The sequence below is a fragment of the Sciurus carolinensis genome, chromosome 18 (assembly GCF_902686445.1).
Source record: "Sciurus carolinensis chromosome 18, mSciCar1.2, whole genome shotgun sequence".
NCBI lineage: Eukaryota > Metazoa > Chordata > Mammalia > Rodentia > Sciuridae > Sciurus > Sciurus carolinensis.
Window position 1 is genome coordinate 26,710,555 of NC_062230.1, and position 136,831 is coordinate 26,847,385.

Below are 136,831 nucleotides of genomic sequence, written 5' to 3' on the forward strand. Positions count from 1 at the left end.
GATTAGTTCACCCTTTTTGGAAAATCATTAATACCTCTACCAATTTGGAATTGTGTGCCTGTGCCGTGTTCTTTCCAATATTGAATGTTACCAGTTTGAGAGTTGTTTAACAAGACTGAGCTCAAAGTTTCCAATGACCAGGCGGAAAGCTGATGTGACAGAGGCACCTACTGGTAAAGGGTGGCATTGCAGCCACATTCTAATGAAGCAGAGATTCCCAAACATGGAGATGGAAGTGGGTTTCCAGGATTAGTAAAAAGCTGAAACTGTGGTGAAGCTGAGATTTTTCCACTCAGCCTTTCTCCTTCAATTTATAATACCTGCCAAGGTGGAAATGGTGTGTCTAGGAGAAATTTGCTCCAATATGTCGATTATCTTGACAAACTGCATAACTGGCTGTGCTTTCTCCCGTCATTCCTCCTGGTTTCCTGACCTAAATATACATCACTTTATGGGAGTGGAACAAACTCACACAAAGAAAAAGCTCATTTCCTTCCTCACTCTGTTTAAGATGAGGAAGGCTTGAATTTCAGGCATTTATTGAAAACTTGCACATGCCATGTAAATGGATTAGACTCCTTAGTTGGTGCACCAACGTTCCACAAAAAGCTGTCCAGTGAATGAAGAGGCCCAGCAGTCTTTAGAGAAGCTGCAGTCTGACCATCTTCTCTGCCACTGCCCGTGAGAAATTAGAATGGCACATGGAAAAGTGGTGGGCAGACTCACAAACCCATGCTTGGGACGACGCTTTCCTCTTCATCTTTTATTCCCATCAGTCCTAGGCCGGAGAGTGAGCCATGAGTGCTGCAACACATGAGGAATGAAGACCAGCTTTATCAATAGGGTTGAGGCGCCTAGGTCAGCGAAGGTGAAGTTTCTGTGTGTGTGCGCCATGGGGCAAGAGGCAGATAAATTTATGAAAAACTGCCTGCTAAAGATGGTTCAATGCAAAGAACACTGACTAGTCCCAGAGGCCTGATTCAAATCCTAGCTTTGCCTCTTAGGAGATAGGAGACATATCACAACTGAGACTCAATTTTCAACTATAAAGCTCTAAAATATTTAAATTACTATCTCACAGCGCTTTTGTGAGAATCAGACAATAAAAGCCAGATACTCTAAGCACATATTATATGCCAAGGACTGTTCTCAGCACTGTCTCATTTAATCCTCAAAACAGCTCAGTGATGTAATGGTATGCACTATAGCCTTTTTGGGGACGAAGGAGTGGCTCTGATCTCATCAGGGTTCAAATTCCTTGTACTTGCTAATTGTGTTACCTTTGTAATGTTGCTTAAGCAGAGAATCTCTTTGTTAAAGAGATTGCTAATTTCAACCAAAGGTATATACAGCACAGTACATGTCACTTCTTAAGGGTTTGATAAATTATAGCAGTAATTATTTTCAATATTAATTTCAGTAGCTACTTAAAATGTAAGGCTCAGGGAACCTGCTGTCTTGTCTTTGCTTTTCCTGAGCAGTGGCAGCTACACAGATTAGGCCTGGAGAGGTCTGTCACACACCAAGCTGAGACAGTTGGGGAAATGCATATTGCTGCTACCGAGATCAGTGTGTCTTTTAAAAGGAGTGACTTGGGTTTCCTTGCAATGGGCTTTGCTACTTCCGAAGGGCATTACTCTCCTGACTTGCCAAGCTCATTTTAGGATCTTTGACTCAGTCAGAACCTAAGCCTTTTTACTCTCTGACCCCAATAGTCCCTTCCCAAGCCTTCATCTTCTGTGGAATATCCAGGTAATTTCTGCAAGAATGCTCTGGACCACTCTTGACTTAGTTTACCTGCTAAATGGAGACTGCAATGTAAGTATTCTACTTCAGAACATTAAGACAAGTCCTCTATTCTACTTCTACTTGAGGAGCTTTCTAAGCACAGGTCTGTTTTCCCCTTTGCTCTTAACCAGAAAGCTTTATTGACAACTTCCCGTCACTTTTTAATCTCTTACTGTTAACAGTTTACCCACAAGCCTTTATAAAATATATTGATCCACTATCCTGCCTCTGCCCAATGTAAATATGTTTGTTGCTCAGATAAAGCAGTTTTTTCAAGCTGCCCAGAAGGCAAACATCTCACCAGTGGTCCTTGAGTACATTTTTTGAGGATTTTATGACGGGAAATGAGTGTCACATTATCAGAATCTTCAGGGACTAAATAACACACTTTGGTGATTTTTAAATTGTTCTAAGAAACAATCCTCTTTCCCTTCTTCCTCTACTCTACACACTTACTCATTCACCCACTATTCCAAAACTGCTCAGCTTCACACCTTAGGACATCAATTTTTCTTTGAAGAGAAAGTTTACAGTTAAAAGGGTTTAAAAAGGGTGAAAGGGTTTAGAATGGAATTGAAACCCACGATGGGAAAGTGGCTTGGCCACTTGTGAGAGAGACGTGAGAGAAACTGGAACTGGACCAGAAGTCCTATTTCTATTCCAGTATTTCTAAGACTTAGAATCAGCAAAATAGGTCCTGCGATCTCTCAAAAGTAAACAGATGGCGATGGGGAAAACGGCAGGAAGGTGAGGCACACTACTGATATGTGGGGAGGACAGGCCCTGATCACACTTAAATCTGGGCTTGTCCGAGGACACCGTGACATTTTTTCTAATGGAGTTAGGCATGCGGCTCTTTCTTACTCAGAGAGACTTCAGAACCTAAGGCCTCTAGTTTTAAAGTGGAATGAGCTGTCTTCTTGAGGAACCAACCAGTAAGTGTAATTAACAAAGAACCATATCAATGTAAATTGGAATATAATACCTATCTCTCAGAACTGATGAGAATTAAGAAATGACTCATCTAAGTCCTTATCTGGAAATTATTAGAAGGCCTTTCTCCAAGAACACAGGCCAAGGGGCCACTGTCAAAAGGGAAAATCCTTCAGTCCTTACCTATTGGTTCCTGGCAGGAGGATGAGGCAAAGGGTACCTGGGCCCAGGCTTTGGTAGAGTCTTCCAATCTTCCGGCTCCAGCGCCAGGCTGCTATCTTCGGGTGGTCTGCCCTCAGAGTCTGGGATTAAAGCCCGGTATCAACACTTTGCCAGAATACCCATTTGGAGGGGCCACCTCAGGCTCTAATGCCATGAAAGCCCAGTATAGATTCTGGACAGATCCCATTGAAACTGAAGCCCATTCTGTGGGCCTCCATTGTGGTTTAGAACCTCCTTAGGGCAAGGAAGTTGCTATCCTTTCCTCCAGATGGGTTTTCTAGGGACCCCAAGCTAGGGTAGCAACATCACTTATGAGGCCTCTATCATTATCTTTGTGACTTTGGGTAAGTCACTCACCAGCTCTTGCCTCCATTTCTGCTAAGTGTGGGAGATGAGACTAGGACCCAGGTTCCCAAGCTTTAGTCAATTCTCCTCCCCTCTCCCCTCTTGTATGTGCCTTTAAACAGAGTCAACTCTTTCTTAGTTTGCCTAAGTAATACTACTCATGATGTTTAATGTGGCTGCACACTTTAGTAACTGTTAGAAAAGTAAGTCCACATAAAAGTGAAAACAAAAAAGCCCACCTACAACTATCAAAATTTAGTTTGTATGTGTACAGTTCAGGAAACCCTAAACTAGGTCCCTAAGTAAGAGTCGTCCAGATCTCTAACCACCCACCTTAGTCCCTCAGAGTCATCTTAAAGGCTAAAAACTTGATTTTAGCAGGGGAAAGAGTATGAGAAATCTGGGAGGAAAACATATTTGGCTAGGGCTAGGAGAATTTGAAGAGTGATATAAGATGGGGCAAGGCAGAAAAGCGATAGATCAAGGGTCACTGAGCAGGACTTTCCTGACTAACTCCACAAACCTAAGTCCAGAGTTCTGAGCCAAAGTAGCTGCCTTCCCCCTCTAACCCAGAAAAGTCTCACTCACCTGCAGGGCCTCCTGCTCTGAGGGAGGAGGTATAACTCTGAGACCTGGGGGCCTTCTTGATTCAGGTGGCAAGCCCCTGAGCCACGCATGGAGGTGCCTGGGGGTCAGGGCGTGCCTGCCTTTCAGCTTCCAGTCCTTGCCTGTGAGAATGTGGAGGGCCCTCTGGGCACTGGCAAAAGTTTTGAATTCTGAAAGCAAGAACAGCCCGCCCCCCCCCATAATTCTGTTATGAATCAAAGAAAGCTGATCACTGCACAAGCTGGAGCCTGGTGATGGCTCAGGGTGGGGAGGGAGGGGAGGGACAGAACAAGAAGCTCATGCCTTTGTCTGTCCCAGGAAGGCTTGCTTGGTGAAATGTTCCTCCACCTTGAGGTCACCACCATCCCAAATCTCCTCCTTCAAGGTGGTACAGACTTACTCAGGAAACAGTATTTTTTCTGTTTTCCACTTTTAAGATCTTTAGGCAAGATCACAGCTTCCAGGCCAAGGAAGAGGTTGGACTGCTGCAACAGGTGTTGCTTGAAGGTATCATGTACTCCAGACAGGTAAATAGTATCTCGGTTCTCAGAATCTCGTTCCAGCTCATTAACAAGGGTGTCACAATCAAGCGTAAGCTCTGTCACAGGTCTCTGCACCTAACCAAGGAAAGGTGATATTAGTGGTCAAGAGTCACCTCTTTCTCTTTTGAGCCTGTTACATATTAATAATTTAATTTTGCAGCTTCCTAATCTACAAAGAGGCTAATGATAACTGTGCCAGAGTTGGCCAAAGATGTTCCCTCAGTCTTTGCCTGGGCCTTTCTAGGGTGTTTCTGTGTCATGAGGCACTGCGAGGCCAGGCCTGAATGAAGGGGCTGCTTTCAGCTTTCGCTGGCGATCTTACCTTGATACAGATACCTTCCACCAGAACGCCATTCAAGGATTCTATGGCCAGCTGGGCAGCTTCCAGGACTTCATACCGTATATAGAGATGAGGCTGCAGAAAAACCAAGATTTCTCAACTACTGCTTTCAGCACAAACTGCCAGAGAAAGGGTTGGGAAAGGGACCCAAACTGCAGTGACCAAAACCCTGGGCTAGACTGGCTGTGACTGCACACTGTTTAAAAAGAAAGATAAAGTTGAGGAATTGGTTCTTAGACAATAACTAATCTTTAATTACCATTTGAAATCAAAGCTCACTGCCGTGAGTTGTATGGGGAAAGCACTAACAAATTCCTTACTACCCAACTTACTTTTTATAACATTTATTACATATCACTAAAGTTCACAGGCAGAGATTCCCCTTTGTTTTTTTAGCTGGACTTTAGGTTCTTCAGTTATCTCGGCCACATGTTTCAGTCTGTTTTTCTATTTGATGACTCAAGAGTACCTAAATCTCTATGATTATCTGAGCCACAGAATCACTGTGGAGATAAAAGCACTCCCCCAACCCAACTACAAAGAGCTTTACAATATCTCTCAAAGATGACATCAAAGGCAGGCAACAAAGGAAAAAATAAACCAGACTTTGTCAAAATTAAAAACTTACCAGGCACAGTGGCACACACCTGTAATCCCAATGGCTCGAAAGGCTGAGCCAGGAGGATTCCAAGTTCAGAGCCAGTCTCAGCAAGGTCCTAAGAAATTCAGTAAGACCCTATCACTAAAAAAATACAAAAAAAGGGATGGGATGTGGCTTAGTGGTTGAATTTTGCACCAGGGTTCCATCTTCAATTAAAAAAAAAAAAAAAAAAAAAACTTTAGTTTTTTTAGCCAAAGGACACTTGTTGAACAGTGTCAAAAGGCAACATAAAGAAAGGGATAAAATATTTGCAAATTACATATCTAATAAGAGATTTGTATCCAGAACTTATAAAGAACTACAACGCAACGACTATACAATTTAAAAATGGGCAAAATACCTGAATAGATGTGTCTCAAAAAAAAAAAAAAAAAAAAAAGATGTGTCTACAAATAGCCAATGATGCTCAACATCACCAATCATTAGAGAAATGCAAATCAAACCTTTAGAAAACAAGTAAATGAAGATGTGGGGAAATTAAACCCTTCTCTGCTGGTGGGAATGGAAAATGGTGTAGCTGCTATGGAAAATAGTTTGGTGGTTCCTCAGAAAGTTAAACAGGAATACTACATAATTTATCAATTCCACTTCTGTGTATTTGCAAAAAAGGACTGACAGCAGAGTCGAACAGATATTTGTACTCCTGTATTCAAAAGCACCATTATTCACAATAGTCAAATGTCTACTGAAAGAAAAATGGATAAACAAAATATGGTGCACACATACAGTGGTATTCAGTCTTGTAAAGGAATGAAGTTCTAATGTGTGCTACAATATGAATGAACCTTAAAGGCATCACACTAAGTGAAATAAGCCAGACACAAAAGATCAAATAATGAATGATTTCATTTATATGACATACACAGAGGAGTAAAGTTCATGGGGATAGAAATTAGCAGTGGGTACTAGGGGCTGCGGGAGGGAATGATGAGAAAATTTCTGGAGATGGCTGCACAGTATTAATGTACTTAATGTCACTTAAATGGTTAAAAAAGGAGCCAGGTGTGGTGGCACACACCTGTAATCCTAGGTACTCGGGGGCCTGAGGCAGGAGGAGACCCAGCCTCAGCAACCTGGCAAGGCTATAAGCAACTCAGTGAGACCCTGTCTCTAATAAAATGTAAAAAGAAAAAGCACCCCCCCCCCAAAAAAAAAAGTTAAAAGGTAAATCTCATATTATAATTTGGAAGGCCTGGGGGAGAAGCCAACAGAAAGACTTATAAGAAGAGATTGTGGTCCCTTGTCATCAACTTCCCATCCCCTAGTCCATCTTTTTTATATGTATTTTTAGTCACAGGAAAGATGTTAAAAGAGATTTGGGGGAAAGCACATTTTTACTTTTGAATATTTTTATACTTGTAGATGAACACAATGCCCTTATTTTATTTATTTATTTTTATGTGGTACTGAGGATCAAACCCAGTGCCTCACACATGCTAAGCAGGTGCTCTACTACAGAGCTACAAAACCCAGCCTGGAAGCACATTTTTACAACTGGAACTCTTATATCAATTTTGAAGTTTTTATGTTTTTACATTACTCAATAGTTATTAAAGTACCAGTTTCATTGCAGCCTTGTTCTAAATTTCAAAGGCACAAAAAATTTACAGTGAAGTTATCACCTAACCTCTTTCCTCAGCTACCTAGTTCCTTTTTTTTAATGAACACAATACCCGTATTTTATTTATTTTTTTTATGTGGTGCTGAGGATCAAACCCAGTGCTTCATGTGTGCTAGGCAAGCGCTCTACCACTGAGCCACAACCACAGCCCCTAGGTTCCTCTTTCTGGAGATCTCCATTAAAGTCATTGCATGTTATTCTATAGATATTCTATCATACTATTTCCATTTTTAATTCTTTTCATGGTTTCTTCCATGTCTCTACATAATGTCCAGAGAATTTTATATTACATTAGGTATCAACCTAAGTCTATTCTCATGAAATAATACTGGTAAGACCATGAAGATGGAGACTTATTCGTTAAGATTTTTAAAAAAATGTTTTTTTAGTTGTAGATAGACACAATACCTTTATTTTATTTATTTATTTTTATGTGGTGCTGAGTATCGAACCCAGTGCCTCACACATTCTACACAAGCACTCTACCACTGAGTGACAATCCCAATTCCCCTCATTAAGTTTTGAGCTACATAAATTTTTAAAATGATAATAAAAAAAGAAAATATTTATAGAATATAAAGTAATAAAATGATTACTGTAAATTTGTCTAGAAAGTAACTATAGATGTGTGATTATTTGTTACTCCACAAAATGAGATTACAGTTATAGATCTTAAATCAATCCACTGTTAGAAAAGAATGTTCCTTGTAAATCCTGGTATAAAATGGTGCCAAAATCTCAAGTGCACATTAAAGTTTTCCTATACTTAAAAAAAAAAAGATAAACATACATTATTTTTAAAAAGTAAAAGTAACTCTTTTAAAGGGTTTTTATTTAAAAAACTTTTGTTAGTTGTCAATGGATCTTTTATTTTATTTATTTATATAGGGTGCTGAGTATCGAACCCAGGGCTTTACACATGCCAGGCAAGTGCTCTACCACTGAGCCACAACCCCAGCCCCTTTAAAAAGCTTTTATGTAATAAAAATCCAATACACAAAACTTACTCTAAGAGATTCAAAAACCCCTCCCATAATCCTCCTTCTGTGTCTTATCCATGCTGTGAATGTACCTTGCAGCTGAGAGTTTAACTACAAGACTTCCCAAGATATGGAAGTCACTGTTTTTTTCTGAAAGGGCATATTGTCTTTTAAAACCCTGACAGGCTACATCCAACAGATGAATTTTCTGTCCAGCCTACATAATAATTAAGAAAGTTGGAGCCAACATATAAAAATTGACATATTTCTCAATTTCCAAAATAAAACAAAAAACACATAACTCAAATCAGAAAATCTGGCAATGCAAGGTATACATTCTTATAGGTCAATACCTGCTCATACCAGACAAGAGTTAGAGACAATCAAGCTCACTTCACTAATATCTGTTATCTCATGGTTCCAGAAGTCATCTGAATTTCTAACACTATTCTAGAAGGTCAAAATATGAATTTTTTCATTTCCTTACCTGATGTGTTTCAAGAACAAGAGTCATTGAACGGATTGGACCAAAACTCTTAAATAGCCTCTTCAGAGCCCTTAGGTTACAATTTTTGCTAAATGGCCCAGCATAGACAGTTGACATCTCTGTCCACTTGATCCTCATCTATGTGAAAAATAACAGAATATAATAAAAAGGTGGATGTGGAAAGAAAATTGCAATTTTGAGTCAAAATATGGGATAATTCCACCTCAAAAATTTTTGACATATACTTGCCAGATGTATAAGAAATTGTTTACAAGGATGTTCACTGCAACATTATTTATAACAGAAAAATTTACAATGCACAAATGCTGTCAATAACAGGTATACCATAGAGTGAAATATTATGCATACTTAAAAGTTTGAGAAATAAGATACATAATGACATGGAAAGATGTGGATACAGTGTTTTAATGAAAAAAAGAAGTTGCAAAACAATAAGCACAGTTCGAATCCTATTTTAATAAAAATGTGTTTAACTGTTAAGATACACATTGAAATGTAAATTTGATAAAAGCTTGCATTACTTTCCTTTGTTAAATCAGTTGTTTAGCAGAACCCATCTACTTACCCTTTTGTTCATCTCCTCAGTGAGGAGAGGTGAAAAAGGCTCAAAAGAGAATTGGACAATGCTGAAGGGGAACAGAGGGATTTCCATTCTGGCCTGCTCAAAGACCTGCAGAAAACAGCAGAGCCTGGTGAGGCAAGGAGGCTCATATCCACTCTACTGTGGCTCCTGGATGTTGCTTTAAATGCAACCTACAAAGGCATAGGAAGTCACTCACCTCTTTATTTGAAAGGCACTTAACAGTTCGACAGTTTCCAGAAGAGCGAATTTCAGTATGATCTGTCTCCCGGGTCAAGAAGAAGAGCTTCTTACCCACTGAATCTAAGCATTCTAAAATACTGTAATGAAGTAGTAGAAGGGTTAAGAATAATTGCTTTCCATATCCTGACAGTTTTCTATACCTGCATGTAGCAACACGTAGTTGTTTAAATTTAACTAAAACTAAATTAAAAATTCAGTCCCTCAAATGCCTTAGTCACATGTATCAGTGGTCACCACACTAGGTATCATATGTACAGAACACTTTCATCACTGCAGAAAACAAGTGGACCATGTTGCTCTAACAGGGAGATACACTAAAAATGACAAAAACAAACAAACCAAAAAACAAATGAGCAAATGAAAGCAAGCAAGTCTTCCATCAAGGTTTGGGTCAAATTCTTTTTGGAATCTGTTCTTTTTTGTTTTGTTTTTTTCTTAATATGGGCAATATCAAGGTGTAGAATGACTCTTTCAACCAAATTAACAAGTCTATCATCTCCTCCAGTGCTATTTAGTTCAATGTGCTAGCATCTTATTATTTTATAAAAATAGACACTCATTTTATACTAGCCCCTAGATTCAGAATATTCGAAATTATATTTTCCATTTGCCTCTGCTCTTGTTTAGAATTGGAAACATCACCTGTTTGGGTGCTGAACCACTTCTCTTGTATTTCTTGGATCTTGGCCTGCTGCTTGTAGTTCCTGGGGACTAGCTAGCCCCTCCAGATTGAGTTCAGCAATCTAGAAGAAAACAAAGTGGTGAAAATCATCTAATCTTGTGCAAAGCATATGATGTTAAAAGAAAACCAAAACCAACTCAAGGGTTACTCTGGTTCTTTAGACCATAGCTTTGCCATTGCCACAGTCCTGAGTTGGCTTCAATTGTTACCGGATGGTTTCTGACTGCAAAGTCAAGAATGGCAATCTGTTACCAGCCACCAATGTTAAATGAACACAGGAAAGAGCCAAGTAAGTCTGAGTAAAAAGGAGTATCACAATTTCGGCTCATTCTCATTCCAGACTTGGTCACGTAAAAGGTACTTCCCTGCAAACACGCACCTTTTGGAATTGATAAAATAATGGTTCTTATAGTAACAAAAAAAAAAAAAAAAAAAAAAAAAGACTTCTTTGTTTAATAGAAAACCATGAAAAGTCTATCCTAATTGTTTCTTCTTTTTCCATCAAGTGGGAGTCTACATGGCAAATGTGATACAGAAAAACATAATTAAAAAAAAATTAATGGCTGGAGTTGTGGCTTAGTGGCAGAGCGCTTGCCTAGCATATGCAAGGCACTGGGTTCAATCCTCAGCACCATAAATAGATAAATAAATAGTCCATTGCCAACTAAAAAAAAATACTAAAAAATAATAATTAAATTGTAGATTTAAAAAAAAGTTAAAAACATAGTACAGAGTTCACCTATACCTATGGCCATTTTTACCTATTAGTAATAAATTCATATGATGCATTTTGTCACAATTAATGAAATAATACTGGTACATTATTATTAACTGAAGTTCATGCTTTGTTTAAACTTCCTTAGTTTTTATCCAAGTAAAATAGAATTTTACCAGGAATCAAGCACATTATCCAAATGTGGTCTGAGAACCTGTAGGGTTTCAGAGACCCTTTGAGAATGAGTTCAATCTTGCTTTCTCCAAATGTACAACTCAACGGACTGAAAATAGAGGCAGATGTGAAAAGCAACCTATATTCTATCAAGTTAGAAATTAAAGAGATTTGCAAAATGTGTAAAACAGATATTTTTCCCACTAATTTTTTTGAAAATGCTACATTCCATAAATCATGCTAACATGTTTTTAATTTGATATTTTAAACAAAGATATTTTTCTCATACTTAATTTCTAATAATGGTAGGTGTTGACAGATATGACCCACACAAACAAGTTCTTTAAAGGTAAAGCAGTCTTTGAGATCAGCAAGTTCTTAGAATCCATGATGTAGTGGTTTAGGGAGGGACTGGCCCTCAAGTCAAATCTAGTCAATGGATATTATGCTGGATCACAGCTGGGCCCACTGCTAGCACACTGTGTATGGCTGCTTTGGTACTATAACAGCAAATTGATTAATTGTGACAGAGACAAAGTCTACAATATTTATTATCTGGCCTTTATGGAAAAAGTTAAATTCTGATGTAAAGCACAGACATGCTTTAAAAGCTGACAGTCCTGGTTTGAATTATGGCTCCACCTCTGGTTCACCAGCTCTCTGGAGGGACCCCAGATCAGTTATTTAGATTTTTAAAACTTCAAAATTTCCCTGTATGAAACTGGAATGATAAGCTATCTCACAGGGTATAATGTCTATAAGGCATTTTAGAACAGTACTTAAGAAGTAGTGAATGGTGACTGTTACATTTATGAGCACAAATAAGATCTTTTAGAATATCTTCATACCATAATGACAAAGAATACTATTAAGTTATTATTTTACATGGATTACAATTTATTGCATAAGTCACAATGGAAATTATCATGTAATGGTACATTCCAAAGGGTTAGAATGCACAAGAAACTATTCTCTTCAATGTCTCTCTTATGTGCTATTCTAATCTATATACACTGAACTGATGTTAAAACAATGGTATACCCCTCTTCATACTTGAAATCTATGACAGATTCATTTTGTAATTATTGGCATCAGTTACAATAGTCACTACCAGCAACATGGTGCTTAATATATTTCAAGACACTGTGCTAAAAGGTTCATACACAGTGTCTCATTTCCCTCATCAATATCCCAGAGAACTGTGTATTCCCAATTTACAAATTAGAAACAAGCTGTTTGGAGAAACTGTCTACATGATACAGCTAGAGTCTATATTTAAAAACAAGTAAGCACAACTTCAGAGCCGCATTATGCTAGTGATATGGGTCTTAATTCCAAATTCATGCTCAGCTCGCTCATATTAAAAAAAAAAAAAAAAAAAAAGATGAGCCTGTAATCCTGGAGATTCTGGAGGCTCAGGAAGGAGGATCGTGAATTCAAAGTCACCAATGGTGAAGTGTTAAGCAATTCAGTGAGACACTATCTCTAATTAAAACACAAAAAAAGGGTTGGGGATATGGCTCAGTGGTTGAGTTCAAACCCCAGTAGCCAGGGGGAAAAAAAAAAAAAGATGATGGTATATGAGTGTTTGATCCAGTCCCATAATTTTAAGAAAGGCAAACCACTGATCTAAAACACTAAACAAACTAACCTTCTTTGGGCCATACTTGAGGAAATACCGAGCCAATTCAAGGGCTGTTGCAGCATCTTCTGTGGCATCATGACCAGCTCTGTTTGAACACTGTATATCCTTCCTGGAAAGTCAAGATAAAATTGATATACCTGGAACATTTTATTCTGGCTAACTCTCAGGTCCTGAGAGAAGTGCTGGGGGTGCAAATTTGTTTCATGCCAAGCATACATCTGGACAAAAGGCTAAGCAACAGAATGTCTAAGCTACTCCTTGGTCAGTCCCTTTTCTCATTTCTTAGACAAAGCAAATGTTTATAAAGTCAATTTTTCAGAAACTTTTTAATTCACATTCAAGTGTCTATGTGTACTTTAGTCCTTTCTTGGGTTTTTACAAAACTTCAAAATACATGTATACTTATGCCTACAGTTATATTCAAAACTAATCCATATCATATCAATATCTTCCTCTGCAACACCATTTTACTCTAAGTTATTTCTTTTCTTTTTGTGGCACTGACTATTGTACTCAGGGGTACTCTACCACTAAGCTATATCCCCAGAACTTTTTATTTTGAGACAGGGCTAACCTCAAACTTGAGATACTCCTTCATACCAAGTTGCTGGAACTGTAGACATGAGCCACCATGCCTGACTTATGCTAGGTAATTTCTTAAGAAAGGTTTCCATATTAGAACAGATCCATCTTTTTTTTTTTAAACAAAATTTCATTATCACAGCCATAATTTAATCAGGCTTCTATGGTAATTCCAGTTTCTCCTTTTTTTTCCATATTTTTGAACCATGTTACAATGAACATCTTTCTACATGCATTTTGACTTACAGAATGTAATCAACACAGTTATGTTGTATTTTAAAAATCTGGCTAACTTTTCTGTTATTCCCTGTCTGGCTCTACCAATCAAGCCTCCTCAACTGTGAATGTAAACACTCTCCTCCTGTAATGTTTTCATTTCATAAGAAATGAGTTATTTCATTCGAAATGACAGCAGCTGGGGTGTGGTGGCACACACCTGTAATCCCAGTACTTGGGAGGCTAACACAGGAGGATTGTGATTTCAAAGTCAGCCTCAGCAACTTGGCGAGGCCTTAAGCAACTCAGAAAGACCTGTCTCTAAATAAAACATATAAAAGGGCTGGGGATGTTGCCTAGTGGTTAAGTGCCCCTGGGCTCAATCCCTGATACCAAAAGAGAAATGAATAATATTTAAAGTTAAAGGGAGGTCAGAGACCTTGAATTTTGTAATTCGGATACTATATCAGATACTATATGATAACTTGTGTGTAATTTATCAGGACAATGTTATAATAGGTAAATGAACATACCCCAAAATAGCTTTGGCTAAGAACTTTAGCTTAAATCTTCTGCCCTGCTCTCTGACATAAAGCAATGAAGTGTCAATAACATATGGATGTATCATCTGAGGAGGAAAGAGAATAGAATGAGTAGCATCTTTTGCTAAAGAAAAAAAAAACCATTGAGGTAGGGGTAGAAGAGCACAAGGCATTGATTTGATATAAACAGAGCATGCATTTATGGTAGACAAATGAAGTCTTAAATCAGATACGCACTTTCAATGCTCGGAGATCCTGATCTAGGGAATGGCCTACTAACACAGCATCAGGAGGCAGCAATGCTTTTAACTGCCTCTGCACATCTTTAAGTTTGGTTGTCACTGGGTTAAGAATCTTCTTTGTGATTCCAGAAAAGCTTTCAATAAAAGGATAGAAATGGACAGGTCAAAATATTAATAAGTTTTTCTCCCTGGAAAGTCTTTAAAAAGAATAAAAATTATTTTTAAGAAATGCTCAAGGTACAAAAAGTTGAAAATACAAATAAGCAGAGAAAATTAAAAGTAAGCCATAATTGCATCACCCAGAGATGATCATTTTGATAGTCATTCATAAATAGTTATTACAAAATGCAATCACAATGTATTACTGCTTTATAACATGATTTTGTCAGTTTCGATATATCATCAGTTTCACATTAATAAATCTGTTTGAGCACATCCTTTTAAATGGTTAAGAGTTGGGCTGGGGAGATAGCTCAGTTGGTAGAGTGCTTGCCGTGCAAGCCCAAGTCCCTGGGTTCAATCCACAGCACCACAAAAAAAAAAAAAAAAAAAAAAAAAAAAAAATCATAAATGGTTGAGTATTCCATTAAATGCATTGATTTATTTGAACTAATTTTCTACTTTTATATTCCCATAGTTTTATAATACTATAACCAACACGCTTATACATACATCTTTGATACAACAGAACAATCTACATAACTATCATGGTCTCTCTATGCCTAAGTAAGCAGATCTATAGGTATATATTAAAGGATGGAAAGAGTAATGTTTCACAGACTTTTCTTTGCCTAACTACTGGTGAGTACATTCTGAAATTACATGCTAATCTTTGGAGAAAGACAAAAATTCTGAGCTTCAACATCTTTCATAGAAAAGAAGTTAGTTTGTTTTATTATGAGGATAGATTAAGTAGTAAGGTCATCTGACAGCCAAATGATAGTTTTCAGATTTTCAGAGGGCTTACCAGAAAAAAAATTACCTCCAGTTGTTTGGCAGTTGCTAGATAATGAAGAGAATTGGGAATTCTGAGATAAGGAAGATAAAATTTTGCTGAATTAACATCCCAGTAATATTAGAGAATGAGAAGGGCAAAAACAATTAACTACATGTGAAATTTCAATATTAAAATATATAAAAGTTATATAGATAAATAAAATATTAAAATATAATATTGCATAAGGAGATAAAACCTAAGTAAACAGAAGCTATAAGCCTTTCCTGTTAAGTCTTATTCCATTCTATCTAGATCAATAGCTCTAGGAACATCTGGAATAAAAGTAAAAAATACCTGGTAACGTAGTCTACAATCTTGTCATCAGGTTTGACCAGTTCATCCATAAGACAGCAGCCTCCTTCAGCAACCAGTGAGATGCGTGTTAGTTCTCTCCCTCTCAATGTGAGGCACTGAAAGATCAGGGTGGTCAGGCTGCTGAACTATGAAAGTTATTGCTTCCTCTCATCCACACTGCTACTGCCACCTACTCTCTACTACCAGGGTCCCTGCAGCAGTGGCAAGATGTTCGTTTACTAGAGGATCCAGGATGAATGAAATTAAAGTTAGGCAGGTGGCTGAATGTTATACAGTACAGTACAATTCCTCTGGGAAATAATGTTCTCAAGGAAGATGAATGCCAACAATCATAACTGCAACTATCATTTATAGAAAGTATATATTTCCAGTATTGTGGAAAGTACCACTATTAGGTAATTTTGTATCATGTGTGATACCAGAGATTGAACTCAGGAGAACTTTTTACCACTGAGCTACATCCCCAGCATTTTGTTTTTGAGACAGTCTTGCTAAATTGCCCAGAATGGCCTCAAATTTGCAATTTTCCTGCCTCAGCCTCCTTAGATGCTAGCATTACAGGTGTGTCCCACTGTGCCTAGCTCAATACATAAGCACACTCTAACCTTATGAAGTAGCTTTTATTATCCCTTCTTCAAAGAGAGAGAATCTGAGGCTAAGAGAGGTTAGAGGACTTGTTCAAGGACATAGACACCAACAGGGAAGATAAGACTCACATCCTGATTATGTCAGACTCCAAAACATTACCAGTTAGCTACTCTACCAGGAATTACCATTTACTGAGTACTGAGAAATGATGCACTTTAAAAGGAGAGTTACTAAAATCAGGCAAAGCAAAACACAGCAGGTGATAAAGCAGGAAAACCCTACTTCTGATTTTCAGTGTGTAAAACTGAATCAAACCAATAGTAATTAAGGCAGAGTTTTTGTATCAACAACAAAATACTTGTTCAAATGATGGGAGTAAACCTCTAATAATGTGTGAAAACTGACTAAAAGCAACCAGCTGAAAAACTTACATATCTATTCTTCACAGATCCACATTTAAATAACTGAAAGGGCCTACTTTCAGTTATTTAAACTGAATACTGGAACAAATGCATTGGTTCACTAATATTGGACTCAAGAAATCATCTTACACTAACTTCCAGTTTCCAACATTCTAGCCGAAAAAACAAAAGTAATACTTACCATTTCACAGTCAAGCCCAAAGAGAGGACTGTTGTCTGTTATTGAACCATTACATTTGGTAGGTATAAAGTTTTCACAGTCAGGAGAACCTAGAAGGAAAAATAATAGGTACAATGATAGGTACAATGGCACACGCCTGTACTGCCAATGACTCAGAAGGCCGAGACAGGAGGATTCACAAGTTCAACACCATCCTCAGTAACTTAGCTAGACCCTGTTTCAAAATAAAAATAAAAAATAAAAAAAAAAAATAAACCAGGGTGGGGGGCAGTTGGAGCTTGCCTGGGAATGTAGCTCAGTGGTAAAGTGCTCATGGATTCAATCCCCAACATACACGCACACACACAAGACTAGAAACGGTAAACACCACTCTTAGATTCATCCAGGCAAACAAAATCAGAAATGTCATATTTGTTAGGAACCTTCTCTATGTTAGACATTTAAAACATAAAGACTACATAAGAGGGAATCTCTGTCCATAAGTTTTCCTCCATCCACTCACTTTTATATTCTGAGAGACTAATGTAGGCTGCTGTTACAGGTTATCCTGGGGCCTGGACTTCCTGATAGTTACCACATAACAACTTTTCTATTATTAGAAATAAAGCTAAATTGTGGCTATGTCCAAAGTCACTGAATTTTTTCCATGCAGGTACTAAGAAAATGAATAAAATATGCAAATAAGTGCATCCAGAATTTCTTTCCTAAATAAAGCAAGAGAAAATACACAAGATTCCACCACAGTGGACATCAAGGAACTGTGCAGCACACAAAGTTTAACATTCACTTTGTGCACCCCGCTACCAAAATCCACCCACGAGATTTCTCTGAAATCTCTACACAGGGGCTGGAGTTTTGGCTCAGTGGTAGAGCGCTTGCCTGGCATGCCTGGGTTCAATTCTCAACACTGCATATAAATAAAGATCCACTGACAACTAAAAAAAAGTACATAAAAAAAAAAGAAATCTCTACTCAGTCTTACCTGACTTGCAGTCCAAAAATTCCCTACAGAGGCTCATAGATAGGCTTAGGGTACCCGGCTGCATGTGTACCCTAAATCAATAACCAGATATACTTAGTTCAGTGGCCCAAAATATCTGTATCATGTAAGATTTCTAAAGCAATGAAGATAATTTCGAGATCTTGTTTGACAGAAAACAAAGGAAAGTACGAAAACTTTTGACTAGTTTCTATCTCTCAGAACTCTGAAACTGGGTGGGTTTGTGGCTCAGTGGTGGAGCACTTGCCCAGCACGTGGAGCACTGAGTTCGATTCTCAGCACCACATAAGAAATAAATAATAATAAATAAATAAAGGTTCATCTACCACTAAATACATACACACACACATATTTAAAAAAACAAAACAAAATTTCCAGCTGATGGCAATTAAAAGAAATCAAAATTCGGCTTGGTCCAGAAAAGGCAGCACCAAATCTGGGAGGCATTACACTTGCTACTATCTTGTATCTATACTATTAATGGCAATAATGGCAAAAATATTACTAATATTTTGAAGTATTTATGTACCAAACAACAAGCTATGCACCTTTTGTACACTAACTGACCTAATCCTATGTAACTGACCAAGACTCTGAGCCCTGACCTGCTCCACTTGTTAAGAAAATGAGGCATGGGATGGGAAGAGGATTAAAAGTATTGGAGAAATGTTAAAATGTTAAAGACATACTGAGAAGGAATGAAAGAAAATGGAAAGGGAAGGAATGAAAGGGAATACTTTTCTCACTAAATATTTCAATGTAATTTAATGTCACGTTCACACCCTATCTCAAATAATCACTTTACCAATCATAGTTTATATCCCCTTACTTTGGGAAATACTGCACTTCAAATATTTTCTCATAAAAGAAGATGGAATAAGTAAAAATAAGTCATTTGGAAAGTAAGTAGAAAAATAAACTTTCAGCAATAACTTAAAACTGTTAGCAACGTTAGATTAAGTCTAAGCCAACCTTGTAATGGAAAGTGAAATGTTTTCATTTCCTCCTTGGTCAGAAGGCATCGGATCATGCCCACTTTCTTAAAGCCATACTTTTGAATGATGGGGTCATTCTGCAGGTTGACGCTGGCTTTTGAATTGGCAGAAGGTAAAGAACCTGAAACAAGAAAGACAATTGAATGTATATTAGAATGTCTAAGAACCTCATAGGACATATCTCCTAACATTGTGTAGGTGTTTAAGACCCAGCCCCAACTTTGCGGGGGGGTTGCTATTTAATATAGTTATAAATCCCAAATGAAATATAAAACTAAAGGCTATAAAAGGAAAAGAAGGAAGAATATACTTCAGGCTCAAATGGTTCGTTAGGGTTCCAGAGAGGAAAAGATAAACTGAGTCCTACAGATAAAAGGCAGAATTTAAATACTGGTATGTTAGCCCTGTTATATTGCCTACCCATTTCTCATAGTCCATTTTAGCTAAATCTACTCCATCTCCTCAAGCAATCATCTACTATAGCTACCTACTCAAGCAGCACCAGCCTATTCCTCAATTATAAGCTGTCAGTTTTTGGGTTAAGGATATGAACCTGGTTGTACAGACTAATCAATGACCTGATATTTCTTATTGAGACATGTTTAAATGGGACAATAATTAGCTATGCTGATAGGACTGCCTATTGCCACAATTTTAACTAGAAAATAAAAATACCTGACCAATTATAAGACAAAAGAAAACATATACAGAAGTTAATGCTATGACAAGGATGGAGAGCAGCTCTTCAGTAGAGGAAGTTTGGTTCCTAGATGGCTTCCTTTAGTCCACATGTATCCCTCAAACAATATCCTCCGTGCTTAAGGTGGCCTGAATGGGTATCGGATCCTTGTGACCAAAACGCCAAAGTAGCATAAGAAGACATTCCAGATAAGGTATAAATGTCTAGAACTTAGCTTTGCAGTGAGTAGACCAATAGGGAAGAAAAAAAGGTCTGTATGAGAGTGGAGTGTAGGAAACAAGACTGAATGAAAATGATGAAAAGACCATCGCTTATGTGTGCCAGGTCCAAAGAGTTTGACCTTTGGTCCATCATCCAATAAGTAACGGGGAGCAATAGAAAGTTCCTGAGAAGGGAAGCAACATAAGAGTATTTGAAGAAAGATCAACCTTGGGTTGGGGTTGTGGTTCAGTGGTGGAGCACTTGCCTAGCACATGTGAGGCACTGGGTTCCATTCTCAGCACCACATTAAAAAAGAAATATTGAGGGGCTGGGGAGATAGCTCAGTCGGTAGAGTGCTTGCCTTGTAAGCACAAGGCCCTGAGTTCAATCCCCAGCACCCTAAAGAAAAAAAAAAAAGAAAGAAAGAAATATTGTGTCCATCAACAATTAGAAAAAAAAAATAAAAATAAAAAAGAAAGAAAAAGATCAACCTCAAATATTTGTGGAAAAATGCAGTAGAGACAAACTAGAATATGCTTTGCTGGAAAAAAAAAATTATGACTAGAGTCTGGAGTAAGATGGTAGAAGGGATGGGGAAATACGGAAATAAATACAAGAAAACTGGTACAGCATGGTGACAGAATAACTGTGACTCTGTATTACACACTCAGCACACTATAGATACCAACAAGCCCCAGTGAACAAAACCAACAAAATCTCCTATTGAATAAATTCTAGTGGAGAAGATGTATCAAATAAATATTAAATATTTAATAAATCGGGTGATAACAAATATGGAGTAAAGTAAAGTAGGGAACGGATGACAGGGATTAGTAGGGCATGAAAATGCTACTGCCATAAGGTCTCAGATAAAGTGACATCTGAATGGAGATTTAATTTATAGGAGCAAAGGGAATAAGTCATGCAGATGGCGGGGGAGGACAGGGAGTTAAAAAAATGTAAATTCTAAAATTCAAGACTGGTGTCTTCAAGAAGTGTACTAACAGGAGAGAAAACTTAAAAAGATGAGAGTCTGTTATCTGGGGATAAGAAAAAATATCCATCAACAATGTCCAGTAGGTAGATGATAATCCAAGATTGGAATCTGGCACATTAGATCTACAGATAAAAATACAGGAATCATCTATGGAAGACTAATAAGTAAACATGGGTAAAATGGATGAAGAGTCCAAAGAAAAGATGGAAGGAAGATCAGAGTGCTATGGACTATTTCTTGGGGACTTTCACATTTAGGGTGGCAAGATAAACCAAAATCTTTAAAAAGGACAAAGTAGCCACCATAACGCCTCTAACTCTTCAATGCCTACAGAATGAAATCCTAAGTACTGCACTCAAAATCTACAGTGCATTTATCTGCCTCTCCAGCTTCATCTCTTACCAATACTGTCTATTCCCCTCAGCATTCCCAGTTGTTATTCTTCTTCAATCATGTGAAATTTCTCTTTTGTAACTATGTTTTCTTTCACAAATCAGTATCTTTGAGCCTAAAATCTCATGATTGCTCATATAATTTATTTGAAGATATTTAAAATACAGTGTATGTTAATTCATACACAGCTTCAAATTAGATATGGGCATCTATTGGAAGGAGAGAAACAAAGGAAAGGTAGAAAATTAAAGATGTTGAGACACAGGAGATGTGAAGGAATCACTGGTTATTCTTCACCACTTTTTCATGTTCCCTCAGTGCAATTAAATAATATTTAACTATTTTTGAACATGAAAGATATCACTGAACAACATTTATCCTTACTGTCTATACGCTCTAATAAGTCCTATTCTACCACTCACCTCCACGCCCCCACAAAAAAGCTGAGTTAGCTATAACTTGCAAGCAAGATACAATCCACATCCTGAAAAACACAGATATCATGGATAATATATATCTTCAAGAAGCTCTAATTGCTGGGTCTATAGCTCTTGCAAGTATATTGCTAAAACTGGGACCATCTAAATCTCCCATTCATCACTGAGTAGTATTAGGAAGTGTTTCCTACATTAGTTAAAGGCAAAACCTCTATCTGTATGCTAGTTTGTATAAAGATCCAGTTACAGTTCAGAAATTATTCACGGTAATTCCTAAGAATCCAAAGTTACTGACATCCAGGTATCCTTGGCTAGTTCTGAGCCACGACCCTGACAGTGGTTCCAATGTATAACCTCCCTGGGTACCTGCCCATATTTTTCCAAAACAAAACAAAACAACAGTCTTCTGATTCAGCTAGTCAGAATTCAGTTTCTTTTTTTTTTTTTTTTTTTTTTTTTTTTTTTGGGTGCTAGGGATCGAACCCAGGGCCTTGTGCAAGCAAGGCAAGCACTCTACCAACTGAGCTATCTCCCCAGCCCTCAGTTTTGTTTCTTCAACAATAAACTTGACTGATAAACCTATGATGACCACATCTATAATGGGCACATCTGGAAACCAGAGTTGCAGTCATACCTTCAATGGTCTTGGGCAAATCTCCAGCTGTTTCTTTATTTTGTAGCCCAATAATATCAGCGAGAAAATTAGATGATGGAGGCGGCAAGCGGAATTTCTGAAATTAAAAGATGTTTTATAAAAAATTTGGAAGCAGTTGAAATACTGTGAAAGGTCTGGAATTTTATTGTTAGCTCAGTACTATGCAAGGTCTAGACCTTAACTGTTTGCATTGTAAAATAAAAACCATTTCCTTAATAGGAAGTAACTAGGTAAACAAAGCCAAATTTAATACTATTACCACCTCCTGGAAATTTTCTTTGCCTCTTTCATATGACACCTTGTAAAAAAGAACAAACATTATAGAAATGTACACCTTAGAGAAGTCCTTTTGTATTTTCAAGCACTTCCATATTTACTATTACAGTCAACAGCATGCTAGGTAGTCAGAAACAGATGATAAGAGCAAGACAAAGAGGTTGAGTTCTAGCCTCAGATTCACCTTCACCATTTTACAGCTATAACTTGGACATGTTACTCAGTTTCTTAGGGAAAAAAACAGAACATCTAAGATTATTGTATAATTTAAAATGATGGGGGCTGGGGCGATAGCTCAGCTGGTAGAGTGCTTGCCTTGCAAGCACAAGGCCCTGAGTTCGATCCCCAGTACCGCAAAAAAATAAATAAATAAAATGATGTATGTAGTATGATTAATATACAACTCACTATATAGGAAGTGCTCAGTAAATGGAAGCAAAAAAGAAAATGGAGACTCAGGGAGATTAAATGAGGGTTAATCAATTCAAATGCCTTCAGAAGTAAATGAATAAAAGAAGCCACTAGGGAATGGAAGAGGCCATGGGCAAATGGAGAACGTATGCCTCTTCTCAAGATGACAGCTGCTATTCAGTTCCAGATACCATTCCAGGGAGCCCCAATCTTATGATTTTTAAAAAAGAGGTAGAAAAACACAGATTTTATGTATACTTTATAGTTTCTGAAAATATATCGCAAATTAAATAGGACAGTATCAGGGGCTGGGGATATAGCTCAGTTGGTAGAGTGCTTGCCTAGCCTGCACAAGGCCCTGCGTTCAATCCCCAGGACCACCCAAACAAAACAAAAACAACAAACAAACAAACAAAACAAGGCAACAAACAGGACAGTATCAATCTGGAAGCTATAGACCATAATTTGTAAATAAGTGTTCTGCCTCGGTTACCAAAGAAAATCTAAGAGAAATCTAATACCAACATGAGGCCTCTTACGTTCTACAACCCCTGCCATTTGTTTTGTGGTCATGAGGCACAAATACATGCACTAGGAATGAGATGACCTAAGTCACCCCCTCTAATACAAAATTTTCTTAACTTACATGTTTGAAAGCTTTTCGGAGAAAACCAAACTCCAAGTAGAACCTATAGAAATGTAGCTGACTCATTCCTTGAAGTATAAAAACCACTACGCTGTTCAGGTGGTTTTGATGAAAAAGCTGGCACCACCTATTAAAAAAATCAAAACAAAACAGCCCTGAGTGATGCCCTAAGTCAGATACAGGTACAGAAGGAAAGCATGGAAAAATAAAACAGGGATAGCTAATGGACTTTTTTATCACACAATGATTTCCTGGAATTGGAAGTCATTACTACAGAGAACTCCAAGATCTCAAGACAAATATTTTTTGCACTCAAATCAAGTAAAATACCAAAGGAAATGCAATGCTTTAAATTCACTATCCCATTAAGATTTGCTTTAAATCAGAACATAGTTCATTTTACAAAGACTCATCCCCAAGATCCCCAACCTACTTGCAGCCCTTCTTAGCCAAGAAATCAAATGACTGGCATCTAGAAATTCAATTTTAGATAAACTGACAAACTTATAGTAACGTTGATAAGGAATGTGGCTTTTGAAATATCTGGCCAATTCACAAAAACCTCCCTGAGAGAAATGTGGGTATTTGAAAATCTCTTTATTGGTACAAACAAAAACGATTTTCACAAGATTAAAACATAAGATAATAATTTTTGTTAAATAATAATGGCATTGACAATATTGGAATAGCAAAATTCTCTCTTTGCCCTTTATTCATAAGAGGAAGGAAATTACTGACTGGAATTACTAACATGTCATCATGTTATTTCAGTGGGTCAACACTATGGGGAAAAAAACTAAAATATCTAAGGGAAGCCGGTCAGATGGGACACTGGAACATATACACCCCATCTAAAGAGGAAGACTACTACTCAGTTTTGACAAATACTTGCCAAATGGGGAGACAGGGACAGTTTCCAGATTTTTTAGTTTTTTTGAAGACATCAAAAATCTTGATTTTTTTTTATAGAAATTTCCAAATTTAATGGCTGTTGGCAGCCATTACTAAAAAAGTAAAATTAGACCCACTGAATGACAGATGTTGGTAAGGCAGACATGGCCCTCTAGACACTAGTTTGAAAACTTTGGTCCATACATACTAAGTTCATCTCATACCTCGGTTTAGGAACGTTGGATTTACCCAAAACTGCATACTTCAGCAATTCACAAAGCTGGCCATGGGTTACTTCACAGTTTTCAGCAAATAAAATGGTAGATAAGCGGGCCCTCTGTAAAAATAAATCAGGGCATGGCAAACCATGATTATTAAGAATGGCAAAGCAAAGCAAATTATTCTAGTTTCTGATTACTTTTACAATCATAACTAAGGATTCTGATTAATTGAAAATAAAGGCCTAAAACAACAAGCTGTGATACTATTAGGATATTTAATAAACATTGATATAGAACCTGAATTATCCTTGATTATGTGCTAGAAATTGTAGGATAAATAAAATATGCTTCATGCTCTCAAAAAGTCCATCCACTAGAAAAAAAAAAAGTGACAGGTAATTACAACACAGTGTGAGTAAACATTATCAGAAACATAAGGGAGCAAAAAGGTCTTGGAGATCAGAGTTTGGGAGACAGTTTCAGTGACAGGACAGCACTGGGGCTGGGCCTTGTAAATAAAGTGACTTGTCGGGTTGGAAAGGACATTGTGTCCAGACACGTAGTGTGGTTTAACTGGAGCCAAGACCACATGTTGCACAGTTGTGGCAAAGTGAGGGAAAGGACACAGGAACTAGGTCATACATCAATGTAGTCTAAGCTAAGGAGTCAGCCAACAAGAAGTTCAATGAGTCTCCCACCTCTTAAGAAAACTGCACTTACACCTGGTTATCAAAGTAGTTTGTGTTTGTTATTAAAGACTCAGAACATAGAGATAAGTAACAGATAATAGATACACAATAGATAAATATAAAAGCCACCTGTACAACTCAGAGATAATTACCACTTTCATTTTTTATTTTTTAAGAGTGTAGGGGTTAGGAGCTCAAATCCTAGGAGTCACACTACTAGAGTTCAAATATTCTATTATCTTGGAGAAGTGTCTTAACTTTCCTGACTTACTTTTCTTACTTATACAGTGACTATAATTCTATCTCATGAAATTGCTAATGCCACATATTAAGTCTAGGACATAAGTACTCAGTGAACAACAGATAGTATTATGGCTAATTTTCTCCCATGACCTTAAACAAATATTGAGCATTTGCTATTAGCCAGATACAGTTCTGAGCTCCTAACATGTGTTAAATCATTGAACTCTCTTTAAGTACTACACTTCTCATTTTACAATAAAGAAACAAGCAGGTAATAGAACAACTGGAATGCAGACAAGACCCAAGTTCTATTCATCTCTTTACTATGCACCGCCAAACTTATGTGAAATTCTTTCCCTGCCAGTTAAATATAACATCAATTTTAGTACATAAATAGCTCATTATCTAAATATCCCTAACAATTATAATCTATTTGAAAAAAATTCCCTCTTGATGACACTTATCTAATCATTTCAAGATAAATTCCTAGTCAAAATGAGCAAGTATATTTTAATCTTTAGATAAAATTGCTAACCACAAATGTATGAGATTTTAAGGTGGGACTAAGCAAGACAGGGGTCTATAGGGCAGTGAAGAGTCTCAGTAGGGTAAGAAGGGTGCCCTGGAGGCACTGCAGTCCAGGACTACAAGGAGAACCTCAACATATCATCGTAGAGGGTATCACAGCATGAGATATCAAAGCCTGAGCAACATGACAAGCCACCTGCATAGAGGGAACATGAGACCTGGCATTAGATAGCAGAAACTCTCAGGTAAGGAGGATATCGATGCTTAGGGACAGTAGTGACCTGTTCCAAGATTTAGAGCCTGACCAGGGTGAGGATGAATGAGAGAGATAACGGTAACAGTCTGTCCCAGGAGTGAAAGGGTGTGCCAAATGTGACCTGATATGATACATCCCAGCCAGGGTGAGGAGGATGTGGGGATGGGAGGTGGTGGCAGTGATAGGGAAACAATCATAAACATGGAAGATAATGAAATCAGGCTTCTCACTTTTAGAGAAGCAGCTCACAAATGTGAAAAGGAAGGAAATAAAATGAACCCTGTAACCCTGTAAATGAATCCCACTATAGAGATACTGACATGAGTTCATAGTTTTCGATATGTATGGACACAGGAAAATATTTAAATGTAAACTGTTCAGGTGTGTTTATGTATATTTACATTCAAATACACATACATAACTTTAGCTCCATCTTTTAGGGGTAGTGACATCCCAATAGCAATTAGCACATCTAGCACCCAGATCTCATGTTTCTAAATTGCCTTTTTCCACTAAAACAAAAACAAAAACAAAAACAGATATTCTAGGAGAAAAGGCTGATTCCAGGGCTGGATTGGAAAAAGACATCTTTTTGTGCCAGAAGTAATGAAATGCTAAAAGAATGATGGAAGCATGCCAAAATGATATATAAGCATCAAAATAAATACAGAACAGTAGAACCCATTGAACAAAATAGATATCCGTGAGTTTACACTTTTTAGCAGATACTAAGTAATTAAGGTTAATAAGACCAATAAAAGGGATTAATCAGAATCATGTATCAACTGCAAGGGAACAGGCATCACTTCTGATACCCCAAGATGCATGAACTTAATCTAATCATTGAAGAAGTGACCAAATGTAACTTAAGTGGCATTCTACAAAATAAGTTGTCCAGAATTCTTCAAAAGCAGTAAGTCATGAAAGTCAAGGAAAGAACTGAGGAATTGTTTGAAGGAGACAGATCAACAGAACAACAACTAGACAGACTTGGGGTCTGCGGGGTAGGTAGCAGCAACATATTCAAGTTAATTTCCTGATTTTGACAATTACATAGTAATTATGTAGACCTCTTTGTAGGACATACATAAAATTACCTGGAGAAGTGGGGAGTGAAGGGTTATGGAAAATAATATCCCTATAAGACAGCTTCCCAAGAAAAATGGAGGGAAGGTGTGGTTCAGGAGAAAGGAGGGGAAGTTGGCCAAACATTAAACCTCTCCCATTGATAACAATGGGCCCTGGGGAAAGGGGCCGATATGGAATGCTGGGTCCTAAACCTTGACCTTCCTCCAGGGCAAATTAGTCCTCAACTGGGAGCATAGTCTAACAATGGGCAAGATTTGAGTACTCATCCCTCAGGGTCTGGTTTTAACCTGAACTAGCCCGAGGGTCAAATCAGCACGTGCATGATTTCCAATGATTACATCATGCTCATTGTACCCTATAAAACCAAAATCCCTTCTGTAACTTTCAGAGTCTGGAAGGTTCCCTGAATCAATTGAGGTCTACTTCCTGTCTTTTTGCACTTACAGGGAGAAAAAGAGTATAGTGTCAGCAACTATTTAAGTGTTGCCTGCAGGAAGTTTTTTGGAACTGTTTTTGCAACTTTTCTGTTAAAAGTTTGAGATTGTTTTAAAATACGAGATTTTCAACATCTTTACATTTCTTATCACATTAACCTTCATTGTTTTCCCTCATCTTAAAAAAGTTGCAATCCTACTTTGATAAAAATGTTCGTGGCTGAATTCTTTCAAATGTACCACTTAACTTATTTTCTATTATCTTCTGTGTTCATACCAGAACGGTAGGTCCTTCATTTTTTCACTGATGTACCCCAAGTGCCCAGGTTAGAGCCCCAGCAGATAATAAAAACCTGATGAATGACTCTCAATAAACGTTAGGGATGTTGATCGTCCCTATTACTCCCCCACTAGAATGCAAACTGCACGAGGCCAGGAAATTCCATGTTTCTGTGCACGAGGCTACTCCCAGAACTTAAGACTCCTGAAGACTTCAATGAATACCTGCAGAAGGAACCTACGTTTTGTGGGCCAGGCACTACTCCGGCTTTTAAGAACAGCAGCCCCGAAGCAGAAAAACATGACAATACCATTCTCACTGTACGGATCGCAGAGCAGATTCGGCGAAGGCAATGGGAGGGTGAGGCTGAGTCCCGCGCGGGACTCCAGAGGAGGCTGGGGTGAGGGTCTGTGGGATCCCCTTTGCTCACCTTGGCCTCGGGCTGCCTGTCCTCGAGATCCCAACGGGCTCTCCTCACTCCGGGTGCCCTAATCAGCCTGTTGGGGACCCGTCTCCTCTTCCTGCCCTTCCTGGGGAGCCTCCCGGTCTTCTCCTGCTCTGGCTCCATGAGTCTGTGGGGAAAGACCAGCTAGAGGTGAGAAACTCCGACGACCAGACCCGCTGGGCCTCGACGGCTCGAAAGCTCCCTCGGAGGCGCCCGCACTCCCCACCTTTCGGCGTTTTCCCCGCCCTAGGAAGCCAGGGTGCCAAGGCGCCTCCCCTTCCCGCCGACGCGCCCGCTGCCTCGTGCACCAACCGTCCGCGTCCGAGGCCGGATTCCAAACGGCTCCGCAACGACGCCACCGCCGCCGGCCCGCCGGCCGAGAGGGCGCTCCCTGGCGGCTTCTCCGCCTGAAACCACTCTCCACGCCGCTGAGTCTCGGAAACGCCGGAGAGAAGCGCCGAAGTGAGCGCAAGGCACCGCCGCCGCCTCTGCCACCGCGACCGACACAGCCGCGCGGGACGTTTGAACGGACCGGAAGTGGGCGTGGCCGGACTTCCGGCAGTTGGATGTGGGAGAACCGGGAGTGTCGGGGGAATGGCGACCAAGCGGTTGGCGCGGTATGCGAGTGGGTTCTCGGCGACGCGGGGGAGGGGTGGTCGCTCTGGGTCCGGCGCAGGCGTCCCCGGCAGCGCGGCGCAGGCGGCGTCTTAGCTGGCGGCCTCCATTTTCCGCGTTCTCGGCGTCTGGGACCTGCACTCTCGGAAAAGCTGCTGCCTGAACCTGGGTCTCGAGCCCCAGGCTGCGCTCTGCAGGGCGGGAAGGAGCCCGAGGAGCCCCGGCTTCTCGTCGTCCTGGCCTGGCCCTGGGAAAGAACGGGACGCGACAGCGCCGTAGCTTGTTGGGAGGTCCCAGGCAGGCGCCACTGCATCAAGCCGTTAGCCGCACCACTTCAAATGATCCAGTTCATAAGATGAACCGTTGTGACCTTTTCTGATTCCTGGATAGGCTGGCTTTGAACTTGTGATCCTCCTGCCTCAGCTTCCCGATCCGCTGGGATTATAGACATGCACCATCACGCCGGGCCAAAACTGTCCTTTGACAAATTATCCATTTTTCTCATCAGTGTGGGTAGCAAAAATGTCTGCCTCCTAGAATGTTTGACTAAATGAGTTCACCATGTAAGTTTCGTACCTGCTGTGTAGTAAGCAGTCAGCAAATGCTAGTTATTAATTATTCCCAAATTCCTGCACTTCCCTCATACCTCTTAGCAGCAGCAACAAACAAACATATCACTGCGACAGGTAAAACCCTACCTGCTTATCAGTTTGTCTCACCTGTACTTGAGACCTCAGAAAATCTTCCCTTTGGATGCCAGCATATGGCCTTTGGGGGAACTCTTTATTATGAATTACCTTCCAATAGTTTGATTATTTCTTTACCCAGTTTTGTTAAATTCCTGAAGATAAGACCATGGCCTGTGTTCTTATTTTCTCAGAACTGTGCTATATACATAGCAAGGACTTGAAAAATGAAAAAAAAAAAAAAATGCAGAGACAAAAATAACTCAAGCTCTTCAGTGTGTCTGTACTCCTTACAATCATGAGTTCCCCAGTGTTACTATAAAATACAGGGAGCAGATAAAGTTAGCCTGTTTGCAAATATGTACTTGAGGCCTATGCAGGTCAGATGACTTCTAAAATCAGAAGAGCATGACAGTACAAGAACCCAGGTTTTTTCCTCCAAAGTCTAGTTCAGTTTCTTTTCAATCACAACACATGAAACCATTTGCACAGTACCGTTAGTTTTATACCCTCTTTACACAGAAGTGTGAATGGGTTCGTTGATCTTATTGGGTTGTTTTACATTTTTAGGCAGCTTGGATTAATTAGGAGAAAGTCAATTGCACCAGCAAATGAGAATCTAGGAAGAAGAAAATCCAGTAAGTAGTGTGCTTAGTTTCTTTACATTTTGTAGCCTTGTACTTTCAGCACTGGTAAAACATAAGAACACTCTGATCTTTTGCAGAGCAGTTGTATGACTACTTAATTGTGATTGATTTTGAATCCACCTGCTGGAATGATGGGAAACACCACAATAGCCAGGAAATAAGTAAGTGTGGAATTGCAATCACCAAATTTAGCACCAGGGGAGTCATTTTAAAGTTTATACATATAAACCAGCCAATAGTTTAAGGAAACAGATGGCCTATGAATTGGTAGTTTAATATAAACCTGTCTTTATTAAAAAAGAACAAAATCCCAAATACCTAAATGTGTCATTGTGTAAAATAATTGTTTTAGGATCACATACAAAACCTCAATTGCATAGAAACTGAAACAAAACCTTTGCAAAAAAGGGGTATATGTAATTGTAGAAATACAAATAGGTGCATGTGATATCAATATTTTTATTAATGGCTTATTGTTACTTTATATCATACTCCTTTTGTCTTTTAATATGCTTTTATTGAAATGTTTAGTAATGCTATTGTGACAATATATGTTTAATTTAGAATGACTATAGCATTGTTAAAAATCATATATTCAAGTGTTGGTTGATGATTCTTCTCATTTAGTTGAATTTCCAGCAGTATTGATGAACACATCAACTGGAGAGATTGAATGTGAATTCCATACTTACGTTCAACCTCAAGAACATCCAATTCTTTCTGAATTTTGCATGGAACTGACGGGCATAAAACAGGTATGATGCAAATTTTAAAATTCAGAAATCAGTTTCAGAAAAAAAATAAAAGTTATATGCCATTTAGAATTTTATGTATTCAGTGTTAGGAAAAGTAATGTCCTCTTCAAAAGTTCATTGGAATCTTTAAAATTAGAATTGTGTTATAAACATGTCTATCAAGTCTGGATATACAACTCAGTGGTAGAGCACTTGCAGGGCATGTGGAAGCCCTGGGTTTCAATCCCCAGTGTTGGAGGGAAAAAACAAAGAAGAAGAAGAAATATATTTATCTAGTGGAAATTAAGGGACTCAAATTTATGTTTTTATCTCTGTCAGTCTGGATTTAATGATTATATTTCTGTGCAATTTTAGATTTATCAACCCAATTCTTCTTACCTTGGTGAGTTTTAATCATTAGAGAACTCCTGTGTATCTTAACATCTTTTCACTGGATAAACTCTTTGCCAGTTAGAACCTCTTTGATATATCCTCTCACAGTGTATAATTATAATGCATGCTTGATAATTATGGAATTTGATTGTTGAACTCAGATTTTGTTGCTCTAATCAGGCTCAAGTTGATGAAGGAGCCCCTCTGAAAATCTGCTTGTCTCAGTTCTGTAAATGGATTCATAAGATTCAACAAGAGAAGAAAATTATGTTTGCTACTGGGATTTCAGAACCTTCTACTTCTGCAGCAAAATTATGTGCATTTGTTACTTGGTCAGGTAAAAAAAAACCAAAAAAACTGAGTTATGCCTATCAATCACAAATGGGTAGCATTACAACAATGTAATTCTTTATTTCTAGTTTTCTACTTAATAATCTAGAATTATATTTCTTAATCCGGACCAGGAAAAGAAATTCAAGTGCCTAACATATGTTAACCAAGAAAAGTAAATTTGTTCATATCTTTAATGTTATGATACTGGGATACCTTAAAAATGTAAGCATTAGCTTTTAGAATCTTGCAAGATGTTCCTTTGTTCTACTGAATTCAGACAATGATGATTCAGTGAAAACTTACCACGGTATTTTCTATAGTCTTGAATAAAAAGTCATTCAGCTCGCATTCATTGCTTTTATGCATTGATCCTTACTAACATAGACATCAAGAAAAAAATGAACCATTTAACATAGGTCTTTTGTATGACCATGATATGTTAATCAATTACTAATTGCCATTAATTGTCATTGATAGCAGTACAGTACCCTTGATAACAAATTAATAGTCATTTTTGTATTCAATTTGCTATAAAATATTTGGTTTTTCAATTACATTAACATTTTCCTAGAATATAGAAAATATGGCCTTTGGAATTTAACATTTTATTCTTGTTTCTGAAACAGAGTTTTATTGGGTGTTTAAAAAATCATTTTGAAATTTAGTTATCAGTGTGATTTCTCTTTCTAAAAATTTTTTAGTTGTAGATGGACACAATACCTTTTTTATTCATTTTTATGTTGTGCTGAGAATCAAACTCACTGCCTCACACGTGCTAGGCAAGCCCTCCACCAATGAGCCATATCCCCAGCCCCTCAATGTAATTTCTTAACAGTAAGTTGTGTAAAGTAATAAAAAGCATACATGTGGATTATTAGTTATTAGCAGAGCAATTAAATCTTACTATTCTATTTTATATCATCTTCCATATTTATTTGTAAGTGGAAGAAATGTTGACATAACTTTGTTCTATTTTAATTTACTTAATACAGACTGGGACTTGGGGGTTTGCCTAGAGTATGAGTGTAAAAGAAAACAACTGTTAAAACCCATGTTTTTAAATTCCTGGATTGATCTCAGAGCAACTTACAAGGTAAGGGTCAAAGGTAGGGGCATGTTCATTTTCCTTCTATTGAAAAATAATTTGTATTTTATCCCATGCAGGGGAATTTTCTCTGGGAATGTTTATATAAATATGACTTTAAAAACTTTTTAAAATATTTAAATCAGGACAATAGAAATAAGCTAATTCCGAATCCAGGAGAACTAAAATTATGAAAAGTGGTTAATATATTGCCTTTCAAATAGTAATAATATTTTTGGCCATTTTTTTTTTTTTTTTTTTTTTTGATTAGCTTTTCTATAGAAGAAAGCCAAAAGGACTAAGCGGTGCCTTGCAGGAAGTGGGAATAGAGTTCTCAGGACGAGAACATTCTGGTTCGTATAAATTGCAAATCATTTTTTTATGTAACTCAGTTAACTTTTCTAAGAATTCTAATGTAAACTTCATTTTTTGGTAATGCCATTAATAGTGAATATTCTACGTTAGATTAATTGTTCCTAATCTACATAATTCAAATTGTTTCTGGTTTTGGAATTACCAATTTCATGAACTATTTAATGTAAAGATTGCCATCTGGTGATTTTCTAGTTACTAAAAAGAATGAAAGAATTAATTAGCCAAATCAAATGGTGATTAAACATGTACCCAAGTGATATAGTAGATCAAGAAACTGAATCAAAAAAAAAAAAAAAAAAAAAAAAACTGAATCAGGCTATTTGATTATTCACAAATCCTGGTCCCTATAGAATGCTGGTCACATTTTTAGAAACTGAAACAAATTTTTACTTCTTCCTCTGTAAATTTATGAGATCTTCTATTTCATTGATAATGTGGCCACAGCTTTCCACAAGACCAGTTTATTATGATTCAAATGAGTAGGTGAACATAAAGCTAATAGTACGCCCCAGTATTTATTTGAGTGGTAATTTTTTTTCTTTTTGCTGTTATTTATACTACTACTGAATTCAGTGTTTGATATGTTTCCTCAGGGTTGGATGATTCTCGTAATACTGCTCTTCTTGCTTGGAAAATGATCAGAGATGGTTGTCTAATGAAAATTACAAGGTCCTTCAACAAGGTTAGTGGTATTTTCCCTTTTCTGTTATCTCAAACTCCAGAGTACTTATAGGTTCACTGAAAAGTGAATTTCATATGTGTGATCATTTATAAACAGGTGACATTTTTCTTTTTTGTCATATCACATAATTTCTGCTGAAGAAATTGCAGAATTTCTAAAGCTTTTGGATTTGTCTGTGGAATCATAGGTTCTCACAAAGAAGAACCCCAACATTCTGGCCAGAAATTTGAATACAAATCAAGAAGAAGAAACATCTGCCTGCAACATTAGCATACAGGGTCCCAACATACATGATAAAGAGCTTAAAAATGAAATAAGTGCTCGTGAAAAAGTTCAAACAAGTTCAGTTTATGTGAATTCCCCTATAATGGTACAGCAGGATCAGTTACAACTAAAAAACAATATAAAAGCCGGTCTTCACAATGTCAAAAGTTGCTTATCTGTTTTTACTACAAAGCCCTCTACATCTTTGGGACAGTTGCAATTTCCCAGCTTAAATTCGCCTGTCTATATGCAGAAGCAAAGAAACAATGAACATCTTGCAGTCAATGCCAAATCTAAGCCTTCAACGTTTAATTCAGAATTGGTACTTGTTTCTACTACCATTCCTTCTGTTAATCATGTTTCTGATGTGGAAATGAGTTCTACTCTTGACTGTTTGCCTATGTTGGCTGAATGGGAAGACATAGTTTTACTGCCAGCATCTCAATCTGAGGAAAATACAGATTGTATACTTCCTATTAGTGACACGAACGTAGAGACTTCACTTAATTCTGGAGAAAGATTAATGGTATTAAAAGAATCAGAAATGCTGAGTCATGAGAATTTTGGCAGCATCAAGGAAACTTTTCAGGAATTGGAGACCACTCAGTCCATTGTGTATAAGAGTCCTCACACTACTATTTATAATGTAAAAGAAGCTAAATATCCAGGTTCAGACGAGTCAGCCTTTAAATTGCCTGAACGCAAATTATGTGCCTTTAGCAGTGTTAATGCCAATGCAGCTCGTTCTTCAGTTTTGGGGAAATATCCTCTTTCTTTAGGTGGCACTAAAAGGAATTCATCTAATCCCCCAGTATTCCCCCCAGCAAAAAAACAGATCTTCACTATTCATGAAGAAAGGCCAGCATCATCTGATTGCTCCCCAGGAAGAAGTTCTTGTCAGAAGGTTCTCCCCCCTGTATTAACTTCTGCAGTGAATCTACAAGAGCCTTGGAAGAGTGGGAAAATGACACCTCCCTTATGCAAGTGTGGCCGAAGATCTAAGAGGCTTGTTGTTTCTAACAATGGACCAAACCACGGGAGAGTCTTCTATTGTTGCCCTATTGGAAAATACCAAGAAAACAGAAAGTGTTGTGGTTATTTTAAATGGGAACAAACACTTCAAAAGGAAAAAGCCAACAGCCTAGTTCTGTCTCATTCCACAGGGGGACTCACTTTGAGTTCTCCAGTAACAAGCCATGTTCGTGACAATAATTGTTTTCCTATTAAAAATTCTTTGAGACTCAGACCTTCAATGAGGAATTGATAAACTTTCTTTGTAGTTAAGCTGTTTTTACTTTTAGGACAGCTTTTTTGTGACTTTTAGTGCAGGAAAGATAAAGTATAGGGCTACAAGTTTTGGAGACTTAGCATATCGGAATTATGTAGGCTGTACTGGAGCAGTTACACACACAAAGAGAAAATATATTTCATAACCTTTTATTCACCATTTGCTTAACAATTGTCTCCTAATTATTCCTAATTATCTCCTAATGACTCCTAATTATTCCTTAAATTTCCACACATGAACATTCTGATACTATCTTACACAATTTTATTCATATCTCACATATTAATGTTCACTGAGTTTCATACTTCCTATTTTATAGGGGACTGGTTATGTAGCTCAGTTGGTAGAGTGCCTGCCTCGCATGCACAAGGCCCTGGGTTCAATCCCCAGCACCACAAAAAAAAAAAAAAAATTTATAAATTTATTTCTTACGCTAAATATAATAAGCAATAATAGTACATGATGTCCATTTTTGTAGTTAGATCTTGAAACAAATTAGAAGCTATTAAATTATTTAAATAAAATATGACTAATAAAAATCCCTAGTCTATTTTCAGGTAGATACTTTGAGAATTATGATAATCTCCTCACTGATATTTTTTACTTTTAAAAAATTGTAAGTTGTTTAGTTTTGTTCAAGCCTTAAAGATTGGTTCTAATTTGTATATTCATATACTGGAATTATTTAACTAAGGCTTAAAAACCCATGGGGCAGAGATTTGATCGATTGATAGAAACTGCTTCTAAACCAGACATTTAAGAATTCTGTGGACTGGGTATATAGCTCAGTGGTAGAGCACTTGTCTGGCATGTGTTACTCTGGGTTTGACCCCTAGTACTACAAAAAAGAAGTATCAAAATAATTCCTGAGCAATTGATGACATTCTTTTTATGTTGCCAAATTATAGAAACATTGACACTAGTACATAGGAATCTATTGAATATTTAATTTAAAATTCAGCCTCTGATGTTATAATTACAAAATATTTTAAATCAATAGTTTATAAGAATACTGTCACATTTTTTAAAATCCCCTCTTCCTAAATTTGTGGTTTCTACAGATTTATAGACACCATGTTTGTTTTATATGTACTGTGATAATGGAATGAATTTAAATTGTTTTCCATTCTTTCTTCCTCAGTTCATTTCTTTTTATCTTCCCACTAATAGTCTTTGGCAGCTCTTGAATAAATTCTACCTGTAGGTATCAAGGAGAAGAAAATTAGTCCAGAAATTTTCATCTTTAGACAAAGTGATTTATGTAGTAGTTCTATTATGAATTCTAAATGAAAAAATTAGGGCACCTGTTGTAGGTTTTTAGTAACCAAAAAGGGAAGGGAGTATTGTTGAGGAGAGTTTTCTTGATATTAGTATTTACTACAAGTTCACTGAGCCAAATGACCAAATTGTTAGGAGTTTAATTTTTAAAATTCTGAATCTTATTCATACATCATTAGTTCCATTTGGAACATTTTGTGTAGCATGTTTGAGGAAAGTGTTCATTAAAAAGGAAATAATAAACAACTGAAAAAATTCCATAACACTGAACAAAAAATATTCATCATAAGTAGGATGCCTACCTTTCTGGGATATTTGTAAGGTGCTGTCGTTTTTTTTACATGCTCCTGAATCTCCTTTTTTAGTTGTTCTTGATCATGTGACTTGTAATCAGGGTTCAAAACAATAAAAGCTTTTACTACCTAAAATAAATATTTGAAACAGCAGAAAGATGAGTTGTATATTTTTTTGTTTTAGTACAGCTTACTTACTTTGTCAAACTGGGAATCTTTGTACTTGGTAGTGCGAACCAGAGGGTTTTTAACAGTTTGGTCTCAACTCTGTCTTTTTAAACTATTGCCAGTCAACTCCCACACCTCTTGTTCCACACCCAATCCAAGAGAGTTTCTGGGATCCCTGATTTATTTATGATATACTGTTGAACTCTCCCACCTAACTGCATTTGAAATCTTGCTTTCTGACCTGTTTCTGATCAGCTCTGTCCCACTGCCTCGTATTTATCTCCTTTAATAAAGTTTTCTCTTGAAATTTGACAGTGCACTAAGCACAGCCTCTTATGTAACAACCCAACCTGTCCAGGCCAGTTTCTGAAATTCTACTCTTGTAGCCCTTATATAAAGTAGTCACACTGGGTTTGTCACATTGTTAAAGAAAACAACTCACTGAGACCAGGTGGTCTTTTATACAAGTCTGTGACAATTCCAACAGCCACTTTGCTGTTACTCTGTCCCACTTATGTGGCCCTAAAGAATAAGAGCAGAAATGATGGTGACCTTTGCTCTCTAACTGGCAGAAGATAGGAAAGACCTCATCACCTTATGCTCATGCACCCTGTTTCCGAAAGTTCATCCTTCCCTGAAATGTTTTGAAAAACCATTAATGGAAAAACAGAAAGATAGGGTATACCTCATGAGAATATTTGGGGTCCTATCTACCATGTTTTTTCCTGGGCACTGCCATGGGCTAGTTCACCTGGAAGCATGACTAGGTGTGTGAATCAGTGTATACCACCAAATCCAGCTTACCAGTCTGGGGGTTGCCATGGAATGCTGCTTCCCTGCCGGCAGAGTCTCAGAGGAGTCCCCTACGTCTGTCTTATCATTAAATATCCTGCACTTGGGCAACTGAAATCTTACTAAATTCATGAGTTCATGTGTCCAGCTTAAAGATAAACAGGCAACATTTCCTGCAAATCGTGATTTGGGAGTAAAGATTTGATTGGAAATTATTTGAAACAGTAAATCACTTAGGACAAGCATTTGATGAGAAATAAAGACCTATAATTGTAAATTTTCACATTGAAAATTGTTTACCAGTGGGCAGGTTTATGACATTTTATGAGTAATTACCCACTTTTGTCTTTATTAAAAACCCTTAAATATTTCTAATTAAAGTGTCCCATGGGCTTAGTTGTGCAACTGTGAGTATCTGTATGTGTATAATTATAATCCTATTCATTTTTGACATTTTATAAAATTTATAGCTTTTTTTTTTTTTTTTTTTGTACTGGAGATTTAACCCAGAGGCACTTTACCACAGAGCTATATCCCCAGCCTTTTTATTTTTTATTTTGAGACAGGATCTTGGTAAGTTGCTTAGGGCCTTCGTAAGTTGCTGATCTCAAACTCGCAATCCTCCTACCTCAGTCTTCTGAGTCACTGGGATGGGCCACTGTACTCGGCTTTATCAACGTTTTTATGAACTTAAAAAATTATCCTTACTAAAAGTAAGTAGTTTGAAGACTAATTATTTAAAAACTGCAATCACTGATTAACATATTGATGACTTCTACACATTGAAAAAACTCCATTTTATCTTTCTAAAATTCTTTACAGACCATTACAGAAATGTGTTAAATGAACAAGGAACAACCTAACATTTTAGTTAGTATGAACTCTGAAGTCAGACAACCTGGGTTCAAGTCATAGTCTTTTGTATCATCTGTGCCTTACTTTCCTTCTCTGTAAAAGGAGCTGCAAGGAATACATAAGTCAATATAGACATAAGGCTTATAATAATGCCTGCCGCATAGTAAGTCATCAAAAATGATATCTCTGGGGACTGGGGTTGTAGCTGAGTGGCAGAGTGCTTGCCTAGCATGTGCAAGGCACTGGGTTTGATCCTGAGCACCACATAAAAATAAAGACATTGTGTCCATCTACAATGACAACAAAAAATATTTAGAAAAATGATAGCTCTTAGGTATAGTAGTAGAAGTACAGTAGAGGGTTTCGTTTTGTTTTTTGATTTTTTTTAACCTAAAAATCCACATGTGGGCTTCAAAGTTTCTCTCAAATTCTGTGTAAAATCTTGGAATTTTTTAAAATCTATGACTGTACCATTTAATATGGTAGCTATTAGCAATGTGTGACTGTTTCAATTAAAGTTAACCAAAATTAAATTAAATTTCCTGTCATGCTAGCTGCATTTCAGGTATTAAAAGCCATTTGAGGCCATTGTATTGAATGGTGCAAATACAGAACATTTCTATCATTGCACAAGGACAACAGTGGCCTGTGGTCTTTTTCAAATTCTCAGGTGTTTGAGCTAAAAAATTTTGGGAACCAGTCATCTCAACAAATATTTTTCACCTCTTTATTTCACATGCCAGTGTTAAAGTGGTATGTAAAGTATCTATTATTTTCAGAAGTAATAAATACATATTATCCACTCCTTTAACACATTGGAAATTTTGTCTTTTGAAGAAAGCTATAAAAAGCACACATTTTTAAAATCGTGAAAATGTAGTTCAATAGATACCATATACTCACTGGCTAAAAAATTTTAAAAGCAAAGTAGCCATGTGAAACTGAAAATAGTAAAATGTGAAATTCAAATGAGAATGTACAAAAATTATCAATATACGAGTTAAATTAAGGAAATGCTCATTTTAAAGCCTATTTGCTTTTGGTTAATTTACCAAAGAAAAAAATTAAATATTCAGGAGAACTGTCAAAAGTAGTTTGGTTTAGTTGATAGCATTAGGAATTTTTTAAGTTCAAACGCTACAACAGTGTTTAAAGAAGTAATGGTGTGAAAATGTACATATTAGGTTGAAATACTATGATGTTGTAGATTTAAAATTGTCAATATTTTGGAATCTTATCTTCGAATTTTCATTTTATCTGTTTTCAATTAATTCTGAAACTTGCTACCCTATCAAAGACCAAGCTGGACCTAACCTGGAGAAGGACCCAACCCAGCTAAAATATGTCTGCCACCAGAAAGAGAAGAACTGCCTAGGACACGCCACCATGGCATGAACCCCCTCATTTGAAACACCCAAGCATCTTTTGCCAGGAAATGTTGCAGCCCACCAATGTTGGGAAGCTGACCAAATCTAAGCCCTATATCAAGACCCCAGGGTTGAGTGAAGGATGTGCAACCTACTGAACAGATCTTTGCTCTGTCATAGTCTGGGGTATCAGGTGACTGCCCAGCCAATCCTAGCCCTAAAGGGTCCACAACCATCCTGTCCCAAGTAAGCACTTGTCTAGGTGGATAAAAATGAAGACAGCAGAGAGGTATGGGAGGGACTTTTCACCTCTTTATTTCACGTTCCAGTGTTAAAATGGTATGTAAAGTATCTATTATTTTCAGAAATAATAAATACAAACCCTGCCAGTGGAGTTCAGTGAAGTGATCTGTTCCCTGCTCTCACCTACTGGAATATATTCTCTTTTCTAATAAATAGGGGCTTTTGTTCTAGAAACTTTCCAAACCAGTAAGTGCTGGTCAATATCCAAAACTACTTTGGGCTATCTAGGAAGACTTAGAGCTTATCCTCTTGCATCAAATATTAAGAGAATCAGTCGTGGGACAGAAATCCACCCTCTTTGAACTGCAGTAAACAATCTTCCATTTCTGCCTTGACTAATGCAGCCACTGAGACTAAATACCTTGTAACCCTGTCCCTTATCTGGAACTTCAAGCCCCACACCTGGCGTTCGAGATAAGGAACTTGAATACATAGTACAGAACATCCTGGACTTGCACTGACATCAATGTTGTTTTCAAAACCTTGATTCATCTTACCTGTTTTTGGTCAATTCTTCTGGAACTTGCTACCCGATCAAACACTGGATATGAATTTGTGAACTCATGTAGCTTACCTTACAGAAACACCGGAGGCATGTTGTAGACACACAGGCAAAACCCAACAGTCCCTGCTTGGCAAAAGAGGCCTGACCTTGTTCCCACTGCAGATGTCTGATGCCAGGTCCTCCTTTTGCAATGCCAAGCACCTTCCTGGCTTCCAGCCTTCTGGGTAACAATTTGATCTAGCTAACTTCTAGAGCCCTGTCCTGGAGTGATCTGGATTATTGGCATCACCCCATCTTTGTCCCATACTCCTTGGAATTCAAGTTCAAATTCTTTTTAGTATACATTTTTCAGTTTATTCTGTAGCTGTTCTTTCTGACTAGCATATTTCTATCTAACTTGCATTTAGTGTGTAATTTTGTGTGTATGTGAGTGTGGTACTGGGGATTGAACCCAGAGCCTCACACATGCTAGGCAAGCTCTCTACCACTAAACTATATCCCCAGCCATTAGTTTATATTGAGACAGGTTGCCCAGGTTGGCCTTGAACTTGCAATCCTGCCTCAGCCTCCTGAGTTTCTAGGATTACAGGCATGGTTTACTAATCCATTGGGCCTAGTTTAGTAAATGAATATTTGTCAGGCTTGCATATTTAGTGAATGAAGCATTTGTGTTATTCTTTTTCAAGGAAATACTGTACAAAAACATGTTAAGTTTCCAATAAATATAAAGTTGAGATGAATCCGTTCATTTACCTCTCCTCTGATGGGATCAGGACTGCTGACAACAGCTGACTCTACAACCGAAGGGTGCTCCATCAAGGCACTTTCTACTTCAAATGGCCCAATCCGATAACTGGGAAAGCATATGACAGGGATTGTGAGGGTGAGACAAGATTCACTCCAGTATACTGACGATCAGTTATACAGACACAGGCACAGTTGGAGAAGAAAATTACCCAGAGGACAATATGACATCATCCGATCTCGCAACAAACCAGAAATATCCATCTTTATCCATATACCCTCTGTCACCTGTGATATAGAAGTTGCCTCGTAGAGTTGAAGCTGTTTTTGAAGGATCATCCTGCCAAAACAAACAGCCTTTTATTAATGTGACTCTTCTCTGTTCAGTTGATTTTTTTCAGAGAAAATTCTGGTTCCTTAGAGAAGCCTTAGAATGAAGAGGATCCAGAGTATGAAATCGGGATGAAATTCCAGCATGGAGCCAGTCCAACCAACTTAAGAGAGGTGAACTGCAGTTACCAAGAGTAGATAAGATTCCTCCTTGAGAATTTTCTTAGCTAAATTACAAAACATGTGCAAGAGCTCAGAGAAATAGGCTAATTTAAGTCTTTTGATAATTGGCTAATACCTAACACTGATAGAAAAAGAGAGAAGTGAAACCAGGTGCGGTGGTGGTGCACATCTGTAATGCCAGTCACCTGGGAGACTAAAGCAGGAGGATCATTAGTTTGAACCCAGCCTCAGCAATTTAGCAAGGCTGTAAGCAACTCAGCAACACTTTGTCTCTAATAAAATGTGAAAAAGGACTGGGGATGTAGCTCGGTGGTTAAGCACCCCTAGGTTCAATCCCTGGTACCTGCCCTGCCCTCCCCCCGCCAAAAAAAAAGAGAAGTGAATACTCAGTTGAAAGAAAGCACCAACATCAAAAATAATTTGGCATAAAAAAGAAAAATAAATGAAGAATTGTCATAATATGTAAAGTTCCTCGATAAGTAGAACCTGGACCTGCATCTCTTACTATATTGAAATAAACTTTGCTTTGATTTGTTTATCATGAGAGATAAGATGTGATTGCAAACAGTAAGGAACTAGAAGGCCTCAAGAGGGAGGAATCTACTTAATCCAATTGCCCTAATCCTTGTTCCTCCCACCCCTCCTAAGAAGGGAGAGCACTAATCCGGATATTAGTAAAATGACTGGGTGTGATTTGATAGTTAAGAGGATCAGTGGGTGCCAAGAGGACATGGGTGTAAGAGGCGGTCTTCTTTCTAAGACTCCCTTCTTCCTTCATGGCGATCTAGCCTGTGGGACCACTGTGCTTCTTAGTAAGCATCCAAATGTTTTTTCAATTCCCTTTCTGTGGAATTGTTCAGGAAAATGAATCTCTGAAGAAGGGGCCAAGTGCCTGCCTAAATGTTTTGACCAAGCAGTTTTGAGAAATAGAAAAAGAGATTTTAAAATAAGTCTCTTACTATATAATGACTAAAAAGGCCAAATGGTCGGTTAGGTAGAACTTGAATTCCAATATCTCCTTCTTGTTCAGGAGGTAGAATATTGCCACTTTCATCTAAAATCTGAGATAAAACAACAGAAAAAAAATTTAAGATAATTTTTATTTAATACTGCATCTTAAATTACTTAGGTAAGCAGACTTCAAAAACATTTTAAGTATACCTTAAATTCCTTAGAGAAATGCATTTAAATTCTTATTGCATAAAATGTTATCAAATGCAAATTGCTGAAATGTGAAGAATAGAAATTTTCTTAAATTCTATCATCCAGTAATAATAATCACATTTTGGTAATATCCTTTTGCACAATACAGACACAGGAAAAAATAATATCACTTTATAACATATAGTTTTGCAACCTGCTATTCTTTTCTTTTCTTTTTTTTTTTTTTTTTTTCCTGGTGGTACTGGGACTCAAATCCAAGAGCATGCCACCTCTGAGCTACGTAAGAACAGGTCTTGCTAAATTGCCCAGGTGGGCCTTGAGCTTGAGATTCTCCTATCTCAGCCTCCCAAGGTGCTGGAGTTACAGGTGTGAGCCACTATGCCCAGGTTATTCAGCAATATATCTTATTAAAAATAAAAACATGGATTTCAGGGTCCTACACCAAATCTGTTATCAGACTTTCCAGGGAAGACTCCAGGTAAATAGGGTCTGAGCTCTCCACCCTGGAAGTGAATCCATCTTGCCTTTTGGCTACTGTTGCTTTCTCTTTCTTTTTTTTTTTTTTTTTTTTTTATTGCAAACAAATGGGATACATGATGTTTCTCTGTTTGTACATGGCGTAAAGGCATACCATTTGTGTAATCATAAATTTACATAGGGTAATGTTGTTTGATTCATTCTGTTATTTTTTTTCCCTTCCCCCCCACCCCTCCCACCCCTCTTTTCCCTCTGTACAGTCCTTCCTTCCTCCATTCTTGCCCCCCTCCCTAACCCTAACTCTAACCCTAACACTAACCCCTCCCACCCCCCATTATGTGTCATCATCCACTTATTAGCGATATCATTCGTCCATTGGTTTTTTGAGATTGGCTTATCTCACTTAGCATGATATTCTCCAGTTTCATCCATTTGCCTGCAAATGCCATAATTTTATCATTCTTTATGGCTGAATAATATTCCATTGTATATATATATATACCACATTTTCTATATCCATTCATCAATTGAAGGACATCTAGGTTTCTCTTTCTTATTAATGAAAATTCCTCTGGCTATCCCTTGCTTTGCAACTGGGTCAATCTGAGAACAATTCTGTCCCCATACAGTATGCAAATGGGAAACAGAATGTTCCTAGGCATCAGGTGGTAGTAATGGCAGTGGTTACAGAAAGCCTGGAAATGGTCAGAGTGCTGCAGGCACCATGAACTTGTCCCTCTTTTGGCCTAGTTGATCCCCTCAGGAAGTACTGACCCACCTCAACAGATACATATGATGTTGTGGTTGAATATGGCTATTGGGGCCAGATTGCTTGAGATTGTATCCTTACTCTAGCAGCTACTAGCTCTGTGACCTTGGATGAGTTCCTTAACCTCTCTGTGCCCTTATCATTAAAATATTAGTCTAATATTAGTATATAATTAGATTCCTCCTGGAAACTAATGAGTTTATGCTTACAAAATGCTTGGAACTACATAGTACAATATAGATGTTTGTAATTAGGACTCAAGCTAAAATTTCCAGCCCATTTCTATCTTTATAGAAATTAAGGTATCATGGAAGTAACATGAAATTTTCCCTAAAACAAGGAGTGCATATGGGGATAGGTGGGAAACACATCGGGTTGTTAAACATTCTCATGGAAGGGGATGTTCAAACCTTAACATCAAAAGCAGGAGAAGGTTTTCCCATTGAGCCAGGCTTAATTTTCATTCCTTTAAAATTTCCACAGATTAGCACCTAGTTTAAGAAAAAGAGAAAGTCAACTGACATAAGTAACTAAGATTCATTTATTCATCTATCACACATTCATTCAACAAATATTTAATGAGAACTTGGTATGAACCAGGTCCAAAATAAAGTCTCTATTCTCACAGAGTGAAGAGTTGGAAAGTGTACAAAATATGTAATAAAAGATATCAGACAATTCATGATTACTAATGTCTATTAAAACATGAGTAGATTTTATATTTGTACTCACATTAGCATGGTATGCTAATATTATGCTGGTTCTGTTTAATTTGTTAATTTTGCTTTTTAATTTTTTTAAGGTTTTTTTTTTCAGTTGTAGGTGGACACAATACTTTTATTTATTTTTATGTGGTGCTGAGGATAGAACCCAGTGCCTCACACGTGCCAGGCAAGTGCCCCAGCCCTATTTTCATTTTCGATCATGTAATACGTAAACATCGTAAGTTCAAACTTTATACATTGAAGAATTATGAAAAGACATGGTGAGAACTTTCTTTCAACCTTTTCGCTCGTCTGTTCCATCTTACCCCTCCTTCTACAAAATGATCACCTTTTTTCTTATTTCATTAACATCCCCTAGAATTTCTTCTTATTCTTATCCCTGCAGATTCTTTAAAGAATTTTCTTGGAATCTGTTCACCAGGGAGATTCTAATAGACTCTCAATAACTTAAGTAACAAGGAGCTTAGTCAGCGTTTTCCATTTTGAGGCAGCCCTAAGGAAACTCCTTATCACTTAAGGGGGAATCCTATCTTTTCATAGATCCAGTATTTTTTCATTTAAAAAATATCATAATGCCTTCAACCTGATCAGTTAATAGCCGTTTTTCTATTAAACAATTTGTCTATTAAACAAGTGTATCTGTTTTAGAGATTTTTTTTTTTGGCAACTTCCTGTTATTATTGTTGTACCTCTTTTCTGGCCACCCCATTCCTTCCTGTATCCTTGGGAGATGCATAAGGACATAATAGAGACTTTGGTTTTTATTCATCTAACTACATCAAGTGAGCCCCATCTTTTCAGTGGGGTCAGATACCGTTTCTGTCTGTCCGTATCCTTCGTAGATATCCAGGCCCGTCCTGTTTCTCCATTGTTCAATCACTTCTGGGTTGATTGGCTCCCCAGCACTCACACAGTGCTTCAAACTTTTGAATTTATAGCTTCTCAGAAAACAGGAAAGCAGTTAGGTTTTGGAGGAGAAAGTATAGAGAAGTGGAAATTAAGATTATTTTAATACAAAATAAGCAGATCATTCTGATTTCATAAAATGACACAGAATATACCACCTTTTCTTCTTTTCTCCTTTATTTTGGGAATTGGGGTGGGGAGGGGGCAACTCGCTACAAAGAGAAACCAGGGATCCTTAGGGAAGATACCCCATAATAACATCTTCAGTAATCAATTAAAATTCCCCTCATATCTGGAGACCACAGAGTTGAGTGTTGTGAGTATAGTAAAAATTTCTTTTCGGACTACCAATCCATCCTTTCGAATGGAATCCGTAATAGATTTTAAAACCTGCATCCTCTTTTCTGTTTGCTGAGACAAGGTTCCAAATAGGAGAACCTTCTCTGCTGTCTCTGCTCAGGTAACAGCCATCTTCAAAAGATCAAATGCCTTCTTGCCTGTAAACACTGGGCTCAGCTCTAAACATGACTTGACCCTGCCTCTTCTCTCCTTCTTTGGGGGAACCTGCCCTGGACACAGTAGTCATCATTCACAGAATGTCAGCAAGGAGGAGGAGAAGGAAGAGTTTGCCAGATCCTGCACCACCTCTCTAGAGCTATGTTTTTAGGCAGAAAGCTCTTTTTTTTCTAACTTTTTTCCTCCCCCTACTAAGTGCCTGTTTACCAACATTTCTTACCTGCTCATATCACTCTGTACAAGCATTCGGTATGCGGTTGGTGCTGAACAGAAGACAGTGATGGGAAACTTGGAGAGTGTCTGCAATTTAGAAAAAGCAAACTCGTGGCCTACTACAGCTTTATTATGTGCTTAAATATCTATGGGAGGCACAGCATAATGTAGGCATTGCTTATTTTAATGTAAATACACTCACACCTTTTCTCTATTTTTCAGGCTTACAGACTTTCTGGATGTTGTCTACTCTGATCTTGACAAATTACGGTATTTACCAGCCAGTGATAATGCCGATGCATTTTTAATGTGGCCCTCTCATGCTCTGCCTTACTTGTAAGATGGAAGCTGACTCGAAACGGGGCAAGTGATGTGCAAATACGCATGCTCCTTGGATCCATGGAGAGAAAACACTGCTCCACGCAGACTTTGCCCAGCCTGTGTCTGAGGTATTCCACATCACGTCCAAGGGCGTCAAATCCAGCCAGAACCTGCAGAAATGATAACCCTGATGTATACATTTGTGAAATTTGTAGGAATTTGACGAGTATAAACATATGTATAAATTTTTTAAATGGACAAATTTGTTAAATGTGTAAAAATGTTAAATTTGTAGGAAAACACATTTTAGAGGCCAACACATGAATGGTTATCTTTTCCGTTTTGGCACTTGAAGCTGCAGTCCTGTGGAAGTACCTTCCGTTTACAGATAATCCTAAACCAAAACTGGTGTGGGTGTGTCCGATCATTTTAGGAGGTCCAGTTGTTCCACTGGTAAAGTAAATGGCCATCGTCTCGTCGTGTTTTGTCTTCACACAGGCATGGCTGTCACTGGCGTGTCTGCAAAGGAGAGAGGCAGTGGTGTGCATGTAGACTGTGCCCCGACAGGGATTTGAGAGACCATCTCCTCTGACCTCTTCACCTAAGGTGGAATCAGACCCCAGCACCTTGGACTGAATCCCAAGGTAAATCTAACCCCTCTTCCATCTTTTAAGGTGCTTTCTAGAATCAAAATAAACTTTGCTATCAAAAACCCATATAAAACAGATGATTTCATAGCTTTTTACTATATGATAAAGAAGGATTAAAGCATTTTAAAAACTCAAAAATTATATTCTGCTGGGCAGAATAAGGATGCTACCATCTTAAAATCATGGACTTAGGAAGAATTTCCCCTTCTTCTCTCCTGTGGATGCTTTAAAACGTGATTTTTTTTTTTCAAAATGAGTATGTTGGGTTGCAGTTATAGATTGCAGAATGCTTGCCTAGCATGTGCAAGGCCCTGGATCTCCAAGCATCACACAACACACACATACAGAGTAAAAAAATGATTATGTTAATACAGGTCATGGGTAATAACAAGGATCTGCAAATTATGGCTCTTGGGCCAAATTTGACCTGCCTCCTGTTTTTGTAAATAAAGTTTTATTGGCACAGAGTCAAGTCCATTGGTGTATTAACCCTGGTTGTTTTCACACTGTAATGGCAGAATATAAGTGTTCGGCCAGCAAAACCTTAAATATTGAAGTCCCTCTCCCTTTTGTAGAAAATACATGCCAACTCCTGAAAGGATAGTTTTTCTGTTTCCCCCAAGATTCTACACAGTCATAGGTATAATAAACAAAAAACTAGAGAGGATATTTGCCTCCATTCATGGAAAGAAGGACTGGTGAAACCAGAGAAAGAAAATCTTTTAGTTCTAAATTGTGCATTGGGGCAGTCAAGAGAAGAGCAACTCTGCATGCATACACACCAGGTGTCTAAGAAGCTTCCAGATTTATCTGCAAGTACTAGGTGCAAAATGAATGAAAAGAAACATCCATGCCATAATAAATACAGAAAAACTGGTTAAAAGCCTCATAAAGCCTAAACCAAGTCTGGGAGTCCAGAATTATCTTCCTTAAAAATAATATTTATAGCTGTGTGCCTGTTGTTTTCATCACAGATACGGTTGTCCGTAGTTGGCAAGCATGCTTCTAAATTCTTGCAAAAATGTAAGAAGCTCATTATAGAAAAGGAAATCTCTGCCAGCCTAATGCCAAGATGTGGCCAGTACCTGGCAAAGTTCCAGTGACTCCCAGAAGCACCCCAGGGAAGGACTTGAACATCAGAGTGCAATTTCATTTTATAATTGTACCCATTAACATCAAATGCTGTTTTATTATAATCTAATGTAAGTGCTGCTCTCAGCAAGGGAACAGTGGTGCCTACAAAGAGGACCGATTGTGATCCATTTCTAGCACCTGCTAGATCCCTGTACAGGATGAAGGACTTACTCTCCCCAGGGGCTGGGAGCCCTCTTTAGAGATTGCCTTGGCTGAAGAGAACGGCCTCATTCATGGGCCCACTCCCTGTAGGGACAGCCAACATCCAGTAACTGATAAATGTGGATGTGTAAAGCCAGGACCTCTTGCTTTACTTGTGAACTGCTTTGAGGAGCTCTCCAATCTCTGGAGGTCCCAGTGGATTGGTTGAAAGTTATTGTAGGGAATACACTGCAGGTTAATTTCTTCCTCTGCCCAATCTCACACTCTTCCCTTTCTTTCACAGGTGTTGATCCCAAGAGAACTCCTTAATAAACTTCTTATACATTCTTTTCCATCTCCTTGACTGCTTCCTGGGGATCCCAACCTACAAAAAACACTCCAAGCTCCTTCCTGCCTCAGAGCTTAGCACTACTAATGCAGTAATAATCACCATTTGTTTTCTTTGCCTGTTGCTTTAGTTGGCATTTGTCTGTTCACTACTAGATTGAATATCTTTTTGTTATTGCCTTTATTTCTGGGAATCTGTTCTACAAGGAAGGCTACTCACTTAATCATCTCCTTGAGGTTCCCCCAGCCCTCTCTGGAGTTCTGGGACACAATTAGCTTGGAGTGGAGATATTCACATTTAGGTGCAACTGCATCTACTGCTGGGGCCAATGTGTCATCAGTAATAACGCACTTTGCTTTTGAAGACTGTAGTCGGTAGAAGATGTCTTTCTGGGTCAGCTGAGTAGTTCCTGGAATAATAATTGTCCCTAAAGAAGCAATGTTTAGAAGTAAGGTTATTCTCATCAAGAACCAGTTAGTCGGTTTACCAAGTAAGATATCTGTTTGTCTTTCATTATTCTGCTTTCACCCTTCAAGGCATCTTAAAGTCTCCGACTCTTTTGAAGCCCTAACATGAAAGGTTAGTAAATACTGGATAATTAGCCTACATTTGGAGACCATCTATAACATAGAGCTGGAAGAGGGTTATCATTGAAAAGTAATATTTCCTAACATTTATTGAATACTCGAGTAAGTGCCCAGTTTCTACATCTATAAAATGGGGATTATAATAATACTGTTACTGGCAGTGTTGCCAAAAGCTCAGTCCTTGTCCCTGATGCCAACCCAATTACGAGGACACAGTTTTGAGGTAAAGGAAAAAGAACCTTTATTGCTTTGCTAGCAATGGAGAAACATAGGGGACTCCTGTCCCAAAGACTGTGATTCTGCCTATCAGTAGGAACAGGGGACGTTTTAAAGAAGCCACTCAAAGGCTCCATTGCACATGTTCTCTGTTGGAGTTGCGATTCACTTCTTAACATGGGAGATAGTCATTTTGGATATCTGCCACCATCCCCAAAGTCTGGATTACTGTGTTCCTATGGTGGGTGTGTGCTCAAGGACAGATAAATCTGCCTAAGATGGGGAGGAAAGGTCATCCTGTTTTCCTGAGATTAGGGAGGAGCAGGGAGAGAAGAAGAGAAAGAAACATGTCCATTTAAAAAATCAGTTGCAGTGACTGAGCAGCAAGGGCTGCATTCAAAGCCTAACATGGACACCTTTACAGCAGGAGTTAGGATCAGGTTGGTGTTCCACAGAGTAGAGGGAACACTGTGAACACTGCCAAGGTGAGCAAGTGAGCAGGAATTTGATTAAAAAGTAAAGTGGGAAAAAGATTGGGAACTGCAGGTGCTGTTGGCCTGGAGGGCAAGGGTACCAGTTAAGTCTCACAGGGTTCCTTCTTCCATAGGCACGGGAGGAGAAGCTGATAAGCTCCTCTTGACTGGTTCTTGACATTTCAGAGACCAAGAGCCGGATTATGGATTATGTAGTCACTTTTGACTACATGTAGAGTTATGAGAAACAGGAACTGTTTTATAACATGGCAGGGCATGTGAGAATGGCTGTTGTCAACATTTACTATCCCTTCCTTACTTTCCCCTCCCTATCCTTTATAGCTCAATACTATCCCCAGTATAGGATTCTAATCCCTTAGAGAATTAAATGAGTTAAACATGTAAAAAGTTTAGAATAGAACTCAGTAAAATTTAGATATTTATAAAATTTATAACAATGCAAAAAGTGTGTATGTGCATATATACATTGTATATATATATGTATTTTATATATATATGTGCATATATATATATGTGTGTGTATTTCTTTGCATGATATGTAACCTGAAAGTCCATTTATCTTAACATTCTCCACTTTTAAGTCCCAAACCTTCAAGAGAAGGTTTGGACTGTTTTTAGTTCACATTGGTCTTTACTCTTCCAAGTGATCCAGTAGACCAGGAAGATTGAGGTACATATGCTTGCTGCCACTCTTGAACTCTTAGCACTAGCTCATCTTTTCATTTTGGAAAAAAATGGCCTCTACAGTACTCTGCAGGCAACAAACAGGACCAGGACACAAACTTCTTCAGAATAGCTTTCCTTTTTAATAGGGGCGATGCGGCACTATTTGTGAGGAATAACCCTAGAGATGTTCTGCCTCCTGTGGTCTGACACTTTTACATTAATTAAGGTGCTTTCTAACAATAAGCAACTGCCAGCATTTTATGCCCAGAAGAAGCAATTTATTTGAACACTTTACTCTCAGATAATTATTATCTACCAATAAATAATCCATATCTTATTGTTTAAAGAACTCATTACCTATTGAAACTATTTCCTGCCAAATGAATCCTGGGAAGCATTACAATTTTTTGCCCAAGGGGCAAACTTAACACTTTATTAAGTGTTAAGAATAAGATGAGGAGAGCCAAGATGGCGGACTAGAGGAAGGCTGCATTCCTTGTCGCTCCATAACTTGGGTTTCAAGCAGAGGATATCTGTTTCTCAGTGAGGCAGTTTTTGCTACTTATCGATCCCCTGTTGTTTACCCCGTTTGTCCACTGTGATCACCTGCATTCTGCCAGCATATCAACTACTTTTTGAATGCAGATTACTCACTGAATGGCGCCTATCATCTGTCATTTGGTCATTTGCCTACCTCTTGTCTGCCCATTGCCTGCCTTTCACCTACCTATCATCCACTGCCCGAGGTTCACCTGCTGATCTTCCACTGGTAGCCAGCAGATCACAGACCACCAGTGGATTGCCAACTGACTGCTGTTGCCTGGAAGTCCACTGTCACAGTACCTGCAGGTTTGGTTACATGTGGCTGCCGCCATTTTGAGACAACAGCCAGGACCTTTAGGACCCCCGACTGGAATGACTGAGTCTCATCTCCAGAACCCCTGCCCGACCAACCACACACCGCCTCCAGGACCCCCGACCAACCACACCCATGCCCCAAGCTGCAGCTCCCCATTTGCCAACACATTTGGAAGCCAGAGTAGCCATCTTGGATTATCCTGGAAGGGACACTTCTCATCTTTAGGTGGGGCAAATCCCATCCTGAGATGCCTGCTGGAGACTGGAAGCTTATTGTCAGTTACCTTTCATGCTTCAGGCTACTAAAGACTGGGAGATTTGAATACTATATGACTGTTATAGTGTAGATTTTTTTTCTCCATTTTGAAAAATTTTAAGTTTTTATTTACTTTTCTATTTTCCTTTTGTTTACTTGTTTCCTCAGAGTCTCTTTCTCCCTTTTCTCATGCTAACAACCAACTTCTTTTGATTATACTTTCACTCCTTCTACAATCTAGAACTTCTCAATACTCTTTTCTCATCCCATTAACAGCTATATCCTACACTCCTCCCAATCCTCTTTGTCCTCCATTAGAAACTGCAGACCTTATTGCAAATCTGTTTGTTATACTGTAGATAATAATTGAAATCATTCTGTTTGTTATGAGAATATTGTTAATGTCTTCATAGGAGCTATTTGATTTAGGGCTACATATTGTTTGTACAGGGCACTGCTAATATTTATCTACCCCTTAAAGAAAAGGTTTTGGAAACCTATAGGGTCATTATAAGCCTATGGGGGGAAACTGCAATACCCCAGATCTGCACTGCTACAGGGGAAGATACGTGAACAATATGAAAAAACAAGGGAAGAAAATGATCCAAACAAACCTAGATTCTATATTAATAGAATCCAGTGACAGCATGGTAGAAGAAATGTCAGAAAAGGAGTTCAGAGTATACATAATTAAAATGACTTGTGAAGCAAAGGATGAGATAAGAGAGCAAATGCAGGCAATGAATGATCACTCCAATAAGCAGTTGAAAGAGCAGCTGCAGGAAGCAAAAGATCATTTCAACAAGGAGATAGAGATTCTCAAAAACAAAGAAAAAAAATCCTTGAAATGAAGGAAACAATAAACCAAATAAAAAACTCAATGGAAAGCATCACCAACAGACTAGATCACTTGGAAGACAGGACCTCAGACAATAAAGACAAAATATTTAAGCTTGAAAATAAAGTTGACTACACAGAGAAGATGGTAAGAAATCATAAACAGAACCTCCAAGAACGATGGGACATCATGAAAAGATCCAATTTAAGAATTATTGGGATTGAGGAAGGCACAGAGAAACAAACCAAAGGAATGAACAATCTATTCAATGAAATAATATCAGAAAATTTCCCAAACCTGAAGAATGAAATGGAAAATCAAATACAAGAGGTCTAAAGAACACCAAATGCACAAAATTACAACAGGTCCACACCAAGACACATTATAATGAAAATGCCTAACATACAAAATAAAGATAGGATTTTAAAGGCTGTGAGAGAAAAGCATCAGATTACATATAGGGGGAAACCAATACGGATATCAGCAGATTTCTCAGCCCAGACCCTAAAAGCTAGAAGGGCCTGGAACAACATATTTCAAGCTCTGAAAGAATATGGTTGCCAACCAAGAATCCTATGCCCAGCAAAACTAACCTTCAGATTTGAAGATGAAATAAAATCCTTTCATGATAAACAAAAGTTAAAAGGATTTACAAATAGAAAGCCTGCGCTACAGAATATTCTCAGCAAAATATTCCATGAGGAGGAAATGAAAAACAACAATGTAGGTCAGCAAAGGGAGGAACTACCTTAAAAGAAAAACCAATCAAAGGAGAAACTAAGTCAAGTTAAAAACCAAAAATAAGCCCAAATGACTGGGAATATAAATCATATCTCAATAATAACCCTGAAAGTTAATGGCCTAAACTCATCAATCAAAAGACATAAACTGGCAGATTGGATTACAAAGAAAGACCCAATAATATGCTGCCTTCAAGAGACTCATCTCATAGATAAGGACACCCACAGACTAAAGGTGAAAAGATAGGAAAAAACCTACCATGCACATGGACTCAGTAAAAAAGTGGGGGTTTCCATCCTTACTTCAGATAAAGTGGACTTCAAACCAAAGTTAGTCAGAAGGGATAAAGAAGGACATTTCATACTCCATAAGGGAACCATAAATCAGGAAGACATAACAATTGTAAATATTTATGCCCCAAACAATGGTGCATCCCTGTACATCAAACAAATCCTTCTCAATTCCAGGCATCAAATAGACCACAACACAATAATTCTAATGACTTTAATACAGTGCTGTCACCACTGGATAGATCTTCCAAACAAAAACTAAACAAAGAAACTATAGAACTCAATAACACAATCAATAACTTAGACTTAACAGACATATATAGAATATTCCATCCATCAATGAGCAAATACACTTTCTTCTCAGCAGTACACGGAACCTTTTCTAATATAGACCTTATATTATGCCACAAAGCAGCCCTTAGTAAATGCAAAAAAATAAAGATACTACTTTGTGTTCTATCAGATCATAATGGAATGAAATTAGAAATCAAGGACAAATAAACAAATTACTCCAACACCTGGAGACTAAATAATATGCTATTAAATGAAGCATGGATTACAGAAAACATCAGGGAGGAGATAAATTATTAGAGGTAAATGAGAATGATGATACAACATATCAAAATCTCTGGGACACAAAGAGGAAAATTCATTGCATGGAGAACATTTAAGAAAAGAATAAAAAGTCAACAACTAAATGACCTAACATTACATCTCAAAGCCCTAGAAAAAGAAGAACAGAACAACACCAAAAGTAGTAGAAGACAGGAAATAATTAAAATCAGAATGGAAATCAATGAAATTGAAACAAAAACAATTCAAAAAATTGCCAAAACAAAAAGCTGGTTCCTTGAAAAAGTAAACAAAATAGACAAACCCTCAGCCACACTAACAAAGAGAAGGAGAGAGAAAACTCAAATTACTAGAATTTGTGATGAAAAAGGAAATATCACGACAGACACCACTGAAATACATGACATAATCAGAAGATATTTTGAAAATCTATACTCCAACAAAATAGAAAATCTTGAAGACATCGACAAATTTCTAGAGACATATAATCCTTCCAAACTGAACCAGGAGGACTTACACAATTTAAACAGATCAATTTCAAACAATGAAATAGAAGAAGCCATCAAAAGCCTACCAACCAAGAAAAGTCCAGGACCAGATGGATTCTCAGCCAAGTTCTACAAGACCTTCAAAGAACTCATTCCAATACTTCTAAAAGTATTCCAGGAAATAGAAAAGGAGGGAACCCTTCCAAACTCATTCTATGAAGCTAGTACCAACCTCATACCCAAACCAGATAAAGGCACATCAAGGAAAGAAAATTTTAGACCAATATCTCTGATGAATGTAGATGCAAAAATCCTTAACAAAATCCTGGCAAATTGCATACAAAAACATATTAAGAAGATAGTGCACCACGATCAAGTGGGATTCATCCCAGGAATGCAAGGTGTGGTTCAACATCCAGAAATCAATAAATGTAATTTATCACATCAATAGACTTAAGGTTAAGAATCATATGATTATTTCAATTGATGCAGAGAAAACGTTTGACAAAATACAACACCCCTTCATGCTCAAAACACTAGAAAAAATAGGGATAGTAGGAACGTTCCTCAACATTGTAAAGGCTATGTTAAGCCCATGGCCAACATCATTCTTTTTTTTTTGGGGGGGGGGTGCTGGGGATCGAACCCAGGGCCTTGTGCTTACAAGGCAAGCACTCTACCAACTGAGCTATCTCCCCAGCCCCCGCAACATCATTCTTAATGGAGAAAAACTAAAAACATTCCCTTTAAAAACTGGAACAAGACAGGAATGCCCTCTTTCATCACTTCTATTCAACATTGTCCTTGAAATACTAGACAGAGCAATTAGACAGACCAAAGAAATTAAAGGGATACAAATAGGAAAAGAGGAACTCAAGCTGTCACTATTTGCTGATGACATGATTCTATATTTAGATGATCCAAAAAACTCCACCAGAAAACTTCTAGACCTCATACATGAATTCAGCAAAATAGCAGTATATAAAAATCAACATGCATAAATCTAAACCATTTTTATTCATAAGTGATGAAACATCTGAAAGGGAAATGAGGAAAACAACTCTGCTCACAATAGCCTCAAAAAAACAAAAAACAAAAACTTGGGAATCAATCTAACCAAAGAGGTGAAAGATCTCCCGCATTCTTGGATAGGCAGAATTAATATTATCGAAATGGTCATACTTCCAAAGGTGCTACACAGATTTAATGCAATTCCAATTAAAATCCAAATGACATTTCTCATAGAAATAGAAAAAGAAATCATGAAACTCATCTGGAAAAACAAAAGTCCCAGAATAGCCAAAGCAATTCTGGGCAGGAAGAGTGATACAGGAAGTATCACAATACCAGACCTCAAACTCTACTACAGAGCAATAGTAACAAAAACGGTATGGTTTTGGCACCAAAATAGACAGGTAGACCAACGGTACAGGATAGAAGACATGTATACATACCCATATACAGTTATCTCATACTACACAAAGGTGCCAAAAACTTACAATGGAGAAAAGATAGACTCTTTAACAAATGGTGCTGGCAAAACTGGAGATCCATATGCAGTAAAATGAAATTAAAACCCTATCTCTCACCCTGTACAAAACTCAACTCAAAATGAATCAAGGATCTAGGAAATAGGCCTGAAACCCTTCACCAAATAGAAGAAAAAGTAGACCTGAATCTCCATCACATTTTCTTAGGACCAAACTTCCTTAACAAGACCCCCATAGCACAAGAAATAAATGCAAAAATCAATAAATGGGATAGATTCAAACTAAAAACCTTTTTCTCAGCACAGGAAACAATAATGTGAAAATAGGGCCTACAGAGTGGGAGAAAATCTTTCCCACACACACTTCAGGCAGACCACTCATCTCCAAAGTTTATAAAGACCTTAAAAAACTTTACACCCAAAATACAAAGAACCCAATCAATAAATGGGCTAAGGAACTGGGCAGACACGTCACAGAAGAAGATATACAGGTGATCAACAAATATATGAAAAAGTGCTCATCATGCCTAGTAATTAGAGAACTGCAAATTAAAACCACCCTAAGATTTCATCTAACTCCTATTAGAATGGCTATTATCAAGAACACAAGCAATAATAAGTGTTGGCATGGATGTGGGGGAAAAGGCACACTCATACATTGCTGGAGGAGTTGCAAATTGGTGCAGCCACTCTGGAAAGCAGTATGGAGATTCCTCAGAAAACTTGGAACGGACCCACCATTTGACCCAGCTATCTCACTCCTCAGTTTATACCCAAAGGACTTAAAATCAGCATACTACAGTGATGCAACCACATCAATGTTCATAGCAGCTCAATTCACAGTAGCTAGATTATGGAACCAATGAGATGCCCTTCAGCTGATGAATGGATAAAGAAACTGTGGTACATATACACAATGGAATATTACTCAACCATAAAGAAGAATAAAATTATGGATGGCATTTGCTGGTAAATGGATGAAGTTGGAAAATATCATGCTAAGTGAAACAGGCCAAGCCCAAAAAACCAAAGGCTGAATGTTTTCTCCATTAAGTGGATGACAATATATAATGAGGCAGGGGGGCTGGGGATATAGCTCTGTTGGTAGAGTGCTTGCCTCACAAGCATAAGGCCCTGGATTCGATCCCCAGCACCGCAAAAAAAGAAGAAGAAAAAAGAAACGAGGGAGGGTGGCAGGGGGGAAGAGAAGAATGAAGGAACTTTGGATGGTGTAGAGGAAAAGCAGGTGGGAGTGGGTGGGGGTTGGAAAGATAGTAGAATGAAACACAGTATTACCCTATGTATATGTATGACTACATTAATGGTGTGAATCTACATTGTGTACAACCATAGAAATGAAAAGTTGTATCCCTTTTGTGTATAATGAATCAAAATGCAGACAATAAAAAAAATTTGATAAAAAAATAGGATAGAGACCAAGATAGACCTAGGTCCCTGCCCTCCTGGATCTTACATTCTAGTTGGGAGAACCTGAGGGTAAGCACAGCTACACTATCAGGTGATAAGTGCTGTTTAAAGACTGGAGGATGATCATGTGGAGGGGCTGACAGAGGAACGATTTTAAGATAAGGTGGCCTTCGATGGCCTATCTGAAGAGGGTTCCTGAGTATGCTTGTAACAGTGACCACTTTAGGCTGCTCGGCCACTGTGACTGATTTTTTAAGTGGACATGTTTCTTTCTCTTCTTCTCTCCCTGCTCCTCCCTAATCTCAGGGGACACAGGATGACCTTTCTTCCCCATCTTAGGTAGATTTATCTGTCCCTGAGTACACACCACCACAGGAATAAAGTAATCCAGACTTTGGGGATGGTATAGCAGAAGATCTCAGAAATGACTGTCTCCCACATTAACAAGTGAATCACAACTCTAAGGGAACACGTGGAATGGAGCCTTTAAAAACCTCCTGTTCCTGCTGATGGGCAGAATCACAGCTTTTGGGACAGGAGTCCCCTGTGTTTCCCCTTTGCTAGCAAAGCAATAAAGGTTCTTTTTCCTTTTTCTCAAAACTGTCCTCATTATTGGATTAGCATTAGGGACAAGTTCCAAGCTTTCAGCAACACACAACTGCTGAAACTTTACAGGCAAGGTCTTAGGAAGGCTCTGGAGCAACAGAATCAGCACTGGGCTGACCATCTGGGTTCCAGGACTCTTGTTTTGCCTGTTTCTCTAATCAAGGCATGACCATGGCCAATGTGCTGAACCTTTCTGAACCTCACTTCCTTCATCTATAAATTAGTGGAAAAACTATTCCCCTGTTACTCAAAGGGAACCTCCTTGTTACTCTAGAACCTCAAATACATCCTGGCTTGCTGGGTCAGCATCTGCATAACAAGATCCCCAAATGATTCATATGTGCACGAAAGGGAGAAGAAATGAGGTAGAGAAGATGGGAGGTCTCAGAAGGGGACAAGTATGTCAGAAAAATCTGTGGGGTCGAGCTGTACAAGGAGCTAATTGTACCCTTTCCATGGCAACAGAGAGTTGGTCTCCCATTTTTTTGATTCTATCTATTGCTCCTCAAAGATCCAGAGCATTCAGGAACACTCCTGACTCAGCCTCCCAAGTAGCTGGGACTACAGTGAAAGGGAAAGCAAAAGCCAATCACAGTGCATCTGTGATCCCAGTTGCTTGGAGGCTGATGCAGGAGGACCAGGTGGCCCAGGAGTTCAAGGCTAGCCTGGACAACATGACAATGTTGCTGAAAGTTCAGTCCTATCCCCGATGCCAATCCAATGATGACATGGTTATGAGAAAAAGGGAAAAGGTTTATTCTGTTCATCAGCAGCTTTTAAAGAGGCCACTCAAAGGCTCCATTCCACGTGTTCTCTTAGAGTTGTGATTCACTTGTTAATGTGGGAGACAGTCATATCCGAGATCTTCTGCTATACCATCCCCAAAGTCTGGATTACTTTGTTCCTGTGGTGCTGTGTACTCAAGGACAGATAAACCTGCCTAAGATGGGGAAGAAAGGCAATTCTGTTTCCCTGAGATTAGGGAGGAGCAGGGAAATATGAGAAAGAAACATGTCCATTTAAAAAATTTAAGTTTCAGTGGCAGAGCAGCAAGGGCATAAAGGGGACCTCTGTGGCTAGCCACATCACTCCCAGAGCCCTCTTGAGCCAGACCCAGGCCGCTTTCTGGGAGCCATGTCTTCTGGGATTTACTGAATGCCAAGGCTGACTACCAGCCTCTCATGGAGGCATCTCATGTCATCCTGCCTACCATTGCTTTGTGTGACACTTTCCCCTGTACTGTGGCCATCACCATCCTGTGTGACAAAGGGGCTAATCGGTAGGTCTGAAGTGGTGCATGCTGGCCCAGGAAATTGTGCACAGGATGAGCTTCATCTCCTGTGAACGTCCATGGGAGGGCATGCCAGGGGTCTGCTTCTACAGAGCTCTGAAGTGATTGGAAAGAAAGTAGCATGACCACGGAGGAAATTTCAGGGTAAATAGACTGCTGGCTCCTGAGCTCACTGCTATTCAACCTGAAGACCGGAACTGGCCTGCAGGTGAGAAGGTGCCCTCTGTGCCTATTCAGCTGTTCCTCGCTGAAGGCTGGAGCACGACTCACCCCTGAAGACTGGGCTGCTGCACCCACTGCCCAGCCACGCAGTGTTCCAACCAGTCACTGAGGGGTCTTAAATTGTTCTTCTTCAGGTTTAAGCAAAATGGAAACAAGGCTGGCAGGAAATAAACAGCCGTTTGTTAAATAAGTCACTATTGCTTGGAGTGTGGATGAGAAGAGGGAGCACAGAGTTAGGTGCTTCTCTGAGCCCTGGGTCTACCGAGTGGACGGGTTGTCCCAGGTGTCAGTCCACTAGAGTGAGCCCAGTAGGCTGCTGTGATTCTGTGGATCACAAACTGGGACCCGCAAAAGAACTGTGGCATGGCTCAGTGTCGGAGCACTTGCCTAGCTTGTGCAAGGCCTGGGTTGGATCCGAGACACTGCCCCCCGCCAAAAAAGTGGGGATGGGGACTGTGACTGCCTCAGATCTGAGGTTCCAGCTCCTGCTGGGCAAGTTTACAAGACTATGCCTGAAAACATGAGCCCAGATTCCATTTCCTCAAATTCCTTGGAGATGACATTATGGACAATGATTATGGGATATTTTTTATAGTTCTCTTGTTCTGGAGAAGTTTTTGTTGAGCTAAAAAGTTGTTATAGAAAGGACAAATACTGTATGATTCTGTTAATATGGGGTACCTAGACCAGGCAGATTCACAAAGAAAGACTGTGGAATAGCAGATGTGGGGAGCAGATGGGAGAGAGTGAGGAGTTTAACGGGTAGAGAGCTTAGATATGGGAAGATGAAAATGTTCTGGAAGGGGATACTGATAACGGTTGCACAGCCTTGCCAACATACTGAATGCTCCTCAATAGCACATCTAAAACTGGTCACTGTCCTTGTGTGTATTTCACCATAATAAGAAATACCCCACCGCCCAGAAAAGAAAGAAGAAATGGGCTCGATCTTACTTTAAAATGTTAGGAATACCCTAGAAAACGCTGGGGAGTGCAGTGATCTCCAGAATTGACTTGCCGAGTAGCCATGGGCCGGTGACTCGATGTTCCCTTCCCCTGTCTATGAAGCTTTGGCCTCCCTGTGAATAAAATGAAGCTTCCCCCTTCCTAATCATGCACCTCTCAAAGAGAAAGTGAGCAAATAAGCAAATGCTTATTTTAAAGCCAGAGAAACCACATACATCATAGAAAGTTCCTAAAGATCTACAACTGAGCACTAGTTTTTTATGGTAAATATTACTCAGAGTAAGGGATAAGCTTATTGAGAATTAATACTTTTTAATGACATGTTAATATAATTATATGCTAATATAATTATACACTAATATAATTACCTTAATAATTATATACTAAAATTTTTGTTGTAATGGCATTTTATAATACATAAAAAGAGTATGTGAAAGTTAAAGTGTGATGAGTTTGTTGCTGACACCGAGGGTGATAGAATGATCTAAGAATTTAAAAATAAAAGAAATGGATTGTCTTCCTAAGCTAAACTATATACTCAGTCAAATAGATCAGAACAGAGACACATAGACAGATAATGATTCACGAAGTAGCAAGACTAAACTGTATCCTAATACATGATATATTAACTTAGGCTTGGTCTCAGAAGTGGGTATTGCTACTACAGAAAATAGATAAAGAAAATTTACTGGAGCAAACTGACAGGGTGTTATGGTTTGGATATGACGTGCCCCCCCACAGAACTCCTGTGTTAATGTAACCTACAAGTTATTTCCTGCCTCAGGGACTTTGCACAAGCTTCTCCATTTGACTTTAAGTCTCCCATCACCCACACCTTCTCTTCTCCACTGACACTTGTCTCTCAGGCCTCAGCTTAATGTCCCCCTGACTTTCTCTCCATCTGTGTCAAGTACCCTGGCACTGATGACTCTTGCACCATTTCCTTTGTAGAATTTATCACTATATGATCATTTCACTCATGACTGTCTTTACCACCAGACTCTCAAACCTATAACTCCTGAAACATAGCAGGTGCCTAGCAAATATTTGTTGGGTGGAGTAATGTGTGGGTCTTAGAGGGATAGATCAGACTTCCAAATCCTGGTGCAAATGAATTGTGAACATCACTTGTTCTGAATCCCAGTCTACCAAACTTTAAACTTTGTCTTCTCATGCAGGTCTGTTAGCAAGGAGAAAGGAGATACTTGTGCCAGTATTTTTGCCTTTAATGCAAATTAAAATGTTGGTAATACCATTTTATGCACCCAACTTCGAAGCGTGATTCTAAGAGCCAGCTGCCCCTCTGTCCTGAGATTCAGAGCTCTACTGTCAGATGCACTGAGATCAGGAGGCTTCTGACCTACTAGGCGAATGGCCAGAGCCGATTCATTCACCAAGTTCTTGACATCCTGAGATCTCCAGGAATAGAGAGACTCAGTGGGTCAGGACATCAGGGTGTGGTTGTCTGAGAAAGTAACGTTGAGCTGAGACTGGAAAGTCAGTAAGACTTGCCTGTGTGATTAAATGTGAGGGCAAGGTTTTCCAGTATAGGAAATGGAATGCAGAAAAGCCATCTCCTGGTAATCTCTTATCTCTTAGGCAATGGAGAGGTATTAAATAATGTCAAACAGGAAAATGATAGCATCGTGTGTTCTAGGGAAAAGACTGAGTAGGAAGGATGCATTGGATTGGAGTAGGGGTGTGGGCACACTTAAGACCAGAATTGGGAGGAATCTGGGGAGAATCCATTTGGGAGATGCTAACAATGTGAAATAAAGCAATGGCGATAAAATTGGAGAAACTCTGGAGGCAGGTAGGCAGTCAGATTTATAAGGCATAGTAACTTATTGGGAATGAGGAGGAGCAACTCCATAGGAGCTGGCACCGAGGGTGATAGCATGATCTAAGAATTTAAAAATAAATGGATTGTCTTCCAAAGCTAAACTATATACTCAGTCTAATGGATCAGAACAGAGACACGTAGACAGATAATAATTCACGAAGTAGCAAGACTAAATTGTATCCTAATACATGATATATTAACTTAGGATTGGTCTCAGAAGTGGGTATTGCTTAGGGTTTGCCTTAGGGGACAGCTGGATGATTATTAGCCATGACAGGAACAAAGGCATGAGAAATGGGGTTCTTTTAGTATGTGAACATACTGAGTTTCAGATACCAGGGTTCCTGTAGGAGGAGAGGGAAAGTAGGCATGAGGCTCTTCAATTGCTGACTAGCATTCACTTACCAAATCTATTTCACTATGTATGAAAAACCTAACTTCCCGTGTAGGTCAAAAAGCATGGCATGTTTCCAACACATTTCTAAAGGTCCTGAGAATAATATTACATTGTACAGGGTTCTTCTTCAAAGAATATACCCAAATAAATAGTGGTACTCACGACTACTTAGGCTTTTTAAAAAATCTCTCCTCTGGCTTAGTTTAAATATGATTGGATTGCAAACATTACTAACCTGTTCGCAAACAGGCCACATTGGCAAGCCACCATTCTGGGATCTTAGGCAGAATCACGATTACTCGATCTCCCTTTTTCAGGGAACAGGCTTCTGTAAGAATATTGGCAAATCTCCTGGACAAAGATCCCAGTTCCTCAAAACTCCACTTTACTTCATCTCCATTTTCATCTATCCACCAGAAGGCTGGATTGGAAGGTCTCTGTCCAGCCTAAGGAAAGACAAACCAGTCATGTATTTAGAGGTTGTTAGACAGTTAAATGCTATTTCAGTGGAACCAATGGAATATATCCTCTGAATGTATTAGTTAGGACTTATACTGAAATAACTCTGGAATTCTTATTCTAGGGAGCAATGTCATTTCTTATTTAGTGCAATTGCTTCTTTTCCCCCAAAATTAGAATATTACTTTCCTTTATATTTCTCTGAATACTGTATCTGTGCCTTATTTCCTACCATTTCTGACTCTTGGAGTCACTTTTCACTATACTTTTTGTTTTTTAAAAATCAACCTAACTATTGACATTGTGGGCCAGATAATTATTTATTCTGTAAATATTTTATTCTATAAATAATTTATTCCAGAAAGAACTGTCCTTTACATTAATTTTTATTTGTTTGATTTTAGCAGTATCCTTTGCCTTTATCCAGTAGCAACTACCCCCTCTCCACCCGCATTTCCTCAGGGCAACAAAAATGTGTCCAGACATTGCTGAATGTCCACAGGGGGACAAAATTGCTCCCAGCTCAGAAACTGTCATCTGACTGTCCCTTTCTCCATACCTTCTCCTTATTGGTCCACTGGTCCAGGACATCTTTAGCAAAGTTGAAATACTCTGGAATCTCCAGTTTGAAGTCCTGTTTCATGGACTCATAGTTGGAGAAATTCTGAGGGATTGCTGTTCTGTAATCTCTATGAAAAGCTCTCATAAAACCAGAAATTGCTAAGCGCCGAAAACACTTGGCATTGAGCAGTATCTCCATGGTGACTAGCATCAATTTTGTTGGATGTTTTAGCACTCAGGATTTCCATGGAGACTAATCCATCTAAAAGACAAGCAAAAAGGTCATAGATTTATTTCTGTTCTGAAGGTAGCCATACCCCAAAGCAGCTCAGTTTTATTTTTATTAACTACTGCCACCATTATCATTGCACCATTTTCTGAATACTCCTGTGTTCCAAAAACTGTGCTCAGTGTTTTATATACACTTTATCATTAATCCTCAGATTAACACTGTGAAGTGGGTATTGTCACCATCTGTGTTTACTGATAGAGAAAATTACTAGCAAGAGAATTTGGGCTGGATTTAAACTATCAGGTCTTAGCCCATTCTAACTAATGAACTATTGCTTCCCAACTTGTATTTCTAAAGGAATAAAGATCTGGGACACCCAGGTAATCTCACTGTCTGCAAAAGGATGAAGGCTTCTTATCTTTTATCTGCAGATTTCAAAAGTAGTACAGAAAAGTTCAGGAGAATTTTTCACAATCAATAATCTACAGATGAAGAAATGGGGAGTAGCCCACTACCAATTAGGCATGAAAGTAAACTGTCAAAGTTTATAATCTGTCTAGTTTATAGTCTGCTGTTCCCATGCTCCCAGTAAGAGCCCACGCTACTTTCAAGTCCTGGAAGCTATATTGTTGGAGATGTAATAATAGGGCTTTAACCTTTAGGGATTTTGTGGGGGAGGCCCCTTGGGGCCCCCTAACCCTTCCTCCTTCTGTGGGAAATCATTTGATCACAATGTCATTTATTTGAGGCTGTTAAAGATACTACTCTAGGGATTATGAATATTCAAGGTTCTCCTCTTTATACTTTGTGTAATTTTCTAAATTTTCTATAATGAAATATGTATTACTTTCATAATCATTAAATCATAATTTTTACTGCAATTCTAGCTATTTAGTACATAAGGCAGCCTGGCTAATGTGGAAGCATTTCTGTATTAGTAAACTGCCAAAACAATGCATAATAACTGATATCAGCATAGTTTTCTCCTAGATGGATCTGGGGTTTGAGCACATGTTGGTGTACTGAATTGGAAGCCTGGGTACTTCTTCTGACCTTCCCATTTCTTTGTGTGAGGACCTGGTAAGTCAGTTTTCTTGAGTCCTTTGAGATAATCTGGTTTGAGCTTGCAAAGACATCTGGAGCCCCAGAGAGGAGAGGCAACTGGCTTCAACCTGTCATTATTAGAGTCAGAACCAGAACTCTCCCGTTTTGAATTCCCATGTGAATGTTTTTACTTCAGTCCAATATTTCATAAAGAAGTGATTCTCAATTTTGGCCATATATTTGAATCATCAGGAAAGCTTTTTTTTTTTTTTTTTTTAAATCCTGATGACTAGGTCTTGAATCAATTAAATCAGCATCTTTGGGAGTGGACCCTGGGCATCATATTTTTAGAAAGTTCATTGGAGGATTCTAATGCAATGCCAGGGTTGAGAATCATTCACCTAAAGGCTGTAGTCTGTGAACCAGTAGCATCAGCATCACCTAGAAGCTTGTTAGAAACACATAAACTCAGGCCCCAGACCCATTGAATTAATGGATATTAAACTTTTAACAAGATTCCCAGATGGTTGGTATGTACTGTTAAGCATAAAAATCAATGGTCCATACCATCTTGGTTAAATACATTAGCTATTAAATCATACAGTCATGTAAGTCCCAGTTTTGCCACTTATGAACTGTGATTGAATCATTAACCACTTTGAAACTTGGTTTGACATTTTACCAGTGGAGAGACTAATAGAACCTCTGTCAAAGAGTTGCTCCAATCATTTTGTACAAAATGATTATGATAGGGCCTGGCATATTTCCTCTCTACTCTTCCACTAGAAGAGGGGTTGGCAAACTTTTTCCGTAAAGAGATAAACAGTAAACATTCTGGACTTTGCAAACCATATATGATCTCTGTTGCAACTATTCAATTCTGATGTAGCCATTGATAATACTTATGCTAATGGACATGGCTGGGTTTTCCAAAGAATCTTATTTATGGATATGAAAGCTTGAATTTTGTTACTCTTTTAATGTTTTCTCAATCATTTAAAAATGTGAAAACCATTCTCGGTTTACAGGTTGTGCAAAAACAGGCAGAGGCTGGATTTATCCCATGGGCTGCCATTTGCTGGTTATATTAGAATATAAATTTTAAGAGAGTGGAGCCTTGTCTGTTACATCCATGCTACTATCCCTGACAATTATGATAGCATATGGTTCATAGTAGGTGCTTAAGAAACAGGTTGAATGAATAAGAAATGTTTTTGGAAGTGAAAACTTTTGGATGCAGTTAACTTCAACAACTCAGGATTCCAGTAGACCTAAGAAGTGCCTCTACTACTTAACCAGAGTCATGTGACTACCTGTACTGTCCACATGTGACTGTTTTATTTAAATTAATTTAAATAAAATTTGAAAATCAGTCTTTCAGTCACACTGGCTGCATTCTGAGTGCTTAATAGCACTCATGGCTGGTGGCTATAGTACATGGCTCAGTGCAGACATAAAACATTTCTGTCATTGCAGGAAATTCTTCTGGACAGTGTTGATCTATGTTGATAATAGCTCATAACTGGACTGATACAGAACATTAAAATACAGGAAAATCAAAGGAGAAGTTTCCTGAGATAAGATTTTTCTAAGGGCCCAGGTTTAGTAAGTTGCCCATTTCTATTCTCTTGACTATAGGGTGTAGTAGGAAAATCATTAACAGAAATGTCAGTTCTAAGGAGAAAAAGCTGCTCTTTGGAACAGAAATAAAATCATTCTGAGGCCCATTTTCCTGGAGGTTAAGTTCTTAATTCCTCAAATGTCATTTGACTTGGCACACTGGGGCCTGGGTGGAGAGAGAATCACTGATCTTGGTTCTTTGTTGGCAAATTGCTACTTGCCCATTTGGCTACTATCCATCCTAACAAACTTAGCCTCAGTTTTCTTTATACTGAAGGAAACAGTCAACACTAAGTGTTCAAACATAATTTGTTCTCTGTTCTTAATTTTTTGCATAATGTCTTCAGATGATTCAAAAAATATCAAAGGTACACAGTGAAAAATCTGCAGTCTTAAATCTTCCCATTTTCATCCTACTCTTATTTCTCAAGGAATTTCTGTTATTCTTTCTGGTCATCTTTCAGGGTTTCTTTCTGTGCATTCGAGCAAGCATGACTATAGATTCTTTTTTTCCCACCACTTTACAAAACAGATAGCTTAGATACACGCTGTTCTGCCTACTAAAAACATTTTCAAAATTTTTATTTAATTAGTTATACATGACAGTAGAATGTAGTTTGATACATCATATATAGTGGAGTATAATTTCTCATTCTTCTGATTAGACATGATACAGAATCCGATCAGTCGTATAGTTATATATGTACAATGGGGTAATAATGTCTGATTCATTTTATATCCTTCCTACCCCCATACCTCCTAAAAATATTTTTTAAATGTGTTTCCAGAGATCTCTTCATATCAGTACATGAGGCTCTTCTTTTTTTAAAGTAGCTGCATTGAATTCTAATGAATGGCAGCACCATAATTTCTTTCTTTTTTTATTTGTTCTTTTCAGTTATACATGACAGTAGCCATGATTTCTTTAACACAGTCCCCTATCAATAATCACTTGAGTTGTCTCTATTATTTTACAATTTAGATGAAAATTTGAAACTATTTTCTTCAAAAGAAATATTCTGATTCTTTGTCTCATTACTTGGATATAAAAACAAATAGTATTTTAAAATAGTTAAGAAGTATAAGAAAACAATTTCTGATCCTATTAAAATAAGAGGCAGGAATTTAGACTGGTTAGAACTGGGACATTGCACTTCATTCTTGGTAGGTAAGCATGTTTCATTTATTATTCAGCAGCTACTGAGTACCTACCATGGAAACACTTTTCAGACATAGAGTATATACAGGTGAATGAATGAGACTCTTCTCTGTCATGGAAAGAAACACATAAGTAAGGCAACAAATAAATGTGATATTGAACAAAAAGAAAGGGTAACAGGAGAAAAGGGAGTCTAATTTAGGAGGTCTCTCTGGGGATGTGACATTTTTGCTAAGATCTGACTGGTGGTTTCACTGTGCTAAGCATTTTGCATTGATTTATCATTGTCATTTTACATACAAGGAATACAGACAAGTGCATGCATATCCAGATTGAATAACACACTTGTTCATTCTCCAGATACTTACTGAGCACTTACTACATGCCAGGTGTATACTACCTACTGAAAATACAGATGCAAGCAACACACAGCTAATGGTGCCCCCATGAAGCTTGTAGACTGTTAAACAATTAGGCACATATTGTAATTGGGATAAATACACTGTACTCAACTGGCTGATGCTGCATAGAATCAGCAGTCAGTATGATTTCTTCCCTATGCCTAATACAAAACTCTCCACCACATTCATAATCCTTCAAACATACATTAAAAACAAACTTGACCAGCCATTTGGAGCTGAAAATGAACCTGATCATTCTATTCAACCAAAAAGAAAATACCAACATCCTCCTCACCAAAACCATAATATTGCCTTCTCCCTAAAGCTCAATGCCTGCCTTTTTAAATTATCTTAGCATTTGTAAAAATTCTTTGTAGATGAAAGAACTGAGATAACTTTCAGATAAGTCCAGATTTTTATACTGAGCCAACAGAAATATTGCCAAGGAAAATTCTTCTAAGAAAGACAGTACTACTGACGTGTCAGATGGACTTTTGAAAGTATTTACTGTCTCACCTGACATACGTTATGTTCACCTAAACATTGGTGCCAAGGGGGCATCTCCGTAAACACTCCTCCCCCTAAGTTGTCCAAGTAATTACAGTGATCTGTCATACATGGCCCAGACTATTCTTCCCACCAGCAATAAGATGTTCCCTAAAAACACAACTTTTGGAGCATCCCTCAGTTGATCACTTAATGGAAAAACGTGGCTGCCCCCAAATTATTTTCTTCGATTTTGCATTTTATGTTTTCCAAAGTTTCCTTGAGGTAGTTTGCATGCTTTCTGGATGATGTAGAAGACGGGTTTCCATCCGCTACTGAGCAGGGTGGGAACTAAGCAAACAATGAAAACAGTGAAAAACTCAGCTGCTCTTCAGACTCAAAATTTGTTTGAAAACAATTTATCAAGTAAACGCATGCACATGCTTAAAAAAGATCAAAAAGCACCAGAAGTCTTGACATGAAAACTCAGCTGCTGTGCTTACAGCCATTTCTGTGTGTACATGCCTCATCACTTACTTGGGATATTACACACAACAACTGGGAAATTCTGAAAGAAATACCTTGGCTGCCCGTGACTTCAGTGGTAGCATTTCTTTAGATCAGTTGATTTTGTTTGCTTATAATTTACTACCTTTGCTCAAAAAAAAAAGTCTTTATCAGTACAGCAAATCAGGTAGGTACTCACTAAAATTATGGCTTCTGACAGCAGGAGGTGGTGGCAGACGTGTCTCCCAGAAGAGCAGTCCTGAGACTTGATTTTCCACCTTTGCTTTGGACTTGGTACTAGCCAGTGAGTAAAGAAGTAGAGTGATAATCACAAGCAAATGTGCCCAGAGTGATTTCTTTTCTTGATTGGCGAAGACTCTTTGGAAGGAGGAGCAGGAACTCAGGGCTAAATTTACACTGAAAGTTTATGCAATCCTTGGCAGTCCTGCTTACAGGTAATGATTATATACAGGGGCAGGCTTTTAGCAAGCTGGGAAAGCAATTTATTCATAGGCAGGACAGTGCCCAAGAAGGTTCTGGAAGGGTTAGTCTTGTGAAGGGACAAAGGGAGTTCTCAGAAGGAGGAAAGAACAAATGAGAAGACGTGGAGGTATTTGAAATGGAAAAAAAAGAAAAAGAAGTTGAGGGGTGTGTATGGGTTAACCTAGGCCTCAGCAAGCCAGTTGCTTTGTGTATCTGTTGGACTGGTCAGGACTCAACATAAACGCTGAGGTCACTCCTGTACTCCTCAGTTCACTGTAAATAAAAATCCAAGTCTGCATGCAGACTACAAGAAGCTGTATGATGGGGCACAGGGTCCTCTCTGTCCACAGCCTGCGCTTCCTCCTCTGTGTCACTCTATTGCAGACTCATCAGCACCCTGCCTTTTCTCAAACAAACCATGCATGTTCCAGCCTTGGGCTTTGTTGAACCCCCTCTACCTGTTACTCTTCTCTGAGATACCCCCTTGGCCACATCCCATCAAAGAGGTCTTCCTTAATACATTTTCTAAAGTAGAAATCCTCATTTTCCCCCCTCTTTAGCCTGCTTTACCTTTTTACATCTCTTCTCACCACCTTTGAAAGTAAGAACTTTGTTTTATTTGCTGATGTATCATTATTGCATAGAATAGCTATTAACAAATTTTAGGCACTCAGTAAATATTTGATGGATATATGAATAAATTTTTCATTCAATTACATGAGGTAGAAACCCAACTCGAATTCTCTTAAATAAAGAGAGGAATTTATTTGTCATTTTTTTGTTTTAGGAGTTTTTTGTTGTTAAATTCCTTAGGATTTTCTATGTAGATAATGACATTATCTATAAATAGAGAGTTTTACTTCTTCCTTTGAAATCTACATGGCTTTTACTTTCTTTTCTTGCCTTATTGCACTGGTTAGCACCAGCATTATGTTGAATAAGATTGATGAGAGCAGAAATCCTTGCCCTATTCCTGATATTAGAGAGAAAACATTCAGACCTTCACAATTAGGTCCAATGTTAGCAGTAGGTTTTTCTTTTCTTTTTTAATTATATAAGAATCTTTACCTGCAATATTAATGTATTTTGTTTATTCTATTATCAATACTTGTTTTAAACTTTACTAGCTTTTTTTTAAACTTTGTTTTTTAGTTGTTGGTGGGCTATTTATTTATTTCTGTGTGGTGCTGAGAATCAAACCCAGTGCCTCACATACGCTAGGCAAGTGCTCTACCACTGAGCCACAACCCCAGCCCAACTGTAGGTTTTTTGTTGAGTTGAGGAAGTTCTCTATTCTTATATTTCTGAAAATTTATCATGTAGAGGTAGCAAATTTCAGCATTTTTCTGCATCAGTTAATGTAATCATATGCTTTTTTTTTCTTCTTGATCTTTGTTAATAAAGTGAATTTGCTTCCCTGGAATAAACCCCACTTATTGGTATATGATTCTATTCATATATTGTTGAATTCTATGTTTATGTGTCTTCTCAAATTTGAAACGTTTTCAGCCTTATTTCTTGGAGTAATTTTCTGCCCCTTCATAGATCTTTTGTGATAATCCCACAGGTCCCTGAGGCTCCTCCCCAAACCCCATTTTAGTTTCATTCTCTTGTTCAGGTTGAGCAATTTCTATTGTTCTATCTTCCAGTTCACTGAATTTTTTCTTAAGCTTTTTTCATTCTGAGGTTGATCCCATTGTTAGAGATAGGAAAAAAATGTTTTTCCTACTCTCACACACCACTCAACACAACAGGATTGTTCCTTGCCTCCCCCCACTCACCAAGCAATTCTCCAGCATACACCAGCTGGGTGTCCTTTACTTCAATTTAATTTTACATTAACTACCTGAAGATAGTGGCAGATCCCACAGATTAAGAGCTCAGTACCAGAAGATTGCCCCCTACTTCAGATGCCAATTGCAAGTCTCAGATTATAACTTTTATTACTCACCGTAACCTGTGTTAGATTGGGGTCCCTCTGATTCCTTCCTTGGGTACAATTATTTGCTAGAATGGTTCACAGAACAACAGGAAACACTCTACTTAAATCTATTCATTTGTTATAAAGGATACTGCAAAGGATGCAAATGACTAGCCAGATGGAAAAGAGGCATAGGGTGAGATATGGGAGAAGGGGTACAAGGCTTCTTGTACTTTGTCCTTCCAGAACCTCCTTATTGTTCAGCTATCTGGAAACCCCCCAAATCCTATCCTTTTGGGGTTTTATGGAGGCTTTATTACACAGGCATGATTGATTAAATCATTGGCCATTGACGATCAACTCAACTCTCAGTGAGCTTCTCCTCCCAGGAGATGGGAGTATCATGTGGGATGTGAGGAATGGTACAGTTTGATTTCCCTGGCAAACAGTCCAAGTTCTATGGCTATCCAGTAGCTCTTAGTCACCCGACATCTCACTAGCATACAGAAATGCAGTTCTCACATAAGAGATCCCAAAGGGTTAAGAGTTGTGTGCCAGGAAACAGAACAAATACCAAATATATTTTGCATTAAAACACTTATCCACTGAATTTTTAAAATTTCTTTTATTGAATTTTTGGTTCTAAAATTTCTATGTGGTTCATCTTGATATATTCTATTTCTTTGCTGAGGCTTTGTTCTTTTCATTCTTTTTTATTTGTTCCAAGCTGATTGATTGATTGATTGTGGCACTGAGAATTGAACTCAGGGGCATTCTACCACTAAGACATATCCCACATCCTTTTTTATTTTTTGTTTTGAGACAAGGTCTTGCTAAGTTGCTAAAGCTTCCCTCTGCAGAGGGTGTGAACAGTCTCTTCTCTCCTCACTCCAAGCTTCTTAAGTGAGCAGAAAAGCAGGCTGGTGTAGCTGGGGATTAGTCAGAGTAACAGGACCAGTTGAGTCACCTTTCTGCAAACTTGGAGAATAGTGTTTGTTGACAGTTCTCTTTAGAATGTCAAGGGCAGAGGATTAGTACCTCTTAATCCTTAGCTTTGGGCTTTAGTCAAGAACTGCAGAAAAAATAAAAGCCTCACTACCATGATGTGTACACACACGCACACACACATACACACACACATATGATTAAAACATAGACACATATATATGTGTATTATGCACATATATACTTTTTAATGTTTTTTAACTTTTTTTATTAAAATCTTTTTTATTTTTACAGACTGCATTTTGATTCATTGTACACAAATGGGGTACAACTTTTCATTTCTATGGTTGTACACAATGTAGATTCACACCATTCATGTAATCATACATATACATAGGGTAATACTGTCATATACTCTCTTTTAAAACACCAATTGGCTCATAACTATACATATCTCACTTAGATCCCTCCCTGCCCCACTTTACAATGTAGACCTTTCCATGTTAACACATTTGGATATAATAAGGAGTCTGGTGGGTACTGAGAAGCAGTTAGGAGTGGCTGGAAACACTTCAAAGCAAATTGACCAATATAAAAAGCTTGTGTCTTAACCTCGACTTCTAAAAAATAAAAATTATACCCACCAAACTTTCCAATTGCCAACATCTACAACAAAGACATAGCAGCTAATATTTATTGACTATTTGTATGTGTAATAGACTTGAATTATTTTATTCAATACAATGACCTATAAGATACATATTACAACTATTCCCATTTTACAAACAAAGAGCATGAAGGTTAGAATGGTTAACTTGCCAAAGGTCATAGAACTAGCGAAATGATGAATTCATTTAAATCTAGGACTGTCTGACTCAATTATAATTTGTCTCTGTGTTCATCTTTGTCTTGAATGCTATATTCTCTTTGGCTTTTCTCCAACTTTTAGTTTAAATGTAAATTATTCAACCTGAGAACTCATGTAACCCTTTCTCATTAGGCTGCATCTGGGCCAAAAGCACCTCTAAACTCCAGGTACCATGAACTCTTGAACATTCATCTACTTTAAGTTAGTGTTTATCCAGCACCAGCATTATGGATTGGGAGATTATGCATTCCATATGATTTGAGTTATAAATGGAAGTATTTCTCTCTAACTTACCAAACTATCTGAGATTCTACCACTAGGGATTCATTCCTTGGAGCACTGACTGAAGAAGAAGTCAGAAGCAGGAGGATGACCTAGAAGCTTCCAATGAAGTAGAACTAAACCATAAAACGATTACAATTACAACAATATTTCAGCATAGGTTATTTAACCAAACCTCAAACAGGTGGGAAAGATGTACCCACAAAACACCAGGAAAAGTTTTATGGAGAAAGACTTATGCTTGTATAGATAGAATATAAAATGGAGAAGAACCTCAGAGAGAAAGAGATTCATTCACTTTTGCCCTCAAGAACCTAGATCTACAAAATCCCATGTGGGCCTCAGAGAAGCAACACCTGTCAACAATGGGACTCTGGAATTGGTGGGATGAAACAAATTGGAGGTGGCAGGGATAAGGGGTTCAGGGCACTCAGCGGGGCCAAGAAGGGTGCACAAGCGCCAGGACGAAGGCAGACCCCAGCTCACGTGGGTTCAGAGCTTGTTCCAAGAGGGGAGTCTGGCTTTTGGGTCTTTCACACAGCTGGTAGGTATGGTGAAAGCTCAAGAGTGACGATGCCAGCCAAACCACATACCAGTTAAGGACTTGGGATGCCATCCAATCAAAATGTGAGACAGGAAAAGTTGGCATGCAGGTGTTATTTATTTTTCTTTGAACTATTTAAAAAATTTCCTTTTTAGCCTCCTTTCTGAAAGGAATTAAATTTATATATCGTGCATATCAAAGGACCATTAAAATAAGAGATTAGGAGACAGATAAGGAGGTTTGGGGATTAAATTGAGGATGATACTGGTATCCCCCCCAAAAAGACTTCTGTGAATCACAACCAAACTTCCAAATGGCCATTTTTTTTTTTTTTTTTTTGAACCCAGGGAAGCTTAATCACTGAGCCACATCCTTGGCTCTTTTTTATATTTTATTAGAGACAGGGTTACTTAGGGCCTCGCTAAGTTGCTGAAGCTGGCGTTGAACTTGCAATCCTCCTGCCTCAGCCTCCCAAGTCACTGTGATTACAGGCATACACCACTGAGACCAGTCTGAATAGCTGTTTTTAAGTTCATATGGACTGGACAGTGAATTTGACCTAAGTTCTTAACATGCCTGATCTTACTGAATTCTCCTAATAATCTGTGATGTGGATGTTGTTATTATTATCTCCATTAATTTCTTAATCCAGTGAAGAAAATGAAACTTGGCTTGGGTAATTCTCTGACTCCCACAGCCAGGACATGACAAAACCAGGATTTGAACTTGGTTTGACTTTAGGCTCTGGACTTAAAACCACACAACTCTAAAGGCAGCAGGTATTGGGAATTAAGTCAGAAGGAGCCCAGTGTTCAGTGTTCACTATAGTTGCTGGATAAGACACAAATAAGACAGAAAATCCAGGCTGGAAGCAAGATCAGAACAAGAGAAGGATCCTACCTGTATTTGGGGTCAGGCAGAATTCTGGACTGAACATACAAGGTAACCTAGGTGCCAGTAGTTTTGAAGATAAGGAAGAAAGAGGGAAAGGGAATCCAATTTACCCTTTCCAGTCTGTAATCCAGTCTAAACATGTGAAATGGGTTGGTTAGAATCAAGGCCAACTTCCTCAGAGAACTTTATGTACTCTAGAAAGTGCCAAGTGTTAAACATCCACCTGCATAGGAGCCAGAAGAGAGTTTACAAAACACATCATAGTCCTTGGTGCCCAGTGATAGACACCAGGTCGTTGTTTATGACTGGTAGGTAACCTAAGGAGGTGAAATTCACACACGTAGGAACTTTACATAAATAATAACCTAGTCATGAGGGATAATCAAGAATAACAAATGCTGAGTTATTTAGAGGTGCAATAAGAGCCTGCTTCAGGGGAGGGGGTTGAATTGAAGCAACATTGGCAGTTGCTCAGAAGGAGGGAGGCAATATGTGTATATGTATCCTAACACATAGCGGAGGGGCTGATCAGCTAACTGGGATATTTCTGGCACAGTCAGTAGCCCTGAAACAAAATGTTCTGATTTTTTTCGTTTGCCTCCTGACTGACAACTTTAGCAGGCAGTACTTCAATATGTGCAAGTACTCAAACTCTCCATCTTTCATCTGTAGTCTATCCTCTACTATCCTCAGGACAGGGTAAGTGTGTAAGCAACTGAAAAATCCATCCAGAACTGGGAGAGGTTTGGGGTCTGATTTTTTTTAGGGTTTACGTGAGATTGGAATCATAACAAGAGAGATTTGAATCATAGCAAGAATGAGTCCTTGGAGTAGTCAGGAGGAACAGTTGTGCAAGACCAAAGCTCAAATCAGGGGAAACAGTTGCAAAAGATTGAAACACATTGTTGCTGGGAAAGGGTGAAAGTCCAGAGTCCAGAGCTCATTGTTTACTCTCCGCTGGCCCTCACCACATTGTCCTCCTTTCTCCCTGGGGGTTGTTATTCCCCTTTTCTTTGGGGGTTGTTACTTTTCATATTGTTCAGTAATAATATTTTTGGAAATAGTGGTGGATCTGGATTTAGAACTAAAGGTTATTGGCAGTGAGTGCAATGTCCATCAGATTAACTCTTAGGGTTTTGTAGGAGATTGAATCTGGGAACAACTTTGTACCAGAAGGGTGTTTGCGTGAGAATGACAAACATTCATTCCTCCTGAACACATTCATCAAAAGTGGCATCTTTTCAATAATTAATAGGAGAATGTCATGCTGAGCAAAATAAGCCAATCCCCCCAAACCAAAGGCCAAATGTCTTCTCTGATATGTGGGTGCTAATTCACAATAAAGGTGGGGGGGGGGGGCGCTAGGGAAGAATAGTTACTTTAGATTAGGTACAGGGCATAGGAAGGGTAGTAGAATGAATCAGACCATATTACCTGTGTACATATATGTCTGCAAGACCTATGTGATTCTACAGCATGTACAATCAGAAAAAGGGTAAAATGTGTAATGTATAAAGCTGCTCCCCTGCCCATCAGGTGCAGTAATTGTCCCCGCCTCCCAACCACTTGTCAATCTGTGAACATCCTAGCTAGCTATTGGTTCATTAGTCAGCTTGCAAGTGTCCTTCTCCTATATTGGTCCCCTGTTAGCCCAGCGGAATTCAACTGTTTACTATAGCTTCCCCTCCATTTTTTTCCCCATTCTTCTTCTGTCTGTTTGTCCTCACTTTTCTCTATCCTCCTGGCTTTCCACTTTCTCTAGCACGCCCCTTTCTCTTTCCTTTCTCTTTTCCTCTCATTTTCTCTCTTACCCTGCAGGGAGACACTCTGTTTGCTTAATAAATTCCCTTATGTGATTTCCCGTGTCTGATGTGGTCCCATGGGATTTCCTTACAACATGTACCTCACTTATGTATATCCAAGTGCATAAATGTATTCTACTGTCATGTACAACTAATTAGAACAAATTTTTAAAAGTTACACTCAACACCAGCCAACATTCTTGGTTGTAGGTCAAACAAACATATTCTGGCAAATTTGGGCGGACATGGAATTTACTGGAAAGCTTTTGGATACTTGACACAGTGATCCGCAGGGCTTTAGGACCCCGAGCAGCGCCGAAGGGGACCGGGCAGGCGGACGATGCTGCCGCGCACGTATGACGTTACCAGTCGGCGCCCAGAAACGGCGAGAAACAGGTTTCTCGCTGCCTCAGCTCCACGCGCCATGGCGGAGCCGGTCCAGCAGCCCCCTCAGCCCAGCGGCGGGAAGCGCAAAGGCAAGGCTCAGTACGTGCAGGCCAAGCGCGCTCGGCGCGGCGAGGCGGGGCCTCGGCAGCTGGAGCCCGGGCTGCAGGGCATCCTCATCACCTGCAACATGAACGAGCGCAAGTGCGTGGAGGAGGCCTACAGCCTGCTCAACGAATACGGCGACGACATGTATGGGCCCGAAAAGGTACCACTCCTGTGCTCGGCAGCCTGCCCGCCTCGGGGGGAGGAGGGACGCGGGAAGGCCGGCTGCCTTTGTGCGCGTGCGCGCGACTTGCCCCGGGAGCCGGGCGGTGGGGGCGTGGCCTCGCCGGAACCCCGCGCCCTTGCGTCTCCTGCTGACTCCTGGCCTCTGGGTGTTTTGCTTGACGTGTTGTCTGTCACCCTCGATTTCCTTCCCATCTTGGCTTCCTGCAGGCCAAAAGATGTGCGAAAGAAGTTTCAAAACACGTTCTTTGCAAGACAGCCTTGTGAGGTTGACTGTAATAATGTATTTGTCCTAAGCCATATTATCTGTGAAGTCGTGGGTTTAATAGTAATGCTATAGTAATGCTAGTTATTTCCCAAATGCACATAAAATACATTTAAAAAACATTTTTTGCTGAGTCTGACTCAGAGCTCGTGATCCTCCTGCCTTAGCCTCCCTAACCGCTGGGATTACAGGCCTGCATCACTGCACCTGGCTACATTTTTTTTTTTTTTCAACAAATACTACCTGAAATTTCACTACCTTTTGGTAGTATCATGATTTTATTGACTCAGAATTTGAACCAGTATACACATACACACCCTGAGGAATAAAGAAGAATAGTACAGAGGGCCTCATTGTTTTCTAGCTCTGGGACCTGGGCATGGGCAAAGTATTTAATTCTGCTGAGCTTTATTAAAAAAAAAAAAATAACGGTAGTACTTTGGCTAGAAAGTTGCATATGTATGTAAAGTACATTCTGATATATAAGGTTTCCTTAAATGTACACAATTAGTGTTTGATTGGCAGTCTCTTTGTTAGGGTGGAGCACTGGGCAACAGGTGAATGTCTTCGCTATACTGGTACCTTGAGCAAGTTCTCGAAAACTCTGTGCTCTTTGCCTTAGTAGAACAGGAGTAAGGGTTCTTTAATTCTGTTAAGTATTTGGTTCTAATCTTACTGACAGAAGAGTCAGACACAAAGATATCTAGAGATGGTGTTAAGGTTCACCCTGACATGCTTCATCTGATGAGCACATTTTCCTTGGCCAGACTGTCAAGATCCTTTTGAAAATATTTTCAAATGATACCACAGTCTGAGGGAACTCCCTTCTTCCTTCAGAGTTTGGAGGGAGTGTTAGCCAATCTCTTAATAAAATATTTTATTGTCAATATTAAGCCATCTGCCTTCAGGGGTTTCACATAAAGTTAATTATAGTGTTTGAACATGAGCTGTTGTGTCATTTCTTCCTATTGGTTTCATGTGAACAGTTTACAGACAAAGATCAGCCGCCCTCTGGAAGTGAGGGAGAAGACGATGACATGGAAGCTGCCTTGAAGAAAGAAGTTGGTGATATTAAGGCTTCTACAGAGATGAGGCTAAGAAGATTCCAGTCAGTGGAGAGTGGAGCAAATAATGTAGTCTTCATCAGAACACTTGGGATAGGTGTGTCTATCTTACACCCCCTAAGGTCATGATCCTACAGGATTTGGACAACTCCCTGTCTCAGAGAACACTGGCTACAAAGTGGCTCCATGGGCATGGGTCTCTTAATCACTTGATTGCAATCTTTCTAGACCAAATTAGCAGCAGGAATTGGAGAGGTAGACTGAGGCGGTGTAGATAGCATTGTCTTAGGAGTGGAAACCTGGCTTTGTCATCATTTCCTTTGTGTGTAACTGTAGGCAGGATAAGAGCGCATGTTCTGACTGCTACTCAGCTCCAGCCAATAGTTGCCATTTGGGGAAGCAGAGCCAGATTTTATGTTGGAAATCTGGAGAAGTTCTTGGATTTTAAAATGGGATCAGCAAAAACTTAAAAATATTAAAAACATTGAGCATCCCCACAGAGACTTGTAGATAGCCTGACGATGCAGCCCGAGGACCACCACTTCATGATAATGCACTGCAGTGTTCTGAGATTCTTCCCAGGTCTGAGATCTAGACTTGTGTACTCATTAGCTGATATGTTAGTTGAATTTTTTTCAGTGACTTGCAGATTTTTTTTTTGTAAGAAAGTTACTGTTTAATGTTTGTTACTCCGATAGTTGCTACTGTTATAGGAAAACAGCAGTAGGGTTTTGTGTTTTGATAAATCAGGGCATCAAAAACATTAACTCCAGAATCTACATGAATAATTATTTTTAGCAGAAGTAGTAAAGATGAAAAGTTAAAATATCAGATATAATGTGGGCACTGAAGAAATACTACTTGGAAAAACTTGTTTGTTCTGTGCTGATTTCTTTTGTTTTCTTGTAGAACCTGAGAAATTGGTGCATCATATTCTCCAGGATATGTACAAAACCAAGAAAAAGAAGACTCGAGTTATTTTAAGAATGTTACCCATCTCAGGCACATGCAAAGCTTTCTTAGAAGATATGAAAAAATATGCAGAAACATTTTTGGAGCCCTGGTTTAAAGCTCCAAACAAAGGGACATTTCAGATTGTTTATAAATCTCGAAATAACAGTCACATGAATAGAGAAGAAGTTATCAAAGAACTGGCAGGTATGTTTCTCTTACTGATTTTATATAGGTAAACACTTGTTTAAGAATTTCTTTCCTTTTTTTTTTGGTACCATGGATTGAACCCACAGGTGCCTAACCACTGAGCCACATCTCCAGCCCTTTTTATATTTTCTTGAGAGACAGGCTCTCACTAAGTTGCTTAGGGCCTCACTGAATTGCTGAGGCTGGCTTTGAGCTTGAAATCCTCCTGCCTCAACCTCCCAAGTTGCTAGAATGATAGGCATGTGCCACCATGCCCAGCAAGAATTTCTATTTTAACATTTAAGGTTTACATTTTTTAGCATAGATCAAGTATATTAAAATATCAAATTTGTTACAATATGTTAAATATGAGACTTTCTGATAGTCCTTTCCAAACAGGTTTAGAATTTTCTTTAAGGAAAAAAGTACATTTGTCTCTGTGTACCTATGGGAGATTGTTTCCAGTATTCCTTATGGATACCAAAATATGGATGCTCAAGTCCCTTATATAAAAAGGTGTAGTGTTTGTATGCAATCTGTGCACATCTTCCATATACTTTAAGTCACCTCAAGATTACTTAGAATACCCAATTCAACGTAAATGTGTAAACAGTTATACTGTGGTTTAGAACAACAAGAAAATAGCAATTTCAAAAGTCTGTATGTTCAGTACAGATAGTTTTTTCCTGAATATTTTGATCAAAGTTTCGTTGAATCTATAGATGGCAGACCCACGGATATGGAGGGCCCATTGTATACTTATTAAATGTCTCAGAATTTCATTTGTATTTATTTATTGAAAGAATTCAAAGAATTTGATTCAGGTTCACATAAAGAGGACTAGTATATATTGTGTTTTAACAAATCTCCAATAGAAAGGAACGAGAAGTTTTGTTTGTATCCATCAAACTTGGTGGTATCCCTCTCAACCTAAATGTTTTCCTATTTTTTTTTACAGGAATAGTGGGTAGCCTCAATTCAGAAAATAAAGTGGATCTCACCAACCCCCAGTACACGGTGGTAGTAGAAATCATCAAAGCTGTCTGTTGCCTGAGTGTGGTGAAAGATTACATGTTGTTCAGAAAATATAATCTCCAGGAGGTTGTGAAGAGTGCTAAAGACCCACCACAGCCCCACCCAAAGCTAGGAAATGGGAAAGAAGCAAAATTGGAACCTGAAGCCAAATTAAATCAAAATGACCCCTCAGAAGGAAAAAACAACCAGCAGGTGGTACCCGAGAATAATGAGGAGCTGGAGCAGACAAAACCCAAGTCTGAGTCACAGGTGGTGCATGAGGAAGGAGCTAAACCTGAACTTGCAGATCAAGTCACAGAAGGATCCAAGTCAAATGAAAATGACCACTCATAGGAGGTCATTTTATGTTGGAGGTGGGTTTCCCAGTGGGGTTCTGTGAGATGGTAGTAGGGTTCCATGTAAAATTATAATATTTTGACCTTGTGCTGCCTAATGCTGGTCTCACAACCCTGTTAGCGATTTTGTTAGCGCCCTTGCAGCCCGTTGGTGGGGTGTATAGGCCCATCTGCTGTCACGAGGGGAGGGTGGTGGGAGAAAGGTGTTGGCTCCTCCCTTCTCCAGCCTCCCCATGTGCACTGCCAGCCAGTTGCCTTATGGGAGTGAACAAGCTCTGAGAAATAGAAATCAGAGGGACGTTTTCCTTCTAAGGAAGGAATTTTTATGTGCCACAACTAAGCTATCCCCTGCCATTTTGTTCTAAACATTGCAAAAATGTGGATTTTGTAGGTTAGAAGTGCATTGTTTTGTGATGGTTTATGGTTTTTGTGTTTTTCTTGTTCAGTTATTACATCATTTTTATCTTTTAATAATGTTTGCTGTGAACACATCTTATGGTCCATTGGTGCAGTTTTTGACGGCAAGGTGTGAGCTAGAAGAGGACCATTCCAGGCCTAGACCTACAGACATTTCTGATAAAGTTGGTGATGAGGAATCCCAATCTCCTAGTACAGCAGGAAAACAAAGAGGTTCTGTCATTCCAGTGCAAGCTCCTTCTCCAGGGTTTGATAGGGATTTATGAGCCAAGCTGTCCTGTACACTGTGCCTTGTCTGTGGCATGCAACTTACTAGCAGTTAACTCCAACAATGGTAACTAAATCACAATTATTTGACAAGAATATGGATTACTTTAATGACTTTTGGGATATGAAATCAGAGTAAAGCTTTTGTTCAAAAAAATCACATTCAGTGAAAAGGGTTAGGAAGCAAATTATTTAGGAGCAGACTCTATCCTAAAAAAGAAAAAATTATGTAGTTGGTAAAAATCTAATAAGATCAACACTAAAGTGCGAGGGCAAGTATAAGCAATTGAAATGACTTTTCTCAGTTTGATAAGTTGATTTAGTGATGATATGTCACATGATGTAAAGAGGTTTTGTGTAGTTGACTGAGAAACGGCAGCCTCTACCTGGGCTGAGTCAACAGATTTCACAACTATTTTTTTGTTGTTGTAGCATTTGTAAGATTTCTAAATGATAATGAACATAAATGGACAGTTTTTTTTTCTGCTGCTGGAAGTCTCTCAAAACTAAGGCCTATATATATATATATATTTATATATATATATATATATATATATATATATTTTTTTTTTTTTTTAATTGTAGATGGACACGATACCTTTATTTATCCTTTTATGTGGTGCTGAGGATTGAACCTAGGGCCTCAGACGTGCTAGGCAAGCATTCTACCACTGAGCCACAACCCCAAACCAGGCCAATCTATCTTTAATGTTACATCTTCATAACTAGAAAACCGAAGGTCTGTCTTCTCCTAGTTGCCCCTTATTGGTGGTTGGCTCCATGAGAGTTATGCCTTATTTCAAAAAAAGAAATCCTGATGTTGGCAATAGCACACTGCTTTCTTTGCAGAGATGCTGATATCAACAGTGTGAAGATGAAGTTCTCAATAATGCTACAAAAATGGTTAATTTTATTTAAGGTCCATTTATATAAGAATGTTAAGCAAATCCCAAACTAAAACATGGATAAAGAGCACATATATCTCATACTGCCTACAGAAACCTGCTGTCTTATCAGAGGAAGAGTTCTTAAAGAATGTGAGTGGAAAGGTGAGTTATCAGGGTATTTACAAGAAAATAACAGGACAGGTTTGCTGAATGCTTTGAAAATGAAAATGGTGATAGAAAGCAGCCTATTTAGCAGAAATTGCCATTGTATATATAATGAAAAAGTTTCTGCAAGATCCTAGAGAAACATTTTTTTCTTAAAGTGATCTAACTCCAAGATTTAGAAGGAAACAGACTCTGGAAAAGTAATTTTAAAGAGTTGCCAAAGGAACTGTTGAAGTACTTCTGCAGCAACTTGCACTTGAAAATGAAGATTACAAAAGTGGCAAACCTTCGACCTGAAGGAATGCAAAACCAAGTTAAGCAGCATTTCTTCTCCTGTTTTCACTCTGAAGGAAGAAAAAGAACTTCACTCTGGTCTGACAGCTCAGGACTTCTTTGAAATCAGAGCATTCTACTTTGTGCTCACGCTCATGCCACAAGGGGTCACTGCAGGGGTTACCTGAATTTGAAAACGTTTTCAAGGGTCCCTCCCAGGTGAAGCGATTGAAAAAGGCTGGAAGAGAGACACCAAGGAGCAGTGTAAAATAGGTTGGGAATATTAAGGGGCTATAAGTAATTTGGGTGTTTATTTTAAAGTTTGATAGTATAAGTGACAAAGGCTCCCTCCATAAGTGACTGCTTATGTAATGGCCAGTCGACATGGGAACGTGTGTGTACCCTGAGAGCTCTGCGTGGTAAGCAGACTAGAAGGACCTGGGGGTGGGCACGACCTTGCTAATGTAGGTGAGGTGGAACGTGGGCATCTTCAGATGTTCAGGATGTTAACTCAGACGTATTCCTGAAAGGATGAGTGTTGTCAGTGTCATTTGGGGGACAGGAAGAATGGGATCGTGGTGCCTTCTTCAGTGGACTTGCTCCAGGACAAAGATTCTTTTGATAGTACAAGATAAAGGGACTCTGGGAATAAGCTGGCCATACAGCTACAGAACAGAAGACTAGCACCGAATGGGTTCCTTTTGCTTTGTGAAGCTGCTACGCTACAGAATTTTGCTTTGATGGTTTGGGTTTAGTCACTTTTTATGTCTATTTTTATTTGGTAAGACCTGAGCGTGACACAAGCTGCTGTTCCCCCTGTGCATACCATGCCTGTTGGGGGCTAAATTCATCCATGGACAGATTTTTTTAATCATCTGTTTATACATTTGAGCATTTTGTTTATAAATGATGAGATCCAGGGTTGGAATCGAATGCTTTTTTTTTTTTTTTTTAATTAAATTATAGAGTTAAAAACACTTCAGTTGTTGTGGTTTAGTGAACTTGTTTTGCTCTATTGAAAAAAGAATTAAAATTGGCATTTTAAAATGTTTCTTGAAGCTTAAACATGATTTTCAGATGTCACTTTTGCTTGTATTTTGCTTTTGGTACAGCCAGATATTCAGCTTGTTTTTCATAGTTTCTGGTATTTTCCAAAAAACCAAAATAAATTTGTTCCTTAAAGATTGGTTGGTATTCTGTACCTTTTCTTTCTACCTCTTAGTAAATCTCTTTCTTCATAGTATATATCATTAAAATGTGTACATGTTAAATAATGTATCAAAAAAGTCATACATGGTTCTAAAAAGTAAAGATAGAAAAAATTATTAGTTACTGTAGATTAAATACTCCTAAATAATCCAAGTTTGAGGTATTTTACAGGATTTGTTCCAAAACAAATCAGCAATATAGTGCTGTTGTTAATTTCCCCAAATTCACTTTGGAGTTATTAGGACTCCTCATTTTAACATTAGCATTTTAATCTACCTTCAAATATTAATCTCATAAAAATATTAAGCAGAAGAAATTCTGACTTGAACTTTTCTCTTAGAATGGCTCTTTAATTAAGCAGGACAAGATAAACAGATTCACTGTGTGCTATACTTTTCAAAGTAATCATTTGACCTCTGCTATTTTAAATACCACAAATCATTACCTTTGTCGGTTAAGTCATAACAATATTCTCAAATATGTTTAGATATTTATTTGCTTCTTTATTTTTTGGCTAAGAGCAAAACAAAAACTCGATTGAATTTTCAACCAGGAAAATCTTACACATTTTAAGAAAGTAATCACAGAATTTATCAGGGAGCAAATACTAAAAGAGCATCACGTTATCCTTAAACCTTCAGTTTTCTTATCAAGCTATGTTCGTCCCCATTCTTGGTCTCTTAAAACGTTGCGCTTGATTTTTCCAGTGACTGTCTTTGGGAGTTCTTGAACAAATTCCACCTAATTGACAGACATATTATGAAACACTTAATTCCACCGACTTATCCCACCTGTACTGGGAGAGAGCCCTCATGAAACTCTGAGGCTGAATTTTAGCTCTGGAGATGGTCTTAGTCTGAGCTCATTGCCTTTTGTGGGCACTAGAAACTGGTCTGTTCAAATACGACAACAGGGTAGCGTCATCATCCTGGTATACAGTGCAAATTCACTATGTGCTCTGCCAGAAGAAAAGAATCCCTTTCACCCCTTTGTTTCCTTTATCTAGACTTAGACCCTATTGCCTCTGGGGGAAATGGAGGTTACACCTAAATTCAAAAAAAAAAGTTCTTGACATCTGAGCTTTTTATAGTAGGTTCTGAGGGAAATGTTTTAGGGATAACTTGGAGTATATATAATTTTCCCCTTACACCCTGACTGGACCATAAAATCCTGGACCCCTCAAAATAAGATTATGGGGGAAAAAAAGATGAGATTATGTATTTTAAAATGCCATCAATCCTCATTTCTGAAAATCAAAGGATTACTGATTTAGCTTAATGGAGAAAGTATTAAAATGGTTCAATTAGTTCTTGGGTTGAAATTAACTTCCTTTTGACTGAAATGGCAACTGAAATGGAATTGTCTCAGAGGATTAGTCCATATCAAGCAGTAGGCCTCCAGCGTGGGAAGGAAACTGCAGTACTGTCTGTATTTAGGATTGTTCTTAAATCCTCTTTTGAAGAATGTTCCAGGAAAGACCCCATCCTTCCTTTGGATACTATCTTCCTGAACCTTAAGTGAGATCACTTGATACTTACAGGCGTACACTTTGAATTTATAGGGGTATTACGGCCAAGAGTACTAAGATGAATCAGGTGCCATCCCTAAAAATAAGTCACTTTAGCAGACATTGTCTCCATTCTTCCTCCCCGTATGGAATGGGACTAATTGGTTATGTAAAGATTCATATGTTACTCAGTATTTCAGAGACATTAAAAAAAAAAAAAAGCCCTGGTTTATGACATTTGTTGTGCCCTGATGTATAACATTTTAAAGCAAAACTCTCAGGCTAACCAAACTGAGAAAGTATCTACATAGTAAGTCAAAATCCAATAACATCTATATACTAGCTGAGACCTTAGTTTGGGAACCCAAACTTGGACTTGCCTTTCTTGGGTATTTGTAAGGTGCAGTTAATTTTTTCACATGATCCTGAAGCTCCAGAGTTAATTTCTCAGGGTTGGAGGATTTGAAGGGTGCAGATAAGACAACAAAAGCTTTCACCACCTGCAGGCAGAAAACCCCATTTACATTGTTATCATTTTCTTTTGCTATCTTTTTGTTTTTCTTTGTTTTAAGTCAAGGGTTCGGAACCAAGGCTGAAGGTAGACACTGTTAATAGCAACTTGTGATGATTTCAGTCACCTCCGAACTCTGTTTATGTGTCACATATTTAACATTTCAGTCGACCCGTTTTACTAATAGGCATCACTGATTGACAGATGACCCCTTATGCCAACAAACCTATACCTATTAGGAAAAGCATGTTATTGCAGGACAAATGGAGGTTCTAGAGAATATGGTTTGAGGGGGTGTTGGGAAGCCCTAACGGAGAAAGGATGATGTGTCAGGAAGGATTGATCTGCCTGTAAGGGGTTTCTTGCCTTCTCCTTTTTGCTTCTCTTTAAAGCAATTAGATAATTGTTGGGTTAGCAAGCATACTTCAAATGATTATTTGTGCATGGATTCTAATTGGTGTACACTTTGGTTGTTCTGCTGAAATCAGGAGAATATTTTGGAGAATGGGATTAGATGGATAGTGGAGCAGGTTCAGGCAGTAAGAGCGCAGGTTCCCATGCTCCTGCAGAGGGCCACTGGTATGAGAGAGGGAGGCACAGAGGGAGGATGGTGATAACACACTATTTTGAGAGTTTTTTTTTTTTTTTTTTTTTTTTTCCCACTTGCTGAGTCTGGAAACTTTCATGAGGAAAGGAAATTCTCTTTCCATGTTATAAGGCTTCCTACTGAGCTAATGTTATTACAGTCATTACCTTAGTAACCTCTCGTTCATTAGACCCTAAATGGCCATGGGACTTATTTGGAGTCTAGCCTCGATCTCCCATTTACATCGTTTTTGTAAGAAAATGCATTTTGAGCTCCCTGACAATTTTCCAGGCTGAAGTCTATCGCTTTTGCTTGTGTAGTATCTGTTCCCCCTTCTTAGTAACAGTACTCAGAGTTTCCCTTGGAGCACTACCCCATCTCCCTGGTGGGGTTGGTACCAACCCTCACCTCCCATGACAGGCATATGACCCAGGCCTGGCCAGTAGCCTCTCATTCTCTGGACCACATTGGCTAGAGTTGTGATCTAAGGTGGGCAAATGAGATCGAGGAAGTTACTTGAAACAGTTGAAAAGAACTTCCTCCTTTTGTGGAAGAGTTAAGCCTGGAGCTGGTTGTTAAAAAGTAGGAAGAACCTGTTCAAATGGCACCGGCATGAACAACAGGAGAGGCAGACGTGGAGAGCGACTGTCTTGCTAACTTCACTGAATGCTTGGATATAGCTGCTCCTGAATACTTCTTTCTTGTGTGAGCCCACCAAATTATTATTATTATTATTATTATCATTTATAACAAGTCAGTTTGAGCTGAGTTTCTGTCCCTTGCCACCTAGAGAATCCTAATTCTCTTTGGGATACAGTTCATTTATAAAGTCAATTGCCTGCTATAGATATATATATATAAATCAAAACTACCCTAAGATTTCATCTCACCCCAATTAGAATGGCGATTATCAAGAATACAAGCAACAATAGATGTTGGCGAGGATGTGGTGAAAAAGGAACACTCATACATTGCTGGTGGGGTTGCAAATTAGTGCAGCCACTCTGGAAAGCAGTGTGGAGACTCCTTAGAAAGCTTGGAATGGAAACACCATTTGACCCAGCTATCCCACTCCTTGGCCTATACCCAAAGGACTTAAAATCAGCATGCTACAGAGATACAGCCACATCAATGTTCATTGCTGCTCAATTCATCATAGCCAGATTGTGGAACCAACCTAGATGCCCTTCAGTTGATGAATGGATAAAGAAATTGTGGCATATATATACAATGGAATATTACTCCACAATGAAGAATGATAAAATTATGGCATTTGTAGGCAAATGGACGAAATTGGAGAATATCATGCTAAGTGAGATAAGCCAATCTCAAAAAACTAAAGGACGAATGATCTCGCTGATAAGTGGATGAGGACATATAATGGGGGGTGGGAGGGGTTAGCATTAGGTTTAGGGTTAGGTTTAGGGTTAGGGATAAGGAGAGCGGTAAGAATGAAGGAAAGAAGGACTGTATAGAGGGAAAAGAGGGGTGGGAGGGGTGGGGGGGAAGGAAAAAAAATAAACATCATTGCCCTATGTAAACGTATGATTACACAAATGGTATGCCTTGACTCTATGTACAAATAGAGAAACAACATGTATCCCATTTGTATACAATAAAAAAATATATATATATATATATATATTTTTTTTTTTTGCCATATGTATGCCTTAAAGTGACTGTTCTTGGTTTCGTCAAATGCACAGAAGTTGAAACATGAAATTGCGGCTGGAATGAACGGCATCCACCCTACCTCTCCCCGGACTGGATCTGGACTACTGACAACAGCCGATTCCACCACGGCCGGGTGCTCTATGAGCGCGCTCTCCACCTCGAAGGGCCCAATGCGGTACCTGCCGGGGAAAAGAAGTCTTTGCTGCTGCACTTGCCAAGTAGGTTGCCCTCCCTGATAAATGGTTGCTTTCTGAGAGTGGCAAAGGTACCAACCCAGAGGATATGATGACGTCATCAGCTCTGCCCACGAACCAGAAATACCCATCACTGTCCATCACTCCTCTGTCTCCAGTGACGTAAAAGTTCCCTCTTATCGTGGCAGCAGTTTTCTGTGGGTTGTTCTAGGAATCAGAGATGTCATTTGGGGACAGTTTGCACAAAACAGGGACATAGCACTCATTAAATGACTAGCACAGTACACATTCTACTTCTAAAGAAATTATTTTCTTTTCTTAAAAAAAAAAAGTAGTTTCCAGCATAAAGTAACAAAAGCTTCAAAAAAGTTTAATAATAACCAAGCCTCTCTTCTCCCTCTGGTGCCTCCCTCTGTCCCCCATCCTGCCCCCGGCCTACTCCTTCTGAGGACAGTCACTGCACCTGGTTTCTTACACCTGGAATTTAATCTTTACACTTAGGAGATGGGTGATACCCTCTCCACTGTACAGTACAATTGTACAGGGGATTTGTCACCTGCCTGCATTTAATACAGCAAGACATGGTGAGTAGAAATTTGGATATGTCTGTATCAGTGCATGACTAACGCCTTCTCCATTTTCATACCACATATTCAGAGAAGAAGCAGAAGGGCCGAGTGGACTTTAGTCTGAGGGCGATTTCCCCCTCTTTACCAGGTGGCATGACATTGCCGTTTTCGTCTATAATCTAAGAATGAGAGAAACAGTTTAGGTTTTGACATTTTTTTTTCACAAAATGACAGTGGGTTGTGCACAGTTGTGTAAGGAGGGGGCAGGGAACCGCGAGACGGCTCTCTTCCTCATGGAACCAGATATTTTCTCAATCCACCTGGACATCGTAGGGCAAGACACCTTTCCCCATAGATCCGGGTTTAATTTCTTGTCCTTTCATATTGGCACAAATTATTCCCTGTGGAGAAGACATGCTTTATGTAAGTAGGTAAAACTTTACTTTCTGTAGTTATTTCCTTTATGACACTGAAACTCAAATCCTGATTTGAGCCATCTCCCCAGTATGCAACTCATCTTCTCATATTCTAATGTATTACTTTAGAGCAGTTGTTCCCCAACTTGAGTGTGTGTTGAAATCACCTGGAACATTATTGCACCACAGATTACAAGTCCCAGAGTTTCTGCTCCCATAGGTGCATGGTAGGGACTGGAAATTTGCCTTTCTAACAAATTCCCAGATGATGCCAAGGCTGCTGGTTTGAAAACCACTCCTTTTAGACTCCATGACGTGACTCTTGGAGAAAATTCCCCACAGAGAGCAACGGAAAGATGGGCAACTTAGTCTGAGCCTCACCAACATCTAAGGCCCCTGAGATTTCTCCTGTGTGGAGAGGAGGCAGGAATACTATAGAATAATCACAATTCTCCTAAATCCAAACCAAATTGGAAATTCACAAGTTTTAATGACTACCAGCAAGGAAAGTTATTTTGGAAAATGACACACAAATTTAGAGCAGGATTGGGGCACTTGAGGTGTTCACTTGGCAGTCCTGGGACTGAAAGACCCCAATGTCCATTTCTGCAGGTTCTGTATCCTTGGATTCAACCTACCAAGTGCTGAAATATATATATTTTAAATTGTACCTGTACTGTGTACATTTTCCTAACAATAGAGCACAACAGGTATTTAAGTAGTATTTGCATTATATTACATACTAGAATTTAAGGATGATTTAAAGTGTGCAGGAGGATGTATGTAGGTTATTTGCAAAAGCCGAGTCATTTTCTATAAGGGACCTGAGCATCCCAGGATTTTGGTATCTCTGGGGTCCTGGATACTCTCCCATGGATACCAGGGGACAACTGTACTAAACTTAAACTTTGCCCTGACATGTACCACTTCTGTCTGTCCGTAGCCCTCGTACAACTCCAGCCCAGTCTGCATCCTCCACTGTTCCATCACCTCCGGGTTGAGCGGCTCTCCTCCTGTCACACAGTGCCGGAGCGTCTTGAATTTGTATCTAAAGAGAAAGAACTGCACGTAGTCTTGGGGGAGAGAGACGAGTGACTGTCACAGCAAGATAATGAAGACATTCAAGCAGCAACCAAAAGAGCTAGGGAGGCAAGTCTCAGGAAAGCTCCTTCCACACATTTGTTGAACAACTGCCTTGTTGGCAGACATTGTTCTAGCCATGTGAGGATTCACGTTAGTGATGGAAAGAGTTTCCTGAAGGACCCTACACTGTGGCGGGGGGAAGAGAACTTAGCTATGAGGGAAAAGGCTAGAAGTAAATGCTAATCATATTAATTATTTATGAAATCATGCAACAACTAACATCAGGTGGGCTGTGGCTACGTGGTAAGGGCTTTAGGAGTCAGCCATCTTAGACTCTGCTTTGCAGATGAGGAAACTGAGACCCAGAGAGTTTAAAGAACTTGCCCAAGGACTCTGGAATAATAAAAGGTTGATTTGATTGCTCTCGAGTGTGCACTTAGCACATGTCTCACCAACCACGTCACTTATAGTGAATTCTCATTGGAGTCCCTTGGGGGTGACACTTAATCTCTCTTACAGATGGAGTTGATGGAAGCTTGGCAAGGTCATCCTGAGTGTCTGAGGTCACACCATTATAGCAGAGCATGTTTGACTTTGGAGTTGAGCTTCTAACCACTGACCTTACTGGACTTAGGAAGCCTGGACCAGCCTGTCTATCATATATTATGGTCCCAAATGTTCTGGACCACACCTCTGGAAGGTGTGGGTAGGATACAAATTGTGTGTATTTAAAAGAACCCTTGAACAGCCTTTGAATTATCCTTGAAATGTGAGCAAGATGTGCACATTTGGAAGGCCAGAATGAGTAGCCACTGACTAGGAAAAGAGGTTCATTTCTGCTTCATCCTGTCTCTTACAGAAATTTCCTTCTGGAGCATCCACACACTGGGATCCACAAGCTTGTCCACAGACTGAGGGCAAGCCTGCACTACTTGAATAGCTTATTTCTCTTGCTCTCTCTTCTCATGTGCTAAATTCAAAGCAGTTCCATAAATATATATTACAACTCTGTTTGGATGAGCAGGTGATTTGGCTAGCTTGAATATAACCTTCAAGCTGTAAACTTCATTAGCTTCTCTTCAAAGCCATATAAATATGCTTTTATTTTTTGTTTCATTTTGTTTGGAGGGGACAAACTCTAACAGGCCATCTTTCTAAAAGAGTGGTACTGAAGGACACTTTTTTTTTTTTTTTTTTTTTGATTGGGAGTTCTAGGACATTAGGACCCTGGTTGTCACTGGGAAAATAGTTCCCCCTAGAGTGTATCCCAGTAGTTCTTCCGGGGAGATGATTTTATCCCCCATGGGACAGTAGGCACCATCTAGGGACATGTGTGATTGTCACAAGGAGATGCTCCCGGCATGCAGCCAGTATGCCGTTCAACATTCTACAATGCACAGGACAGCCCTCCATGACAAAGTCGTTTGGTCCTGAATGTCAGTAGTGGTGAGACTAAGGAAGTCCTGTGCTGACAGGGGAGGCCAGGATGCTGGATGAACCATTCCTCTGTGGTTCAAATGGAGCTTTCTGCCCACGTACCTCTTAAGGTCTTTCTGCACAAGCATCCGGTACACAGTGGGGGCGCTGCACATGGTCGTGATGGGGTAAGTGGCAAGTGTCTGGAAGACGGAGAAAGAGATGTCAGAAATGGGCCATGAAAGGCCAGGACAGAGCAGAGGTCCACAACCTCTCATTCTCTTCCATCGGCATGAGCTCATCTCCTGGCTGCTGAATAAGAAATCAAATATTCATTGGTTGTCGCCAGTGACCATGTGTCCGTTGGGAATTCCAGTTACTGTTAAAAATGTGTATCTGTTTCAGAGACAGACATGCTCTATCACAATCAACAAGCCAATGGCCGAATTTGAGAACAACCCAAAGTAAGGACTGGTCGTTCTACCCCAGGGCTACGAGTTACCTCTCATGATGGAAGCTTACAACTTCCTGCCCGTATGTTCTTATGTGGTATTGACGCTTCGTGGTACTGACTAACCCACTGGTACCTCTCCGGCACCATTTTCACAGAGAACATTAGTCCTTTGAAGGGGACTGAGTCAATGCAGAAATGAGCATTTTTCAAGACCTTTTGTTAATGGTTTAAAAATCTGTTGGGCACATTATGTCTCTAGTTCCTGATATCCAATAATGACCGAGGCATCTTAAATCTAAAAAAATATTAATGTTTCAAAGATCCTCTTTCTGGGGGAACAAGTTTCACTATGTCACTGTGTTGACAATTGTGTTGAACTTAAGAATCTGGGAGAAGGCTCTCTAGATGTGTGCACAGGCTGTCTGGATTGTTATAGGTCAACAATAACCTGTGGTCTGAAAATGAGCATGTGTTCCTTAGATTTTATTTTTAATAAGTGTAATGTATACATCTAAGAAAAGCACAAATTTTTAAAGGTTTTTTTTAAAGCACTTAAAATATACACATTATCTTTTTAAAGTAAAAATGCTCTTATTTTACAAAATAATAAGACTGCAAAGGTAGTTGATCTTTGGGGCCTTTTGTAAACCTGATAAAGAGATCTCAGTTCTTCTTTACCTTACATTTCTCTTTTAAGGCCTTGGAGACATCTTGTCAGAGAGCAGCATGCAGAATAACAAAGTTGTGCTGCGTATTTAATATGTATTTCGTCAAACTTAATTGATTTTTCATGGATGAAATATAACTGGTCTGAATCACATTTTTCTAAAGGCTAAAGCCATCAGATATCTCAATCTAGTCATGCCTGGCTGAGAAGGAAATGCATGCCTGGTTTCCAGAAGAGTACTGGGGTCTGCAATTAAAATGAGGAGCATTCCACAAATTAAAGAAAAAAAATGGAAAATTTAATTGGGGTTGGGGTAGATAATGGAAGGAGCTGCTCTGGGAGAAACATGATCCCACCCAGGAGTTCAGGTTTATCAGCTATTGTCTCTTGTGTCTTTAAATTAGAAACAAAATATTTGTTTCAATTTGAGATTTCTAATTTACAGATTTCTTATTTAGAACCAGGTTCCTAGGCAGTCGCAGATTTAGCCACACTAGCAAATCTTGAGCGATTTGAAGCAGAAGCCTGGGTCTTCTGCTTGAGAGTGGTGTGGGTGATCCCCTCCGTTCTGTAAATACGTTCAAAAGCCTAGTCCCTGGACACTTTGCTTCTGGAAAAGGAAGCCCTGTATTCTGAGGAATCATTTTTTAAAATTATGAGATAGGGTGGCGCTCTACAGAGAGAGGTAACAGAGGTCAAGACTTACATCCAGGAAGGTATCAGGGTCAAAGGAGACCATTCGATGCACAAAGACACAGGCACCCCGTAGCCAGGAAGAAAATACACTACCAATGGCGGCCTTGATCCAGCCTGTGTCTGACATGTTCCATATGACATCGGAGGACTTCAAGTCCAGCCAGTATCTAAACAACATGGAGAGGCAACAAAACAGACCCAAAATAAATCAATATGAACAAAAACAGGGATGCAAACAAACTTGTCTTTGAGGAGTGGCCATGCCATTGAACCTTATAGAGAAAAGGGTTCAAAGGAAGCCCCAACTCAAGGTGAGGATTTCCAGTCCTACTCTTCTTAGGGTGCTTTTTCAGCATCCTAGGCATTCCAAGACTAGAGTGGGAAGTCTGGCTTTGGCACGATTTTCTGAGCTCATCCATTGATGCAGCAGATATTTATTAAGCATGTATTAGGTGCTCGGCACTCTTCTAGCACGGTAGCAAGATAGACTAGATCTTTAAGGGAACATGCAAACAATAAAGTGAATTAAGTACATAATAAATACCATGATTTCCAATGGTGATAAGTGCTGTGACAGAAATAAAACAGGGTGATATGATAGTTCAGGACAGGCTTTCTTTTAGGAAGGTCTTTCTGGGTAGGCAAGTTTACCTGGCAAGGAGGGGAGGGAGCCAGATGTGTCCTTATGGGAACTGGATCAAGGTCACTTCCTAAGTTCTGGTTTGGTCTGTTGTTCAGATGGCACCATATACTGAGTTAGGGTGGGATGGAGCATGGAAAGTCGTTCTGTGAGGGATATCTTACAGCCATTCCAGGAGAGGTGTCAATCAGGCAGTGGATATCCCTGGCAGCTCTGGGAAGGATTCATCAAAAGCAAACTGAGTTTTTCTCCCTACCTTCCACAAAGGGCATACCCAATGCCAATGCTGCTGTGAGAGTGCTGCGTCATCTTCGGAGAGCCCGTGGTGCCACTGGTGAAATAAATGGCCATGGGTTCTTGACTTCCTGTCTCCACACAGCTGTGCTCTTCAGAGGCAGATCTGAAACACAGGGACCCCAAGATGGTGGCTGAAGATGGCAGATCAATTTAACTCTGCTATTTCTTTTGCTCTGAAATAATAGCTTCCCAGAGAGGAATTCCTTAAGAAATCTTAGAGGGACTGTGAATTTCAATGCTAAAATCTATCCATTCAAATCTTTTTATTTAGCTTACCTCCCTATAAACCAAATAGACAGTCAAGATAACGTTCAGTAGTAATAACAAAAGGATATGTATTTTATTTATTTAAACACTTTTTCCATAAGTGCTTTGTTTAATATGTAGAAGTTAGATGAAAATAAGGAGAAAAAGGAGTGGGGGAAATCCCAAGAAAATAGAAGAGAGATTAGTGGAGCAGAAGAAGGGAATTGAGGTAAGGGAGGAGGGACAGGAAGAGGGAGAAGAGTAGAATGAAACTGACCAAGTTATGCTATGTACATATATGGATACACCACCGTGAATTTCACTTCTATGTATATCTGGAAAGCACTACACCAAGAATGCAAATAATCCAATCGACAAATGGGCTAAGGAAATGAATAGACACTTCACAGAAGAAGATCTACAAGCAATCAACAAACATATGGAAAAATGTTCAACATCTCTAGTAATAAGAGAAATGCAAATCAAAACCACCCTAAGATTCCATCTCACCCCAATTAGAATGGCGATTATCAAGAATACAAGCAACAACAGGTGTTGGCGAGGATGTGGGGAGAAAGGTACACTCATACATTGCTGGTGGGGCTGCAAATTAGTGCAGCCACTCTGGAAAGCAGTGTGGAGACTCCTTAGAAAACTTGGAATGGAACCACCATTTGACCCAGCTATCCCACTCCTTGGCCTATACCCAAAGGACTTAAAATCAGCATGCTACAGAGATACAGCCACATCAATGTTCATAGCTGCTCAGTTCACTATAGCCAGATTGTGGAACCAACCTAGATGTCCTTCAGTTGATGAATGGATAAAGAAACTGTGGTATATATATACAATGGAATATTACTCAGCCATAAAGAATGATAAAATTATGGCATTTGCAGGCAAATGGATGAAACTGGAGAATATCATGCTAAGTGAGATAAGCCAATCTCTAAAAACCAAAGGACGAATGATATCGCTAATAAGTGGATGATGACACATAATGGGGGGTGGGAGGGGTTAGTGTTAGGGTTAGAGTTAGGGTTAGGGAGGGGGGCAAGAATGGAGGAAGGAAGGACTGTATAGAGGGAAAAGAGGGGTGGGAGGGGTGGGGGGGAAGGGAAAAAATAACAGAATGAATCAAACAACATTACCCTATGTAAATTTATGATTACACAAATGGTATGCCTTTATGCCATGTACAGAGAAACAACATGTATCCCATTTGTTTACAATAAAAAAAAAAAAAAGTTGATATTCCAGGTCACACTGCCTAAAAAAAAAAAAAAATGGAAAGCACTAATTTTAAAAACTACAAATAAAAAACAACGTTGAATCCCTGTAAATGGATAGTACAGTTTCAGTTTTTATTGCTTAAAGGAAGACCTTTTGGCATTTAAGTCAAACTTTTTTGTGCGTGTGATGTGTGCATGGTTTCTTTATTCCTTCCTTCCTTCCTTTCCTTCCTCCCACCTGGCCCCCTCTTTTGTCCCTCCCCCAACTTTCTCCCTCTCTTTCTTTTTTAGACAAAGTCTCACGTTTTGCCCAGGCTTGTCTCAAATTCCTGAGCTCAAGGGATCCTCCCACCTCAGCCTCTTGAGTAGCTGGGACTACAGGCATGTGGCACTGTGCTTGCCTCTTGGATCAAACTTAAATAATTTTGGTTCAGTATCTTCACCATCTCTGATAGACACAGTGTTAGTTGCTTACCAAAGAGTGATTCCTTCTTATTCTGACACTAATAAAACTCTGATTTGCTCTGGTACCAGGTAGTCAACTGCTTCATGGGAGAACGGCTCTGTGTGACTCCTTAGGGTAAGTCTTGATTAGCTTAAACCAATCATGACCATTTCTTCTCTTACCAGTGATGGACACAGCAGAGATAACCGTCAACAAGATGTAAGGCTTTAGTGGGAGGTATATTCTTGTTCTAAGAAGGATCATCAGGAAGGGATGCCACCTTCTACCAGTCCACCTTGTTTTACAGTCTTGGAATATTGTGCAAGCACAGGATGTCTGGAACTATCCTAGCCATGTTGGGAGCATACCAGGGATGGCCTGATGAAAGATGAATAAGCCGGGTTCCATGTTAACTTCATCCAACCACTGGTTTAACCAACCCTGTTTGTCCTACCTCTGTACTTATTGGTGACTGGCAGAAAATTCTCAAGCACTGACCCCATTGTCTGACTTTTCTTTCTTTCCTTGGGTACCTGAGTTCTGAGTTACGTCTTTCCAAAATTTCAGAACTGATCACTTCCAGATCTGGATCTTTACCTCCTCGTACCTGAGACACCCGTGTGCACCACCTGCTAGATATTTGGATGTTCACAGACCCCTTGACCTCAGTATGCCTATTTTTAAACCCATCATCTTGATTTCCTCTATTGGCTATTTCTTCAGTTGGTACAACCCCAACTACCCAGACTCCAAGTATGAAAGCAGATCAGCCTTGACTCCTGCTTCCTCCGTCCTCCAAGTGCAGTCAGCTTCTGAGTCCTGCTAATTCTTTCCTTTGCCCCTTTCCGTCCATCCTATTCACCAGAGCTCAGATTTAGACCCACCTCATCTTTCCTCTAGATTAAGCTCCAAGGTGGTCTCTTTGATTTCAATTTGATCCCCCTCAAATTCCTTCCCTTCAGGACTTCCAGAGCATCTATTCAATATCTAAACCTGACCTTGACAGGTCTCTTCTTAACCATTTTTTTTTTTTTTTTTTTGTGGTGCTGGGGATTGAACCCAGGGTCTTGTGCATCAAGGCAAACACTCTACCAACTGAGTTATATCCCCAACCCTTTGACACGTCCCTTCTTACAACCATCAGTGGTTTCCCTTGCTCACAGGGTCAAGTGTAAGATTCAGCATGGCGTGCGAGATCTTCCACAATCTGGCCTCTGCTTGCTCTTCTGGGCTTCACTCTGATTCCGTATCTCCCCATGCCCCAGCTGCTCAAAAGGACGTAGAGTCCATTCCCTGCACACCTCAGTTATTTTTTTTTTTTTTACCCCCAAGTCTTTGTTCATGCTGTTCCTGTGACTAGAACATCAACTTTATCATCTCAAAATCAGAGTTCAGTACCCTTTGCCCTAAGACAGGAAAAGAGAAGCTTTAGTCTGGTCATAATTTTAAAAATTTCCCCAACCTATCTAGAATATTCTAGAAAGTGTTCATGGACTTCTGTCCTAGGGAGCAGAAGAAAGGTGAGAGTTCTTCAAATGAACTACTTGAATAGAAGATTGATTGGCTCCAGATGTAAAATTGCCCTTGTTCTTGCTCTGTGGGCCCTAATATGGCTGACTTGGCAATGAGATAATTATCCCTACCTCAGTTGGTAGAGAAACTCATGGCCGTTTTGGAGTTATGATACTCCCAAGTTGTTTGAAGTGGAGATTCCCTCCATCTCAAAAACTACCCTCCAAATGTACAGATTTCAATTTGAAGTTCATGTTATTCATTTTTACTTTGTGAGTTTTGTGGCATCTTTAAGCTTTCTTGTGGCCTCAACAGAGTTCTTTAGGATGGGGGTCTCTGAAGTGGGTAGGGGGTGGCTGCTCAGAGTGAGCAAGATAACTGGGATGGAAAAGAAATAGGAGAACTTTGAACTGTGGATTTTTAAAAACTCATTCTTTAAAATTTTTGATTTTGGTATTTGCAAAACGCACAAAAATATACATATATAATTTTAAAATACATGTTTTGGGTAGTGTATTAAAAAGCATTTTACCAAAGGAAATGCATATATAAATAATCTGGATGTCCCTACCTTAGGAATCAACACATTGTGGAATTTGAAAGTGATAATGCAGTTATAACTATAGCAGTATTTATAGAGTGATCGTTTTGTGCTAGGCATTATGCTAAGCATTCCACCTGCTCTATCACATCTGATCCTTCTATAAACCCACAGCTTGAAACTATCATTATCCCCATTTTATGGGTAAGATACAGACTTTCAGAAATATTATTGGACTTAGCTAAGTTTATACAGCTTATAGCAAACAGGACACTGATGTAAGCCCTTAGGAGAAAATTTTGTGATTGGCAAATAGGATTTGGTATTCATTAATTGATAGAGTAAAGTTTAAGTCCAACAAAGGAAACTGGTATCCAACAATGTTTACATGTCTTTTTCTATGTACTTTTCTGGGAAAGGCTTTTGAAAAACATAACTTATTATAGGTCATCCTGATGAGTTAGTAATTTAGATTAAGGTTATGTTGATATGTCTCTGAATTAAACTTTGATGATTTTGAAGTTTAAAAAAAGAAAAAAATAACAACTTATTTAACACCTCTTTGAAGTGTAATATCATTAATTAGCTTTAAAAATTTTTTTTTAGCTGTAGGTGGACACAAAACCTTTATTTTATTTTTATTTGGTGCTGAGGATTGAACCCAGGGCCTCACACATTCTAGGCAAGTGCTCTACCACTGAGTTACAACCCCAGCCCACCACTAATTAACTTTTTTTTGTGTGGTGCTGGGGATTTGAACCCAGGGCCTTGTGCTTGTGAGGCAAGAACTCTACCAACTGAGTTATATCCCCAGTCCACTAATTAACTTTTTAACTTACATTTTTTACTACTTAGAAAGCACTTTCTCACATATTAACTTTTTTAATTCTCAGAACAACACTTAAGATATATGCAGTATGATTGTCCACATTTACATATGAGGAAAATTGAGGTTAAGTGATCTGTTTTGTTCGTTCATTTATTCACAAAATATTTCTTAAGTACCTGGTATGTGTTGTTAGGTAGTGGAGATAAAGTGATCAACCAAGTAGACAAAGGAAGCCTCTGCTTTCTTAGAGCTTGTAAGTTAGGGCAGGTGTTGACAAACCTTTTCTATAAAGGGCCAGATAAGAAATATCTTAAGCTTTCTGAACCAGACAGTCTCTGTTGCTTCTATTCAACTCTGCAGTTGTAATATGAAAACAACCATAGACAATATGTAAACAAATGGGTATGGCTGCTTTCCAATAAAACTTTATTTACAAAAACAAGTGGTGGGCCAGATTTTACTTGTGGGCCTTAATATGCTGATCCCTGCTCCCAAAGAGAAAATTGGAGAAACAAATGAATGGACCTTATAATTCGGGTAGTAACAAATACTATGAAGAAAATATGAGAGTGATGTGATGGAGTGGCCTGAAGCTCTTCTTTGGTTAGTTTGGTAATGGAAAACCCCACTTAGAATAAAACATTTGAGCTGAAATCAGACAGGAAAGGACCCAACAGTGAAAAGAACTAGGGAAGAGCATCCCAGGAAGAAGAAACAGCAGGTGTAAAGGCCCTGAGGTAGGGCATGTTTGAGGAATAAAAGGAAGTATGATGATGGGTGTGGTCCAGGAGGTAAGCAAGGACCACACCCTGTAAAATACTCATCACTGGCCACAGAAAGGAGCAGGAACACGGGGGTGGGAAGGGTATATTGCTTCATGCTGCCTGTAAATCCTTTAGTAGGGAATTCTTTTTTAGAAGGAACCCAGATCAACTCAGTGTTGCTGAGACAGACTCCAAGATGTAGCTGTGATTTGCGTGCTTGCTGGTGTTGCAAATAGACCAGGAAAAAATACTCACTGGAATAACTCGGGGAAGCTGAGCCACCCTTCCCGGCTGTGTGGAGACACCAGGAGTTTGGTCTTCAGGTTAGGACATGCTGACATGATGGATTCCACTGCTGGGGCCACCTCCTCACTGACCACAATGCACTTGGCCTCAGATACTTGCAGCCGGTAGAGGATGTCCTTTGCTGTCAGCTGGGTTGTTCCTGGCATGAAGACAAGCCCTGGGGACAATAGAAGGTCCTAAGCTCAACAGAACTCTTGTCCCCTACGGATGACCTCTGTGGACTGTGGGAAACTTGGGCATTGTGCCTGAGCAGGGAGAAGTTTCACAATCCAGCCTTCAGTTCCTCCTGCCTTGGCCCCCAGGGACATCCCACAGGACCCTGGGCATTGGAAGTTCATCATGGCATTGACTCTGGAGTCTGACAGATTCTAGGTCTAATCCTCGCCTTGCTGTGTGCTAGCTTTGTGACCTTGATCTCTCTGCCTTCCTACCTTTAACTGTAAAATGGGGATAATGATAGCATCTGACATAGGGAGACATTATAAGGGTGGGTTCTTCTGCAACATTTTATGGCAATGGTTGAGTCATCACTATGCAACACTTAAGTAGCACTTTACATCTTATAACATGTTTTCATGAACATGATCTCATTCAATCTTCTGAACCAATAGTCTCCAAAGTGAGTTTTTTAAGATAATCCCTTGGGAAGGAGAAAATAAAATAATAGAATTTTTAAAAAGTATTGAGATACTGCAATTCTTTTTGTGCTTTTATTTCCTTTTCATATGTTTTATAGCATGCATACTTTCTTAGTGCAGAACAATATTAAAAAAAAAAAACTATAACCCAATGGCAAGATGCAGGTCCTAAATAATTTTATCGATACGTTATACAACCCCAGATACCTGGAGACCACTGTTCCAAGCAACCCTGGTAGGTCATTACCATTTGACGGGAGATGAAATTTGGTCATAGCTGGTAAGTAGCAGAGGCAACCCTCAGAGCTCTGGATCCTTGTGGTCTAGCACCACTGAGATTTACCTAGACTACAATAGCACTGCTTAATTTATACCATTTCCTCACTTTATCTTAAACACTGATTGGAGATCAGCCTGATTTCAAAGTAGCAGTTCCTTATGAGAAGAAAATATGTGGCAGAATTAGATTAAGAAAGAGAGAAGGTTGTTGCACTTTCTAAAGCGAGTCTATGGGAAGAAAGTGGTGTGTACGTAAAGCACTACAGATACCCTCTATCTTTTATAGAGCCCTTATTATGTACCTAAGATCTCACTTAAAATTAACCCTGTATGGCATCTCACTCAAGGGGTGCAGAGACAGTCAGTATCAGAACCAGGATGCAAAGATACATTGCTCAGACTTCCAAGGTGTGTGCTATATACCAGACTGCTTATTTCTTGATGAATTCCCTGAAGTTAGCTAAATAGGGAGATGTGGAGTTGAATTCCCAGGGAGGAGACTGTATTTTATTGAATATATTTTAAAAACTCTTAAATGTCATCCTCTTATGAGAAAATGAATAAATATGTCAATATAAGGTAGTTGATTAAGGAAACACCCTAGAGGATCTCAGAACATTCCCACAGTTTAAAAATATAAGATTATTTATCTTACAAACCACTTGTTCTTAATGAATCTCAAATAATTGGTCCCCTTGATGGATGTGAATATGTTCAAAGGATAAACTTCTATCTGAGGGGACTGGGGGAAAATTTCTTCAAGTGAGTTTCAGATAGTAAATATTAAACAGATAACAAATACCTTAGGCTGTACTGCATACAACTTTTTAACAAAACCAAAACATTTTGCCATCCGGTGTAATATAACCAATCTCAGTATTTACAGAGAAGATCTGTTAATTCTGGATTAGAAAACAGACTCCTCAGCTGCTTGCTTTACATTGAATTAACTGAGTGCTTTTGAGCATTCAGTCTGTGTTTGGTTTCCATTGGCATTTCATAATTTGTAGTTGTTCTAAGTAATATTAAATATTTACTTTTTATGACTAGTGGACGACCTTTAATCTTCTCCCAACCTGTGACTGGTTCCACATTAACAAGTCCTTTTTCATAGTGAACATAAAAAGAATTTGAAAGATTGCTGCTTATGTTTATAATTATATTGGCAGTCAAAGCTTTTTTCAGTATTATGATAAAATCCTTCTTTTCACATTAACATTATCATTATCTGATCCTTATTATAAATTATCTTTCAAGTGATAGCCCAGGAAGTGGAGGTGCCAGAGTTTCAGCCAGCAGTAAACACATCTCAACTTCCATCCCAGCTAAGTTATGATTTATATAATCATTTCTATTTGTTCCTAGTTTTTTACTATTATTAATGCTATTGCAACAAGCATCTTTGTGTTCTCTGCAGTACTATCCTTGGTATTCTTATTTAGTCTCTCTAAACTTTTTATTGGTGCATCATGGTGGTGCATAGAAATGGGGTTTGTGGGTTATGAACACCATCTAGCAATGTGATTTGGCCAGTATAACTCCCAGCACTTTTACCTCCTCTAGCTTATTTCTACTTGATTCATAAAGATTTACATGTATTTCAGAGAAGAAATTGGCAAAATTTGGGGAAGTAGTAGTAAAAGGCCAGCTAGCAAATATCTTAGGTGTTGGGTGACCCAGTGATCAATCTGGGTCTTTATTAGCACTTCTGATGTTGTACAACAAATGGAGCCATAGGCAACAAATGAATGAGCACAGCTATATCTCATCAAAACTTTATTTACAAAAACCAGTGACCAACTGCAGGCTCTGGTTTGCTGATTCCAGCCCTAAAGGAGAACTTTTCATTAGGGGTACATTATATTATCACTTTGGGAGAAAAATGTGTAATTGAATATATTCATCTTTTTGTTGGAAAGAGGTAGAGGTTTCCAACTGGGCTCTGCAGTCATTCATATATTTATAAGTCCTAACATTCTAAAATGCTTTTTTTTGTTGTTGTTTTTTCTATTTTCATGTCAGAGAGAATCCAAATATGTTCAGAGAAGAAAATTCTGGATCACCAGGCTGAATATGTCATAAGACAGTACTGCAAAGAAACATTGATACCTACATTTGCTTTTATGGAGCTTGGCATTTAAATCCTAATTGCATGACTTTCTAGTTCTGTGACTCTGGGCAGACTCTTTAACCTCTCTGAGAATCTCCTCCAAAAACTTATCACTGTCATACTGACTTCTTAAGGTACCTGTTATTGCATTATGAGTGCTCTTAAATTCAACTCTTCTTTCCCTGTCCTCTGTAAGTGCAGATTTAGTCAAAGCTAACATTTCAGAAAATGCTCAAGTTTTAATCTCTATATGTTTCTGCATGATTTACAAATGTCACGTTTTGGCACTGACCTGTTCGCATGCAAGCCACATTGATGAGCCACCATTCAGGGATCCGGGGCAGAATCACGGCCACCCGGTCTCCTCTCTGCAGGCCACAGGGCTTGGTGAACACATTGGCTGCCTTTCGAGACAAGGAGCCCAGTTCTCTAAAGCTCCATTTTACCTCATCCCCTTGGCCATTCACCCACCACAGGGCTGGGTTGGCTGGTCTCTCCCCTGTCTAGTTAGGGATACAGAGGAAAGAGAAGAGAAGGCGTTATGGTTTGGAAGTGTCACGTTAAATAAAGGCTTGTTCCATAGCCTATGGTGCTACTGGGAAATAGTGGAACCTTTGGGAGGCAGGTCCTAGTGTAGGCAGTTGAGTCATTGGGGGTGTGCCCTTAGAGAGGATATTGACACCTGGCTCCTTCCTATCTCTCACCCTTTTTGCTTCTCAGCTGCCCAGAGGTGAACAGGCCTCCTCCACCATATGATGCCACCATGGTGTACTGTGCTGCCACAGGCCCAAAGCAACAGGTCAAGTTGTCATGGACTGAAACCCCTGAACCTGTAAGGCAAAATAAACCTTTCCTCCTTTTAAGTTGTTTATCTCAGACATTTTGTCATAGCAACAGAGAGCTGACTAATGAGGCTTATAGGACTGGTTACGAGACATATGAGACTTCTGCTGTTACTCCTCCTCAGCGCCCATTCCCATGCATTCTAGTAACTGCAGGTCATTTATCTTGGGGGGATCTGCTCCTCTCCTTCTGAACACAGTCTTGGTGAGACAACCCATCAGGGTGCTTGCCTTTCTCTGAACAGTGGGTGGGTATGTGATGACAGTTGGACCAATCAGACCTTTTCTCCATGGACTTTTTAGTTTTCTGAGAGGAACCAAAAGAGAAAATGGTTGGAACCAACTTGTTTCTGGGTTCTTGTACTTCTGTGTCCCCAGGGAGCTGTCCTGGTTTCTGTCCTCACTGATACTGGCTCTCCAGTTCCCACCCCCAGTGTTGTGAACCCTCCTGTATTCCTTTGATGGGGACCCTGGCATCCTTTTGTTCCCAGAGGCTGAGGTGCGGATTTCACAGGTCACAAGGGACAGGGTGGAGGTGGGCATCAATGGATCGATTTCAGGAGGAAATCACCTATCATTCCACAAAGTTAGTCATCTGTATTGAAAAACCTATTTGCTTTCTGTATCACCAGGAATAATATTTTTCTTTCCTCTTCCCCCTGTCTGGAAAGTTTTACCCATTTTCCCAGGTTGGAAAATATATCAAAGCCCAGTTTTCACTTCACTTCATCTGTGATCCTTGCTTAGCTTCCTCTTCTTTTCCTCACCAAATTCTCTGTTCCTCAACACTGTCTCATATTCCAGACAACTCCGTTGTACTGTACAGTATTACATAATATCAGGAACGTGGTCCATGTTCTTTGGAGCTGTGTGATCTTGGATAAGTAGCTTAACTTCTATGGTTAAGTCCCTTATCTGAACCCCACCCTCAGGGTGCTTATGGGGATTTGATGAAATAATATAGGTCAACGTTTCCCAATCTAGTCATTTGAGTATAGTTCTTTCCACTAGATCTGCCTACACCTGCACTATTGTTCTTTACTTTGTATTTGTCTTCATACTGACTCACTTGTATACATTTACTCCAGAAGAAAAATGCATTTGATCAGTACCACTCGCTAAAAATAGGTAACAGAGCTGGGCGTGTGGCGCATGCCTGCAATCCCAGTGACGCTGGAGGCTGAAGCAGGAGGACTGCAAGTTGGAGACCAACTTGGAAATTTAGCAAGACCCTTTCTCAAAATAAAAAATTAAAAAAAGGACTGGGGATGTAGCTCAGTGATAAAGTACCCCTGGATTTAATCCTCAGTACCACAAAAATTTTTGGAAAAAAAAATAGATTCCAAAAATATCTATAGTGAAAGATAAACTATGCCCTTAAATTTTAATCTAAAGATGGTCAACCTCTACGTGCTCTCTCTGTTCAAAAAAGAATTTAACAAGTATTGAGTGTTAAAGACACAATGACCAAGATTTCCAGGAGGATTGTCCCACTTTAATCAACTAACAGGAAGGACTAGTTTAACATTATTTAATGCCTTGTATACTTGGTACCCGACCTCATTTCTGAACCACAGGGCAGAGCATTTGGCTGAGCACTGATACATGGAGTGTTGCATCAGGTGCCTGGCAAGGGGTGGGGTCAGGAAGCAGGGACCTCGTCCCCAAACTACAGTGCAAACACTCCATAAGGCGGGTGTGATTTATTCTTCTCCATTTCAGTCCCTCCCCTAATTATTCCAACCATAACTATATCCATAAAACCAAAGCGCAAGTTACTACCTTTTCTTGTAAGCCTGTGACAACTCCGAACCCAATTCCGAACCCTTTTACTGGGAGCAAAGGAGGGAAAGGAGCATAAATAATTCTGATGCGCAACCCTGATATGTGTGAGTGGGAGGAGGGAAGGGACCAGGGAGGCTCCAGAGAAAGCCTGATGCAAGTAGGGACCTGAGCTCTCTGGGGAGAGAGGACGGCAATCCCAGGACTCAGGAAACCAAGGCAGGTTTAGGAACTGTATTGAAACCGACCAGTGGACCCCAGAGTAAGGAAATGGAAGACAGGGGATAAGTGAATGCAGCTGATAAAAGCCATCGTCTTATACCTTCTCCTTTTGAGACCACTGGTCCAGCACATCTCCAGCAAAGTTAAAGTTCTTAGGCAATGCCTTGTCGCAGAGATTTATGGCTTCAAAGTCAGCAGGGGTCAGAGGTGCCCTAGTCTGGTGATCTCTGTGAAAGTGGCGACCAGAGAGCTTGACCAGCCAGATGAGTCGAAGTGTCCGGCAGTGGAGAAAAATCTTCATGATTCCCAATGGACTTTGTCTACTGTTGGGAATGTGGTGGTATCACAGACTGTGGGGAGAGACGGGTGGAGAGTGTCAGTCAGAGACTGGGAAGTGGACCTGTGGCTGTGTGCCCCTGGCAAGTTGAGGAGCCCCCAAAGAACACCCATCCTGCAGAGCGTGGCCATTAGATGCCGACTGGTCCCCCTACCACTGGACTCTCCTTCATTGTTCTGTTTGTGACCAGGCTGGTCCCTACCTTCTGCCAAACAAAACCAAAAACAAATAGAATGCTTGTTGCCTGAATTGGCATTGCCAATCTCTGTCAGCCACATACTCTCTTCTAACCTATCTACTATCCCTCCTCCAGGAGAAGCAGCCCGTTCACTCCTCATGTGCATGTCTACCACCAAAGTTGGCAGGCCATGGCCCTTGATTCTGGATACCCTGTCCCCCTCTCCCCTCAAGCTTTCATTACAACTGATTGGACACCTTCGTTGAAGTTCTGGCTCAGATACTTTCTGACTGTAGGATTTGGGGCAAGTTACTTATCTTCCTGAACATCAATGTTCTTATCTGTAAAATGGGGAAATATATTTACCTCCCTCCTAGGGTTATTGTAAAGATTTAATAAGATAACGTGTAAATACCTTGCTTACACAAATGCATTCAGTTGGTAACTATTGATATTGTGGAGATTATCTCCGAGAGCACTGTTGTGGCACAGTTTCATGGAGAATCTCACTGTATTAATCAGGAGGTCTGGCTGTTACTCTCAATTATTTCAAAACAAGCTCTGTGACATTGGTCGTCACCTATCCTCTTTGGACTCCCATCTGTAATCTGACCTATTTTTTTTCTAACTCTATAATCCCTTCTTCCTCTGAATTTCCCTACCTGGCCTCTGTACCACATGTGACAGTTGACTACCTTGTACTCTTATTTATCACTTTTTTCTGTGTGCCCTGTCTAACCTACCTAGATGGTGTGGGCTACATATTTGCATTCTTAGATGATCCACGACTTATAGCCAATAATAGAAGCCGGCGTCTGTGGAGTTCTTGCATTCCTGGTATCATTCAACATTCCTGATAAACTCGTGAGAGCGATGCTATTGTTATTTACTTTTACGGATGAAGCCCCTGAGGTTCACGTAGATTTGCACAAGGTCATCCAGCTCACGGCGGCAGAGGCAGGGTCTGAAGCTCTGTGGTCTGACTTCAGAGCGCGGTTTCTCTTTGCTGTTCAAGTCTCCTTTGTATTGCCTTTTCCAGTAAAGGTTCCCTGTAGGTGCCGAACACCCTCACCCTCTGCCCCTTGGTTCTCTGCAATTGATTTGCACGGAGTGGAAGAATCTACGGGTGCAAAGGGCTCCTGGGCCTGCAGGTCAGTGATAACGACTAAGCAGGACAGAAGAGCGCCCTTTCGGCGTCATTGCCAAACCCTCTTTGCTGCTCAGGGTGATGTCTGGACAAGTCTGTTTGGTGCAAAAGCAACTTGCTGTAGCGCAGAGAGCTATGTCTGGCAGTCCAATCAGTATTAAACTCTCTCTCGTATGTCAAGGTTGGAAGAGGGCACAATCTGGGAGTGTGGTGGAGGTACAACAAGGAGCGAAAGGAAGGAAGGGAGAAGCTGAGCGAGCATGCTCATGGTTTAGCATCCTACCCAGAGCGAGACCCCCGTTCTCCTCCTGACACACAAACACAGACACACTGGAATCCATAACCGTCCCTTTGAGCCACCTTTGCCAAGTTGTTTAACCTCTCCAACTCCTTGCCATCTCTGCCACGAGCAAGGAGCGTAAAGACAATGACCTCTTTGCTGGCTACTTACTGGTGGGGTTTAAGTGAATACCTCTTCCTGTGTCGGCTGCATTCCTGTGTCTAGGAGCCAATAAATGCTGTGTATCAAAACCAGACCTCAACCCATTTATGGTGGAAGGCTGCTTGACATACAAAAAGAAAAGTGTAGAAAAGCTATTGGCCTGGACTAACGTTTCTTCCTGTTTAAACGACGCATCGCTATGCACCGTGCTGGGGACTGACATCTGTCTCTTCCGTCTCAGTCTTTCTAGCCTTTGCTTCCTTTGTCTCAACCTCTCCTCGTCTCAGTTTAATGAGGAACTGGAAAGACTTCCAAGTCACCGGGCACCTTCAATACTTCTGCTTCCTACAGTGAATAGAGAAGAAAACTTAGCGAATTGCTTTGCCTACAAAATCTCTTCTCCATTTTCTCCTCTGAATTGAAAGATGATGATCTTCCATGAATTACTATTGCCCAAACCTCCAGAAAAGATTTTACTTATCTTAATAAATCACCAAATTAACGTACCAGCACATCTAAAACTACCTATTGTAAATAATGCACATTTCAGCATTTCCTGCGCAGGCAAACTAAATCATGAGTTCGTGATAAAATACAAACGAAGGTATTACAGAGTAGGATTTTTCGAGTTTCAAAAACTTCAAAACAAAAAAAAAAAAATTTTTTTTTTTCTAATAACATTTCTTATTTTCTCTCTTTTTTGGTTTGCCTTTGACTTTCAGAATAGATTTGGTACTGTGATGGCAAAACCAGATCTGGTAGTGAAATGAAATTACAAAAACGCTATGAAAAGAGACCAGTGCCTGTTCCCCTCCCCTCTCTCAGCCTTTGTCCAGGAAGCCTAGTTAACCACGGGTCCCCACCTTTTGCATTGTCAATAACTGGCCTAAGAGTCTGACTACTCCCTCCTGAAATGTAATAGATGCCTGTGAAAAGAGCTGTTTCTTTTTGTCTGTTTCTGTGAGCATGCTTTATGTTAGAGACCCTGCACAGGCCTTCAGCCGCAGAGATTAGGATTTTTTTTTAAAAAAGAGAAAAAAGCCCCAATGATAGGATGGGTCTAAGATGACATCAAATAACCTATAAATCCTGTGAGAAACTGTGCCTCAGGGCTCAGAATTTGGAGTTTTTGTTTTCCTCTGGGCCCATCAGCGTAAAATAATGTTTGGAGTTCTCCTCCTCTCCCGAGTGCTGCCTGCTACTTCTCACCCAGCCTGTCTCCCGCAGCAGTACAAGATAGGCCTGCAAGGCTCCAGCAAGACTGAGGAGCCGCCATTTTGCATCAAACAGCCATTTCCTAACTTGGGATTCTGTGACCAGTTTTTATGACTCCGGGGTCAAATCTGAAGGTCATGGACCATGTTACTTCGAAACATTATCTTTGTAGAAATTTGCACACACATGTTTGACAAAATATCTCCAGAAAATTTCTGTACAAGCAAGAGAGTTGAAGCCCATGGCATCTGAAACATGATGTCACTGGTAGTGACTTCCTGAGTGTTAAGAAACCATAACAGCGGGGGAAAAAAAAAATTATTGAGCACTTGGTGGCCGCTCATCTTAGGGACTTCCATGTAATACCTTGCTTCATTTTATCATTAGGCCCAGGATGCCGGTATTTCACCTATACACAGTTGATTATTTCATGTGTTAGATAACAGAGGCACCGAGAGGCAAAGCAGTTTACCAAAGGCCGTTCACCGTAGTGGGCAGCGGCAATTCCAGTCCTCCTTTGTTCTCTCCGTAGCCAAGGCGAGGAATGCTATCCCAGATATTTTGCTATATTTCTATCAACTTTGGTCAAGTAGAACAGTCTATTTTTCTGTCAAAGGGAGAGGATCCGGGGTCAGGTCTGCAGTGATCCAATAACGGCAAGACAATGTGCCTCTTTTCTTACTCCCATGCTGTGGATTTAAATACACCTTCACAACTTCGCATTTACCAGAATTGCCTCTATGTTACTACAGCCATCTCATCTTACCTGAAAATGGTATTATTGATCCAGAAAGGCCTTCAGCTCCTTCGCAAAGACTCAGCTCTGTGTCTGCCAGAAACCTGGTTCCTTCCTTCTCTTTTGGTGGTATCTATGCCATTGTGGCCCCAAGTCTCTGGTGTGCAGTTGGGAGGCTCATAATCCTGTGGGAGGAGAGTTTTTGTTTTGTGGACAACCTGTGGTTAAAGGGACAGCAGCTTATAAGACACAGCTGGGAGGGGAGAAAGGAAAGCAGGAGCAGCTTCCATTCAGGTACAGTGCCAAACAATGGCTAAGCCCCAGGACATGAATGGATTATTTTCATTCTTGAAGCTGATGATATTGAGATCCATACTTCTCAAGTGGCCTACTACCCAAGCCTCTGCACATGATTATCAAGTAGCCCAGGACATTGGCATGCTCAATTATTGTGGCATAACTGGATCTGAATTGCAAGCTTGCCAGAGTGGTACAGCCAAAGGAACCACACCCAACCCATCACTTGGAGGCCATTACGAGAAATCCTCCCAACTCCTGGCTTTTACTGAGTACCTGCTCTGTGCTGGCCATTGCTAAATGTCTGTCCAGATATTATCTCATTTGGAAATCATCTTGAAACAATGTTGCCGACCACCTAATGGGTGACTTTCATTTTTTTTCCCCAAAAGTATACATACATATTTCATACCATGAGCGTATCTTGCCCACATTTTTAAAATCAGAAAACTTTATAAATTATTTCTAGTGGGCATGAGATATGCAGCTGTATACTCAGTTATGTGAAAAAAAAAGTTTCCCAGAGCTTGCTGATTTAACTCGAAAACAGCTTTTGGCTACAGACCTTCAGGTTTAAGGCACATTCTAAACTACAAGGAACCCTGTTATTGGCAGGGAACTTGCTTTGTTCTCATGGTTTTGCAAGGAAGATGGAGTAAAATGACTTTCTGGCCTTTTAATTTTTCTAAAAGGAAGTGAGTTTGGCTAAAACAAAGCTCATGACACATTCTCACCAGATGCAAACATTACCCTTACAGGTTCCCTTTTGAACCTTGATGAGGACATGTTACTTAAACCATCCCATTGCTCTCACTAGAAACATATATGCAGCAAATAGACTTACACGCACCTGCCTGGCACACACACACACACACACACACACACACACACACATATATACATACATACATATATATATATATAAATCATATATATGTTTAATAAAAATCATATATATGTATAATAAAAATCATATATATATACAATAAAAATCAGTGCAAAAGAGGAAATCATGATGACCAGGTCCAATCTGATTCCATTGTTTGAGAAGCTGAACGGTGCCTGACAGGCAGACATATCCCATTACTAAGTAATTACGGGATCAAAATACTTTTCTTTTTTTCAAAAAGAGGCTTATTTTGCTCCTGCTTCTGCATACGAGGGAAAACGTTTGACCTTTGACTTTTCAAGTTTGGTTTATTTCACTTAGCATGATATTCTCCAGTTCCAGCCACTTACCAGTAAATACCATAATTTTATTCTTCTTTATGTCTGAGTTAAACTCCATTGTGTATAAATAACATGTTTTCTTTATTCATTCATCTGCTGACAGACACCTGGACTGGCTCCTTGGTGGGGGTGGGGATCCCATGAAACTGGAAAGATCAGTGGAGAAGAGGAAGCAGAGTGAGGGGGAAGGAGGAGGGATGGGAAAAGGAAGGAATTGCAGAATGAAATTGACCCAGTCCTGCTATGTACATGTGCGAATATGCCACAGTGAATTCCACCTTTATGTATATCTAAAAAGCAGCAATTAAAAAACAATACATACAAAACCAAAAAGAAAAAAACAACAAAAAAATAATACATACATAGAAGGAAGATCAGTATAGTGGGGGAAGGAGACTGGGGGAGGGAATTGAAATGGAGCGAATGATATTTCATGTGTGCATGAATATGTCAGAATGAACCCCACTGCTATGTATAAGTATAATACACTAATAAAAACATCAAAAAAGAGGCTGAGGAAATGCAGATAAATGAAAAATAGAGAAGAAAAGCAAGATAAAAACCAGTGTGAAATAAGTACACAAAATTACATGCCATAAAGTTCTCTCTATTCACTAGAAGTTAGCTAGAAAAGTGGCTAGAGCTTTCTTTCATCCAAATGAGAGAAAGAGAAAGAGAAGGAGAGTGGGGGGAGAGATATGATCAGGCACATGCAGAGTCTACAAGAAAAATACAAGTTGGGTGTTGTGTCCCATGCCTGTAATCCCAGCGGCTCAGGAGGCTGAGGCAGGAGGATTGCAAGTTCAAAGCCAGACTCAACAACTTAGTGAGGCCCTAAGCAACTCAGTGAGACCCTGTCTCTAAATAAAATACATAAAAAGGGGCTAGGGATGTGGCCCAGTGGGTAAGTCCCCTGGTTCAATCTCAGGTACAAAAAAAAAAAAAAAAAAAAAAGAAAAGAAAGAAAGAAAGAGAGAAAAGAAAAAGAAAAATACATACCAACTAACTACCTAAGGAAAAAATCCTGCTTTTGCCTGATATTGAGGAAAGTTTTTCTCCTGCATCTTTCTATGAATGTCCTCTATATTCTTCATTCACTAACCTCAGTAATGAGTTTCTTTTTAGTTCATTTCTATATCCAAGACAATTGCATTTCAGCAACCTACGTTCTGATCAAAACAAAGTCTATGAAGAAACAGAGGTGTAGCTGGAATACAGTTGTGAAGTCCAGATGCTCTGCTTAGGTGGGGGTTGGATTGACATCCTTTTCTGAAACTTGAGGCAAATCTGGTAAATAGCATAACATCTTCACTTAGAGACAAGCCACAGAGACAGGCCAGTGAGCATCACTGGGTAAGTATGGTATTTCAGGCAGGCACTAGGAACTGGGGTATCACAGATGAGTAAGAGATGGTGTCTGCCGTGAAGAGTGTTGCGTTCAGATTAGAGGGAGAGAGGAGAGAGAGAGACAGAGAGAGAGAGAGAGAGAGAGAGAGAAACTGAAGTGCTGCATGTGTTGTGATGAACATGTGGACAGATGTATGAAGGAAGAGGTTGACTGTGTTCCTGTGGTGGTGGGGAAGAGACATGGGTATGCTTTACCAGAAAAGGAATTTTAGGGTGGTTTCTCTGGCACCCATGTGGAGGATGTGTAGGAAAGGAAGATCCCAAAGGGAGACAGGAGTTGAGAGGTATTCCAGCAGTGAAATAGAAAGGTTGATTGGCTACTGAATTCTGTTCCTGTTCCACATGAAACTGGAGAAATCAGTACTATATTTGTCAAGACCCACTTGGTTGTGACAGAATCCCGATCTGTTCAGCACACAGGAGAAAAGTGACAGGCTTGCTAGATCAAGAAGGTATTGTCAGTCAAATCACAGGGAGGCCAAAGTGCAGCTGGACCTCATGAAAGTCAGGGGCCTCAAACATTATCAGGAGTATTTTAGGGCTTTGTTTCTCCAAAGGGGTTGATTAAATTTGCTTTCCTCCAAGATGGTCTTTCTCTACATGGTGGAGAACATAGGTCCTTGCTGACTCTTTTATCTTATGGTCCCTGCCACTAAAGAAATTGGCTATTTCATCTGTACTTTGAAAAATTCTGGAGAACTTTGGATTGGTTGAGCACCACCCAGGGGCTAATGAATGGAAGTCAAGGTGGGGAAGGAATCAAGAAATGGTACAGAAGCTACCATGATGGTTGTGTAGTTAGGGACAGGCTATCCCAAGATGTTCATTGGAGATCTGCCTCACTTAGTAAATGCTGACTGTACACCATGTTTGGGTCCAGGAAGTAGAGATATGAAACAGTGCCCAATTTTCTCTCTCAGGGATGTCATGAAAAAAAAAAAATCACTAATTTTTAAATAACCTGCTTCTAAATTCAACCCCTTAGAGACTTTTCTCTCCTCAGTGCTTTCCTCTGGTACTTAGGACTGAGGTCATACGGTCATGGGCCTTTGGGTCCATTTGGCTCTGAGCATCTCTGAAGTCTTCGAATGTTTTGTATGGCTTGTAAGAGCTAGATTCTCCTTTCTACAAGGCATAGTGTATATTCTACACATTCTTGGTTATTCAGGAATCCTGTGGGAGCTTCTTGTTTCAACTAGGAAGGCAAAATAACAAGTCACCATTGGATTGCAATCGGTCTTCTAGTGGTTCTTTTGTAAGGACCAAGATTTCTTCCAGTGATGATAAGCGCCAGGGACCTTGTTATGCAGGATATGGAGTCTGGGTCATTATCTGGGCCTCCAGGGAGCATACCCTATCCTTGGCAAGAGTGAAACTAAAGTAATTATAACCCAGCATACATTTTATGGGGAAGATGGCGAATCATGTCAGAGTAGAGAATCTACACTTAACCCCTTGGGTAAGTAAACTCTTGGACCAGAGACTGAGAGTATTAAATGACTCCACAAGGTCTTATAATCACATCAATTCAGAAAATAGGTGTTTATTAATCCTGAGAGATCTGTTTCACTAGGAAAGTCTGCACTAAGTGATAGCAGCTATCCCTTATAGCATATAGTATTTTGTAATGTCTTAGGATCTCATATGCTATTATTTCATCTAATCCTCACAAAAATCCCGTGAGGTAGGCACTAGTTGTACTATTGTTTTAAAAATAAGGGAACAGGGCTGGGGATAGAGCTCAGTTGGTAGAGTGCTTGCCTCGCAAGCACAAGGCCCAGGGTTCAAATCCCCAGCACTGCAAAAAAAAAAAAAAAAAAAAAAAAGAAAAAGAAAAAAAAAAGGGAACAAATTCTGAGAGGTTAAGTAAATTATATAGGACCAAGACTTATTTTACTGCTTCATTCTTTCTCCTTACCATCATCAATGAGTTGGTGTCCCAGCAATCTGTAATGATGACAAATTTTCAAAGTATGATTGTGAATTCATAAAATTTTAATTGTATGTAGTTACATACATATTCAGTATTTCAATACAATGCAGTCATTTAAAAAGAAATATACTCAAATTGTCCCAAAGTGACTCCTGGGAGGCCCTTCAGGCAGGTTTCTGTGTCCTTTTGACATAACCCTGTTGACCTTTGAAAGTGTCTTTATTTTTTGGTGCAATAATATGTTCTAGGTTCATCTTCTATATTTCCTATCCCAGTGTTCAAATCAGTCATTTCTCCTAGGACTCCTGATTTCTTTTAGTGAAAAATGGTGTTTTTGACAATCAATCAGTTGACCAACCATCAATTACTATTGTGCTTTACTAATATCAGAAGGGTCAATCAGGTCTGCCCTGACAGTATTAGGATAGTGACTGGCATTTCAACCCATAAGGCACTACATTAGCAGGGAGCCAAGAGGCAGGGCATTACTAAATCAAATGTACCTCCCAGCTCTGTTAATCAGCATTACATGATTTTATCTATCTGTATTTGGTTGAAGCCTATTATTATTCAGTGTACATTTTACTCCTCAAATGCTTACTTATTAACATACTTCATGCTAGATTCTGTGCAGGGATCTGGGAATGCATAAGGCATACATGCACAACAACTCATAGTTACTGTGGTGAATGAGGCTATCACTCCCTGTCTTTGTCCCTTTTGTAAGTAAGTGGTAGCACATACCTTCAACAGTAAGTGACTTGTAGCATTTTCTCTGCAGACAGGCCAGTTAGAGTCAATGATGCTGATACCCTTGACTTCAAGTTCTGCCTCCTGAGCCTTCTGGCCCCGAGGGGACAGTTGCCCCAGGCAGTCTGTTCTTAAGCAGTATTCACATTTTCAGAGATTTCTAAAGGGCGAAGGCATTCTTAGACACCAGGATAATTGATCAAAACATGAACTCCTCTTCTTCTAGGTCAGTGGGCAGGACCCCAGGTGCAGCCAGAAGAAGAAAGAGCTGTTGTTTCCTATGAATGGAAATAAAAAACCAGCATTTAAGAGTTTAAACCAACTTAATGATCTGCATTTCAGGGCCCCAGATGGTATAGGTTGGATTACTGCATATATTGCTTCAGAGTTTACCCTAAATGTCACTAAGAGGGAGGCTGTTAGCTTGCCACGTTTCTCGTTTATTCAGCTGGATGCTCAGATCATGAGAAACAGGAAGTCTATACTCCCATAATAAATATTTTTAGAGCCTTGTCTTTGCCTTTCCTTAATCTACTGCGATATAAATTCCATGAAAGGAAGGATTTCTCTCTGTTCTGTTCACTGTTCTTTCTTAAGCACTTTGGTAATGCCTGCTTTCCCAAATACTATTTGTTGAATGAATTAATATTTTTCTCCCATAACAACACTGATCTATGCAGACTATTCTTGGTGGGCTCTTCTTTGCCCTGTCTTGGCCTTTGTGTGTGTTTCCCTCCCAAAGGAAGTACCTGAGGCTTGAACAGGGCTGTTCTTCAGTTTTCCATTTGTGAACTGCTTTGTCAAATTGAACAACTGATATACTTTGTACTGAAAAAATATCTAGGGAAATGTTTGCCACCAGTGCAGTTACAGTTTATTTCAACTTCAAAATAAAATGCATACATGTGCACTTGGGGGCATTTGTCATGCATAAATAGAGCAGGCAATTTGTCATGCTTCAGCAAACTCAGAGAGGGAAGATGTAGTTTCTATCAATCTGGGTAAATTATTCCATAATGCGAAATGAATAATCTTTGCTTATCTTTTGTTCTCACTACTTATTTAACATAGATCACAGCTGAGAGGTCTTAGGTGACCTGGCTGATGGAACCACTATTTGAAGGATTGTTAGTAAGTGTGGAAAAGGGAGAAATTATATGCTGCAGCTCACAGTGGATTGACCAGAACTTGTCTCATGTGCAAATTAAAGTACTATCTTCGGGGAGAGAGATAGGTGACAACTACTGAAGTTATTGTTTTACCAGAGTGTTCTAGATTCATTCTGTTTCTTGGAAGTGTTTAATAACAGAACCCAGTAGCAATTTCATAGAAAACCAGTACTTAAAAACAAACAAAGACCAAAGTGTGAGTTAAGGGTATAATCAAGTGCATGCTTAACCTTGGGTTCAGTCCCCAGCACCATTAAAAAAAAAAAAATGTCATACTGACCATTTTGTAACCTCAGCAAAACTGGTCTTACACACTGTGCATCAGCAATTAGGTGTTAGAATTTTTGGAATCAGAGAGATGAGTTCAAATTCCAGTTCTGCCCCTTAGTAGTTCTGTGGCATTAGTATTGTCATCTCTAAAATGACTCTGCCTCTCAGCTAGGATGAAGTTGTTGTGAGGATAAAATGAGATCATCTAACGAAGGACTTAGCATGCAAATGTCTGGCACATCCTACAGATTCGGAACGTGGTAGCTAGCTTAAAAGATGGGAAGTCTCATATTTGATCAGTTGGTGTCTCTTGGGCCAAGTTTTCTTGGCAGGCAAGATTTTTATGTCCTCAGGAGGTCTGACAGTTAAGACTGCTCAAGTTTCTCTGTGGGGAAACGTTCTTTGAAATGATCTTCAGATTTCGCTTTCATGGATTCTCTGAGTCCACACACAGCCTTTAATTATATTCTCCATACTACAGACTCCCTGCAAGTCTCCATCTCCACCTGAGTCTCAATCTCAGCCACAGAATAACCAGGGCGTTTGTGAATACACCAATGCCTGAGTCCCACCGCAGACCGACTAAATCCGTTCCTCTGGGATTGGCGACCCAGTCAGCTATATAGTTTTTTGAAGCTGCCTTGGTGATTCTAACAAGGAGTGAGGGTTGTTCAGGCTCTTGGCCACGTCTCCAATCTCTCTCCTCTCCTCTGCTCACCAGCTCCTAACTTCGTTGTTGAACATGCCAGAGTTGCCTCTACCTCAGGACCTTGGCATTCACAGTTCCCTGAGTCTGCTGTATGTTCCACTCAGATTTCTACATAATTGATTCTTGTTTGTCAGGTCTCAACTCGAATGTCACTTATTCAGGATTTCACTTCCTTACTCCATTCCCAAGTCGCATTCCTTACCTTGTTTAATTTCTTTTCTAACACACTGCGATGAGACATTGACGGATTAATTTGCTTATTTGCTGCCTGTCTGATATTAGAATGTAAGCTCCAAAAATATAAAGTTCTTGTCTGATTTATTCACTATTATATACCCAGGGCTTAGAATAGTGCCTGGTACATAACAGCTACTCAATAAATATTGTTGAATGAATTAGTCCTGTTGGCTATTCACTGATAGAATCACATATCATCTTTCTAATGGTCAGTTTTTATGGTGGGTACACAAAACAATCATTCCCTTAAAGTTATACAATTTCAATTTTCTCATGCCCCTTTATATGGTTTAGGTATTAACTATTAAAGGGTTAAAAAGAAGAAACATTATAGGTAAATATTCAGCATTATAAAACAACATCATGGCTTTATGTAAAGAGTTCTGTGATGATTCAGGGACTTCTTAACCTCGCTTAGATTCGATTTTCTCACCTCTGAAGTGGGACTAGTGCATATGGTAGTTATGAATTGAGAGTGAGAAAACACATACAAAGCCTTTGTGAAAAATTCTTAGTCCTGAAGCCTAGAAGTCACTCATCCCACCCCTTTGTATCTGTCCCACTATCCAGGTAGTAGTAAATGCCTGTTCACCAAATGGAGCATTTAGTTGCTTTAAGTCCTGCTTTTGCTTAGGAGGGAGAAAACATGTTTAGAGAGAGCAGGAAGAGTATCGAGTTTTAACTTTGCCATTTCTAGGTTTTCTATTTAACCTGGAGCAAGTTACTTAGTTTCTTCATCTGTGAAATGAGGTCAGCTGCAGTAACTACCCTCTCAGTTACTAAGCAGACTCAGATCATATAAATAATGTGCTAGCACATGATCTTTGTTCTACGTGGTGCTTATTATTACTATTAATGAAGCTGTTATGGGCAGATATTTTCAGCCTGTAGACTTTGACTGAGATCAAAGACTAAATTTAATCCATTTGATTTCATTTTCTAGAATGAAAATGAAAATTATTCAGTGCAAAAATGAAACAATAATGGCAGTCAAATTACCAACATGAGAACCTCCTTGGCTTGATCCCCTGGAAAAATATGCAGACACCTTGACAGTAGGGACAAGGCCAGGAGTCTGAATACTCATCACAGTGTCTTAGTCCAGAACAAACTGTCACTCTCAGGAGAAACAAGTCACTAGAATGCACCATTTGTCATATCTTAAACCAAAGACATAAAAAGCAGCATGTCATTCTGTGGGTGTTGGACACTATTTTTCTGTAGTTTCTTTCTAGTTCCATCCACAGAAGTTGCTAATTGAATGCCAATAATGCATTACAAATCCCCCACAACTCATACCTTCCTTGAAGAGAGGGTGAGAAGTTTATTTATGGCCCCTCGACTGAGGTGTGAATTCCTGGAGGCTAGGTGAAATGATTGGGTATATTGTGTTGTAAAAATGACATCTATGTGTTCTCGATATTATTGAGGCAGGTACCACCCATCCATCCACACATCCATCCATCCACAATTACCCAGTACTTACCATATGCTAGTTATTAATCTAGCAAAGGTGAACAGAATATAGCTCACAGTCTTGGATGCTCTTTGTTAGAACCCATGCTATACTTTCCTTCATTCATCTGGTAAGTCCACACTGTGGGCTAACTTCATGTAAAGCATTATTGAGGATATAAGGTGTGTGTAACAGAGTCTATGAAGGTTGATCTCTTACAGTTATCAAGAAGGATGAAGTTATAAGATGGCAATGATCCTTGAATTACATGTCAAGAGTTCTGGGTTCCAATCCCAACCTTGTCATCCCTACTATCTGCTGTCCAGAAGCTTGATTTCTGTACCCATCCCTCCAAGCCCTCAGGACCCCGATCTCCTCTCTTTCAGTTCTTTGTCCCTTACTTCCATCACAACTGCTTTCCCACCATCTTCAGGATCACCACCCTAAGTCATTTCTGTTATCTGCCCACCTGCCAAGACCATCTGTTCACAGCATGTTCTACTCTTTCTCTGGTTTCATCTCATCCTTCTCCTGCTAATGGCCTCAATTTCCTTTCACCTTATGCACCCAGGGTCAGGAAAGCCCCAACTAAGAATCACATTAATGATTCCTCTTCTCATCTGTTCCAGAGCAGCTAATGTTGCAAAACAAAAGACAAAATGAACAAACAAAAAACCCAAAACAAACAAACAAAAGCCAAAGCAAACCAACCAATCAACCAAAAACCCCACCTGCTTTGCAGACCAACAGCTCAAAAATTATGGTCTCCTTCCTCAAAGGGGTTTGGACACGATTGGGAAGCTCTGGTCATGGAAAACAATTTGGGATAATGATTTAATATAAAGGGTCTAGGATCCAGAAGGCCTGGGTTCAAATCCCAGCTTACTCAAGTCACTTACCCAAACTGTGTTCTCTGAGTCTGCATCCCAAGCTGTTCTGGTTCTGAGTCTTACTTTCCTCTTCCATATAATGGAAGTATGGAGATGGGTTTGAGGATTAAATGAACACAAGTGAATGTTTAGCAAAGAACTCAGCGTGTCATGACAGGAACTTTGCTTCTTCCTCCTTGCAGGAGCCCATCAGCAAGAATTTCCTAAACTTGCAGTCCTTCCCCGTCCCTTGCTTCCTGCTTCCACACCCCACTTTGTTCAGGGTCAGGCAAAGAGCCAGTATGAGGCTGCAGTGGGTCCCACATCTTGGTCCCTTACATGTTTGAAAGTCTCTTTTCTCTGCCAGCTTCTCCTGCACTGACCTTTCTTCTTCTCCTTCTCCTTCTTTTGGTTGTGCTGGGGATTGAACCCAGGGCCTTGAGCATGCTAGGCAAGCACTCTACCAACTGAGCTATATCCCCAGTCCGGCACTGACCTTTCTTATAAGTTCATAAACATCCTGCAATCATTCCTATATTTTAAAAGCCGACTGCTTATATTTCTCTTTGCACTGAGCCCTTAACAGAAAAGTTACCTTCAGGTGAGTCTGCTGTAAGCCTTTCTTCCAGTCACTCCTCCACATACCGTGTTCACCTTCCAGCCCTACTACTCTCCCGGAAATGCTTTTATCATCATCATAAGGACCCTCTGGGTGCCAAATTCAATTGCTTATTGTCCATCTTGATCTCTTAGCATGTTGGAAACTATTAACAATCCTCCTGGAGATGTCTTTTCTTGGTGTCCATCGTTTCATTCCTTCTAGCCTTCCTCTTACTTGCCTGACTTGTTCTGCTTCATTTCTTTTCTGGATGCTTCTTAAGTGCTGTTGTTTCCTGGAACTTTACCTTCAGGCTGCTGTTCTGGTGCTATGTCATGTGGATGCACAGCGACCTCATTCATGTGCATCAACTTGACCATCATTTAGGCAGCAAAGATTCCCAAGGTCTAGCTCCAGCCTAAGCATGACTTTTGAGATTTAAACCCGTATGTCCGTCTTCACCCAGATATCCATTGGGCACCTTGAAAACTCACCCTAATGATACTTGGATTTGTTATTCCCTTGTTTATAGAATGTAAGCTCAGGAAGGTAAGGATTCTTGCCTGTTTATCGGTATGTCCCTAGAACCTAGGACATGGTCAGGGACACATTCAGTGCTCAGTTAATACTGGTTACATGAATGAACAAAGCCTTTTGTCTTCTTCACCCACCTGTTCTTCCTTCTGAAGGGCAACAGCACCATCTGTACCACCCAGGGTTTCATATCACCTCTCTTTTCCTTAATCCTTATGTCCCGTTGGTATCCTAGGTTCCACGAATTCAGACTTCTTGATCTTCTGTAAATTCCATCCTCTACATTCTCATTGATATTTTAGGGAGCCTAGTAATCTCTCCTTCATTTGTATTCTCACTTTCCCTATCATGAAATGGGAATAATGATGTGACCTATCCCATAGGACTATTGTAAGGTTCATTGAGATCAGTTATCCAATGAATGATGTTAAATTTGTTCACTTGGTTAAGGCAGTGTCAGTCATATTTTTCAATTATGATTTTCACCTAGAAAATGTAGCATCACATCGTGATACTTGTCTGAATCTACCACTGCATTGGAGGTTGTAAAAAAAAAAAAATTTATTTTTGGTACCAGGGATTGAACTCAGGGGTGCTTAACCACTAAACCTCATCCCTTTTAATATTTTATTTTATTATTATTACTTAATTTTCTTTTTATTTTTACAGACTGCATTTTGATTCATTGTACACAAATGGGGTACATCTTGTCGTTTCTATGGTTGTGCATGATGTAGATTCACACCATTTGTGTAATCATACATGTGCATGGGGTAATGATGTCTGTCTCATTCTACCATTTTTCATACTCCCCCTCATTTCCCTAGATGTAATCTAAAGTTCCTCCATTCTTCTTTCACTCCCCCTTAATATTTTATGTAGAGACAGGATCTCACCGAGTTGCTAGGTCCTTGCTAAATTGCTGAGACTGGCTTTGAACTAGCGATCCTCCTGCCTCAGCCTCCCAAGTCACTGGGATTACAGGTGTGTGCCACCACACCTGGCTTGGAGGTTCTGAAACGTTGATTTCCAAATTCCACCTCCTTCTGCTTTTACTAACTAGAATTTCCTTTCTCTCCTTTACTCTACTCTACTCTGAATATAACTATAGTCTCATGGGGATTTTAAAAAACGCAATGTTTTAAAACCGATTTCCATGATTGATCTTTTCTGATACATAAATTGTCTCAAATTTGGCTACTGGCAACCTTTTCAGGACGACTTCTGTGTCTGTCGTCCTTCGATCACTTCTTTACTTACTGGTGCAGCAAAAAGCCTCAGGATCTGGGCTGGGGAGATAGCTCAGTCGGTAGAGTGCTTGCCTTGTAAGCACAAGGCCCTGGAAAAAAAAAAGCCTCAAGATCACCTGGTACTTTCCGCGCCTCACACTTGGAAACATCAGTTCCTCCAAGGAGCCCGTGGAATAGGGAATGGCATTTAGAAATCAAGATCTAGGTTCTAGGCAGACTCATGACCACGAGGGGACTTTGCTTCCGGGCTTGTACAGTGCACAGCACTAGGAAATACAATTTTTAAAACGTTATGAGTTTATGCTTGTGATGGTTCATCTTGATTGTCACCTTGATTCAATTAAGAGACAGCTAGGAAACAGGTAAACACACTTCTGGATGTGCCTGTGAGGATGTACCCGGAGATGACAGGAAGTAGGATGGCACTCTGAGGAGGGAGGCCAACCCTGAACGTGGGCAGCACTGTCCAATAGGCAGGTGTCACGAGCGGCAAGGAGGAGTCAGTGAGAGTAAATTTGGTGACGGCTGGAAGGCGAAGGAGGGCGGCGAGGTCACGGCAGGCGGGGCGGAGACGTCTCAGGCAGGATGCACACGGGCAGCTCCGCGGTCACTTCCATAGGAACGTCTCGGTCACGGTCAGGATGATGGATGGTCCATCAAGCAACGAGCAAGTCAGTGAGTCCCCTGAGGCTTGGCGCAACACTGGCGTCATTGGTGCAAAACGGGGACTGGAGCCAGGCTCATCATGAGTCCTTTTAAACCCTTTTTATCAGACCCTGCCAGCCTGTCCGGGTCCGAGGGAAGTTAGTTATCTTACTCGGGGTCAGTTGCACGTGTCTCCAACTTGGGGCAAAGTCAATCTTATCTTGGGGCAACACCACATCATTATCTCCTTACAGCACAGAGCACTCAAGTTATTTTTTGTAAGTTACACAGCACAAAGTAACAAGTTATTTTTTGCAAGTTACACAGTACAGAGTAAACAAGTTGTTTTTTGTAAATTACACAGCACACAGGATATCACACATTTAACGTTGCTCCTTACAGCAGGGGTCCAGATGGAACAAAGTGGAGGAAGGAAGAGGTGTGCTAGCTCATGTACTCTGCATTCTTGTGCTGGGGTGGCTCTTGTCGCTGCCATCACCTGGGGACATCAGGTGCTAAATTCTTCAGCCTTTCAAAGTGGACTCACAGCAGCAACCCTCCAGGGAGCTTCTAGGCCATCGACCTTGACTGGGCTCTTGTTCCTCTTGTTCCCAGGTAGCCAGCTTCTTGGACCTAGCAGCTGGTTTCTTTTGGCTTTCCAGTGTGCAGACAGGCATTGTGAGACCACCCAGCTTCTGATGGTGGAAGCCAATCTATAAATCCCCTTTCATAATTCATATGCAATTCCTGTGAACCGTCCATTCATACCTTTTGCCTCTTTTCCTACTGGGTGTGGCCCTTTTTCTTTTTAAGAACTTCTTATGTAGTAGGAATGTTAGTCTCTGTTGTACAAATTTCAAATATTTCTCACCCAATCTTTTATTTGTAATATTTGACCCTCATTCAGCTGCCTAGAGCTTTGGTCAGGAAAAGGAATTCCTGTTCATATGGCAAAAACGTAGGTGAGGAAAATGGAGCTCCCACTTTCCAGATGTCAGTCACCATTCTGGGGGTTTCAGGAACATTCACTCATTTGTACTTTTTAGCAAATCTTTAAAAAATTTTTTTTTTGATTTGTTCTTTTTTGAGGAGTTATTCCTTATCTCATGTTCTAAAGCTCTTTATTTTAATCTTAAAAGGCAAACATTAAAGTTACATCTTATGCCAAAGTCAGAGAATTAAATGAAAACAGAGAATTAATGAAAATTAAGAAAACGCTTGGAAAATCACTCCAATTGGCCAGAGGCAGGAAGGTGTCATTTCTCGGTAAGACCAGCAGAGCCAGGGTCTCCTCCAGGGTTGAGATCATTAGCAGTTTTCCGTGAGCTCTGCAGGAAGCTGCCATCTACAGTCCTGGTTGCCAGGAGCCTCTCAGCCAGGAGGGCCTGGGAGTCACGGCAGACTGAGGAGCCGCGGATTCCACCTGCCAGCTCCTGCCCATCCAGTCAGGGACGGCACAGGGCCTTCCACTCTCCGCTCCCCGCTCTCTCTCCCTACTCCTCAACACCAGGGTCGTGGGGTTCCATTCCCACCAAGCTAGTCTGTGTGACCACAAGCTGCGCAGTGTGGCTAAGAGGCAGACTACAGCTCAGACTGTCTGGGTTGGAACCTCGGCTCTGCCACTTGCTGGCTCTGTCTTCCGGCAAATTCCTTATCTGCAGAGTGGGCATCCTGAGGGCAGGGCTCCCCCAGGGGTCTCCTGGGGACTGAGAGGGCGCCTGTCTGCCAATCGCTCAGAGCATTTCCTGGAACAGAGCGAATACTACTGAAGTGCTCACTAATTTTCTTAAAATCCCCTGTATTTTCTCCATCCACCCCAAATTCCGAGTTTCCCTGTCCCTGTCACCCATACAGTCACTTAATGACTGACACTGGCGGGTCCGTTTCTCCCCAGGGTTGCACATCCCAGTTTCCTGAGTCCATGCTTCATGCTGCGTCTTTTTTCCCCAGAAGATGGGAAAGGCAAGCTTGCCTTCTCTCCTCTCATCCTGAATCTCTTTGCAGGTCGGCATCCCCGAACCACACCTGTGTCAAGTCAAAGACTTCGGATCCAATGGTCATCTTCTTCACCAGTGGGACCACGGGGCTCCCCAAGATGGCGAAGCACAACCATGGACTAGCCCTACGGTCCTGCCTCTCCTCCAGGTAGGAAGAGGGCACAGCTCAGAGGCTGGGTCCCAGGTCTGTGCCAGCTGTGTGCATGTGCAGGGTGAGCCTTGGGCTCTCTATCTGCCCCTCCATCCTGTGTCCCCGTCTGCCCTCCGCTTCAGACCTCTGAGGGTCCCAGAGGTGGAGTCCTGGAATCCCGAATGTTGACGGAGACTCAGAATAATGAAGGAGACCCTTTGGGGTCCTACCTGAGCTCCTTCACAGGAGCTGTGGAGGAGATGTGGTGGAGGCAGCAGGCATTCTGCAGGCCACAGAAATGACAGGCCATCTTGTCCCTGAAAACAGCTCCACAGTTTGGTGGGGAAAAGAGAAGGTTCTGGCAGGGTTACTTGAGGCCAGAGGGCCCCTCCTCTTCTCTCTTTGGGGTAACTTGAACGTGGGGTTTCCCAATCATGAAAGACTTGGGAAGAAAATACCTGAACTGAGCCTCACCAAGTCACTGCCCCTGACCTTGAACCAGGAATGCACAGAACTGAAGCTCTAGCCTGGGGTTAATCATTCAGTCCAGTTTTAAGCTGAGCCTGTCCCGCCCACCTCTCCTCCTCTGCAGTTAGTAGCGCTCGGATCACAACACACTCGACTCATCCACCAGGACAAGGGCAGCGATGGCTTCTTGTGGGCAGGGGGCGTTAGTGCTAATGGTAGCAACTGAGCACCAAGACCCCAGGAGGGGACAGAAGGGAAGGCTGTCGGTGCATTTGGACTAATACGTGCAACCACAGAGAGAGGAAAAGCGTTCTCAGGATTACATGATGAAATCTATAGAAAGCACATTCATGAGTGGCAGAGACCTGAGAGTAGCGCTGGGCTGCAGGACAAGGACCGATGGGAAGAGCTGGGAACCCAGCAAGGCCCAGGTTGGGCAGGCCTTGGGGCCTCAGGTAGAGTCTGGGCCTCAGGAGGAGGCAGACAATGGGCGGGTGCTGACCGGACTTTAGGGAGGGAGAGATGTGATGGGATTTGTATTTTGAAGAAGCCTCTGTTGCTGCAGGACGGAGGAGGGGGTGGAAGGGAGGTGGGGAGGACCAGGTACCACCTCTTAGAATAGGCCAGAGAGGAGAGTGGCCTGGACCAGGGGCCATGGTTGCCACGAGGTTAATACCCTGGAAATTTCAGGAGACAGAGTGGGCAGGCCCTGCTGGCTACTGTGCGAAAGAAGGGTGGGGTCAAGGTTGGCCTCCTGATTTGGGCTTGGACTCTGATGCTGTTCACTGAAGTAGAGGTCACTGGAGGAGAATGAGTTCAGAAGAGGCCCGAGAGATCGGGGTCTCTGGACTTGGGGAGCCCGAGTCACACCCCAGAAGAGGTGCTCAATGGGAAGCTGAGCTGAAGCTGAGAAGAGAGGCCCCCTCGCTCTGGATTTCCCTGGGGGCAGCACACTCCTGAGAGGGGCAGGAGAAGGACCTGTGGGTGGCTCAACAAAGCCCCTCCCTGGTAACAGAAAAGCTCCTAAAGCCACAGCCTGCTCAGGGGAGTGTTGAGCTTTCTCCAGGACCTGTGCACACAGAGTCTGGCAGGTGCAGGAGGGCAGAGAGGTGACAACCCTTCCCACTGCAGTTACTGTCATTTGGCTAGTTGCTTCCTGTCCCTTGCCAAGGGGATGTGCTCTTTGGGTCTCTTCTCCCTCTCCCATTCTAGCCCCTTTGCAAATGACAGAAAGCCCAACCCATTCCCTTTTAACCAAAGAGTGAAGAAGAGGATTTATGGGCCCCACACATAGCTGGATAGACTCCGGATTGGGGTTCCCTCCATCCTTCGACTGTTTTGCTTTGCTGATGCTGTCCTCAGAAAGGCTCAGGTCTTATTGCTGAAAACTGCCTTCCACCATCGGCTGGTGGCGACCGATTCAGATCCAGGGAAAGAGCCACAGACTTCCTCCTGGCTCTCCTAGCAAGGGCCTTAAGGATCATTAGCACTGCACTAGTTTGGGTAGCGTGTGACTGGGCGGTCCACGCTGGGGACCGTGGTGGGGTGCCTGGAGCCCCATCTCATGCACTCAGTGAGAGGGAGATTCCCCAGCTGAAAAGCAGACGCCCCAGCCCTTGATCACACCCCGTGCTGCTGGCACAGCTGAGCCCCTGCATTTTGGAGTTAGCAGGAAAGTGTTGCAGTTGAAGACCTTTGATGTCATGTGCTGCGTGTCAGACCCAGGCTGGATCCTGGCTGTCGTGGGGTGCCTGTTTGAACCATGGGCAGCAGGGTCTACGCTTTTCATCCACCACCTGCCCCAGATCGACCCCAAGGTCATTGTATAGGTAAGAAAACCAACCTTCCAGTATCAGAAACTCCAGAAGAAACCCATGTTTCCAGGTCAAAATCTGGACTCTGCTCAGAAATACTAAGCAAAGTTCATGGTCATAAGAGAACCCTGGTTCTGGGATCCTCACAGGGTGGAGCACTGAACCAGAGTCACTAGGTCAGATTGACATCAAAATGTAACCTGGGGCTGGGTGCTGTGGGGCCTGCCTGTAATCCCAGTGGCTCGGGAGGCTGAGGCAGGAGGATCATGAGTTCCAACCAGCCTCAGAAACAGTGAGGCACCAAGCAAATCGGTGAGACCTTGTCTCTAAATAAAATACAAAAAATGGTTGAGGATGTGGCTCAGTGGGTGAGTGCCACTGAGTTCAAACCCTGGAATTCCTCTGTCCCCCAAAAAATGTAACCTGGAAGAGAGCCCTTATTTTTGGGTCATTTCCCAGACCTGTGGATGAGACATTATGGGTGTGAGACCACAGAATATGTATTTTGAGAAATAAAAGCAACCACAGTCATCCCAAGATTCCTGAATCTTCCATCCTTGCTGTGCTGGGGCCAAGTAGCTGGTGTGAGTGTGTGAGTGTGTGTGTGTGTATGTGTGTGTGTGTGTTACGGAAGTGATAATTATCAATCAGTCTTGTTAAATTAAAGCATGATCCAGAGACCCAAGAGAAACATTCTGTGAGCCTTGCATCTTTGTTAGTTTATTCAAATGCTTTATTATGAAATGGCAAACATACAGAAAGTTTGCACAAGATGGAAATCTATAGCGAAATCAACACCTGAAAAGAAAACACCTGTGTAGCACTCACCCAAATCACAGAATAGAACCTTGCCAGCACCCCAGAGGCATCCACCTGCCTCCTCTTCCCCCTAAAGGGAATCGATATCAATCTGTTTGGCATTCACTTCCTTCTGTAATCTAGCTACAGTGGTTTACATATGAGATGTACCCCAATCGCTCATGGGTGAGATACTGCAAGAAAGCTTAGAGGTGAAAGGATTGGATTATGAGAGATTTAACTTAATCAGTGCACTAATTCTTTGATATGGATTAACTGGATGGGAGCTGTAGGCAGGTAGCCTGTGACTGGAGGAGGTCGGTCCCTGGTGTGTGACTTTGGGGTGTATAGTTTCCATTTGTTGAGTAGTACCCTCTGCTTCGTGGTACCATGTTCCCAGCTGTTTCCCTCCGCCACATCCTTCTGCCATGATGTTCTGCCTCACCTCCAGTCCTGAGGAATGGAGTCAGCTGACTGTGAACTGTGACTTCTGAAAACAGGTGCCCCCAAATAAAGTTTTCCTCCTAAAATAGTTCTTCTCAGGTCTTTTGATCACAGCACTTGAAGTAGCTGACTAAAACAAATACTAAGAAAATATTCCTGAGCAAAAATTCTATTTTACATGATTTTGAACTTTAGGTCTGTAATTGTACATCATTCTCTGATACCTTGCTTCTTTCTTCAACCTTGTTTCTAAGTTGGGCCGTGTTATTGCATATTGCTATAGTTAATTTTAATTTTGCAATTTTCTTCTATCGGTCCTACCATCAGTGGAGATGTGCGTAGTTTTCACATAGGGACTCTTGATAATCAATGCTCAATGAGCTCTGGCACATGCACCATGGTGACCAAACATTTCTGAAAAATTTTTCTTGGAGAAGAATTAGCAGGTCACACTGACACTACTGCCCCATATTCCAAATGTAAGAAAACCCACACAAACCACACCCGACACGGGAAATCACATAAGGGAGATTATTAAGCAAACAGAGTGTCTCCCTGCAGGGTAAGAGAGAAAATGAGAGGAAAAGAGAGGAAAAGAGAAAGGGCGCACACTAAAGAGTGGAAAAGGGAGGAGGAGAAAGAAAGTGAGTCAGGGGGAGAGAAAGGGTGAGAAAAGATGGCGGGGTAGCTACTGTGAAGCAGTTGAATTCCACTGGGCTAACAGGGGACCAATAATGGAGAAGGATACTTGCAAGCTGACTGATGAACCAATAGCTAGCTAGGATGTTCACAGACTGAGAGTAGTTTGGAGGCAGAGAAAATGGCTGCAGCGGAAAGGGTGGGGAGAGCAGCTTTCAGACTGACAAGCTAGGTTGTGATGCAATGGAAAGGACGGGGGAGCAGCTTTGTATAACACCAAATATTAAACCAATTTATGTTGCCAGAGAAATGTAGGAGAGATTCCATTGTTCCACATCCTTGAAAAACGAGTTATTATCGAAGTTAACTTTAGCCAGTCTGAGGAATGCAAAGCACTTTTAATTTTGCAAGTCCCTGTATTTGATGGTTAATTTTTAGCTAACTGGAAATCTGCAGTGTGAACCCGAGGGGCATTTGTCTATCTTTTAGACTCTGAAATTGAAATGGATATTTCAAAAATGATAGTTAACATATTCTGGACATGAGAGTTAAATTGTCAAGGAGCTTACTGACGACCCTTCTAAAGCGAGCTGAATTACACTTGATTTTATTCATCAAGCCTTGGTCCACCTGAATTCTGTTTCACTGAATTTCAAAGTTCATGCATATCAGTTAATTTTTGCAATATTCCTCAGACGGGCCTTTGTTCAAAGCCAATACCATTTCATCAGTGCAAAATGAACCACTCCACCTGAAACTCTGCTCACTTCTGTCCCTTGGGCAAAGCCCCAGAGGAGGAAGACTCTCAGTGGAGAGGCCCGGTTCCTCTCTGCCCGCGGTGTCAGGGGAGGGAATGAGAGTGGAGAGTGGTGCAGGTGCTCCACCTTCACCCCCAGGAGCTGGCCGGGCACCGCCCACGCCAGGTGGGGCAGCCTCAATCACTTCCCCTTTTTCTTTGGGGAATCCATTCTTTATTGGGCGATTGTTCTTGTATTCTTTGGAGAACTTCATGGGGAAGGAGAGCTCACATCTCACGATGAGCCTTCACATCAGACGTTTCTGTTCCCTCTCAAAGTCCCTGTCTCTGAGCTTCTGCTTTTCCTTCTGTTTCCTGTGATCCTTCTGTCTCTTCTACACTCAGTCCAATCTTACCCAAGGCCCTAAGCAAATCATGTCCAACCCCGGACTTCCATTTCTCACCTAGAAATACAAAAACCCTTCAGTCAGGAAACCCAGCCCTCGCTGAAGACAGCAAGGTGTCCTCTCCCCCTAGCGCGTCCCTCGGGTCATGTCCACACCCGCAGCTGCATGGAATGCTTCCCTAAAGTGAATTCCAGTGAACGCAGCTTCCTCCCTCCCCGAGTGCAAACTGAATCTGAATTTCCCTGATTAAGCAGGAGCTCAGGACCAGCCACCCATCTCATGCCAGGAGAGTTCTCAGGGGCTGACAGGAAGGGAGAGGCCTCCACTTGGCCTTGACCTCACTACAAGGACCAGAGGCTAAACAGGAAAGTCAGGAAGTAGGAGGAGGGATGACCCAGGTGACACAGCTGTCACCTCCTAGGGCCCTGGGCCTGGGGCAGCGTGTTCAAGCTGACTCTGCTGCCTTCCGCTAGCCTCAGGTTCCCCACCCTGGAGCACTGCAGTACTGGCGGGGAGGCCCTGCTGCCCGAGGAGCATGAGCAGTGGAGGCAGCGGACGGACCTGTTGCTCCATGAGCTCTATGGACAGTCAGAAACGGTAGGCGGGCAGGGCCCCAGGGCCATTTGGGTGTGCTTGGCCACTGAGCTTTGGAGGCTGCCGGTGCTACGGAGTGTCAGGCTCAGGCCCCGCTGAGTGCCCAGCGTTGCTCAGAGCCAACAGGAGGCTCCAGGGTTCAAAGCTACTTTGCCTCGAGTCAATTGACAGAGGATCGTTCACAGCTGAAAACACATCGAGGGACCACCATGCTGCAAACTGATGGGCCAAGCCTTAGAAAGGGATCTAAGGACATTTGTCCCTGTGCCTGTGTTGATCAGCTCAGGAACCCAGGAGGGCGGTGGGTTAGGAGGGCCTCTCCACCAACATGGAGACCACCGCCAGGAGGTCCTGCAACTCCACCATCTGTCCCTTCCCAGGTGGCCACATGCAGAGGCAGAGGGAGCCGACTCCAGGTCCTCTTTGGGTGGTTAGGGTGACACAGCTTTGACTGTGGAAAGCTACATGTGTGGATGCGGGACTGGAGACTCTGTGGAGACTAAGCACAAACACACTGGGTGTGAGCCTCGTGTGTCACTGGGCACCCACCAGTGGGTGGGATCATTTGTGGTTTTGTGCAACCTTGGCCCTCCAAGGCTTCATCAGCGACAGTGGGGTTGGCTGCCCCTCTTCCCTCACATTCCTGATCCATTCCTGATGCTGCATGAACCCGTTATCCCTCCAGTTAACGGAGAGATGACTCCATCTCAGGCCCTGTGACAAACTGGAAAACAAGTTCCTTCCTACCAATTCAACGTATCTGTCTGACTCTTTTTTCTTTCCTCTTGGAAGGAAAAAATTACTTGATCGGTTGTTTCCCAAACCTAAAAAGGAAAAGCTAAGACTCTGGGCCTGAAGAGTAGCTCACAGCTTCTGCCTGGACATGGGGAGGGTGAGAGAGGACGACAGGCTTCGTCCACGACCTCAGTCCCTTTGCATCCAGCGTTGGCCACAATAGCTGGTGGCTCTTCCTCCCAGCACTGCCCCCACCCACACAGCGGGTCCACACAGCTGCAGTGCGGGCAGTGCCAGGCTGTGGAGAAAGAGCTTCCCTCCTCTGCCAGGAGCTCAGCCCCAGGTGCGGGTCCCAGCCCTGCCCAGGACAGGCTTCAGGACCATGCCCCTGGCCTTCCACCATCTGAGTCTGTCTCCCCCCTCAGGAATGGCCATCGTAATGGCTGGCTTGCCAGACTGCAATCGGGTGAAGGGAGTGTGCCCAGCGCTGGTCACAGTGCCCAGCCCCAGCACAGGCTCACCCCTTTGCTTCTCTCTTGACCCCTCACTGGCCGCTGTCAACCTCACACCTAGGACAGAGCCAGTCCATGCCGGGGTCGCTGAGCAGAGTCTGGTCAGAGCCCTGAGCACGGAGTCTGGACTCCTGACTTCCCGACAAGGGCTCCTTGTGCAGCATTGATTGGCATCTGTGCAGGCGGGCGGGGGCCTGGGCCGTGTTGTGTGAATTCTGCTGCTTTGTGACTGGCCTGGCCTCTTCAGCTGTCCTCAGTCCTCTCTCTTGTGAACAGGGAGTGACTTACGGAGTCTCCCGGGGAATGAGCATCAAGCTGGGCTCCATGGGGAAGGCCATCTCGCCCTTCGACATCCAGGTCTGGTCCTCAGGTCTCTGGCAGGGCACAGTGAGGTCCCAGCTGGCGTTGGACCCTCGTGTGACAGCAGGTGGCATAACCAGCCCTGCTTCCCTACCCAGTATCCCCTGCTTGCCCTCCCTGTTTCCGTTCCATTTCCCATGGAGGCCTCAGATGAGAACTGCACTAAGCATTAGAATGTCTGCAAAGCGCTTGTTCCTAGGAGGACTGAAAAGAGACCAGTTTCTCTCATGGTTGAATCTGCTGGGTGAAATGGGGTGTACAGTATGTTTGGGTGTCTGAGAATCATCCATTCCAAGGGAATTTTGGACACATCCCACACTGGGAATTTTCTTTCTTCAGGTGGGTCTTGAAGGAAGGTCTTGAAGGGTCTTTTTCTGCCTCACCATACAGTGTACCCAAACCCATTGTGGCCATGGCAGCTCAAAATCTGTGCTAGAAATCCTGTCTCTTTTATCTCTATGCACATTTACTGTAAGCTGGAAACACTCTGTCATTGCATTATATAGAAAACCAATGCATATTATTTTTTTAATTACTATTAAAATGTTTAATAATATTTGCTTATGATAAAAAAAAATCAACCAATACCCCCAAAGGATAAGGACAGAAATTTTAAAACTCTTTTTTATTTTTTATTTATTTATTTATTTTTTTATAATTACATATTTAATACATCTTGCTTTTAACGGCAATTTTCAAAGTAAACACATCATAGGCCTTATAACTTATTAAAGATTTTATAATGCTTACAAAGTTGATTCTAAAAATATACTTTATTTGTTCTAAGTGAATAACATTATCTGGAAGATAGAATAATAAATTATAGTAGTATGTTTACCACCACTATAGTTAAGCTTGTGTACACATACTCAACATGAAATCCTCCTAGGATTTTCACACTTTCAGCCTGAAAACATAAAAGCAGAATATAGTTTGGCATACAAGATCACAGTCTGATAGCAATTGTTTTAAAACCAAAAATTTAAAAATATCCACTTGACATTTGAGGAAAGCAAGAGCACATGCACATACATATTTACTCTTACACTCTCACTCATTCACATACACTCACCAGAATACTCAGAAGTTTTTGCCCTTGTGTATCAGACAATTGTCAACAATTTCAAAATGAAAAATTGGGGGAAAAATGTTAGGTAAGAATATGTTTAAACCATACTTTAAATGGTTCTAGAAGTTAAAAAGATATGCCCCAAACTGTTATCAAGATCTCTAATATGCACAGAATGCCATCTGAATACATTCTTCAACAAATTTGAACTATTTGCTCACTAGCAGACATGAATACATAAGAAAATATATGCCCATCTATTCCCCAGATTGCATATAAGATTGCAAATCCAGGCATTCCACTGACATGACTAAGCCTAGCTAAAGTGGTTTGC

General features: G+C 40.2%; 5 protein-coding genes and 1 long non-coding RNA gene across 9 annotated transcripts; 3 read left to right on the forward strand and 3 right to left on the reverse strand.

Moving 5' to 3' along the window:
- Nucleotides 1-501: 501 nt before the first annotated feature.
- On the reverse strand, nucleotides 502-29,468 carry Rexo5 (RNA exonuclease 5). 2 transcript variants are annotated; one of them, XM_047532883.1, is made up of 20 exons: nucleotides 28,770-29,468; nucleotides 28,443-28,584; nucleotides 24,497-24,609; nucleotides 23,382-23,508; nucleotides 22,028-22,124; nucleotides 18,643-18,786; nucleotides 16,671-16,759; nucleotides 15,459-15,574; nucleotides 14,163-14,301; nucleotides 13,917-14,011; nucleotides 12,592-12,694; nucleotides 10,012-10,112; nucleotides 9,326-9,446; nucleotides 9,112-9,216; nucleotides 8,526-8,663; nucleotides 4,759-4,851; nucleotides 4,295-4,511; nucleotides 3,877-4,064; nucleotides 2,905-3,023; nucleotides 502-804 (listed from the first exon to the last, which is right to left on the reverse strand). In XM_047532883.1, exons 2-20 carry the CDS (start codon nucleotides 28,578-28,580, stop codon nucleotides 723-725), a joined length of 2,325 nt encoding a protein of 774 aa, XP_047388839.1. In that variant the 5' UTR covers nucleotides 28,581-28,584; nucleotides 28,770-29,468; the 3' UTR covers nucleotides 502-722. The 2 variants fall into 2 exon arrangements, with proteins under 2 accessions (XP_047388839.1, XP_047388840.1); XM_047532884.1 differs by having other exon boundaries at nucleotides 28,684-29,468.
- Nucleotides 28,764-35,990, forward strand: Eri2 (ERI1 exoribonuclease family member 2). 2 transcript variants are annotated; one of them, XM_047532886.1, is made up of 9 exons: nucleotides 28,764-29,635; nucleotides 30,329-30,396; nucleotides 30,483-30,566; nucleotides 31,033-31,160; nucleotides 31,713-31,869; nucleotides 32,858-32,958; nucleotides 33,221-33,302; nucleotides 33,918-34,006; nucleotides 34,194-35,990. In XM_047532886.1, coding segments are annotated over exons 1-9 (2,052 nt in total). In that variant the 5' UTR covers nucleotides 28,764-29,633; the 3' UTR covers nucleotides 35,535-35,990. The 2 variants fall into 2 exon arrangements, with proteins under 2 accessions (XP_047388842.1, XP_047388841.1); XM_047532885.1 differs by having other exon boundaries at nucleotides 28,764-29,074.
- On the reverse strand, nucleotides 34,328-70,834 carry Acsm3 (acyl-CoA synthetase medium chain family member 3). 2 transcript variants are annotated; one of them, XM_047532888.1, is made up of 14 exons: nucleotides 70,659-70,834; nucleotides 65,009-65,272; nucleotides 64,226-64,436; nucleotides 49,961-50,168; nucleotides 47,843-47,986; nucleotides 47,481-47,637; nucleotides 47,154-47,233; nucleotides 46,326-46,449; nucleotides 45,197-45,277; nucleotides 43,336-43,437; nucleotides 42,076-42,203; nucleotides 41,873-41,972; nucleotides 37,139-37,258; nucleotides 34,328-35,328 (listed from the first exon to the last, which is right to left on the reverse strand). In XM_047532888.1, exons 2-14 carry the CDS (start codon nucleotides 65,219-65,221, stop codon nucleotides 35,287-35,289), a joined length of 1,710 nt encoding a protein of 569 aa, XP_047388844.1. In that variant the 5' UTR covers nucleotides 65,222-65,272; nucleotides 70,659-70,834; the 3' UTR covers nucleotides 34,328-35,286. The 2 variants fall into 2 exon arrangements, with proteins under 2 accessions (XP_047388844.1, XP_047388843.1); XM_047532887.1 differs by lacking the exon at nucleotides 34,328-35,328 and adding an exon at nucleotides 35,345-36,756 and having other exon boundaries at nucleotides 70,659-70,833.
- LOC124969889 (uncharacterized) lies at nucleotides 46,685-49,822 on the forward strand. The gene is made up of 3 exons (XR_007106043.1): nucleotides 46,685-47,595; nucleotides 47,966-48,111; nucleotides 49,697-49,822. It is a non-coding gene; the product is annotated as an uncharacterized LOC124969889 (long non-coding RNA).
- A 7,644-nt stretch (nucleotides 70,835-78,478) lies between the features above and the next one.
- Nucleotides 78,479-85,900, forward strand: Thumpd1 (THUMP domain containing 1). The gene is made up of 5 exons (XM_047534325.1): nucleotides 78,479-78,850; nucleotides 80,122-80,296; nucleotides 81,109-81,357; nucleotides 82,298-82,727; nucleotides 84,243-85,900. The coding sequence occupies exons 1-4, from the start codon at nucleotides 78,539-78,541 to the stop codon at nucleotides 82,705-82,707; spliced, it is 1,146 nt and encodes a 381-aa protein (XP_047390281.1). The 5' UTR covers nucleotides 78,479-78,538; the 3' UTR covers nucleotides 82,708-82,727; nucleotides 84,243-85,900.
- Nucleotides 85,901-86,581: 681 nt separating this feature from the next.
- Nucleotides 86,582-108,686, reverse strand: Acsm4 (acyl-CoA synthetase medium chain family member 4). Its single transcript, XM_047533683.1, has 13 exons — nucleotides 108,486-108,686; nucleotides 105,832-106,042; nucleotides 102,462-102,669; nucleotides 96,597-96,740; nucleotides 95,711-95,867; nucleotides 94,007-94,086; nucleotides 92,309-92,432; nucleotides 91,289-91,369; nucleotides 91,046-91,147; nucleotides 90,479-90,606; nucleotides 90,285-90,384; nucleotides 87,815-87,934; nucleotides 86,582-86,668 (listed from the first exon to the last, which is right to left on the reverse strand). Exons 1-13 carry the CDS (start codon nucleotides 108,684-108,686, stop codon nucleotides 86,582-86,584), a joined length of 1,743 nt encoding a protein of 580 aa, XP_047389639.1.
- Nucleotides 108,687-136,831: the final 28,145 nt, after the last annotated feature.

Excerpts from the sequence above, each read along its gene's own strand:
- Rexo5 (XM_047532883.1), bottom strand. The coding sequence starts at position 28,580 with ATGGAGCCAGAGCAGGAGAAGACCGGGAGGCTCCCCAGGAAGGGCAGG. Across the intron at positions 23,509-24,496 it reads TCCAACGTTCCTAAACCGAG|GTGGTGCCAGCTTTTTCATC; the intron begins GTATGAGATGAA and ends TTTTTTTAATAG. Across the intron at positions 8,664-9,111 it reads CTGAGGAGATGAACAAAAGG|ATGAGGATCAAGTGGACAGA; the intron begins GTAAGTAGATGG and ends TTTTTCACATAG.
- Thumpd1 (XM_047534325.1), top strand. The coding sequence starts at position 78,539 with ATGCTGCCGCGCACGTATGACGTTACCAGTCGGCGCCCAGAAACGGCG. Across the intron at positions 78,851-80,121 it reads ACATGTATGGGCCCGAAAAG|TTTACAGACAAAGATCAGCC; the intron begins GTACCACTCCTG and ends TCATGTGAACAG. Across the intron at positions 80,297-81,108 it reads CATCAGAACACTTGGGATAG|AACCTGAGAAATTGGTGCAT; the intron begins GTGTGTCTATCT and ends GTTTTCTTGTAG.
- Eri2 (XM_047532885.1), top strand. The coding sequence starts at position 29,052 with ATGGCGACCAAGCGGTTGGCGCG. Across the intron at positions 30,397-30,482 it reads TCTAGGAAGAAGAAAATCCA|AGCAGTTGTATGACTACTTA; the intron begins GTAAGTAGTGTG and ends GATCTTTTGCAG. Across the intron at positions 30,567-31,032 it reads CCACAATAGCCAGGAAATAA|TTGAATTTCCAGCAGTATTG; the intron begins GTAAGTGTGGAA and ends CTTCTCATTTAG.
- Acsm4 (XM_047533683.1), bottom strand. The coding sequence starts at position 108,686 with ATGAAGATTTTTCTCCACTGCCGGACACTTCGACTCATCTGGCTGGTC. Across the intron at positions 91,370-92,308 it reads GCTACGGACAGACAGAAGTG|GGAATAATTTGTGCCAATAT; the intron begins GTACATGTCAGG and ends TCTTCTCCACAG. Across the intron at positions 91,148-91,288 it reads TCTTGCCCTACGATGTCCAG|ATTATAGACGAAAACGGCAA; the intron begins GTGGATTGAGAA and ends TCTCATTCTTAG.
- Acsm3 (XM_047532887.1), bottom strand. The coding sequence starts at position 65,221 with ATGCTAGTCACCATGGAGATACTGCTCAATGCCAAGTGTTTTCGGCGC. Across the intron at positions 47,234-47,480 it reads AGTCAGCTTCCATCTTACAA|ACACTCTCCAAGTTTCCCAT; the intron begins GTAAGGCAGAGC and ends TCTAAATTGCAG. Across the intron at positions 46,450-47,153 it reads GTACAGAGTGATATGAGCAG|CTATAAATTCAAAAGTTTGA; the intron begins GTAAGAAATGTT and ends TTTTCTGAGAAG.